General features: G+C 46.3%; 4 protein-coding genes across 7 annotated transcripts; 1 reads left to right on the top strand and 3 right to left on the bottom strand.

Annotated features, from left to right (window-relative positions):
- The first annotated feature begins 11229 nt into the window (after positions 1 to 11229).
- Positions 11230 to 13350, top strand: Gp9 (glycoprotein IX platelet). The gene is made up of 2 exons (XM_013114130.3): positions 11230 to 11506; positions 12362 to 13350. The coding sequence occupies exons 1-2, from the start codon at positions 11462 to 11464 to the stop codon at positions 12905 to 12907; spliced, it is 591 nt and encodes a 196-aa protein (XP_012969584.2). The 5' UTR covers positions 11230 to 11461; the 3' UTR covers positions 12908 to 13350.
- Positions 13351 to 21172: 7822 nt separating this feature from the next.
- Rab43 (RAB43, member RAS oncogene family) lies at positions 21173 to 43356 on the bottom strand. The gene is made up of 3 exons (XM_040737251.1): positions 42924 to 43356; positions 26449 to 26632; positions 21173 to 24401 (listed from the first exon to the last, which is right to left on the bottom strand). Exons 1-3 carry the CDS (start codon positions 43119 to 43121, stop codon positions 24151 to 24153), a joined length of 633 nt encoding a protein of 210 aa, XP_040593185.1. The 5' UTR covers positions 43122 to 43356; the 3' UTR covers positions 21173 to 24150.
- A 4183-nt stretch (positions 43357 to 47539) lies between these two features.
- On the bottom strand, positions 47540 to 62462 carry LOC101830689 (pre-mRNA-splicing factor ISY1 homolog). Its single transcript, XM_005071130.4, has 11 exons — positions 62298 to 62462; positions 60196 to 60218; positions 59628 to 59679; positions 59094 to 59159; positions 58605 to 58647; positions 56871 to 56983; positions 54956 to 55073; positions 51235 to 51357; positions 50409 to 50530; positions 48858 to 48944; positions 47540 to 48273 (listed from the first exon to the last, which is right to left on the bottom strand). The coding sequence occupies exons 1-11, from the start codon at positions 62298 to 62300 to the stop codon at positions 48166 to 48168; spliced, it is 858 nt and encodes a 285-aa protein (XP_005071187.3). The 5' UTR covers positions 62301 to 62462; the 3' UTR covers positions 47540 to 48165.
- A 12017-nt stretch (positions 62463 to 74479) lies between these two features.
- Positions 74480 to 83606, bottom strand: LOC101830959 (CCHC-type zinc finger nucleic acid binding protein). Of its 4 annotated transcripts, none has more exons than XM_040737287.1 (5): positions 83467 to 83606; positions 77047 to 77151; positions 76836 to 76928; positions 76477 to 76675; positions 74480 to 75543 (listed from the first exon to the last, which is right to left on the bottom strand). In XM_040737287.1, exons 2-5 carry the CDS (start codon positions 77147 to 77149, stop codon positions 75426 to 75428), a joined length of 513 nt encoding a protein of 170 aa, XP_040593221.1. In that variant the 5' UTR covers positions 77150 to 77151; positions 83467 to 83606; the 3' UTR covers positions 74480 to 75425. The 4 variants fall into 4 exon arrangements, with proteins under 4 accessions (XP_040593221.1, XP_040593220.1, XP_005071189.1 ...); XM_040737286.1 differs by having other exon boundaries at positions 76477 to 76678; XM_005071132.4 differs by having other exon boundaries at positions 77026 to 77151.
- Between the last annotated feature and the right edge of the window lie 43879 nt (positions 83607 to 127485).

Genomic DNA, 127485 nt, shown 5'->3' on the forward strand with positions numbered 1-127485 from the left:
TTGAAGTGTGATTAATATCCCAGTGAGACTCAATTGGAGATAATGAATGAAATTTTCCTTTGCAATCAGGTGTTGATTGCAGATAGCTTCTTGGTTAGGGGTGGGAGCCCATGTCCACTTGCCCCTCCCAGTGCTGTGACCCCCTCTGAAAACTGCTGTCTTCTTGTAAAGGCCTTGTAATTATTTGATTGACAATTTCATGATCTCAGCGATAGGTACCTGGTTAGCATAAGTGAAGTCAGAGGTTCCATCGTAGCGGCGAGAGAAAAAAGACTCTTCTAAGCATGTCACAAAGCCTTTGGCATACTGCCCCCAGAATGAAATACCTAATTCCTTCCTTTGAAAGTGAGCAAATGTGGAGGTTTGAAAGGAAATGGCCCCCATAAGGAGTGGCACAATTAGCAGGTGGGCTTTGTTGGAGTAGGTGTGGCCTTGTTGGGCAAAGTGTGTCACTGTGGAGGTGGGCTTAGAGATCTCATATGTTCAAGCTATGCCCAGTGTGACACACAGTTGCTTCTGCTGCCTGCGGACCAAGATGTCCCACTGTGATGATAATAGACTAAACCTCTGAACTGTAAGCCAGCTCCAATTAAACGTTTTCCTTTATAAGAGTTGCCGTGGTCATGGTGTCTCCTCATAGCAATAAAGCCCTAAGACAGTGAGACTGTCAGGTATGAGACATAGCTAACTGTCAGGTATGACTTATACCTGACAGTGTGTGGGGAGAGTTGCTAGTAGGAACACAGACTCAGCCACCCGGTGTGGTGGTGCCTTCCTTGCTGTCTTTCAGCCACTGTGTCCTGGGTATGTCCAAGCATCCCTGTCCAGAGGGCCTTGAGTCATCCTAGTCTGTCAATACCTATAGCTTGAATAATAAAAACCCAGAGAAAGATGTAGGGTTTCAAGCTGAAGATCAGAGAAGCAGATCGGCCAGCCACTAGAGAGCTCTCACCTCCACCAATGTTCAGACTGAAGGAGCGATCCACCGAACCTCAGACTGCCCTACTCTCCACCAAGTCTCAGAATCCTAGACTGTTTTCTGAGACTGCTTGTATTAAATGCCTGAGACTGATTCACTCTAATGTAGCCGTGGGTGTCCTTGAACTCACAGAGATCCACCTGCTTCTGTCTCCTGAGTCCTGGGATTAAAGGTGCATGCCACCACTGCCCAGCTTCTATAGCTAACTAGTGTGCTTGGCTTTGCATTCTGATCCTTCAGGCAAGCTTTATTAAATCATAAATAATATATCATCATAAATACCCAGCAAGGAATAGAGGACTCTAGCCATCAACTCGAGCACACATCTCTGAAGCAATTCCAACCAGCCCCATAAACTTTCAATGGTTACAACCCCAGTTTCAGCCCAGCTGAGATCCCGACTGTACCATCTAGAACTTCCCATCTGAGACAATCATATCTGACCTACAAATACCAATTTTAAAAAGCAAACAAATGTTACTATGAAGCTGCTGTGTTTTGGGGGTGGGGTGTTACACAGCAGTAGAAGACAAACGCATTTCCTGTGGCAAACTCATGTTTCATTGACCAGCGTGGTGGGGAGAGAGGCCTGACAGTGATCCCTAGGCAAGTTAAAAGCATGAAGCCAGCCGATGGACACCCATAAGCAAAAAGACACTGGGAGAGGAGGAATGCACGCCACCTTCCTGATCAGGCTCATCAGAGTTCACATCAGAGACTATACACCTTGGCCAAAGGCTGAACGGGATGCAGGGGACAGGCAGCAGCGAGGCGGGAAGGTAAGAGAAGAGGAACCATGGGTACATGAGGCCCCAGATGCCGCCCCATGCGTACACAGTGCCCTACCACTTAGAAGACACAATTCAAAGATGAGTTTGTCTCAAATTAAAAAAACAGAACTTGAGACGCCCAGCGTAGAGCTCTTGAATGGAAAGACAGGAGCAGCATCTTGGTTAGCTGGGTGAGAACAGGGCAGGGAGCATGATGATTCCACCATAGTTGGGGAAAACACACACAAGTGTGTGAGAACAGATGTCCTGTCTCCCCCTTTTTCTTTTTCTAGGAACGCTTCTTTGGAATTTTGGAATTGTACTAAGTGTCTGTAACTCATTAAAAATGTTTTCTGGGAAATTCTAACCAATGTCCTTCTTTCACCTTCTGGCAAAAATACTCCCTTGACCTTAAATTGCTTTCCTCCCCTGATACCCCCCAGCTAAGAGAAAGTAGCTCTACACTGTCACCGCTAGGTGGCGAACACGCTCAGAGGATGGAAGTACTGAGGACAAAGTTTCCAGCTCTCCCAGCCTGAGGTGGGAGTTCAAGTTCAACCCGGAGGGCCTTAGGACATGTGCTAGTCCTTTTTTCTTAGAACCTGCTCTATTTTTAAACTTATACATCTATAAGCTTGCAAATTTATGCATTTTTGTTTTTTGAGATGGATCTTGCTTTGTAATCCAGGTGAATTACAAATCCCAATCCTCTTGTCTCAGCTTCCTGAGTTCTATGATTATAGGTGTGTCTATTCGTTTTCTCCGAATTGAACACATTCCCTATGGAGAAAAACAGAGGCCCGTGGGACTCAGGAGGCATCAAACACCACACCTACGAGAAAGCAGACATGGGAGATTCTAAGAGGCTTGCTTGTGATCGGGTCTCACTGTGTAGGTCAGGCTGGCCTGGAGCTCACAGGGGTCTGCCTGCCTCTCTCTGCCTTCCAAGCACTGGGATCACCCACCCCAGCTTCCTAGAAGCGGCCAACAACTGCTGGGAAGGACAATGGCCAGCCCAGGGGAGATTGCTAGCACCTGGCTTGGCCTGTCCCGCAGAGCAGCCTCGAGTTGGGCGAGGGTTGAGCTCCAGGGTTGAGCTTTCATGAGTCCTTACCTTCTTTCCAGCTAGAGCTGCTTTGGTTCCTCCCTGCTTGTGCTGGACAGCTTAAGGTCAGTTTGACACAAGCTGAAGTCATCTGGAAAGAGGAAACCTTGGCTGAGAAAATATCTCCATAATATCCAACTGTCTGGTGTTTTCTTAATTAGTGATTGATAGGGGCGGGCCCAGCCCATGGTGAGTGGTCCAGGGATAAGAAAGCAGGTTGAGTAAGCCATGAGGAGCAAGCCAGTAAGCAGCACCCTCCATGGCCTCTGCGTCACCTCCTGCCTCCAGGTTCCCACCCTGTTTGAGTTCCTGTCCTGACTTCCTTCAGTGATGAGGGATCTAAGTGCTGGGATCACCTACCCCAGTGTAAGTATAATAAAGTATAAGTATAAGCCAAATATAAGTATAAGTCAAATACCCTTTCTTCCCCAAAACCTGCTTTTTGGTCATGGTGCTTTATTACAGCAATAAAAGCCCTAACTAAGACACTGCTCCTATAACTCCTCATCTAACACCCGTTAGGAACGACAGTAAAAACTTTATCAGTTCACTAAGATGGACTTCGGGAAAATTATTACTTTAGTCTGTCAAGGGTTCCTTTCTGGGCAGGGTAGGAGTGGGGGGAGATGTGTGTCCATGCATGTACAAGTAGAGGCCAGAGACGTATGTTTGACATTGTCCCCTATCGCTTGTCACTTTATTTTTTGTGATTAGGTCTTTACTGAACCTGACACTTGAGCTAGGCTGCCTGACCAGCAAGCTCCTGGACTCTGCCTGTGTCTGCCACCCCCAAGTCCCACTCTGCTTACAGTTGCCAATGCCTGGCTTTTGCACAGGTTCTAGATTTGAACCCTAGTCCTCTTGTTTCCACAGCAAGTACTCTCTCTCTCTCTCTCTCTCTCTCATTTATTTTTTATTAGTTTATTTTTTACTTTCCAATCCCAGTTCCTCCTCTCCTCCCGCTCCTCCCCACTTCCTCCCCACCCCACCTGCCATCTGCTCCTCAGAGAGGGCAAGGCCTCCCCTAGGAAGTCTACGAAGTCTGCCCCATCATCTCGTTGAGGCAGGACCAAGGCACCTCCCCACCCCCCCACACACCTGTGTCTAGGCCGAGCAAGGCATCATGAAATTTGCAGACAAATGGATAGAACTAGAAAAAAGCATCCTGAGTAAGGTAATCCAGACTCAGAAAGACAAACACGGTATGTACTCACTCTTAAGTGAATAGCAGATATAAAGCAAAGGATAACCAGACTATAATTCACAGTTCCAGAAAAGCTAGAGCCTTCTTTCAGTAACTGACGGAAACAGATGCAGAGATCCAGAACCAAACTCCAGGAATCCAGTCAAAGAAAGGGAGGAGGGGATACATGAGCAAGGGAGGTCAAGATCATGATGGAGAAATCAACAGAGCTAAACCAAGCTCGTAGAAACTCATGAACTCTGGACCGACAGCTGTGAAGCCTCCACGGGACTGAACTAGGCCCTCGGCAGGTGGAAGACAGTTGTGAACCTTGGTCTATCTGAGGGGCCCCTGGCAGTAGGACCAGGGTCTATCCCTGGAGCACGAGCTAGCTTGTGGAAGCCCATTCCCTATGAGGGGATGGCATGCTCAGACTTAACATGAGGGGTACAGGGGGGACACTTGGTCCTACCCCAAATTAATGTGCCAAACTGTGTTGACTCCCCATGGGAGCCCTTACCTGTTGGGAGGAGTGGATAGGGGAGGCTGGAGGGAGGCAAAGTGAGGCAGATGGAAGGGTGGGAGGGAAAACAGTGGTTGGAATATAAAATTAAATTAAAAATAAATTAATTTAAAAAAAAGAAAATTCTGTCTCCTCCCAAGCTGAAACTGGTTTAGCGATTCTTTCATGAAATTCTAATTTTAACCTGTATTTATTTGTTAACTCAGCAGATTCTACTTGATCCTTAAGTGAAAATAAACTTAAAATTTCAGCTAGGTACAGTTTACAGACCAAACATAGCTGTTTAGAATCAAACGTGAAGGGAACGTTTCTGAAGCTGTGTCTCAGGACATTTCAGATGAGCAGGTATGACTCTTTACAATCAAATATTTGGGAAAACTACTTTCAATTATAAAGTTGTCCTTAACTGTATTTTTAAGGAACACATTCCATCCTATTCTATTTGTTAGTTTTTTTTAGTTAAACTTTAATTTTTTATTTTAATATAAAATTTATTTAATATAAACATTACAAACGGGAGTGCCAGCACTCAGGAGGCAGAGAAGCAGGCAGCTCTTGTGAGTTCGAGACCAGCCTGGCCTCCAAGAGCTAGTTCCAGGACAGGCTCCAAAGCCACAGAGAAACCCTGTCTCAAAAAAAAACAAGCAAACAAACAAAAAGGGAGAGGTAGCACAAACATTGGCAGGCAGATCTCTGTGAGTTCAAGGCCAGCCTGGTCTACAGAGGAAGTTCTAAGATAGACAGAGCTACATAGAGAATCCCTATCTCACAGCAAACACCATATTACAATTTCTTCCTTGAAACAGTATGTTTAAATCATTTATCTTTTTAATAAAAAATACATTTCTGAAAGCCATAAACCAATAAGCAAACAGATTAACAAAATTAGATTTCTGTACCATCAAAGAATTAACACCTGGGTCTAGAGAGACAGCTCTGTGGCTAAAAGCAATTTCTGCCCCTGAGTTCAAACCCCAGAACCCACATAAAAGGGGGGGTGCCTATAACCCCAGCAGTGGATGGGGTTGTCCCTCAGGCATCCTAATGGCCAGCCTAGCTCTGGGCTCAGTAAGAGATCCTGTGACTGCCGGGCAGTAGAGGTGCATGCCTTTAATTCCAGCACCTGGAAGGCAAAGACAGGCAGAGTTTGAGGCCAGCTTGGTCTACAGAGCGAGTTCCAGGACAGCCAGGGCTACACAGAGAAACCCTGGGGGAATGGGAGGATCCTGTGTCAAAGGAATGAAGCAGAAAATTTACAACATCCTTCTCTGGACTCTGAGAAGGACACACATTTCTACTTTTAAAAATTACAATAATCTGTTTAAACTTCACCTCTCCTGAGAGCACAGACCTCTCTTCTTGTGATCAGGGTCCACATCTTTGCAAAAGTGACTCCTGAGGGCTCTGCTCTTACGTTGCTGACTTTGGGAGTACAGCAGATAGTGGCATGTAAGGTTAGTGATATTGTTTTGCTCTGAGTGCCTCCTGGTGGACCACGCAGTAAGTAAAACCTCTATGCCCATTACCACCAGCTTTAACTATGGCTGCAAAGCCAACATTCTCACCACCAGGCACAGGCTGGACAAACGCTGATGCAGTGTTTCCATTGTACGTTTCATTTGTGAAAACTATATCAGCTCAAGGCATCTCTCCTCCTGTGTGCCTTACAAACAGTAATAAGACAACAATTCTTTATGTGGGTCCTTTATAAACGCGTCTTACATAAAGTGAGAAATACCAGTTGTTTAGCTTGGCAAGGTGATGCACACCTAGCACCCCAGAGCTTCGAGGGTGGAGGCAGGAGAATCAGAAACTCAAAGTCATCCTTGGCTATGTAGCAAGTCAAGGCCAGCTTGAACTACATGAGACCTTGTCTCAAAAAATAGAACAAACTGGGGCTGGGGAGATGGCTTGGCAGTCAAAAGCACTTGCTGCCGAGCATCATGCTTAGCAGAAGCCATTTGTCCCTGTGAGCTCCAGGCCAACCTGTCTATATGGAGTTCTAGGTCAGCCAGGGCTACACAATGAGACCCTACCCCAGATAGAAAAGAGACAGAGAAAGAAGAAGGTGGGGGAGGGAGAGGGGAGGGGAGGACATCAGAGCAGACTTGGAGAGGACCTCGGTTACAGGCCCACAACCACCTGTAACTCCACCTCCAGGGCATCTGACGCCCCTTCTGGCCTCCACGGGCACTTGTACCCATGTGTGCCTTTGTTGAACACGTGCATACACAGATATGCATAAATAAGTCTTTTTGAATGCACAAATAAGTCAACAAAATAGTTGTTTCATCTAACCGAAGTAAAGACTTTGATGTGCCCCTACATCTGGAGATAAGCTGTTAAAACTAGTAGTTACTGGCTGGGCGGTGGTGGCGCCTGCCTTTAATCCCAGCACTCGGGAGGCAGAGGCAGGCAGGTCTCTGTGAGTTCGAGGCTGGGCTGGACTGACAGCCTCCAAAACAATACAGAGAAACCCTGTCTCGTAAAAACCAAAAACTAGTAGTTACTAGTTTCAGAAAGTCTCATAGAAACAGTATCATTCAATGAAGGGGATTTTTTTTTTGAGACAGGGTTTCCCTGTGTAACTTTGAAACCTGTCTTGGAACTAGCTCTTTGTAGACCACGCTGGTCTTGAAATCACAGAGATCCGCCTGCCTCTTCCTCCCAAGTGCTGAAATTAAAGGTGTCCACCAACAATGTCCAGTTCAATAAAGGGGATTTGTAATGTATCTTTCTTTGGACCACCTGCTCCTGAATAATGACACAGAGACTTACTGTTAATTATGAAAGCTTGGCCTTAGCTTAGACTTGTTCCCAACCAGCTCTTATAACTTAAATTAACCTGTTCCTATTAATCTACGTTCTGCCTTGCGTCTTTTTACCTCTCCTCCATCCTGCTCACCTGTGTTTCACTGCTGTCTCCCTCACATATCAGATTCTTCCTCAGGTCCCACCTGTCCTCTCCTGCCTAGCTATTGGCCATTCAGCTCTTTATTAAACCAATCAGAAGGTGCCTTAGGCAGATGAGGAAGGACAGAGACACATTGTCACACTGTGTAAAAAAGATTGTCTCAACAGATTTTATAACTTTTTCCATGCTTATTCCCATGAACTATTTCTCTATTTTAATGGCAGCAGGTAACATTAGACCTTCTCATACCTTGCAGGGTTTTTTAGGTTTTTTTTTAATCAAAATAGTTTTGTAAGATACAAATAGATCCAGTTGTTATTAACAGATTTGTCAATCACCCCTTTTTTAACCTGAAAGTTTAAGTAATTTAAGATGTTCTTTTCATTTACTGCTGTGTGCTGTTCACTTGGTGCTAAAAGCTGTCTTCATTGATTGTCAAGGACTCTGTTACTGGCACATATAACTACTTTGTCTTTTTCTTTTTTCTGAGATAAAGTCTTGCTACATAGCCCTGGCTGGTCTGGATCTTACCATGTAGACCATGTTGACCTCAGTGTTTGAGACAATTCTCCTGCCTCTGCCTCCCAAGTACTGAGTATAGAGCAGTGCCATCACATATGGCATAGTTATTTCTTTTCATAATAAAAGACCTAGAGTATGGCTAACTGTTTGAGAGTGCATAAAAACATTGGGATTATAAATTAAGGTAAGGCAGGGCTGGAGAGATGCTCAGAGGTTAAGAACACTGGCTGCTCTGCCAGAGGTCCTAAGTTCAATTCCCAGCAATCACCTGGTGGCTCACAACCATCCTATAATAGGATCTGATGCCTTCTTCTGGAGTGCAGAAATACATGCAGAGCACTCATATATAAAATATAAATAAATAAAAAATTTTCAAGGCTGTGGTGGCGCACATCTTTAATCCCAGCACTTGGGAGGCAGAAACAGGGCAGAGGCAGGTGGAGCTCTGTGAATTCTGGTCTCCAAATCAAGTTCCAGGACAGCCAGGGCTGTTACACAGAGAAATCCTGTCTCGACAAACCAAAGAAAGAATAAGGATCTGAGCCAGGCATAGTGGTGCACGCCTTTAATCCCAAAGGCAGGTGGATCTTTGTGAGTTAGAGGCCAGCCTGGTCTATAGAATAAGTTCTAGGACAGCCAGAACTACACAGAGAAACTCTGTCTCAAAAGAAAATAAAAAAGAATGACACGTCTAACAGCTCTTAACAATTTTTATCATTTGCAAAAAGCATTAAAAGACTATTTGCTACACCGTCTTATAAAAAGCTGAAGAGAACAGTTGTAACAGCGGTTAACAGTACTCATTTGTAATCTTGACAGTGCTCGGCCACAGTTTGAGAGCCCTGCCCCCCACGAGCCAGGGCACCTCTGATCCTCCGGCACCACAAAGGCCCTGTGCAATGGAGATAAGAGGGTTCTTTAAGGAAGCCACACCCACGAAGCCATGCCGAGCCTCCATGACGGATGCTGTGGATGTGGGTTTAGTCACAGTGGGAAGAGGAGGCACAGGAGAGAGTGACCTCCAGATGAGTCTATTTGGGTAAGAAAACACACTTCTATGTAGGTATACATGTGACTCTGGGTCTCCAGTCTCAGGTCTTTGCACATGTTGGACAAGCGCTGTGTGTTGAGTTACACCTTAACACCAGGCCCCAAAGGCATTCTTATTCATGCTGGGGGTTGAAGACATTTTTAATTTTCTTCTTCCTAATCTTTTGAACATTACAATTTTTCCACTAGAAAAAAATAAAGTGTTTGTATAGGGTTTTGCTGTTGCTGATGCTGCTGTAACCTGCCAAAAATAAGGAGATCTTAGAAACCTGAATAGATGAGACATGGACCACACCGGCTTAGCCAGGAGCTCAGCCTGGAGGCTGTGGGATCCCCACTCACCCAGGGACTCTGGCTCCACCTTGAGGAGAAACTGACTGCCCTAAAGATGGGGAAGTGAAGACCATAAAGGGAGGCTCTACCATAAAGGGAGGAAAAGCTAACAGAGACTGAGACCCCCAACCAGGGCCAGAGTCCTCACAAGCATAGGAAAATAGGCTCCAGGAAGGTATGACCGCAGGGCCAGAGAAGATCTCCCCCACTCTCTCTGAGCCAGAGGCAGAAGGTTGAAGAAGCTGGCCCTGGAGAACCAGAGCTCAGCCAGTGAGAGTTCCATGTACATCCAGCCCCCATACTGAAGCAGGAGTAACAGAAGCTGTGAAGAGGCCACATGGCCCCTAAGGGCCTCAAGGGAGACCCAGTAATCACTGAAAGGCCTGCCTACCGGGGAGGAAGCAGCTAGTCTGTGGAGGTGGGGAGCGAGGCACGCAATGGGGGGAGTATCAGCCTTCTGCCCTGACTCTGGGCCAGTGTGACTTCTGCTGTCTTAGAACTGCTTGAGAGCCAGGGCACAGCTGGGTGGTGGTGGCACCCGCTTTTCTTCCCAGTACTGAGGAGGCAAAGGCAGGGGATCTCTGTGAGTTCAAGGGCAGCCTAGTCTACAGAGTGAGTTCCAAGACAAACTCCAAAGCTACAGAAAAACCCTGTCCAAAACAAAAACAAAAGCAACCACAACAAAGAACCAATGCAGGACATGTTGACCTGTGTCCCAGCCGGTGTGACACATGTCCTGCTGAACAAGAGCCAGTGTGCCTTAGCCGGTGGCCCTGTTGTTGTCAGCCTCAGTTTCCCTCTCCATCTCTAACCCATCTGAATCTCTCCAGACCAAGGGCCAAGATCCTCTTACTGTGTTTGTTGCTCCTGACCAACACCAGCCATGACCTAAGGGCTGGTCAGGGGTCTCTTCCTTTCTGCAGTGATCCTGCCTCCCCAGTCCCGGGAGCCCCAGTTTCAGCAAGTGTCACTCCAGCCCAAGACTCAGCAGCCCCTCCCCATCTTCTGTGCACATGAACTGTCATCTGCTAAGTATCAATTGACTTGCTTTATTGTCACAATGTCACAGTTGTGGAATTTTTATGATTTATTATAAAAATGCACACATTTGAAGTTTTAGTTTCGTGATGTTTCTATTTGGCCATTAGGCCTGATTTTGATTAATATTTTGTAAAACCAAAAGCACTAATTAAACTGCAACTATATCTATCTTATGAGGAAAAAAACATTACCATTACAGTTACTAACAGGAGTGGAATATGATGTCACACTCAAATGGAAGAGGCTATAAAGAGTAACTGTGAGATAAATATTGGTCTTTGGCTGCAGTTGGGTTCTGCCTCTGAGAGGTTCAGTGCTGCAAACCTGCATCTCTATTAGAAGTGGAAGGAGGGATAATGGGGGGGTTTGGGGGGAGGGCACGGGAAGAGGGGAGGGAATGGGAGAGGGACCTAGAACTGACTTGTGAAGCAACCTCGTTTCTTATCTAAATTTAAACTGGAAAATAAAATATAAAAAAACAAAAAACAAACAAACAAAACAAAGAAGTGGAAGGAGAAGGTGCTAAAGACACCAAGGACAAAAAAGGAGCCTCCTCGACATCTTCAGAGGGATGGGGGACTATAAACAGGCATCCTTGTGGTCCCATCCCACACCTCATGCAGGCATGCAGCACCAGGGCCATTGCCCAAGTTTATAAAGAACTTACAGTCACCCTCGCTCATCTAAGCATCTTCTCTTCCAGGACGCCCTCCCCAACTACTAGGACTGGGTCAAGGACACCCGATTGGCCTCCAGGCCCACCACACAAGGCCACAGGTTGCTTTTGGTACAGAGGTACCTTCCTTAAAATGGAGTTGACCTGCATTTCTATGCCCAAGGCCCTGGGACCCTGGGAGCCTCCTGCCTCTGAGATAGGCCCTCAGGGCTGTACGTGGGGGATAAACCAGGCTATTTTCATCATTTCCTTCCTCTACTCAAGCAGCGGCCACCAATGCCAGCTCACATAGCTCACACAGCTCACACAGCTCACATAGCTCACACAGCTCACACACACACACTACCACCACATCCTCAACCAGGATGCTACCAGCTCACAGAAGGTGTGCCCCAACCAAGACCTCACAGGTAAGTGGTCCCCTTATTTCCAGCATGACCTCCTGCCTGGTGTCCACTCCAGTTGAGCTGGCAGAAAAAGAGGGGACTCTTGTGTTGCTCCCTTGACTCTCCACTAAAAGATGGACTGTGGGAGAACATTTGCTCTGAGGTGTCAACCAGAAACTTGGCTCAATCAAGATTCATGAGTCGTTCAATGAACACTCCCTGAAGCCTGCTGGGAGTTGGACTCCAGTAGGAGAGCAAATGCTTGAGAAGGGGAAACAGCCCCTACTCCTAAACGGGGAGGGGAGACAGCAAACGAGGCAGAACCAGATGATCCTGAGACTTCGTTCTGGTCTGCACTCTGCCATGGACTTCTGGGTGAGCGTGGGCAAGCGTTTCCCCTCTTTAGGCCTTCATTTCCCAGCTCTGGCCATTAGCCTAGAAGAGTGGCATTTAGACAGATCCCTATGAGCTCCCCTCTGAGCTGCCGCCCTGACGGCCCTACAGGGTGTTTTGAATCAGGCATCATGAGAGAGTGATCAAGGGGTCGAATGCATTCCATGGTCTGACTCCAGGCTCAGGCAAAGGACTGGGTACAGTCTGCAAGGACCTTTCCTAGCCTCTGCGGCCAGGGTCTAAGACTGGAGTCCCTTAGCAGTCACCTGCTTCCCGATCCGAGCAGGGGCTGGGATCTCTGGCCGACACCAGGAAGACCCTGTCCCTCTCTACTGCACTTCCTGGGCTGCACAGTGAGTTCCAGCCTAACCCAGAGCACAGTGCTCCTGCAGCCTGCAGAGGCCTGGAGAGTAGGTTCACACCTTTGTCCAGCATAGGAATCCCGGTACAGGCCGACAGGTCCCAATCTCATTGTTCTGCCCACAGCCTACCTGCTGGATGACTACCTGGGGGCTCCTGTTTCTGCTCTGGCCTGTGGCCACAGCCACCGAGGCCTGCCCAAGGCCCTGCACCTGCCAGGCCTTGGAAACCATGGGGCTAAAGGTGAACTGTGAGGGGCAGGGCCTCACAGCGCTGCCTGTGCTGCCAGCTCACACTCGCCAGCTCCTGCTGGCCAACAATAGCCTACGTGCAGTGCCACCAGGGGCCTTCGACCACATGCCTCAGCTGTGGAACCTCGACGTGACGCACAACCCCTGGCACTGTGACTGCAGCCTCACCTACTTGCGCCTCTGGCTGGAGGACCACATGCCTGAGGCCCTGGAGCATGTGTACTGTGCCAGCCCTGAGTTGGCCACCAGGCGCCCACTGAGCCAGCTGACCGGCTATGAACTGGGCAACTGTGGCTGGAAGCTGCCACCATCCTGGGCCTATTCAGGGATCTGGTGGGATGTGGCACTAGTAGCCGTAGCTGTGCTGGGCCTAGTTCTTCTGGCTAGCCTGCTGAACACATTCAAAGAGCCCCTGAATTGAGCCCAGCCCATGAAACCAGACTGGAAGCCCAGACCTAAGCCGGGTGTCCAGGAGCACCGGACTGAGCCAGGCCATGCCACCAGACGCCCACAGGAGGGGCTGCTAAGATCCTCAGTGGGCAAAGACACGTGCTGCCAAGTCTGAAGACCTGAGTTGATCCCCAGGACCCGTGTCATCAGAAAGAACCAAATCTCACCTCCACATTCATGTTGTGCATGCACAGCAAATAAATGTAATTTTAACTTTTTTTTTGGTTTTTTACAAGACAGGGTTTCTCTGTATTGTTTTGGAGGCTGTCGGTCCAGCCCAGCCTCGAACTCACAGAGATCCACCTGCCTCTGCCTCCCGAGTGCTGGGATTAAAGGCATGTGCCACCACCGCCCGGTGCAAATAAATGTAATTTTAAAAGACAACAATAAACCCACTTTTGTATGAGCTCAAAATAGTAATTTCTTAAGTCTGGTTTCTTCTAGAAATCTGGGATCATTATATTTTAACCTGGTATTGAGACTTCTCTCTCCCTAAGGTTTCCTACCCAGTTACCCCAATTCCATAATCTCTGGGCATCCTGACCAGCTTTCATGGCCTCTACCAACAGCCTCACTTGACACAGGCCTGCAGCCCCCATCGAAGTGCCACAGAAAGTTTACTGGGCATAACAGAGGGTAGGGCGGGGTGATCCAGGGGAGAGGACGCATCTTCACGGTGCTTTTCCCAATTGGTCTGGGAGCTCCATTCCAGCATGGGAGGCTTGAGGGCTCCCTGTATCTTCCCTGACTCCCTCAGTCTTCTCCCTGTCTGCCTGCTTATCTGATACAAATGAGAAAGCAATTCCTCCCAATGTGCTGGCACCAGCAGCTTCCAAGTTCTGGGTCCTAGCCCATCCTGCCCTAGGCAATAATCATCAGATTCTTATCTTGAACACCCCTCTCCCCCACCCCTCTGTGTGTGTGTGTGTGTGTGTGTGTGTGTGTCTGTGTGCCTCTCTCTCTCCGTCTCTCTCCCTGTCTCTTTCTCTCTCCCCGTCTCTCTCTGTCTCTGTCTCTGTCTCTCTCTCTCTGTGTGTCCCTCTCTCTGTCTCTCTCTCTCTCTCTCTTCCCCTCTGTGTGTGTGCTTCTCTGTCTGTCTCTCTCTCTGTGCCTCTCTCTCTCTCTCTCTCTCTCTCCCTGTCTCTCTCTCTGTGCCTGCCTGTCTGCCTCTCTCTCTCTCTCTCTGTGTGTGTGTGTGTGTGTATGTATGTGTGTGTGCCTCTCTGTCTCTCTCTCTCCCTGTCTCCCTCTCTCTCTCTGTCTCTCTCTCTCCCTGTCTCTCTCTCTCTCTCTCTCTCTCTCTCTCTCTCTCTCTCTCTCTCTCATCTCTCATGGAAGTCCCATTGTTACCTATGAGTTCTTAAACTGTGCCAGCCAGGGTGGGCCTGTGAGCCAGAGGTTGCACTAGGAAGGCCAAGAGGGCAGAGTGAACTACAGGACACTAGTGCACAGGACTCAGTAAAGAGTGGACTACAGGACACCAGTGCACAGAGTGGACTACAGGACACTAGTGCACAGGACACCAGTGCACAGAGTGGACTACAGGACACTACTCCACAGGACTCAGTAAAGAGTGGACTACAGGACACCAGTGCACAGAGTGGACTACAGGACACTACTCCACAGGACTCAGTAAGGAGTGGACTACAGGACTCAGTAAAGAGAGGGAGCCAGAAGGAGGGAAGACAATGGGGAGTGGTGGGCAATTAGACACCCTGGGCTTCACCCACAGGGGCAATATCACTGAGTAGAAAGTCCCCCCGAACCCTGAGCTCTGGAGGTAGCTGTCCATATGTTCTTTGTGTTGGCAGTCAAGTCAGACTTTTAAAAGAGCAGGGCATGGTGGCCATACCTGTAATCCCAGCACTATGGAAACTGAAGCAAGAGGATCACTGAACGTTCAAGGCCAGCCTGGGCTACACAGTGAGTTCCAGTCTAGCCCAGAGCATAGTGTGAGACCTTTTCTTTAAAGAGAGAGAGAGAGAGAGAGAGAGAGAGAGAGAGAGAGAGAGAGAGAGCGACGGACAGTGGTGCTGCATGCCTTTAGTCTCTGTGAGTTCGAGGTCAGCCTGGTCTACAGAGGGAGTTCCAGACTAGTCCAGAGCACAGTGTGAGACCTTGTCTTAAAAAAAAAAAAGAAAAGAAAAGAAAAGCCAGGCAGTGGTGGCTCACGCCTTTAATCCCAGCATTTGGGAGGCAGAGGCAGGTGGATCTCTGTGAGTTCAAGACTAGCCTGGTCTACAAGAGCTAGTTCCAGGACAGCCTCCAATGCTGCAGAGAAACCCTGCCTCAAAAAACCAAAGGGGGCGGGCAGCCAGTGGTGGTGCATTCCTGGTCTACAGAGGGTGTTCCAGGACAGTCAGTGCTATACAGAGAAACCCTGTCTCAAAAAAGAAAAAAAGGAACAAGAGGGGGTAGTGAGAGAGGAAGGGAAGAAGGGAGGGAGGAAGGGAGGGAGGGAGGGAGAGAGAGAGGGAGGAAAGGACCAACAGTAGGATGAATGAGACCAGTAGGGGCTGACAGCTTGTGGCTCCTGTGTTAAAAATCAGAGTTACATGAACACCGAGTAACAACAATGAGCTCTGTGTGAAATACCTCACATGAGGTATCCCAGGTATCTCTTTAACAAGCAGTCTTCCCTAGCACAGAGGGGGATATGAGCCCCGAGCCACTGGACAGACAGGCCACTATGACCCTTTCACAAACCAGAAGTGATCAATCAAAATCTTCTGAAGCCTGACATGGTAGTGAATACCTTTAATCCCAGCATTCAGAAGGCAGAGGCAGGAGGATCCCTGTCAGTACCAGGCAGTCAGGGCTGCATATTGAGATCCTCTCTCAAAGACAGAAAGGGAAATCTTGTGAGCATATGCAGGTCCCAGGGCCTTAGGCCCCTAGTCCCAACATGGGAAACATCCTCGATCCTCCTACACCAAAATTCTGCTACTGATCCCTCTTGGCACTCTGGTGTGCACATATGGGCCTTCACCCTGCTAGCTAAGCTGGCTCTGCCAGCTGCCCCAAGTCTCATGCGGTGGGAGTCAGGATGTGATTCCCAAGGGTCTCAGAGACAAAGCTGCAATTTCACCACAAATCAGGTGAAATAGGATCTTGAACATCTCCCAAAGTCCCATGAATTGAAGGCTTGGGCTCCAGTCCATGGCACTATGGAGAGGCTGTAGAACCTTCAGGGAGAGGGCTCTGATGAAGGAAGTTAAGCATTGAGGGTGTGCCTGCGGAGGAGGCAGTACCCACCCAGGCTCCTTCCACAGGACCAAACACTTTTTCTTTTGTGTGGTGGTGTGTGCGCGTGCGTGCGTGCGTGCGTGTGCGCGTGCGTGCGTGTGTGTGTGTGTGTGTGTGTGTGTGCGCACGCGCGCGCGTACAAGAGCGGCCACAAGTATACGAAGGCCAGAAGGTGATGTCTGGTGTCTTCCTCTCATCTACTCTCTACCTTATTTTTTCTTTTATCAGAATCTCTCACTGAGCCTGGAGCTCACCCACTCATCTAGATCACTTGGCATCAAGTCCCAGAGATCTTCCTGTCTCTGCCTCTCTGGTGCTGGGGTTGCAAGCACACACCCCGATGCTTGCCATTTGATGTGGTTGCGGGGGATTCAGACTCAGGTCCTCATGTTTGCATGGCAAGCATTTTACTGACAAAGCCATCTCCCTTTCCTTTTCTTCTTCTCGATCATTTCAGGTTTATCTCAGATTATCCAGCATCACAACCTTGGAAAGGTGGGATGCTTGTTGCAATTTAAGAAAAGCGGGGCAAGAGAGAAAGATGCCATGCAACAGGGTTCAAGCAGAGGGTTTTTTTTTGAAACTAGGGAAAGGGATCATAAAAAGGGGAAAGATGGGGAAGACCAGCCTCTGGCGACAGGAGAAGCAGGAGAGAGAAATAGGGGGAGGGGCAGATAGATGAAGAGACAGACAGACAGACAGACAGACAGACAGACAGACAGAGAAGGATGGGAGGTGGGCAGGGGCCCTTTTAAAAGGGAACATAGAGAATATGCACAGGCAGTACTCTTAGTGGCTGCAGCTGAGGGCGTACCCTGTGAGAACCCCAAGGACAGGCCAATACAGATACCTGAATACTAACAATGCTAGATAATTTAACTGACTTCTCACAGCTCACAAGGCTAGCAAATCCAAGATCAAGGTACTGCACTAGGATGTAGTGAGGGCCTTTTTACAATGTCTTCACATGGAGACAAAGGGAAGTGGGCACAGTGGCACATGCCTTTAGTTCCAGCAGAGACAGGGCAGAGGCAAGTGGATCTATGTGAGTTCAAGGATAGTCCAGTCTACATAGTGAGTTCCAGGACAGCCAGGCCTATGCCTCAAAACAAACAAACAAATCTGAGTGGCTAGACAGATGGCTCAGTGGTTAAGAGCACTGGGGGACTAGGGAGGAGTAAAACATCTCCCTGGAAAGGGAAAATAGAACAGTTATCAATGGATTTGGGGAGGAAGTGCTGGAGCAGTAGGATCAAAGGGGGAAATGAAGGGAAGAGAGGGGTAAGGAAGGACGTGTGGGAGGGACAGCTAAAATTCACGGAAACCTAACATAGTAGGTTCATATGTATATGAAAGAAAACTAAATTGAAATCACCAAATAATGAGGGATCCAAAGCCCCCACTAGACATCTCTATCGACTGAAACCTCCAGTGCTGGGAATAGGCTACATCTAGTCCAGTTGTGGGCCAAAGGGGCCTCATGAAATCCCCAACCAACCCAGGCTAGTGCCAAGGCTATTGGTTGCTCTCCACAAACTGATGGTTAAGGCCCTACTGCTGAAGACATCTATGTACCTCACTGAGCACAGGGAAACCCAGCCTTCACCCATACTGACTAGTGTTCATGGGACTGGAAGGTACTCTGCACACTATCTGAGGAGAGATACAAACATCAGCCCAGCTGCAAACACTTTGATCTTCAATGGCTTCCTGTCTGCAAGATACGCCAGGGCAACGGTGGTACAAGGCCTGCAGCAGCAGCCAGCCAATCTGACTGGAATTAAAACCACTCTAGGGATGCAACCACCCTCAACACTGCCTGTGTGGCCAGTGACCTGAGACTAGGTTAGCCACGGGCCCAGAGGAAAACTAAATGTTCCCTTCCCTAATCCAGAAGCTAGTAACCCCTGGCAAAGGAAAAACTAGTTTTGGGGTTTTTTCCCCAACAGTCTCAATGGGCACACAAACCACATTTAAGTTCAGGTACCAGGCCCAGCAGCAGGTGGGGGGAGGGGTTCTGTTTCATAATGCTTTGTCTGGGCATCTTTTTTGGGGGGTACATCTTACAGGGTTTTTTTTGCTTATATATTATAGTTTCCTATTTTATTTTTATGAGCTTTCTTTGTGTGCAAACTTATGTCTCTCAGCATATGTATGTGTTTCTTGTGTTTTTTCTTTGACTCTTTTTCTGTTTGTTTTGTCTGTTCTAGCTATTACTGTGATGATGATGATGATGATTCCTGTTAGTATTCTACTAAGACAGAAAGAAAGAGTATGGGTTTGGGTGGGTGGGGAAGTGGGAAGGATCTGAAAGGAGGTCGGGAGGGTTCTATAATCCAGATATACTGTATGAAAAGAATATGAGAGAGAGAGAGAGAGAGAGAGAGAGAGAGAGAGAGAGAGAGAGAGAGAGAGAGAGAGAGAGAGAGGGCCGGGCGTTGGTGGCGCCCACCTTTAATCCCAGCACTGGGGAGGCAGAGGTGGATCTCTGTGAGTTTGAGGCCAGCCTGGTCTACAGAATGAATTCCAGGACAGTTAAGGATACACAGATAAACCTGTCTCAGAAAAAAAAGAAGAGAGAGAGAGAGAGAGAGAGAGAGAGAGAGAGAGAGAGAGAGAGAGAGAAAGTGCGCTCTGGCTGTCCTTCCAGAGGACCCAAGTTCAATTCTCAGCACCCACATGGTAACTCACAACTATCTGTGACACCAGTCCCAGGAGATCTTATGCCCTTTCGGCCTCCACAGACACTGCAGGAACATGGTGATAGATAGGCATGCATGCAGACAAAGCACACAAACAAAAAAATAAAATAAAAGGGGGGACTGGAGTGATAGTTCAGCCCTTACAAGCACTGATTGTTCTTGTAGTGGAACTGGATTCAATTCCCAGCACCACAAGGAAGCTCACAACATAAAAATAAAATAAATAAATCTTTAAAGAATAATAAAATAAAAACAAAGAAAATTTAAAAATCAGGAAATACTCTGAGGTGGAGACAGAGACAGACTCCACGTTTTGAACAAGTCCCTGGCTAACAGTCACTACAAGCCTCAGGCCACATGAGGAACAGCAAGGCTGGAGCACACTAGCCCCACCCCCACTCTTAGATACCAATCACCTTCTCTCAGGCTTCCCTGGTAAAAGGATCCCAGAATTCCGCAGGCTGGAGGGCCAGAGTCAGGCAAACATACTTATTATCATAAGAAACAAACTTCTGTTGGGCATAGTAGTGCACACCTTTAATGCCTGCACTTAGGCAGAGTCACAAAGATCTCTGAGTTGAGGGCCAGCCTGGCCTACATAGTGAGTTCCAGGAGAGCTGCATAGTGAGATCCTATCTCAGAGAGACAGGTTTCTTTGGATCTACTATAGAAGAGAGCCCTTTGTGTGAGAGCAGTCACAGAAGGGCAGGCACCATATACAGGAAGTTCTCCAAGCACCAGACAGCGTGGGGCAGCGAGCCATCAGGGATGGAGGTAGGGCAGAGTGTCCCACCAGCCCCCATGTCAGCCGAGGACAGCTGTCAGCTGGCCTATGTGGATGCACATGGTGATACCCAGTGACGAGCTGAGTCTTAGCTACCTATTAGGAACCTCCTGAGATTACAGCCCTGGGCAGTGAGGCCCAGGCCTCCTACCCTGAGGATAGTGGAGCATCCGGGAGACCAGTATCAGAAGAAGTGGTTATCCCTCGGGTACATGGACTCAGCCCAGGCTTAGGGAACAGGGACTCCTGTCTTAGAGAAGCCCATTCTATAGCAAGCATGTGGGCTATTCAACAGCTGGGGAAGGTGCGTGGGAGCAACATCACAGAGAATGGTAGAGCCATGTCAGAGGTGAGCAGAGTCAGCAGCTGTGTCTGCTTCCTCTCTGCCTGAGGTCATGAAAGGTTCTGAGCAGGGAAGGTGAGGTCTAGCCAGTCTACCTTGCCCTCAGACGACCTCCAGGGAAGTGCTAGCAGGAGTGCAAACACAGATCTAGTGTGGAGCTTCGGTGACCCTTGGAGAAGGCAGCTGCACACTCAGGCCCAGAACTCCGCCCAGATCTAGCGCAAGTCAGCCTCAGGAGAGAACTCAGGACTTAGAAAAAGTCCTTGTGGCCTCCGACCTGTTTCCTTGCTCCAAAGTCCAGGACTGCACCAAGTGTCTGAAAGCTTCATCAGCAGAGAATCCCCATGCGTGACTAGAAATAGGCTCACATCATTCGGTGAGCTACCAGCTCATGGACCAGTGGGTCAGGCACCCGGATTCTGACACTCATCACCCAGCCACCTGTCACCTTTTGGAACTGCTCTTGGGCTGGGAACAGAGTAGCAAGCAATCTGGACTCTTAGAACACAGCTTTGCTTCTTCCTGTTTTCTGGACTCTAGCAAGAATGTCAATTCTGGCTGGGGTGTTGGTAGCGCACACCTTTAATCCCAGCACTTGGGAGGCAGAGGCAGGCGGATCTCTGTGAGTTCCAGGCCAGCCTGGTCTACAGAGTAAATTTCAGGACACATGACTCCAAAGCTACAGAGAAACCTTATCTCAGAAAACAACACACACACACACAAAGTTAACTCTAGACCAGGCAGCAGTGGCACACACCTTTAATCCCAACACCCCAGCACTCAGGAGGCAGAGCAGATGAGTCTCTGAGTTTGAGGCCAGCCTGAACTACACAGGGTACCCTGTCTCAATAAATAAACAAACAAGTAAATCCAAACAAACAAACAAAAAAAAAGAATGAGGTCCTTCATGTTCAGTAAAAAGCAGGGTGTGATTCCCCTCCCCTCCCCACAACTCTCTCTACCATGGGCTGGCCTAATCTCTGACTGCTTCTAGCTCAGAGGGCCCAGGGCCTGACTCAGGCTTCTTTCTCCAGACCAGGCAGGACAGCGAGGAGGTGTACCCGCCTACCCACCCATCCTGGAGACCAGACTAGGGACTCCACACAGTCATCCAGGCAGGCTTTGGGCCCAGGGGTGACAGGACCAAGGTTGAGCACAGACTCAGTACAGAAATGTTTAATGGTTGAATTGTATGTACACTGGCTCTGTGACATATCCAGAAAGGCAACTTTTCATTTTTCAAAAATAGATTTGATAGAAAGACTTACATGTTCATAAATAGGCAATGTGAAAATTTTCCCAATGCACATGGAATCCTTGAGCTGGCAATTCTGCCTGTCCAGGCCCTGCAGGGGTAAGTTTGGCTAGTGGCCCACCACTGGCAGTATCCTGGGACAGGGCAACCAGTTCAATGTGAACCAGAGGCTCCCTGTAGATCCCCACCCCCCCAGTTGGAGCCTGTGTCCTTGGGAACAGACTTCCACCCAAAGGGACATGAGTCCCTTCTTGGTACCTTAGTGGGCAAGACCTTAGCCCTTTTCACTCTCCTGCCGCGGCCACCCTGGCCCCGCCCAGCCTTTCTGTGGCTACTTCCTTGCCCTCCCCAGCATCCAGCCTCCACCTGTTCCTGCTGTTTAGTAACTTTTAAACAAGGGAAGAGATTAAACTCCTGTTGCCCCAGAGGCCCTGGGCTACTGGCAGCCAGCCAAGCCTGCCCAGGGAAAAGAAAGCAGCTGGTTTTATTTCCTGACTTACACACTCGCCTGTTTTCTGGTCCTCAAGCCCAGCGTTCCTTCTGACAAAGGCCCTGCACTGCAGTGGAGCGCACCTCAGCAGAGGACCAGAGCTTGGCACTACTGTCTGAAGGGATGGTAGCAGCTTCTCTGTAGGAGCCAGCTTCAGTTCAGGACTCCGTGCCCTCCCAGGCCACAGAATCAGGGGTCAAGGGAAGAACTTGTCCTTGCTAGGATACCAAAGATAAGGCCTGTGGCTGGGAAGGGGCCATCTCCCCTCAGAGATGTCCTCTGGGTCACTTGTGGGATTCTGTGCTGTTGATAAGAAGGCAGGTTGGCAGAGAGATTTGGGAGAGGAGGGTCACATAGGCCCCAGACACAGAGTAGAGAGGTGGGAAGGCTGTGGAGGCTGTGGTCATTCACACTGGGTAAGGGCCCTGGGCCTGGCCTTCCATTCCTGCACCTGGCAGCGGACCTGGAACCCAGAGAGTGAGAACAGAGTGGCTACCAGGGCAGGGGGTAGTGCAGGGCTCAAGGAGACTTTGGTGTCTGGACTAAACTCTGAGAGCAGGGCTGCTCCTGCTCAAGGGCACAGGCAGGGCCTCAGCACCTCAGGATTGTGAAAGGGAAGTGAGGTGATCTTCCTGTGAATGGAAAAAGAAATAATCTTTCTGGTTGCTGGGTGAGCCATGAAGTTACCAGTGAAGAAGGCTTCCTGGACCAAATAGGGCTTATTCAGTTCTACCCAGTCAAGCAGACCTCATGGCAGGGCTTTCCCACCTTCCTGATGCTGAGCTACCTGCAGCTCCTGCCCAGAACAGTCACAGTGATCCACACCAGAACAACACTGAGAGCAGGCTCTGGTTCACCCAGGAAACCTTCCGCCCCACCAGAACCAGGCTCAGCTAATCCACAGGCTGCTGCCTACCTTAAGGGGGTCAGTGGGTCTAGCCCTGTTTATTTAGTTCACCACAGCTCTGTCTGCCTAAGCTACGGAGTTGTTGCAAAGCCCTGCTGACAGACCAGAATCTTTGAGATGGGAAGCAAGGGTAGGGTTCCAGCAGGAAGGAAGATGCAGGAACAAACCCTGATCCATGATTAGACTGGACTGAGCCTGACCCAATGGCTGAGGCCCCATGGCTGCTGTGGTCTTCCTTGTGGTCTAAAAGCAGTTTGCTGTGTGGGTGTGTGAGGTGGTAGGAGGGCATGGAAAGGGCAAAACTATCTTAGGAACATGCCCTGGCTCAATCCCTGCATCTAGTTGCTTTGATCCCTGAGCCCACCAAAGCACAGACCTGCCTCCTTGAACCCACTTTTCCTTCCGACTCAGCAGAAAGCTGAGTTAAGGCAGGCAAGGGACCAGTGAGTACAGGATGGCCAGGTCTCAGGCCACCAAGTACTTGTGTGATTTGCTTTGAAACTGTAAGGTAGGCCGGGACCATGGGGAACTAGCTCTGAACTGGGGGGGGGGGGGCAGTGTCCTCCACACGAGGAAAGGCTGGCATCTACAGGGCCCTCAGCCTCCACCTCTGGGACACAGCAGAAGTTGCTGTTTTGTTGTCATTTGTGGTGCTGAGGACTGAACCCAGGGCCTGGCGTGAGCTCAGTGTGTGCTCCACCCCACTCTCCTGCCCCACACACACACAAGCTGCATCCTTCTCCTTAACCGTCCCCTTTCCCATCTCAGTCCTCCACCACACTGAAAGATTAGCTGCTTCGGCAACCTGAATGGCAAAATGTTGGGCCGCAAGCCAGCACAGCCCCCAGCGGACCCCTGGCCGTGACCCTATACTTGTGTCAGTGAAAATGAGATGCTACATGAAAAAGCAGAAAAACCCAAGAGGTCTTGGTAAGGCAGCGAGCGAGCCAGGTCCAGGGAGCCGTAGAAGAGCTCCAAGCTGGCAGTGAGGGGAAGACGCTGCTTCCTCCTGGTGAGCTCCGGCTTCCCTGGGACAAGGCTCGGCACCAGTCCGCTGGCCTAATTGATGTGCTTTTTACACTCTGGTTAGAGGCCAGAGAATGACCTGGAGGAACCTGGGGTACCAGCCACATCCCTGGAGAGCAGCAGTCGGCAGGAGACGGTAAGACCAGCACACGGGGGCTGGGCAGCAGGGCCAGCCCATTCCCCACTGTAGTCTATGCTGGAAGGCTCAGGCTAGTCCTGGAATGTGAAGAACATGGAGGGAGTGGATGCTGGCTGGCAAGGATGATCCACAACCTGCCCTAGCCAATGGCCTTCTGCTCAGGACACCCTGCTTCTCCCTTTCTACCCAGCATCCAGGCCAGGGGTGCAGAATCCCTCTAGAGAAGCCAGTGCCCTGGAGGGCTGGCTCTGAATGGTGGGGCTTCACAGGCTGCAGACAAAGGAGGTGGGGAGGTCTTGGCATGCCTGCCCTGCCTCCCCAGTCAGCACCCACAGCCCCAGCTCTCCGTAACGTCCTTGCTGTCCAGCTGGATGCGGTCGGTGCTCTTCTCACTGAACAGGGGGCCTCCATGCCTCATGATGAGTTCAGTGGCCACTCTGGTGAAGGCCTCCTCCACATTGCTGGAGTCCTTGGCAGAGGTCTCGATGGCACACAGGATGTCATAGTGCTCGGCCAGGCTCTGCGCCTCAGTCAGAGGGACCTCCCGGAAATCGGCAAGGTCTGACTTGTTCCCTGTCAAGAAAGGCCAGGTAGAGCATGGTAAGGCCCAAGGTACCAGACCAGCACAGTTCTAGCCAGCAGAGCCACACCAAGAGTCCCAGAGCATGTCCCCTCCACCAGCTCCAGGTACACTGCTGGGTGTGGTAACTGGCCGGTCTTAAAATAGTCCTTTGTTGGTTGTGGTGGTTTTTTGTTTTGTTTTGTCTTGTTTTTCAAGATAAGGTTTCTCTGTGTAACTCTGGCTGTCCTGGAACTGGTTCTGTAAGCCAGGCTGGCCTTGAACTCACAGGGATCTGCCTGCCTCTGCCTCCTGAGTGCTGTGATTAAAGGTATGTATCACTGCCTCCTAGCTTAAAATAGTCCTTTTTGTTTTAACCTTTTTTGTTGTTGTTGTTGTTGTTTGTTTTAACCTTTTAAAAATGTTATGTGTGTGGGTGTTTTGCCTGCATGTTTGTCTGTGAACCATGCGTGTGCCTGGCAGCCACAAAGACCAGAACATACCATATCCCCTGAAATTACAGATAGCTGTGAGCCAAAATGAAGGTGTTGGGAAAACTCAGGTCACTGGGAAGTGCTCAAAGCCACTGAGCCATCTCTCCATCCCCTATCTTTGTTTTCTTACTGAGTAGCCATGGCTGGACTAGAATTCAGTACGTAGACCAGCCTGGCTCTGAACTCAGAGATCTGTTTGCTTCTGCCTCCTGAATGCTAGGAATAGAGGCACGCACCATCACACCCAGCATATTTTAACAATTTTTAAAAAACAGTTCTAGCCGGGCAGCAGTGCCACAAGAAACATGCGATCTCTGAGTTCAAGATCAGTGGTCTACTGAGTGAGTTCCAGAACATCCTGGGTTATACCAAGAAACCTTGTCTCAAAAATCCAAAGAATAAAAAAATAAAGAGTTCTCACTAAGTTGCCCAGACCAGACTTGAAACTGTTAGCTAAAGCAATTCTCCTGCCCCTCAGCCTCTTGAGAGCTAGGACAAGTATAGCCACCAAGTCAGGCTGCCTTTTTTATTTTAAAGCTCTTTTTCATGTTTGTTTTGTTCTTTTTCAAGACCCAGTTTCTCTGTGTAACCCTAGCTGTCCTGGAACTATCTCTGTAGATCAGGCTAGCCTCAAACTCAGAGGTCCACTTCCCTCTGCCTCCCAAGTGCTGGGATTAGTATTTTAAAACTCTTGTTCTCAGCTGGCAAGATGGCTCAGTGGGTGGAGGTGCTTACTGTTAAACTAGGTAACCTGAGTTCAATCTCCAGTACCTACATGGCAAAAGGAGAAAACAGACTCTGGAAGGTATCCTTTGGCCTATGCACATGTTCTCTGGCATATGTATACCCATATACATACACCAGATGGATGGATGGATGGATGGATGGACGGACGAACGGATGGACAGCAGGCAGGCAGGCAGGCAGGAAGACAGATTTTTTAAATTGTCTAGGCCAGCAAGAGAGCTCAGTGGGTAAAGACACTTGTTGCCAAGTCTAGTAACCTGAATTCAGTTCCCAGAACCCACTGGTAAAAGGAGAGAATTGACTCTAGCAAGTTTGTCATCTGATCCCTACACATGCACTGCTATGTACACATGTGAGCATGCACACTAGTCAATGTAATTTTAAAACGCAAAGGAGAAGTTCTTACTCCACGGCCTCTCATCTTGTTTTCTTTTTATTACCTTTTTCCTCTGCAGTGCTGGCGGTGAAACCTATAGCCTCGTGCATGCTAGCTCCATGCTCAAGCAATGAGCAGCAAACCAGCCGCATTGCTTCCTCTGAGCAGGAGAAGCAGTGCTGTCTGCAGAAACACCATGCCTTAGAGCCTGAGCGACTGGCCCAGAACACACAGGAACTGCAAAGCAAACTCCAGCACCCTCTTGCCTTCTAATCTCAATTTTGAGTCCAACTTTTAAACTGACTGCAAGTTCCTGGTTCAACTCTGGCTCCTTTCCTGGCCAAGCTCAGCCCCTCCCAAGGCAGGCTTGCCTTGTACTGGAAAAGAAAAAAGGCAAAGGTAAGACCCGTTCCCAGGCCCCTCCAGCCACCATCCCTAGCTCACCAATCAGCAGCTGCACAATGTTGGAGCCCGCATACTTCCTCACATCCTCAATCCAGTGAGGCACTGACAAGAAGGTGCTCCTCTTGGTGATGTCATAGGCCAGGATGGCCCCATTGGCACTGCGGTAGTAGCTCTGTGTGATGGTTCGGAACCTCTCCTGGCCAGCTGTGTCCCAAATCTGTAGCTGAAGAAAGGAGTCAACCCAGTGACACATGTCACAGGGGCAGGAAGGGCAGCCCCACAGACCCATGCCCAGAACAGTGAGTCCACTGGCCTAACGGCGGCTCACAGCAACAGTCCTCTGCAAGTCTTAGAAAGGAACTCGGGCCAGGCAGTGCAGGCACACACCTTCGTCCCAGCACTCGGGAGGCAGGCAGCTCTAGGACAGGCTCCAAAAATGCACAAAGAACCCTGCCTCAAAAAAAAAAAAAGCAGCTCAGGGCTGAGGGGATGGTTCAGAGGTTCAGAGCCATTGCTGTGCAATCCAAAGGACCAGAGTTTGGATCCCAGCACTCACATAACAAACCAGGATCCTGTGCACACTGGTAACCTCAGCTCTAAGTGGACAGCAACAAGGTCACTGAAGCCTGCTGGCGGTTAGCCTAGCCAAGAAAACTTAAACCCGAGGCTCGGGGAGAGATCCTGTCACAAAAGGAGTAGATGGCGAGTAACAGCAGGACATCCCATTCTTCCTGTGCACACACACACAAAATAGAGAGAGAAAAGAAAGCAACTCAGGAGTCCAGTATGAGGAAGAAAAGAGAAGCGGGTGGGAGTAGCTTGTCTCACAACTCTAGGGCCCTCAAGAGTCTGCCATGGACCGGCTCTCCCCTAATCCCTGGTTTACAGCCGCTGACCACCAGAGTTTGCAGGTAAGGAACTGGCTCCAAGGGTGCGCTCAGGTCAGGCTGGATACACATTTGGGTCTTTTCTGCAGCAAGCTCACTACATCCAAGCTGTACAGTACTGGATCTCCTAATGTTCTACAGCTGGTGGTGAGGCTAGATTGGGGCAGTAGGTTCCTCCTTATCTACCTTGGCCAAAGCATGGAGCATATGGTCTTTCTCCACCATTTATTTCTTCATTTAACAAATGTCAGTGCCCTATGGTAGGCACCTGCTGGGCATGGGTATTGTACATATGATGATTCTTGCCAGGAATAATCAAAGAACAAATGGCCAACAAATCTCTATATTTGATAAAAGATACTGATTTTAAAATCTAAGGAAATCAAAAAAATCCCAAACAGAAGAAACATAAACTGTAGTAGATCACAGCCTAACTGACAAAAACAAAACAAAAAAGCCATTAATTAAATCTAGGCTTCCTGAGTTACTAGATGATAGTAGCAAGGCTTTTGTCCTGAATGATCACTTCCTTTTTCATTCTAATAGACACAGACTCATCACCTCCACAGAGAGCCCCATCTACTCCCTCACCCCAATTTCTTTGTCTTTCTTTCTTTTTGGACAGTAGGTCAGTTTGAGCGTTATGAAAGCTGAAAGGTTTTTCCACTGCACAGAGTACACAAATCGGCCAAAACTGCCAAGAATACCATGCTGACACTAGTCCCTCGCAAGCTAACACTAATCCCTACCACATTGACACCAGTCCCTACACACGGCCCAGTAGGACTTGGTTCTGCACTCTCTGCTGGCACCACCTGCTTCTCAGTCCTTCCCAGCAAGCCTTCTCAGCCTGCACTAGACCTTTAGAATTTTGGAGAAATTCTCCAGGCTACTGATACCTAGAGTTGTGTCCATGAGCAACTGTGGGCTCAAGCACTTCAGAGTACCAGTAAAGACAAAAATGGGCTCCCAGAGCACACACGCACAAAAAAACACATTGCCCCTCCTCTGCCACCAAGCAGGGTTGGGCAGGGGAGTTCAGTCCCTTCTTTGACCCTGTAATGGGAAGACTGAGAATCACCATTCTTAGTGGGAGTGGGGCTCCTGTTCTCTTTTAAACTCCGCAGTTAATGACTCCTAGCCTGTGCTGGCCCACAAGTCTCCAGGAACCATGGTGAGCAGTATCGTCTGCATCACCAGGCCCTTTCAGGACAGGCAGAACTACCTTTTAGCAGGTAGACTCTTCTGCCCATCCTTTATCACTTTAGGGTAGCTCTTCCTGATACGCATGCTCCAATCCTGGGCAGAACTCTTATTGCCTTCACATTCCTACCTCTCAAACAGCTCACACCATAGACAGCATTGTTTATTTTACTCAGGTATCCTACATCAAGATGACTTTAGGAGCTAGGCAGGGAGCATGAGATCCAGCAACATACACACACATACACACCATACACACACACTCACCACACCACCACACACACACATGCATGCACACAACACACACACACACACACACACACACACACACACACACAAGCACACACACCAAAAGCAGAGGGCTGTAAGCTGCTTTCCAGGGATTCGTGGTTTATAGTCCCATGGAGTAAGTCACATGAATACAGTAAACCAACCCTGTCGTTTAAGTTAAAAGCATCTCTGGAAGTTCAGTTCTAAGACCTGTGCCCTGTTCTGTCCTGTCCCTCCCAATGGAAATGGAATCTATCCTGAGTAAGCAGACAGTGGAAAGTTCCAGGCTTCTTTGTATTAGATGAGAGAACCTTGGAAAAGTCAGTTCTCAAGGCAAAAACTGAGATGGTCAGACTGACCCAAATACAAGTTCCTGAGCTATTTTTTATGATGTCTTGGGACATGAGTCAAACCAGAAGGTAGGGTTTGAAGCTCCTCCTCCAACACAGCCTCTGCTGTGTTGTCCTCTAGGGAAGAGCTTAGATGGGGTTCTGCAGGGTTCTGCGGTGACAGGAGCAGTCACTCCAAGGGAAGTGCAGCAGGTGGGCAAGTTCACTCTGCTGTCTGTGGCCCTTCTGCTCTCTGGGTAAAAACTGGGAGTAGGTGATGAAAGCTCTTCCAGTGCTGAGGGTCTCCCCCAACCCCCCCCCATGCCCCTGGGCTGGAATAACAGCCTCACAGCTCAAGCTGTTGCTCTGGGCTTTAGTAGACATGGCTTATGTCTCCAGGTCCTGAGGTTGGAGGCTCACTGCTCTGGGTTTTAATCACCAGGAGCCATGAGGCAGCTACTGTAACCCTCAGTCTCCTATACTCCTGAAAAAACCTCAATATCGGGAGCCTTAGTGTCTACAGTAGTTGGTGTCTCAGTTCTCAGGCCAAATGTGTCTAGGACCCCTAGTCCTTAAGACTTGGAGCTCAGGGCTGGAGAGATAGCTCAGAGGCAAATTGCACTGGCTGCTCTTCCAGAGGTCCTGAGTTCAATTCCCAGCACCCACATGGTGGCTCACAACCATCTATAATGAGATCTGGTGCCCTCTTCTGGTGTGCAGACAGAATAAATAAAATCTTTTTAAAAAGAAAAAGACTTGGTAGCTCCTCATCGTCAAGCAACTGGAGGCATCAGTTTCTCACCCATGGTTCTTCAAAACCCTTCTATCTTCCTTCACCTCTGGCTCTCTGACCCCTTTGTCTGCCATCTCTACTCTCATTCCAGGGACTCTTCAGCCACCCCCCTTGTCACCACCGCAGCAGCAGCTGCTGCTGCTGTCACTGCTGCCACAGCCTCTGGTTCTCTCTCACCTCTTTCAGTCCACTTTAGTAATAATAATGATCACAAGTAGGGAAGCAAAGACACTTCAGGAGAAGCCTTTCATTTGACCTAATGCCACAGCCCCGGGGCATACTACAAGAGGGTGGGGGCCCACAGCCGAGAGTAGTGAACTGACTGCCTTCTTAAATAGCCAGGAAGGTGCTGTGCCAGGGTACTGCGCCATCATGGTGTGGTCCTTCAAACAAGTCTCAGTCACAGGTCTCCTGCTGAGCTCCCAGAGGTATCCCTTCTGTCCTGAGTGAAATGACTGCCAGAGTTCAGCAAGCTTGTGACGGCAGACGTCGAGGACAAGCAGTATGAAGCAGTCAAGATGGCTGATGCCTTTGGAGGTGGAGCTCTGCTTGGGCAGCCAGCAGCTGCGGCTGCTGTTTAGTTTCCTCAAGGAATCCATGCAGTGTTCAAACCAGCATGGGAGCCATGAGGCCAATCAGAGACCACTACTTGGCTAATAATCCTATGTTCAAGGTAACCAGGGTACCAGGAAAAGCTTTAATGCTGTCAAATCACATTAGCCATCAAATCTTAACTTATTTAAAGGAAAAATAAGCATTATAAAAGTGTGCTTATAAGCCGGGCGTTGGTGGCGCACGCCTTTAATCCCAGCACTCGGGAGGCAGAGGCAGGCGGATCTCTGTGAGTTCGAGGCCAGCCTGGTCTACAAAGTGAGTTCCAGGACAGCTTCCAAAGCCACAGAGAAACCCTGTCTCGAAAAACCAAAAAAAAAAAAAAAAAAAAAAAAGTGTGCTTATAATAAAGGTCTATCGTTACCGTTGATAGTGCGTTAACTGTATTTAACAGTGTTTGACTCTAGCCCAGTGCCCACAGGCAAGTCTTGATCTGATTGAGGACAAGAAAAGTGAAAACACAGTGACCTGTGGGTATCTACTGGAGGCAAAGAGGAATTAAGAGGAGTCAGTATCAGAGGGATGTTGACAGCCCCTGGACCCAGAATTGCTCCCCCTCCCTCAACACGGTTGGTCAAGTGAGCATCAGAAAGTACTGTATCTTGTATACTATTCCCTTGCTGTAATGTATCTCCTGCATGGGAGTCTGTGGCAATGCAAAGTAGCATTTGCCCATGTCACAGGGCAGCCCTGCCAGCTGTCTGCAGGGTTGTTCATCACACTCTGGATAGCATCAGTCCACTCACAACCACACTAAGAGACAGGTCCATGATGCCTTGAATCCAGACAGGCAGAACTCAACAGGGTGCCCAGAGTGGTCAGCATTTCCCATCTATCACTCCAAGATCAATCTTCCTGAGATAGGATCTCATATATCAGGCTGGCCTCAAGCCCTCTATGAAGCCAAAAAGGACCTTGAACTTCTAATCCTCCTGTCTCCATCACCTGAGTCTTGAGATTACAAGCATGTGCCACCACCATCCTAGTTATATGCAAAACAGGGAACAGAACCCCCGGCTTCACGCATGCTGGGCAAGCACTCTACCAACTGACCTACATGTCCAGCCGCAAGATTACTCTTTACACCTAGTCTGTTTCAAGCCTGAAGCCCTAGCTCCCTGCTGTGTGCAAGGCTCCCACAGCATATGGAAAGCTTTTTCAGCAAATTTCCTCAGTAAGTTACATCTCCCACAAGAATCAAACCCTTGCCTGAATGTTCTTGATATGTTTGCCTTTGGCAAACAAGTTCTGCCTCAGTTTCTTACAAAGGGCTGACTGCTCCTAACATACCCCTTCCTCCCTTCCTGGAAGCTCAGCACCAAGGGGTGAGCCTGGACCACAAGATGCCTGCCAGGCACCTGGCCCAGGTCAGGTGAGCACCATGACCAGGACAGCACCCAGCAGAGGAGATTATAAATTCCCAGGTGGTTGTGCCTATCAGGAGAGCCCTTTGTGACAAAAACAGCATTCTTTTTGGTTTGTTTGTTTTCGAGACAGGGTTTCTCTGTATTGTTTTGGAGGCTGTCCTGGAACTCGCTCTGTAGACCAGAACTGGCCTGGAACTCACAGAGATCCTCCTGCCTCTGCCTCCCAGTGTTGGGATTAAAGGCGTGCGCCACCAGCTTGGGGTCTCAGCTCAGTCTTGGGTCCATCTGTCCTCCTCCTTAGCCACCGCATCAACTCAGAGCAGTGCCAGGCAGCCTCCCAGACAAAAGCTGACCACTTTGTTTCCTGCTGTCCTCAGAACACAGTGGACATGATACCAACAGAATCAGCCTAGCCTGGGGGCTCACCCATGGCCTCATCTCTCCCCATTCTCAAGCTGTGCCCGCACCTCTTACAGTGACTCCATGGTCTGACATACATATGACCATGGCATCTGAAGCCCCTTCTGTCCCTCCTCCTTAGGATACTCATCCATTTTTCAGTGTCTCCCTCAACCCTCCTGTCTCCATGACCCTAGACAAGGTGGGCTGCTTCATGCTCTGGGCATGAGGAACAGAGACGGCTTCCACTGAGCCTTTTCCTCTTCAGAGCCTGGACTCGGAGAGAAGGCAGGTGCTTTTCGAACCCATGAACAAACCATGAGCCAGTCACAAGACGTCAGTTTTAGTCCCAACCTCTGCAACAAACACAATGAATCCCAGAGGACCTGCCAGGTTCCATATCTCTTCCCTGTCACTCCTATTTCAACCGACCTATCAGTCCAGCAATAGTCAGCTTGAAACCCTGGAAGTATTTCTTTCCCTTCAGTGCTCGGAATGGAACCCTGGGCCTTGAACAGGCCAGGCACAGATTCTACCAAGGGAGCTAGCCCAACCAAGGCCGTGGCTCTCAACACACCAAGAAGTAAAGTCAGAACTACAGAGTTAGGAGTTTACACTGAAGCATTTACTCTGGCACTTCAATAATAAAATTAATTTTCTGTGTGGTTTCTTCGATGTATTTCACACAATTATCATGTACTTCTTAAAATTTTTATTTTTTCTACATATTTCACCTAAATATAAACATAGAAGATATTAACAACCCATAGCTACCAAACTGATTTTTATTCTGACAACTGTAATTTATTGTTTTGGCCATGAAATCAGTATATATAAGAAGAAAAAAATTCAGTTTTTCATTGAAACTATACAAAGAATGTTTCTTTTTTCTTAAGATTTACTTATTTATTACATATACGGTGTTCTGTCTGCATGTATGCCTGCAGGCCAAAAGAGGGCACCAGATCTCACTATAGATGGTTGTGAGCCAACATGTGGTTGCTGGGAATTGAACTCAGGATCTCTGGAAGAACAGCCAGTGCTCTTAACCTCTGAGTCACCTCTCCAGCACCCTACAAAGGATATTTCTAACTTTAAAAAATACTGTGCTGGGTGGATCTCTGAGTTTAAGGCCAGTCTGGTCTACAAAGCAAATTCCAGGACAGCTAGTGTTACACAGAGAAACCCTGTCTCAGAAAAAATAAGCAAATTAAAAATTATTGTGCTGGGAATTTAGGTCAGTGGTAGCGTTTTTGCTTAGTATATATGGGGCCCTATGTTCAATTCTCAGCATTGTGAAACTACATTTTAATAAAGTAATTTGGGAGCTGGTGGAAGAACTTGTGTTTACTTATGTTAGGCCTTGTGTTTGTTCCCTTGCACCAAAAGCTCACCCAGTTTCTATCCTCCTCGGCCACAATAATGGCAATCAAGTGGTTGTTTAGTGTTAAATGGCAAGACTTCTTTCAGGAGTCGTTCAACATCCTCATAGACAGTCAACCACAGCCAGGGACTCACCCTACTCTGTTAAAATTTGAATATTAGGCATTCCCAAAGGCCCATGTGTTAAATAACTGGTGACCAGCCTGTGGCACTAAGGATAGGTGGTTAAACTTTTAGAAAGTGGAACCTGGGAGAAGGAAGTTGGATCACTGGAAACATGATTTGGAAGGAGTACTAAGATCTCTCTTTCTCTAGTCTTCCTCAGCTACCGGCTCCCAAATAAGAGTTTAGCAGCCCAAAGCAGCCAAGTTAAATATCTCTAAAACTGTGACCCAAAATAAGCCATTACTCCTTTTTATGTTGACTTTATTTAGGCACTCTGTTAGTAATGAAAAACTAACCCATGCCTGTGGGCTGGAGGCCCAACTGGTGGGTCTCTCAAGTCAAGATGTACTTAGTCTCCTTAAAAAGCAGTCACTTCAAAAAACTAAAATGGGCTGGAAAGGTGACCCTTTCAGAGGACCAGGTTCAATTCCCAGTACCCACAATGCTGCTCACAACTGTCTGCCACTCCAGTTCTAAGGGCTCTAACACCCTTCTAGCTTCCACAGATACCAAGCACGCACATGGTACACATACATGCAGGTAAGCATTGACACACATAAAACAAAAATAAATCTTTTTAAAAAGAGTCAGGCGTGGCCAGGCAGTGGTGGCACTGTGAGTTTGAGACCAGCCTGGTCTACAAGAGCTAGTTCTAAGACAGCCTCCAATGCCACAGAGAAACAAAAAAACAAAAAAAACAAAAACAAAAACAAAAAAGAGAGATAGGCATGATGGTGGCACAAATCTTTTTTTTTTTTCAATATTTTCCTCCTTTTCTTTTTAATATATTTATTTATTTATTACATATTTATTTTTAAGATTTATTTATTTATTACATATACACTGTTCTTCCTACATGCCAGAAGAGGGCACCAAATTGAATTGTAGATGGTTGTGAGCCACCATGTGGTTGCTGGGAATCGAACTCAGGACTCCTGGAAGAGCAGTCAGTGCTCTTAACCTCTGAGCCATCTCTCCAGCCCGTGGCACAAATCTTTAATCCCAACAATTGGAAGGCAGTGACAGGTGGATCTCTCTGAGTTCAAAGCCAGACTGGTCTACACAGAGAGTTCCTAGACAACCATAGTTACATAATAGACTGTCTCAGGGAAAAAAAAAAGAGACTTATTTAGTAAAAGCCTCTCACAGCCTACCACATGTCAGATGTATCTTCAGGACCTAGGTATGCTCCTAATCTAAAGTGAACCACCTGACTATTTTTCCTTTTTACAGTGCTGGGAATGGAACCCAGGGCAGGCATACTGGGCAAACACACACTCTGGCAATGAGCTAGCTATCCTTACCCCTAGAACTGGTTTTGTTTGTTCAACGGGTTGTTTAATTTCTTGCTTTGTTTTTTATTACATTTTATTTATTCTTGTGTGCAGGAAAGGGATGTGCACACAGAGGTCAGAACAGCTTTCAAGAGTAAGTTCTTTGTTCCGTCATGTGGGTCCTAGAGATCAAACTCTGGCCGTCTTGCATGGCGGCAAGCCCTTTTAACCACTGCGCCTTCTCACAGGCTACCACTGGTTGGTTTTTGAGACACTTAGCTGCCCAGACAGGCTTTGAACTTGCAACCCTTTCGCCTGAGGCTTATGAAAAGCTGAGATCGAAGGTCTGTACAATCAGACCTGAAAAGCATGCATCTTCAGAGGCTTTTACATGTGTTCATGGTCACAGTGATGCCGTCCCAAATAAGAACTGTTAGGACAGCTACAGTGACCCATGTCTTTAATCCCAGCTACCTAGGGCTGAAGCAGAACAATCCCTTGAACACAGTACCAAATCAAGTTAGTCAATATAGATCCTATCTCAAAAATAAAGCTTACCTACATAGCCAGTGCCAGGTCAGTCAGGGCTACATAGTAAGACCCTATCTCAAACACACACACACACACACACACACACACACACACACGTATGTGTGTGTAAATATATATAATAGATATATGTACATATATACACATACATAATTAGAGGAAAAACAAAGATATGACTGAATTTTTGACATCACCACGTAGAACCTAAATGTTTTGATGGGTGTTATTCCTTTCAGGGTTGGTTCCTTGAAATAGTGGCTCTGAATGTTCAATCAGCTGTGACACTCTACATCCAGAATCTTTCCTGTAACCTGGCACTTTCTCTCTTGGCAGGTTTCAGGGGTGGACCTGATGATTATAAAGAGGCTCAGGCCACTAGGGCCTGCCACTGTGCTTGCAGTTCTACGGTCCAAAGCGCAGCCTGGTGCCAATACGATGGCTCACATCAGCATCTAGAAGGTTGAGAGAGGAGAACCACAACACTGAGGTCGGCCCAAGCTACAGAGTAAATTCTAGGTCAGCCAGCCCTACAAAACAAAAACTAAAGTTAAATTAAAAGAAAAAAAAAAAGAGGACTGAACATACAGCTCAGTGGTAAAGCCCTGTGTAGGACCTTGGGTTCGATCCCCAGCACTATAAACAAAAGAACCACGTCCCAAACATCACACTGAGGGTTGGCTCTCCCTTTTTCCATCCAGGAAGGGGAGGTCTCCAAGACAAAGTGAGACAATTAAGGGTAGAAGGGGCCAGGTGTGGGCAAGTTTGTAATCCCAGCTCTTAACATAGAAGGATTGTTCCAAACTTAAAGCTACCCCGGGCTGTACAGCAAGTACAGGCCAGTCAGGTTACATAATGAGACCCAGTCTCATACAATGACAACAAAAAAAGAGAAGATATTAAATGGTATCTAAGAAGCTACTAATGACAAAGGTTCTTACTCATGAACTCAAAGCGGGTTAGAGGTTCTTTATCTAGTAGGATTTGGTTGGTTTCTATTGCAATATGAATAAAGCATTTTGTATTCAAACATTAGTCTAGAAGACAAGTTTTCTCTCTTATTCGCAGTGGTCATTTTCAACACTACTCAATTCATCTGAATTAACAAGGATTTGTTTACAATAAGCACCCGGTTTTACAATGTTGAAACAATACCGCTAGCTAAAACGTACAATACAAATGATTCATGATAACCGGATTCTTTTAATTTTGTTTTTCAAGACAGGGTTTTTCTGTGTAGTCCTGGCTGTCCTGGAATTCATTCTGTAGACCAGATTGGCTTTGAACTCACAGAGATCCTCCTGCCTCTGCCTCCCAAGTGCTGGAATTAAAGGCGTGCGCCACCACTACCCAGCTTACTTTTTAAACTTTTAAATAACACTTCTTTGGGGGAGGAGAGCACATGTGTACCACGCAACAAGGGTGGAGGTCAGAGAACAACTTTCAGGAATTAATTATTTCCTTCCACCATGTGGGTACCAGGGACTAAACTCAGGTTGTCAGGCTAGGTAGCAAGCACCTTTACCCACTGAGTCAGCTCGCTGGCCCCAGGACCAGATCTGACACTGATCCCCACCTCTCTGTGTGCTTGCTGCCAGTGGCAGAGGGCATAACACTACAAGGCAACAATGCTCCAGACTAGGGACCGAAAGGCTAAGCTCCGGGTCAAGACTTGCCTCATCCAGGCTCCCTTTCCTCCCTTTGTACAATGGAGACATCCACAAGGGTGGCTGCAAAGATCAGACGGAGGGATGAATGAGGAAAGTGGTGAAATTGATTAAGACACACATATACAAGTGTGCTCCTCCTCAGGCCCCAAGTACCCCAAGAAGTCACATGGGAGCCAGATGTGGCATCTGACACCCAAAATGACAGCACTTGGGAGGTGGAGGCAGAAGAATCACAAGTTATCAAAATAACAAAAGGGAAAGGAAAGAGAGGTAGGGAGGTCAAGTAGGCGGTAGCTCCACCCTTCCTGACTCCCCACGCCACTTCCTCTCTCAGGTACTTACAAACCATCACTTCCCATTCTGCTGAGGATCCACTAGGGTAAAAGTTGGACAGGCATCTTAGACACAGCTAGTTAGAAGAGGTGCCATCATACACCCAAGGTAATGTGCGCTGACCTGAGGGTTAGCTTGCCTCTGCGGTTGTGGAGCGAGCCCTCTCTCTCTCTTCCCACATGAGCACTGCCTAAGGACAGTAAGAATCCTCAGGAGGCAAGGTTTAGTTTAGTTTACAATGAGCATGGTGACCATTGGTATCAAGAACAGATTTCTTCAGACAATCACTGTGACCCAGAACATCTCTTATCTAACAGTCCTTTTTCTATTCTGAGCAGAACCAAAAAGTCAAATTGATTTTATCCAAATAGGAAATGCACAGACCAAAAGCCAGGTCCTAGACTGGAAGAACTGGGAAGGCAAACACGAAAATCCCGGGTTTGTGCAGCTTAGTAGGAGAGCACTTGTCTGTAGTGCATGGGTCATGGGTTCCATCACAAGCACTGAAACACACACACACACACACACACACACACACACCCTTTTAATCCTCCCTACCCCTACTTTGGAAGTAACAGGAGCAGCTATGAAACAAATTGCATCTATGAAGCAGAGAACAGCTAGTCAAGGACAGTGAGCTGGAAGTCCTGGTCCAAAGGCACAGATTCCATGAAGAAGAGTTGTGGAAGCCAGGCAGCGGTGGCAGACACCTTTGACCCCAGCACGCAGGAGGCAGAGGCAGACATATCTGTGAGTTCAAGGCCACCCTGGCCTACAGAGCAATTTTTAGAACACCAGGGCTATACGGAGACACTGTCTTGAAAAATCAGAAGAGACAGAGAGATATGGAAGTGTATCAAGTAGCCAGAGGGCCTGGTGAAGCCATGTATAGGCTTCTTACTTGGGGACTGTGTGCCTAGTGATCTGCAAAACTAAGTTTACATAACAGGCCTTTGTGTTGCCCACATAAAGGAAGGAAGAAGCAGTGGGAATGGAGTCGGGGTTTGGAGCTGGGCTTTCCTAGGAGGCATAGCAGGGAGCAGGGAGAGCTGGAGGAGAGGCAAGCTTCCATCCCTGGTCATCTAGAAGAACATGGCAACAAAAGCAACGATTAGACAAACCCTTTTGCTTGTTTGCATTATACATTTTGGCTTTATTTATAATATGTCCTGGAGGATAAGAAAGAAATGGGTAGTACTAATTGTTTTCTGCTTATTGGGTTCAGGGTAGCTTGAGGGCCAAAGGTGTAAGGAACTTCCCTAGGTATCCTTTAAGTCTTTGAAATAAATTTTGCAGTATGAACCATATGAATAGATCACCTCTCAAAAAAAAAAAAAAAAAAGGAAAGAAAAGCTAGGAAGGGCCAGCAAGATAGCGCAATGAATAAAGATGCTTGCTGCCAAGCCTGGCAACCTGCGTTCAATTCACAGGACCCACACAATGAAGGAGAGACCTCCACAAGCTTACTGTTGCACAAGTGCACATACATACATACACTAATAATAATAATAAATAAAATTTTAAAACATAATTTTAAAAAAAGCCAGGGAAATTTTAAATGTTTTCAAGCATGTTCAGTTTTTCAATAACCTTCACAAGTAGATGAGTGGTCAGTCATTAGTCCCTTCAGACACCTGGTGGGGTTTTTTGTTTGTTTGATTTTTGGTTTTTGGAGACAGGGTTTCTCCATATTGCTTTGGAACCTGTCCTGTTGCTCACTTTGCAGACCAGGATGGCCTTGAACTCACAGAGATCCACCTGCCTCTGCCTCCCAAGTGCTGGGATTAAAGGTAGAGTGTGCCACCAACGCTCAACTAGGCCTGGTGTTCTTATTCAGACTCTTTGATCAGAAACACAAAAGGCATTCAGATGCATGTGCTACACCCAGTCCTCAGACCTACAGTCAAACACATCCAGGACACCTCAAATGACTGTTTTAAAAGGCTTGTAAACCAGGCATTGGTGGCGCACGCCTTTAATCCCAGCACTCGGGAGGCAGAGGCAGGCGGATCTCTGTGAGTTCCAGGCCAGCCTGGTCTACAGAGTGAGTTCCAGGCCAGCCTCCAAAGCAATACAGAGAACCCCTGTCTCAAAAAGACCAAAAAAAAAAAAAAAAGGCTTGTAAACTTTGACAGCAGCTTGTCTGATCTGATTGGGCTATTTATTTTTACTTTATTCTATGTCTATATATGATGTGTGTGTCGAACATGCACACATATACAGAAGTACACACATGCCAAGGCACGTGTGTGGAGGTCAGGGGTCAACTTTCAGGAGTCAATTCTTACCTTGCACCCTGGGATCCAGGATCAAACTTAGGCAGCCAGGACTTCTACTTGCTGAGTCATCTGACCACCCCCAAGTAGGACTATCTCAATGTACCCACTAGCTGATAAACACCCTGAAATGGTCTAGTGCCAACTCTTATTATTAAAAGCATTTATAAGATTCCTAAGTATAAAAACTGGTTGTGGTGGTACACCTGTGGTCCCGGCACTTGGGAAGTAGAGCAAGAGTTCAAGAGTATCCTCAACTACATGGTGAGATGGAGGCCAGACTAGACTACTCGGGGTCTGTCTTGCAAAAACCAGAGGGAAAGGCCCAAAAGCACATTCTGTTCTCAGTGTGATGGTTCATGGTGTCATCAGCTTCAGAACTTTGGGGCCACCTTTCCAGGCCCAGAAGGAATCAGAAAGTGAACACTGTACCCAGAAGCCAGTCAAATCCAGAGTTCAAATCCTGGTTTTGCCCCTGACTTATAAGAGACCTCGGGTAAGCCAGCTACTTCACTTTTCTTGGCTCCAGCTTCCTCTATAAATATTAACCAGTAAACAGGCATATGCTGAACAGCATGTGTCTGACACTGGCCAGCTGGATCTGTGTGTCCTTAAGGAGCTTATCTTCAACAGGAAGACACAAACAACCCAGGTAAGTTCATGTCTGCGTGAATGCTATTAGCACATAGACCACAGCGGGGAAAGACCTGGGAGGGCAGAGGAGGACCCTGTGGGAAGGCAGTATTCATGGTAGAACCCATAATAAAATGTCCGTGACACAGGGGTCTGAGGACACACTATGACAAGAAGTGGGGAAAGATGAGCAGGAGGTAAGGCAGGAACAATCTCGGCAAGTCTGAAGAGGACTAAGGAGGTTAGAGAGCGGGGCTGGAGAGACAGACAGGCCCATCTCTGCAAGCAGGATAGTGGTTGTCATGGGAAATGACTATAGAAAAAAAGAAGAAAAAACCTGACTGGCTGTTATTTTCAAATCTCCATTTTAGAAGAAGTCTAAACAAGTAAGTAAAACTGAAAGACAGAGCTGAATAAAAATGGTTTTGCTCTGACAGCTGACACAGAACTGAGTAAGATGGTTTTGCTCTGACCTGTTGGGAAGGAAAGTCTCTGCCTTCTTGGCCTTCCCAACTCACTCCAGGGTACTTCCACTTCAGAGGAGCTGGAACAGCAGGTGGCCTGTCTCTAAGAGTTCCTCAAACTCTTACAAAGCCCAGATCAGTCTGTGGGAGACAGACTTACTGGTAGGGCGTATACACTGAGCCCTAAGCTCAATCCCTAGTACCACAAAGAGAATTAACAGTGACAATGCCCTCCAGTCTATAGAACACACCCGTTAGCTGCCTCACAATAGCTTCTAGAAAGAACAACCAACACACATACACAGCTCTGCCACTCACAGGCCCACAAGGCTGCCTCCTAAGAGGAAAATCTGAAGTGACCATAAGGAAAAGAAATAACAAGCTGCACGGTACTATATTGCATAACCTCATAACCTAAGTTCAAGCGCACAGTCCACCTAGGGCTGCACTAGGTACGGGTTATCTCCACAGGTAAACAGGAATAATGCCCCCTCCTTGACCAGTCAGCACCGGGATACACACACACACACACACACACACACACACACACACACACACACACACACACACGACACAGGCCAAGAGCTTTCCAAAAGGGAAACATGTTCCTTCTGCTTCTATTTTCACATTGCACTTTGTTGACTGCTGGCATTATCAGAGGGTACAAACCTGACCATGAACACACTCCACCCATGTCAGCCCTTCCCTGGCCACCTGCTCCAAAGGGATGGTCCAGAATGGCTAAAGAGCCTTCCTGCACCTGGCCCTTTCCCACCTCACAGAAACCAAAATATACCAACACCCAAGACTACTTAAAACCTTGCAGGCAAATCTCTACAGGCACAGTGGTCATAAGAATGATTGACTTGCTTTTTTTCTACACGATGGGACAAGAGAGAGGCAACACCCAGAAATTATCCCAACTTTATAGAAACAAAGAGCTAAGTATCCCAGCCAAGGGCAACAGAGGGCAGGCCTACAGTCACCCAAATAAACAAAGCCACGGGAGCAACTGGGTGAAGAGAATCCCATCCCCGGGCTTCACTTCCTGAAAACACGGGGCAACCCCCACCCAGTACTATTTAACGCTGGGCTTGAAGATCCTTGTGAAGTTGAAACCAAGAAAAATGGCAAAGGACTTCTGTCGGGTGCAAGCCGGGAAAGCTACTGAGGGAAAGTTACTGTAAGCAAGAACAATGCTGTGTCCTGTCCAGGATGCTACTGTTAGGGAGGGCAGACACCTAGGTTAAGAAACTGATTTCATTCATCGCAAATATTATTTATCAAATCATTGCCAGGACATTGTGGCAACCACATCCTGCTGTTTCTGCTGGGGTCACTGCCAAAGTTTGGTTCTCTCCCCCACCTTCCGGTATCTGTAAAGTTTTCGGTTTCTATCAAACCCCAGCTGGGGAGGCCCCCACCCCCACCCCACGCTGGCCCTGGTGGAGTCGAGTTCCACCACCAGGTCCAGAAAAGAGACTGCAAGGAGGCGTGGCCAAGGGGGAAATTCTGACAAAAACTTTTGGCCCTCCGGTCCTAGCGGCCACTACTTCCTGGTCCCTCCTGGTCACGGGGATGTCGTTATCTGGCTGAGTGCTCCCCAGAGGGCCGCGCAGGGAAGGGTCTGTCCCGGCATGCGCGGCGCTCACGGACCGGCCCGCAGGTTGCCCTCCACCGCAAGTTATTTCGGAGTAGTCCCCCACGCCGTGAGCAGGGCAGGGGGGCTTCCTCCTCCACGCTCTGGACGCCTACTGTCACCACTCCCTGAGTGCTTTCGGTGCTTTCGGACCCGGACCCAGTGCGAATGGACATCAAGGCCCAGGCCCGTTTCAGAAGGGGAAACTGAAGGACTGGCCAGGAACCACCCGCCGGGAGCAAAGCAGCGAGCGGGCCGCGCCGCCTCCCACCTTGACCCGCTTGCCCTGGATCTCCAGCGTCTTCATGGTGAAGTCGACGCCGATGGTGCTGCCCTGACGCGCGGAGAAGACGCCGGTCTTGAAGCGCTGCACCACGCACGTCTTGCCCACGCTCGCGTCGCCCACCAACACCAGCTTGAACAGGAAATCGTAGTGCTCGTCCTGATCCCCCGGGCCCGGGCCCGCCATGGCTCCGTGGGAGACCTGGGACGCAGGGGCCCGACTTGGGCTTACGACAGCAACGGGCCGAGGTCGGTGCGCCCCAGCCGGCCGGCCGCCTGACTACGTGGAGCCTCCGCAGCACCTGAACCAGCGGCGCGGACCGATCGACGGCCCCGCCCCGCCCCGGAGCCCCGCGGACTCGGCTCCGCCCGGGAGCGCAGCGCCCGGCCCTCCGCAGAGCGCTGCCAGCCGTCGGTGCTGCGCCGGCCCAGGGCTACCTCAGGCCCGCTCGTGCGCCGCCTTCAGGGCGGGGCGAGCCTCCCTGCTTCCCCAGCACCGCCCATCTCCGGCCGCTGGGAGTCTGGGTCCCGCCCCCGGCACCGCCCAGATGCCCCCTCCGGTAGCCTACGCCTCCTATCCTGTCAGTACAGCCCCGACCCTCCCTCAGCACCACCCTTCCTAAGCGTCTCACCTCCCCGGCCCTTCCCCGAGCAGCACCCGCACCCCACCACGGCCAACGCCCCCACCCTTCTCTCAACATCACCCTGATCCCGCCCTCAGCACAGTTCTTTCCCACTTCTCAGCCACTCAGTAACCCGGGCGTAAGAATCGTGCGGACCGGCTGTCAACATCTCCCTGATCCTCCTCCACTTGGTCCTGACCACGCCCTTAGCACCTCTTACCCCACCTTAGTTGGTGATCCGGAACCCGCCTTAACTTGGACCTCGCCTTAGGCACCGCATCCAAGACGGAAATCTGCCCACACCTCTTCATAGCCCTCAAATAACTCCTCTCTAATTCCTCTCATAGCAGCTCTCGGTCCCACCTCAGTCTGCTGCGTCCCCCTCACAGCCTTTGGCCCCATAACTGCCCGCTAACCTGCCCACTTCAGCCCAGACAACCACCCCGCACTGGCCTGGCTCGCACCAAGTCAGGAGCAGGCGAGAGGCCTCGATACGGTAGTTCTGGGGCAGCGGACAGCCACGAGTGACAATGAAGAGCTGGTGAAACAGAACCCACCTCAGTGCTCCCACTTCTGAGATGTGAAAGCCCTGTACACGCAGCAAAGGCAGCTTCCGTTAGGTCAAAAATGAAGACAAAGCCGGGCGGAGATGGTGCACACCTTTAATCCCAGCACTTGGGAGCCAGGGGCAGGTGGATCTCTGTGAGTTCGAGGCCAGCCTGGTCTACAGAGCGAGTTCCAGGACAGCCTCCAAAGCAATACAGAGAAACCTTTTCTCGAAAAGAAAAAAAAAAAATGAAGACAAGAGGAAGTGAAAACCCTTGAAGGTATTGAAGGTAGAATGACCCAGAGTCCCATTTGGAAGAATGATAGGCTAGAGAGTCCAGCCAAATCTGGACTACCTGGGAATACAGTCCAGATCCCAATAAAACAGAAGAGGTACAAGGAAAACGTGTGAGCCAATCAGCTCCTAAGTTTGGCCTGGGAAACCAGAGGTCAAAGAAACGGACCCAGATTTCTGCAAGCAGTTTGAACTAGATCAAATAGGCTTCCTCACCAAAGATGAGAGGAAGCTGAGAGTGTCCAAGCCTCTTTAGACAACCCTTTACACCTTCCAATGCTATGTAGTTCAATAGACTTCATTAATGGCTGGGGCAGGCCCACGAACTGTTCTACTGCCCTGAGATCCATCCATGAACAAAATCCAAACCTTCTCCAGTAGGGAAGGGAAGAGGACCTCCCAAAACTTAAGGAGACCATAAGAGCAAGCCCATAGGTGCCAACCCCGCAGGCTCTATGACCAGTGTCCCTGGTCAAGTAGATGAAAAGGCAAAGGCTGACCCTGGAGAAAGCAGAGGAGCTGTTTGTTCTGAGAACTCCATCCGTGAGAAATGCCCTCAAAGTCAGAGATCCACCTGCCTCTGCCTCCTCAGTGCTGGGACCAAAGGTGGCGCCACCACTGCCCTGCTGACACTGGAAAATAATAGGGAGAACAACAGAGGGCACCCAACATCAACCTCTGGCCTCTCCATGTGAACGCACACGCAGGCAGAGGCACCCCCACCACATACACACACATGCATATACCACACACCAAAGAAAAGAGAAAACACTAAAATGTACACTTTCAAGGAGAATGTTCCTTCTCTGGCCTCTATATATGAATGCATACACAGGCACCCCTCACCACATACACACATGCATATACCACACACCAAAAAAAAAACCCACTGAAATGTACACTTTCAAGGAGAATGTTCCTTTTTGTTGTTGTTCGTTTTTCGAGACAGGGTTTCTCTGTGTAGCTTTGGAGCCCATCCTGGAATTCATTCTGTAGACCAGGCTGAAATCAAAGACATCTGCCTGCCTCTACCTCCCAAGTGCTGGGATTTAAGGAGTGTGTTGGGAGGGGAGAGTAAATCACATCTTACCAAATCTGCAATTCCTTTCCTTTGACAGTAAATTTTTTTAAAGTACAGTGACATAGTTTTTAAATGCATTATACTCATCTGAGATGGGACAATTCAACATTACACTCAATAAACTACTTTTCCTATAAAAATATTAAGTCCTATTGCAAATTTTGAAGTAAAGCATATCTCAAATTTAAGTAAGCCAAAGATTTAACGATTTTATTTATTTCTGTGTAGGTCTGGATGCCACATGTGTGCAGTTGCTTGCAGTGGCCAGAAGAGGGCATCAGATACCACAGAAGTAGCCATAAGTGACTCTGAACTGAGAACCAGAGATACTCTGCAAGAGTTACTCAATGGCTCTTAACCAATGAGACAGGCATTTCTCAAGTCCTACACTGAACCTTTTATATATATATATATGATTTATTTATTTAGCCGGGCAGTGGTGATGCACACCTTTAATCCCAGCACTGGGGAGGCAGAAGCAGGTAGATCTTTGAGTTCAAGGGTAGCCTGGTCTTTAGGGTACCAGGACAGCCAGGCCCACACAGAGAAACCCTGTCTCCAAAAAAAGAAAGAAATATAAAAACCTAATTTACAAGGGTGGGCGAGATGGATAAATGGGTAAAGACACTGACTTCTAATATAAGGTCTTGAGTTCAATCCCCTGTCCTCACATGGTGGAATAAAATAGACGGCTGGAAGTTGTCCTCTGACCTCTACGCATGCTCCATGGTGCCCTCCCCCATCCCACATGTACAAATAACTTTTTTTTTTTTTTTTTTGGTTTTTCAAGACAAGGTTTCTCTGTATTGTTTTGGAGCCTGTCCTGGAACTCACCCTGTAGACCAGGCTGGCCTCGAACTCACAGAGATCCCTCTGCCTCTGCCTCCTGAGTGCTGGGATTAAAGGTATGCGCCACCAACGCCGGCCCAAATAAGTACTTTTTAAAGAGATTTCTTTATCCTTTATGTTTATGTCTGTGTGCTTGCCTGAGTTTATATACACCATGTAGTGTGCAGGGGTCCAAGGAGGACAGAAGGTGTCAAAGGCCCCAGAGCTGGAGTTACAGGTGGTTATGAGCCGCTGCCCTATGTGGGCGCTGGGAACTAAACCCAGGTCCTCTGCAATAACAACACTGAGCCATCTTTCCAGGCCCCTGGATTTAAAGCAACTTAGTGGTTGGTGTTAACAGTCACTGTCACATGGTGACATCATCTTAGCTGACTTATAGCAGATATCCCATAACCACCATTCTGCGTGTCTCAGAGCTCCCCCGCCCCACCCCCAGGAGCTAAAAAACATCGTGCCCTCTCCCTTTCTTCCCTCACTTCTGCATCTTCTTCCTCTCTAAACTCATCTTACAATATATATGCCACACACAACAACCCCTAACCTCCCTTGGGTGTCACCAAAGCTAACCCAGAAAATAAGCCCCCGTCAAAATGAGATGTGGAAAAAAACTAATGCAAAAATGACCAAATACCAACCACAACAGCCTATGTCCTTAACATAGGAGTCAACAGCACAGCCACTGTTTGACTCGCCTCCAACAAGGCCATGTACAGCAACATAGCTCTGCCATCCTCCATGATACTGCTCCCACAGACAAACTCTCCCTAGCCTCTGAACAGACCACAATCTTTCCATGGAATAAGCTTCTCCAAACCAAGGGCCATTATTCCCTCAGGGGGTTGGCTCCCTGTCACTTACTATGACCCTGGCCTTCCAGATGCTCCCACCACCCTCAGAACAGGAGGCCTGCGGCTCACACTGCTCAGGCTTAGAGAGCTGAGAGGCTCCAGCTAGGTAGCAAAGAGACGGTTGCTTAGGGTGTACAGTGTGTACCCACAAAGGCCAGCACACAGCCATCCTTAGCCGCAAATATAAGCAGGCTATATGCTCATGCCAGGTGAAGCTTTGGCATCTGTACCCTTCCTGGGACCACCACCCATTCTACCGAACCCCACCCCACCCCCACCCCCGCACCGGCCCCTACAGTGTTCAGTGCCTTCCATGGCTGACATCATATCACCACAGGACAAGGTTCAGGCACAGACGTTCCCTTTCTTATTAAAAATTTTAATAAAAGCAGCTTTCTCTGAACAAGTTATAAAAGTAAAGTTGCAAACTTAGAATTCCTGTCCACAAGACAGGAGAGGGAGAAGCAGGTTCACACAGAGGGGACCATGACAAAGTACAGCAGGGTCCAGCACGAGGGGATGGCTCTGCTACTGACAGGCACAACCCAGCTCAGGGTAGACACACCATCTCAGTTTCCCAGAGGAGACATGTCTCTGAATCTGAATACGATATGCATAAAAATCATTCGTTTTTTAATGTTGGCTACTAATCCTTCTCTCTTCCCAACATCATAGTACAAGGCAGAATAAATCTTCAGACAGAGTTGATTTTACACATTCCAAAATAAAAATGAATGAATCCGTATGGTAGCAAAGGTATCTGTAAAAGGTGGTGGTTAGTCTTCGGTACCCTGACAGCTTCCTGGGAAGTCAGGGCAGGCCTCACCATCAGGCCAGCTCAGCTCTCCAGAAAAGGCGGGGGACAAGATGGAGGACGAGAAAGGCACAGGGCCTCCCAGCACTAGCCAGCCTCGCTCAGCCCAGGGTAGCCATGAGGATGGCAGGCCTCGGGGCTCACACCACCAGGTCAGGAAGGGGTCTGGCTCATCCTAGTACCCCAAGAGCCGCTTGGCTTCCTCACTCTGTGCCTGCAGGGTCTCACTGGCATATTTCTGGAGCAGTTCCATTTTCTTCCTCCGCACAAGCGCCTCCTCGATCTGTGAACACCCACAGTGAAGAAGTCAGCCCTTGGCAAGGCCTCCACCTCTATCACAACCCAAGCAGGGAATGCCTGCAGGGACACGGTCAACAAGTCTGACTTCCACTGGACTTATTCCAAGACTGCCTGCAAGAACCCAGCCATTTCCCTGGTAACATTCGGTATCAGGTCTGTAAGAGGGTCCTGCCCTCCATGGACCCCACATCCGTCTGTGTACATGACAGGGGCTACACGGTCAGGGTCAAAGGCTGCAGGGTGGAATGGAAGGACAAGGAGCACCAGGAAGGGGAGCACCCGGGAAGGGGAGCACCGGGAAGGGGAGCACCCGGGAAGGGGAACACCGGGAAGGGGAGCACCCGGGAAGGGGAACACCCGGGAAGGGGAACACCCGGGTAGGGGAGCACCGGGTAGGGGAGCATCGGATAGGGGAGCACCCGGGAAGGGGAGCACCCGGGAAGGGGAGCACCCGGGAAGGGGAGCACCAGGAAGGGGAGCACTGAGAAGGGGAGGACTTGGAAGGGGAGCACTTGGAAGGGGAGCCTAGCTGAGGCAATGGCTCCACTGAGCATAGCACTAGCCTACCTCCTGCTGCGATGGCACCGGAACATGAGCAATGAACTTCTGCTGGCCGTCCTCCCCTGCCTTCTCTTGGCTGCCTTCCTCATCAGACTGAAAGAGACAAACATACGACCGTGAGCAAGTCACCACTCACACCTCTGCAGACAGCGTCACTCAGTGCCTGGTAGCACAAACCTGTAACCCTGCACTTGGGAAGCTGAGGCAAGGGGCCCACTTCAAGTTCCAGGCAGCCTGGGCTGCACAGTAACCCTGTCTCCAAAATTAACAACAAAAAACAAAAGCACTGTGGGGCTGGAGGATTTTTTGTTTTTCGGTTTTTCAAGGCAGGGTTTCTCTGTAACAGCCCTGGCTGTCCTGGAACTTGCTCTGTAGACCAGGCTGGCCTCAAACTCACAGAGATCCACCCGCCTCTGCCTCTGCCTCTGCTGGGATTGAAGTCATGGGCCACCACTGCCCAGCCTGGAGAGCCTGAACAACTTAGTGAAACCCTATCTCAAAATAGCCACGTAGAGACGGAGCTCAGTGGCAGGCTTACTTCCCCCAGTATCACAAAAATAAGCAAACAAACCAAGTCTAAATTATTTAAAAGGAAAAAGAAAAAGAAACCCTTTCTACTGTTTTAACAATAAAGTAAAGGCCTGGCTGAGGCAGAGGCAGGCAGATCTCTGTGAGTTCGAGACCAGCCTGGTCTACAGAGAGTTCCAGAACAGCCTCCACGGACGGACACGACTCCTCAGCTCCATCACACCAGTGCTACACCCATCTGTCCTCACTCATCACAGCGTCTCCCAGCACATGCTACTTGCTCTGCTCCTGCAGGTGACTGAGCATGGCTCACAGAGGCCACTAACTAAACACCTGAAGAATCAAGTGAGTATTTATTTGTAACCCAGGAAGCCCAGGGCACGCTGCCATCCCGCTTTAAACTGATCTCTACTGCAGGTCGGCTGGACCTAGGCAGGAACTTCCATATCCTGCAACACATTCACTAAGTCATCAAACCTATCTCCACACCTGCTTCTTTGCCAGTGACGCACAGCAAGTTCCATCAACTGTACACGGAAAATCTGCCTCATCTCAGAAGAGCAAATCAGATGTGCTCTGAATGGTCCCAGCAGCAAGGCCACACTGGACAACAGAAGAGTCTGGAGCCCAAAGGGTCTGCATGAGAGGTGTGGACCACAGCCTCTGTAGAAGCACATGGGCCTGCTTCCTTCTGTGAAATGGGTGTGGAAGACTACAGAGGACTACCACAGACTACCCACGTCCGTGAGCCACACAAGTGCTGAGGTCATGGACTCAAGCTTATGTGACTTCCACTGGGTTTATAAACTGTCCCACATTGCTCGAGAGAATTGACCCGTTAGAAGGAAGCTAACAAGAGCTCCCTTAGTCCTCCTGTCTGGAACCCTCCCTGTACCCCTGGGAAGGGTCATCACAGCCATCCTGCAGGTGAGGAAGCTGGGCTCGGAGCCATGACCCAGCCTCCTCCCTGATGTTCTCTGTAGCTCAGAGAAGAGGACAGTGAGCACCAGACAGGACCCACGCCAGTACCTCTTCCTCGGTGACAGCATAGATGTTGACCTCCTCTTCCTCTTCCTCCTCCTCTTCCTTTTCTCCCCTTGCCAGTCGAGCCTCTCTCTCTGCTTTCCATTTTCCCACCAGCTCAGCTCTGACTGAAGACAGAGGACAGTAAAGGTTATTTAAAAACATTTCACTGGCCTGCGAGACCAAGATGTCCCCTCTGGAAAAGGACACCCTGATTCTGCCATGGAGGGTGAAAAATGGCTACAAAGGACAGTCTGTCCTACAATGCCTCTAGCCCTAAGTAGGTGCAAGGCAGTTTTTGTAGGAATGTCTCCAAATCCTTTCCAGTGGCTGACTGACATGCACACATTAAAAAGGTAAGGACACACGCATGCTGGGTCCCACCCTCACTATGCACATCCAAATTCCTATGGGACTGATACGGACACACCTCTCAAGCTGGCATGGTATGCTCTGCAGGGAGGAAGCACTCACTGGTACCGACACCACCTCCCTCTCCATCAGTAAGGTGTCAGCTGTGCAAGAAGCAGATAAACACTACTGACAGGCATACTACTAAACAAGTTAAAAAAAAAAGCTAGCATAGAAGGATCTAGAAAGTGACCTCCCAGAAACAGGATCAGGACCAAGGAAGATCTGTGGCTTCACCTGCTATTCTGAGCCCAGCATGACCTGACTGCCTCCCCTCCACCAGATGTCAGACCACTACCAGCTCACTGAGACCCTCAGCAACAATAAATCCAGCTTTTGGTACCATGCACTATTTAAAACCCTTTTCAAGGGAGAGAACAGAAGCTAGGTGCCAGCTACAGTGACATGCCCGCAGACATACGTTTCTTTTCATAGTCTTGTTCCAAAGGCACAATAACTCCATCATCTTCATCCAGGTAACCATAATATTCAAAGTCGATCGCCTTCATGAGCTCGGCGCGTGTCTTTCTGGGAGGAGGGAGGGCTACAAGAAATGGCAGTAACTTAGCTGGATTCCCATCAAGATCAAACCTTTCCTCCATACAGTGCTAGAGCTACACATAACACATGGCCATGGAAATGCCACAAAGGCAGCATTTCTCTATGCCATATATGGGATCAAGAGAGTGAAGCCATCTTTCCTAAAGCTGAAGATTGGGTCCAATGAGTGGAATCTATTTAAAAAGTCTATCCTTGGCTAAGGTTATAGGCTAATGATTAGAATCCTTGCTTCACATGCTGGAGGCCCTGGGTTCAATCCTTAGCATTACAAAAATAGATAAATAACAAATAAATGGAACCTGGAGATTTATATAAATAATGAACTGTCTTAAACAAGCCCAAGACCCCAGGTTCAGTCTGAAGCACCTTCTAGAAATACACTCAAACCCACAAGTTCATAATAAAGTTTTGTAGGCGGAGAAATACATCCCAGAACTATTCATACACTCGTGAAAACACCAGAGATAACCTAATATCATAAATGTTAGCATATCCTGAAACAGCTTTAATGCTGTTTTACAAAATGTTTTAAAGTATAAGAAATGGCGCCTGGTGGTGGTGGCACACACCTTTAATCCCAGCACTCGGGAGGCAGAGGCAGGTGGATCTGTGTGACTTCAAGGCCAGCCTGGTCTATAAGAGCTAGTTCCAGGACAGCCTCCAAAGCCATTGAGAAACCCTGTCTCAGAAAACCAAAAAAGAAAAGAAATGGCATAATGCTGACTGACACAAAACAAATACACAGAAAAATAAGTCATAAAAGGGCAAAGGAGAGCATTCTGAAGAAAGCAATTCAGACTAAAGACACCTATCTTGAATATGAATATATTTATCAACGAGAAATCAAATGAAAATTATAACCTAGCATTGGTCAAAGAATGAAAAATGTGGAAGCTAGAGAAATGGCTTAGTGGTTAAGAGCACTTGCTCTTCCAGAGGACGTGGGTTTAGTACCCAGCATCCACATGATGGCTCACAGCCATCTTTAATTTCAGATCCAGGGGGCTCTAACACCCTCTTCTGGACTCTGAGGGGCACTGCATGCATGCACACAGACACGCAGGCAAAACACCAACATACATAAAATATAATCTCAAAAAAAATGTAAGGAAAAATGCAAATGTGAACATTTTCATTGGTAATTAAATTTAATTATCAACTTTATTAACCACAGAAATAAACAGGAAATGGTAGCAAACATCCCTAATTCCAGCACTTAAGAGACTATGTAACAAGTTCCAGGCTAGTCTCTGCAGTAAGACCCTGTCTCAAAACAAAACAGGGAGTTGACTCAGCAGCTAAAAGTGCTTGCTATGCAAGCCCGACAACCTCACTTCAAATACCAAGAACCCATGTAAAGAAGCCAGATGCAGTAACACATCTGTAAATCCAGACTTCCTGCATCACAACGGGAAACAGAATGGCTAGGAAACGAGGGCCAGCTAGCCTAGCATTCACAGCAGTAAGGAAGGCGGGAGAGAACCAACTCCCACACGCACATGGGAGCACACTTATGAGGCATGTACACACACGGATACACACACTTCACTCTTTTTTTTTTTTGGTTTTTCGAGATAGGGTTTCTCTGTAGCTTTGGAGGCTGTCCTGGAACTCACTTTGTACACCAGGCTGTCCTGGAACTCACAGAGATCCGCCTGCCTCTGCCTCCCGAGTGCTGGGATTAAAGGCGTGCGCCACCAACGCCCGACTCACACTTCACTCTTTGAAATCACAAAATCCAGCACTCAGGAGGCAGAGTCGGATGGATCTCTGAGTTTAAGACCAGCCTGGTCTACAGGTGAGTTCTATGACATCCAGGGTTATACAGAGAAACCTTTTCTCAAAAAAAAAAATCTAATAATGATAATTATGAGAACGAGAAATAAAGGCCTATTAACACTACCAATAGAATGGTTAAAGTATGGCTAATTCATAACACAATGATCTTTTTATTTATTTATTTATTTTGGGGGGGGGTTTGAGGCAGGGTTTCATTGTATAGTCCTGGCTGTCCTGGAATTCACTATGTAGACCAGGCTGGCCTCAAACTCTTAGAGATCCACCTGCTAATTCTTCCCGAGTGCTGCTAGGATTAAAGACATGCTCTACCACCACCCAGCAATCCTTTTTATTTTCCTTTTGGTTCTAAAAATCAAACCCAGGGCCTCCCCATACCATCAATTTATACCCCTGTGGTGCACTTTAATTCTTCACAACCAATTATGCTGCAGCTTTTAAGTGCTGTATCAAGCAGTGTCACAGCGGGCACAGGACAGTCATGTTTTGGCAGACCTCCACTCACTGCCCACAACTGGTAATGGCAACTTTATCGGCCACTTCAGTTATGTCCTGTGAAGAGATGGTCATCACACTGGCTAAAGCAAAACACTGCCTTCCTCCTGACCACAGAGTCCAGCTTTAAAGTGCAACTATGTGAAAGAAGAGTGCACTTTTAGTCAATGGGATTGATTAATCTTTCACATAATATGAATAAGATAAGCCTTGGAAGGGGCCGAGAAGGAAACATGAAGATACTAGTTCCCATTCATTTCTGCTGGAGTCTTGCATCGGGGCAGCAAGGGGACCTAAAACTCTCTTTTTAATTATACTGGATAAGAGTGACTTCAGCACAATGTTCTTGAGCCAGGCATGGTGGCACAGGGGACTGAGGCAGGGTATCATGTGAGCCTTTGAGCTTGCAAGATTAAGGCATGCCTGGGTAACACTGAAAGGCTCTATGCCAACAAGAAAACCTACAATGGAAATAAAAAATGTATGTGGAGGGCTGAAGATGTAAATTATTGCTAGAATGCTTGCCTAGCATGTCCAAGGAATAGGGTGGATTCAATTCATTCATTCATTCATTTATTTATTCATTTATTTATTTTGGGGGGAATCCAAGACAGGGTTTCTCTGTGTAGCCTTGGATGTCCTGGAACCCACTCTGTAGACCAGGCTGGCCTTGAACTCAGTGAGATCTGCCTGCCTTTGCCTCCTGAGTGCTGGGATTAAAGGCGTGCGCCACTGGCTGAGAAATACACTTATAAAAAAGTAAATGGGGCAATGAGAAGGCTCAGTGAGTAAAAGTAAAGGTGACACACATGGTGGAAGCAGAGAATTCCTGTAAGCTGTCCTCTGTCACCATACAAATGCTATGACACACATGTACCGCCCACACACAAATATTCACACCAGTACATACACATTAATTATAATAAAGGATGAAAAGTAGATGCAAAACAACAACAAAACACCAACACGGTGACACAGGTCTGTAAACCCAGAGCTCGAGGCTGGGGCTGAAGTTAGAAGGCACGTTTGAGGCCAGCCAGGACAAAGCCTTCAAAGAGAGGCTAGGTACCTATAATCCTAGCAGGTGGAGGCAGAAAGCTCAGGAGTTCAAAGCCTGGGTTACATGAGACCATGCTCCAAAAATATAAAATAAAATTAAGACTAAAATCCTAAAGCTATTATTTTAAATCTGGATACAGTGATTCCTACACTGGGTAGCATGTATCGTACTTCTCTCCCTCACTAGCAGCAATTAAAGGCCAATGTTTTCTCAAGCATGAGCTACTTACGTTCTTTCTCGAACAGTTCTCTGACACCAGGCAAGTCTTTTGCTGCCCCAAAGTACTTGTAACCACGGTTTCCTGGGACTTCTTTACCCTCATGATCCAGCATCTTAGGGCCAACTTTCTTATTGGGAAAGAAAAGGGAAAAATGGATCTGACGCATAAACCTACTTTCCTAGGTTTACAAATACATTTTGAGATAATAATATCATATGTGGAAAACACTCCATACAGAAAAATATTTGTGGATTTTTCTAAACCCTTAAAGATTAACCTAGGGCTGGAGATGTGATCAGGACTAGAGTAGCTTGTCTATCATGCTGACAGCCTTGGTTCAATTCCCAGAACCACAAAAAGTAAGTTTAAAGAGAAAACAGGCCTGACATGGAAGTGTACACCTCTCATTTCAGCACTAAGGGGGCTAAGGAAGGAGGCCTCATGAGCTGAGTTCAGTTTCCCAGGACCCGCATGGTAGAAGAAAGAAAGTGACTTCTACAAGCTGTCCTCTGACCACCAAATGTACACTGTGGCACATACATGCACATACAAATAAATAAATAGATGTCATTAAAAAATGTGAAGACCATAAAGGGGAAATCGACATGGATGGGGATGTAGCTCAGCACAGTGCTTGTCTAGCCCAAATAAAACTGGGTGTGGTGGCGCATGTCTATAATCCCAGCACTTGAGAGCCTGAGACAGGAAGACTGCCACAAATCCAAGGCTAGGTTAGACTATATACAGCCTGGTCTACAGAGTGAGACTTAGTCTCAAAACAAAAACAAAAACAATCAAAAAAGAAAAAGCATACCTTGGGGCCTAAGGCTGTAGCTCAGTCAGTAGAGGCCTTGCCTAGCTTGCACAAGGTCCCAGGGTCAATCCCCAGCACCACATAAAATCAAGTATGGTGGTACATACTAGAAACTCCAGCACTCAGGAGGTGGAGGCACGAGGCAGCAGTTCAAGGCTAACCTTGGTTACTTTGAGGCCAACCTGAACTATACGTCTCAAGAGAAAAACAAAAATAATAATAAATATCAAAATGCAACAGAATGGAAAATGCCAAAGTACCTCACATAATGTCCTCAGCATACTTTGTGTGCACCAGATTGCAGTACAAAGTGTGTAAACTGGGGCTAGAGAAACGGCTCAGATCTTAGTAATGCACACTGCCCTTACAGAAGGTCTGAGCACCCACATCAGGTGGCTCACAACCGCCTGTAACTCAGACTCCTCCTTTGACCTCCATGGGCACCAACACCCAAGTCTTCATTCTCTCCTCTCGCTCTCTCTCTCTCTCTCTCCCTCTCTCTCTCTCTCTCTCTCCCCCTCTCCCTCTCTCTCTCTCCCTCTCCCTCTCCCTCTCTCTCTCTCTCTCTCCCTCTCTCTCTCACACACACACAGACACACAGACACACAGACAGACACACACGACAGACACACACACACACACACACACACACACACACACACACACACGACTGGCGGTGCAAGACTTTAATCCCAGCAAAGGCAAATGGGTATCTGTGAGGTCAGCCTTATCTACATAGTGAATTCTAGTACAGCCAAAGCTACATAATAGAGAGACCTTGTCTAAAAAAAATAAAGTGTGATACATGTGTCTTACTATAATGATGATACTAAGGTGGGGAAAAACCCTCAACAAACAGGAATGTCTCTGAGGAGCTCAAAAAAGAATGTGAGGTGGTCATGGCCATTTAAAACAGATACCTTGCCTAGGCCTGAGTCATGCAGTGTTTCAGGATTATGCCGCCATAACAGCTGCTTTTCAACCCTCCATCACTATCAGCTGGCTCCTCTTGGGGAGGCGTAAACTGAACCTACAGGAAATGCACAGCCAGCATACCATTCAACAAGCTCAGGTTTGTCTCAGGTGCCACAGGAGCTACAGACTACTTACTCCATAATCAGGACCACCCAGTTCCTTGATCCGGACCTCCCAGTGGCCTTTCTCTCTCAGCAGCTTGTTAATTTCATCGTTCAGGTCTCGAATTCGGAATTCCCCTAAGCCAGCTAGAAAACAAAACTGTTAATATCATTTCTTCAATATGGCATGCCCTAAAATACTGAATGTCAATATTTTCATAGCTTTACAATGGATGGGAACACCCCAGTGGTCTACTACCTAAAACTGCTCATTTAAATTGATAAGAAAAGTCCTAGTGTGGTAGTGCATGCCTTTAATCTCAGCATTTAGGAGGCAGGGGCAGAGGCAGGCAGAGCTCTGTGAGTTCCAGGCCAGCCTGATATGCACAAGTTCCAGCCTAGCCAGGGATACATAATGAGACCCTGTCTCAAAAATAAATAAAAATTTTAAAATAAATTCATAAGGAAAGTCATCAACACCCAAATAAAGGAAAACCAAGTACTGTAAACAGAGATTTCCAATAGTGTAGGATTAAAAAATTATTTAAGAAAACTTCACCCTCAATAGCAACCAAAAACTGTAAATGGAAACACTTCTGTATTATTTACACCACTATTAAAACGCACCAGTTAAGGTGGTAGCAACAGTTAGTCTCCGAGGCAAGCAAAGATCCAGGGGGTCTGGTTTAGGCACCAACGGCCAGCACCACTCTCTGCTGCCTTAGCCCTTTCAGGGAAGCAGACAGCCTACGGGACCGGCTGGAAAGGAAGAGCACAGAGTGCGTGGTGACGTGCTGGCTACGGTGGCTAAGGACTGGACACAGATGGATTCCCCGACAAAGACGAGAAGAGGATCGCTTGCTGACCACAAAGGTGAAAACCTTCAAGAGTCCCCGCAAGATCTTCCTTGAGCAAAGGTAATGGAAAGCTGAAAATGAGCATGCAGGAGCACTGTGCAGTAAGACGGTCAACCTCAATCCGTCTGTGGCAACAGACATACGTTTACAGAGATACATAAATCAGCCCAAGTTCAGCACACCTTATGTTGGAAATGGCCTGTTTCATCCTAAGTCCATTTAAATACAGACGAAGAGAGAGCTCTGTGGTTAAGAGCATTTGCTGCTCCTGCGGAGGACCAGTTTGGTCCCAGCACCCACATCAGGCAGCTCACACTGCCTGTAACCCCAGCTGCAGAGGATGTGATGTGCTTGTCTAGCCTCTGCAGGCACCCACATCCACATGCACATACATACACACAAGCATATGCATAACTGAAAATAAAATAAATCTTAAAAAAAAAAGATCAGCTGGGCTGGTCATGTACTCCTTTAATTCCAGCACTCAGGAAACAGAGGTAGGTGGATCACTGAGTTCCAGGCCAGCCTGGTCTGCAGAGCGAGTTCCAGGAAAACCAGGACTACCTACACAGAGAAACCCTATCTCACAGAGAAACCCTGTCTTGGGGGGTGGGTGGAGCTAAGTGGAATGTTATTAGGTGCTTTACCCTATAAATGTCAACTAGGTCAAGCTGGCTGACAATTTTATTTGTTTGTTGTTTTAGCCTCCTGTGTGCTGTGGAGCTGTGGCCATGCCCTTCAGCTGCGGCCTTACACTGGGATTGCAGGCATGCACCACACTTGGGCCAGTGTTTACATCTTAATGGCCTTGCTAATTCCCTATGTGCTTGTCTTAGTGGTCATTAGGAACGAGGGCTGAAGCCCCACATCTAACTGTATTCTAGAACACTTTACAGCGTTAGTCAGCTTACCATTCTGAATCTGTGCAACTTTTTTTGAGATCTCTCCAATGATCTGTGGGGAAATAAATAGTAACAGGCACATTTTCATTATTGTTGAACATATCTAAAAGCACAGGAAAACTGTAATTCGCAACTAACAAAAATACTATAGGTGGGCAAAGGACACCATTAATCCCACCACTGGGGAGGCAGAGGCACGCAGATCTCTGTGTTTTCAAGGCCAGTTTGGCCTACACAATAAATTCCAGGCCAGCCAGGACTACAAAACAAAACCAACGCTGGGGACACCTTAGTCCTAACACTTGGGAGATGGAGGCAAGCAGATCTCTGTGAGTGAGACTGGTGTATACATGGACAGCCAGGAACACAAGGGAAGACCCAGTCCCCCAAAAAAATTTAAGTTAAATTAAATTAAAATTCCAGTTAATAGTCATTTCAATAAAAAGAAGCAAGCAAAAGCATGTTACTTTTACCGAGATCAGGTTTACCCAAGCATACCTGTCGCCTCCATTTCTCAGCTTTGGGCAACTCGGTACATTCGGAAGCAAGAAAGGGTCTTCGTTCCTAAAGAGAATGAGAGTAACACATGTTGCCACTAGGCTCTGTACACACTTAAGTAACATCCACAACCAATTCAGGCTTGAGACCTGAAATAGTTAATGCTTTAAATATACTTGAAGTACTGTGCCAGAGGATACTCAATTCATAACCCTAACTCTACAATGTCTTCTTAGGAAACTATATAATTAGGAAACAAGGAACTATGTCTAGTCAAAATAAACACATGCATGTATGTAATTTCTCCAGGCCCACTCTCTACCTTCTTACAGTCAACATTAGAGCTACAATAATAAGGGAACCCAGGAACCAGATAACCACACTGCCCCAACAGAAGAGAGGAACACCATGCTGAAGTTCAAGTGTACAAAGTCTTCAACAAGCACACTTAGGAGCAGATGGAGTCTGAAGCCCACTCAAGGAGTTTCAATGCATTTCCTCTTGACACTTCCCAGAGGATGAGACCTCACTCACCTTGACTTTTCCCTCTTCTAGCTGAGCTTGACGAAATCTTGCCAGAGCAGTCCTGCCAGGGACACAAAGGACCCCATTAGATTTCTTATTACTCAAGTTCCTGGATGGAGCTGGTCTGCTTGCGACCACATCTAAAGTGAGTAGTGTGAATAGTAATAAGGGAAGCAGAGTAGTTAAGGATTTTCATGTTCCAAGGGATAGGCCTCCAACACTATCTGTGTTTCTGAACACTCCTTTAACTATACTGCATATATAGACAGTGGGGAAACTCTATTTATCAGACTACTGTGATGAGCAATATACAGAAATGTTAGAGGACTAACATGGATGCCCTTGCTGCCATCCCCAAGCTATCCACAGGTGGGAAAATGTTTATCCAGGGTAAGTTGTGGAGGATGTCAGAAAACATTAATTGGAAAAACAAACACAAGCAAACACAGGGATGCTATTTTAGCACATGGAAAGAAGAAACCACTTCTAGAAAGACTCCTGCCAAAGGGATCCCGTACAAGTGCTGTGCTTGTTATTAAATCTCAAAATTTTCAGTCCCAAGTAAGTTGATACTCACATGGCCTTTTCTGCATTTCGGGCCTAGATGGAGACAAAGGAAGGAAACAGTTTAGAATATCTGTGGTTTTTTTTTTTTTGGTTGACTTTAAATGATGATTCTAAATGGCAAAAAAATATTTTTTTCCAAATTCACATGTGTGTGCGCCTGCCTGTAGGTGTTCCAAGTGTGTACGTGGCCAGAGGATAGTTGTGAACATCAGTTCCATGAAACTGGAGTATAGGCAACTGAAAGTCACCTGGAATGGATGATGGGAACCAAACCTGGGCCCTCTGCACGAACAGTAAGTGATTTTAACCACTAAGACAACTCCCTACAATACCTTTTATCACTTCTATTGGTTTCTATTTTTGTTATTTTTAAATGATTCACTTTTTATAATCATACACATGTGTAGAGTGTACTGTGATCATATCCATTAACCTCTCTGATCCCACCCCTACTAGGATTACCACCATGCACAGCTTTGACCAGAAAACAGCACAGTTGACGGTTCCTTGCCAGGGAAACTCACAGGAAAGTACACAAGACTGGCTTTTGCAAAGCAGTCTCTGTGTAAATGCTGTCACATCAGTGTTAAGTCAATGATCTATAAACCACAGGGTCAGGAAGACAACACATTTTTTTCAGTTGGGTGGTAGACTAGATAAATTTGGATTTTGCTTCAGGCTCTTCCTCTCACCATTACTGAGACATGGTCTCACTAAAACCTAAGTTACCCTTTACACCAAATATTGTAGCTCTTATCTTAAAATGTTGTGATGACTTATTCAGATAAATGCATTTAGATCATCAGATACATAGCTTACAGAGTTGGCAAAATGAGCTTCATTTAACTTGCCCTTCAGATTCTCTTCCAACCACCTCTGAAAGAAACTTGGCAGGTAGTTGGTGGATAAATGAACTTGGCAGCAGGGCAGGACACACCCTCCTTTAGAAACAGCTGCTTCAAGACCTCTGTTTTCTCTCCTTGTTAGGATTCTGTACTAACAGTCTATAATGACTTCCAAAACATCCTCTGTAATCATTCCATGGCAGCATGTGCTTTTGTGTATCTATTTTATTTAACAGGATAAATATGGTTATTACTATGTATTTATACAATACCATCCCCCAAAAAGTCTATTAATGGCTTTTTTCATGTTTGGTATTGTAAAGTACCCCAGACTGGCAAGAAGACTTACATATTTGAATAAATATCCATGTTTTGTATATATATTGACATGGTTATGTATATAGTTACATGTTTCATAAACATACTTTGGTACTCACATATGGGTAAATATCTTCCAAAATGGGCTGGTTTTGTGGACAAGACTATACAGATCTCAACACTAGACCTCAAAGATATTTATAAAACTCAGGGGTCTGAAAGCAAACCCGTATGCTTTTTAAGGGTTTACTATGTACAGATATAAATAGATATATAGGTTTTTTGTATTGGATGAATGCTTTTCCTATTACATGTATGTGCCCCACGTGAATGCCTAGTGCCCTCTAACTTCAGAAGTGGGCTTCTGGTCCCCTAAAACTGGGGTTACAAATGACTGTGCAAATGACTGTAAGCCACCGTGTGGGTGCTGGGAACTGAAGTGGTTCTTAACCACTGAGCCATCTCTCCAGCCCCTAAGGGGACTTCACTTTGAAATACTACTGTAACCACGCCTCTTTGTACCAACACTTCGTGTGATTTCCATATTAAACACTTCTAGAGCGAATGAAACCGAAGATCACAACCTCTCAACACTTCAGCGTATGCTAATAACGGTGATGGCACACCTGTCTAGAGATTGCCAGACTCTTGTCTCGGGCACTAGGCAAGCAAAAGTGTGAAGACCCTGTCCTTGAGACGTTCCTAACTGTGAGGATTGAGAACACGTGGGCGGGTCCTCGGCCCAGTCAGTCCCGCCGATAATGCGCTTCATCCTGATTGAACTACCGAGATGTAATTAATTCAGCTCCCCAACTCAGTTTCCTGCTGCAATTTCTAGCACCTACACCAGGAGGGAACAGAATCGCTGACTAGGCCAGGGACCTCGAGGCCCGCACACTGGCCCGGGCCTCTCGCGCCCATGCGCCCGATCCCTCCCCACCGCACTCACCATGGTGCCGGCGAGGGCGCCCGGGCGCCGCGCCGCAGTACAACGTGCCTTGCTGTCCCGGACCGGACAGGCCGGCGCGGGAACGGAAAACAGCTGACAGGATGCGCTTTTTGTCGGAAGAATAAATGGAAAGGACCGGAAGTTAAGGACCGGAAGCGAAAGAAAGAAGGGGGAGGAGCGAAAGCCGCAGTTGCGCTTCTGTGGGCGGTTTCTGCTGGCGTCGGTCCAGTGCGTCATCTCGCGCGTACGTGGACTAGACTACGCTTGCGCCACGGGAATGAGTCTGTCAATGTTTGGTTTTGTTCTCGATGTAGCAGCGGTCAGAGATTCGCCTGTCTCTGTCCTTCCTGATCCTTCTTAACAGCTGATGACCATTTTGAAAATGACTCCTCTATCTCTCTGAATGCGATTGTTCAGTCACTCCGGCCCTGCAGGAAGTAATGACACACCTTCAGGTGCCTGCGCTAGCTGGCGAGCCAGTGGAGCAAACCTGCCTTCTCAGGAGGCTGCCTATCATTTACTTGGAGCTGAGCAATGCCTGAGACCCTGGTTCTCCTCCCCCTTCCTCCTTTTAGGAAACATAATTATCATTATAATTAAATGTCCCAAGAAACTGACAGGATGAATGTGATCGTGAAAGAAACTCGTGAGCCAACGAATGAGGCCTTTCTCCACACATTCCCGGAAGCCAGAGGCCACTCTCTTAAAAATACAAATTTAAACCGGGCGTTGGTGGTGCATGCCTTTAATTCCAGCACTCGGGAGGCAGAGGCAGGCAGATCTCTGTGAGTTCCAGGCCAGCCTGGTCTACAGAGTGAGTTCCAGGACAGTCTCCAAAACAATACAGAGAAACCCTGTCTCGAAAAAAAAAAAAAATTTGCTGACCCACACTTTTAATTCCAGCATTCGGGTGGCAAAACAAACCGGGTTTTTTGTGAACTGGAGGACAGTTTAGTCATATAGAAAGTTCCAGGTCAGCCAGGGGCATAGTGAGACCCTACCTCAAAAACTACAGAGCTGGTCACCTTTGATCCTAGCACTCGGAAGGCAGAGGCAGACATATCTGAGTTCAAGGCCAGTTCACAAAGTGAGTTCCATGACCGCCAGGCTACATAGAGAAATTCCGGCTCCGGGGAGAAATGAGAAGAAAATAAAACCCAGAGATAAAGGAAAAGCCACCTGGAGCAGATGGGGATTAGAGACTATATGAAACACTTGCCAGAGATATGGGCACTAGAAACGGTGGCGGGCTCTCCCATTGAGTCGGCATTAAGGAGAGTACCCATGTCACAACCCACCCAAGAAAGTTACAGACCACCATACACACAAGGTCAAATGAGAGTCCTTTATTAGCTGGCACCTGAGTGCAGAGTCTCGTCCCAAAGCACTCCCTGCGCCAAAACTCAGGACTATAGCATTTATGAAGGTAAAAACCACAACGGCATTACAATCAGGTGTAGGTTGGGGGAACTTGGTTATATTTGTTTTGGCTATACAATCGGTAGTCATTTTGGTTATCCCATTACAGGCCATTCTACCATTAGACTCAACTATTGGTAAGTGCACAGAACCACAAGAGAAGAGGTGCATTAGGAGGTGCAAACAGGATGGGACAGATACTTAGAGTGTCTATGTAAGTGGGCAGCTGGCCACCCCGCTAGAATCTGCCTTCCCGCTTCTTGCAGCTGGGTATGAGGATATGACCAAATGAATGGCCAGTGGTGCTTTGGGCCAGGAGTTGCAAGATTTGTTTTTCTTAACCCTTAATTTATGCATTATTAAAGTTCTATGAGATTTTACATTTGGATATTTATGGAGATTGATTGGCCTTTTAACTGTCCATTGTCAGGGACCTCTGGCCATCAACCAGGTACGGCTGCCTCACGTACTCATAAGAAAAGACCCTCATAGAAAGTACGTGACTCCGGGACCACCCTGCTACCTGCCAAATTCCAGAAATAGACCTGCGGCTTATCTAGGGCATAGGCTTAAACAATAGAAGGTGGATTGTGAAAGATAAAGTTAGAGTCTGCAGTTAGATTACCACAGGACACAGGATGACCTACCCATCCCACTGACCTTCCGCTCCGCCAGGTTCATTGCAACTACAGCACACCCCCATTCCTTCCCCTCCTCCCTTCCCCTATATAAGTCCCTTTGGGATGAATAAAGTTGTCAACTTGATCAATCTTGGCGTCCGTCCTTGTGTCCCCTGCCCCCCATCTTTTTCCTAGGTGTCCACCAGACCCACGTTGAGTGTCCTGCGGGTTGGGACAATCCATAAGTTTGAAGCAGGGGAAAGGCTGTGGAAATGGATATAATTGGCATTTTCCTTTGGACTGCCAAACAGCTCCCAAATAAAGACACAGAAACTTATTAATTATGAATGTTTGATCTTGGCTTAGGCATGGCCCAGTTTTTCTTTTTAACTTAATTTAACCGGTTCTTATTCATCTACATCTTCCTTGGAGCTTTTTGCCTTTCATTCTGTGTGTTCTACTTTCCCACTTTCTCCATTGTAGGAAGTTAAGGCCTACTAGGCTGAGAAACGAGCTAACCTGGAGTCAGACAGTCGCTGTCAGAGGCCCTGATCATGTCTAGTCAATGAGGAGCAACCACGCAATGTCAATGGATCAGCATGCCTGGGTATGTGAGTTTCTACCCATTGCTAAATAAAGGAGTCTGCTGCTTTTCCATTCATCTGACTCCTGGAGTCTGTGTCATTGATTTTGCACCTTCTCCTCCCCTCCCCCAAGGGAGCCTTTAGGACCCAGCAACATCTGACACCTGGAACAGGGATTTCTGGCATATGTTTTGAGCTCACCTGGTAAGAGTCCTTTTTCTTTTTTTTTTTTTTTTGTTTTGTTTTTTTGGGTTTTTTTGCTACTACTGTAATTTTTGGGCTTTGCCCAGAACAGGTTCTAGTGTCTCCCTCTCCTCACTCTCAGTGCTAGACAGAGTCGACAAGACAGTATTCTGGTGAGAAGGCCCCTCTATATTTCATGCTTTAGATCCCTTCAGCAGGTAAGCGTTGGGACCCCATTTCTTTTGTGTTGTCTGTCATGTTTGTCTGCCCATCTGGTTAAGAGGGCACATTTTTTTCTGTTCCATCCATGTTGACTGTCATCTTCTGACTGTTGTCTCCCTCTACAAAATGGGTAACCTCTCCTTCATCTCCACCCCTTCCATCATAACATCCACTGATGACGAGACAGACAGTTCAAGTTCAAGCCCCGTGAAACATGCTAAGGAGAGCGAGGCCACAGTTAAGACTGCACATGCCGCTTCTCCATCAGCTCCACTCCTACCACTGGAGGCTACACCTGCACCGCAATACCCTTGGAGTGAAGTGTCACAATGTCCACCTGCCCCTGAAGGCAGAAATTCCCTAGCACTGCACTATGACCCATAACCGCTGCAGTCCCCAACCCCAACCCGAGGCCTCAAAGGCTGGCAGAAGACTTTCAGGTCAACCTGGGACAAAATGTCACTAAGCATAGCTGAACTCTCTCTTATCCAGAAGACAGCTAATAAGTCAGCCCAGATTCACTTTACTTTGAATGGGTCCTCACTCAATGGGCAATACAACTACAGACTTACTTTGATTGCTACAGTCTGCTCAAAGCTATGCTGCAGCCGGCCACCTTTCTTTGATGGAAATTGGCCTACGATAATCAGGCAGAAGCTCAAGCACAAACGGACCTCTTAATGTCACAGTGACCATTGACAAGCTCACTGGATTAGGTAACTTTGTCCATCCCATCCATCCATCAGGTATAGATCGGCCATTAAGCCTACTACCAAGAGATTTCAGACCTGGCCTTCAAAGCTCTTATAAAGGCATGCACTCTGCGGGACCCTTCAACTTATTTCGTCAATCTTCTTCAACAGCCAAGGGATCTTTTTACTGATTTTCTTGCACATGTCAATGAGGTGGTGGAGCAAAGAGTAGACCCGGCCCGACTACGAAAATGTTAATCAAACAATTGATTTGGGAAGGGCCTAATGCCCCCACCTGCAATGTTGGCACAGTGGTCCACGATGAAGACATTCACAAGTGGATACTGGCTACAAGAGATCTTTTTTGTTTTTGGTTTTTTTGAGACAGGGTTTCTCTGTGGCTTTGGAGGCTGTCCTGGAACTCCCTTGGTAGTCCAGGCTGGCCTGGAACTCACAGAGATCCGCCTGCCTCTGCCTCCCGAGTGCTGGGATTAAAGGCGTGTGCCACCAACGCCCAGCTCACAAGAGATCTTAATGCCAATAACAGTTCCATTACTGCTCCCGCCACCACCACCACCACCACCACCTCCTCCTCCTCCTCCTCTTCTTTTGGGGGGCGGTTTGGGACAGGGTTTCTCTGTGGCTTTGGAGGCTGTCCTGGAACTAGCTCTTGTAGACCAGGCTGGTCTCAAACTCACAGAGATCCGCCTGCCTCTGCCTCCTGAGTGCTGGGATTAAAGGTATGTACCACCACTGCCCAGCCATGGCAACAAGGGAACTCATTCACCCTATCATTTCTATGGTACCAAGAAACCTCTGGGGTAGAAACATCCCGGAGGATATGAGTGCTGTTCTAAGTATTAACAATTGAGTTTTCTTTGATGACTTTCAGGTTCATGATAAGACAGGTTTGGCAAATTGCCATCCTATGCATAAGTGCACCCACAATTCTAAGGGCCACTGTCCCTCAGAAATCCACCACGATTGAGCCTCCTAACCCCATTCCATTGACATGGCTCTAGAATCAAGCCATGGGTGGAACAGTGGCCTATAATTGAACTCAATCTGTCATTCCTAAAGAAATTAGTTGCAGAACAGTTACAGATGTGGCATATAGAACCAACCACAAGTAAACATAATACCCCAATATTTGTTATTCCTAAGAGATCTTGACACTACCAACTCCTGCAGGATTTTTGTGCAGTGAATGATCAAATGGAAAAAATGGGGTCCATGTAACCAGGCCTCCCCCACCCTAGTGCTATTCCTCCACCTATTGTATTTTAGTTTTAGATATTAAGGATTGCTTTTTTCAAATTCTCAGTGCTATGGGATCAGGACGGCTTTGCCTTTACAGTACAGAAACCTAATATGCAAAAGTCAGCCAAAGAGACATCAATGAACTATTTTACCCCAGGGAATGAAGAATAGCCCCATAATCTGCCAATTATATGTTTCTTGGGCCTTGGTGAATATTCCCCAAGGACATCCTCTTAATCTGTTGCATGGATGGTCACCTTCTGGATACAGTCTATCAGCAAAGGACTGCTGAAAAAGTGTTAAAAGATCTCTTGTCATTACATCTGATGGTGGCACCACATTAGGTTAAAATGTACCCCCACTTTGCCTTTTTAGGCTTTTCTATTGCTAAGCAAGTATGTCCCCTTTCCTTTAAATTGGAAGTGAATTACAATGATGTGGCACAGTTAATTGGCTTAAATCCTTTCTGCTCATCCCCGATAAAGAGATGAGCTACCTCTTTTCATTGTTGGAGGGCCCCACCTGCCCCTCCATCAAGGTAAGGCTTACTCATGGGCCTTGAGATTTACTACAAAAGGTTGGGACCATTCTAGATACTTCTAACCTGCAACAACACCACCCTCTAAAGCCTTTGTTGACCATGATCCTCTGGACACCTAGGGGATTTTGGAAACGTTATGGCAATCTAGGCCCCTATTAAGGATAAACCAAGCACATTCTGATCTGTGCACCGAGAACATGTGGACAAGAGCCAGGTAAGCTTGTCTTCCTCTTTTCTTCACCCAGTCCCTCTGGGCAGACTCCGTCTCGTTCCAGGAAATGGTTGCAGGATTCACAGGGACTATTGACAATCACTTGCCAAAAAACAAGATCTTAGCAGGGCTCCCTGTGCTTCCAATAAAAATGCATACAGTCCCACACAGTAACCTCCTCCGCTCCCATCCCTCACACTATGCTGCCCTTTTCAGATTCCAGTAAAAACAGATATGGTGTTTTTATTCAGCATCCCGGTTACAAAGATGTTACATATGTTATCCCTAACCATGGTTTCATTCAATTGGGTGAACTATTGGCCCTCCTCAAGGTTCTAGTAGAGTGCCAGAGCCAGCCCATTAACATTTTTTTCTGACAGCCATACATTGTACAGGTAGTTCACATGCTGGCCTTCTCTCCAGTCAAAGACTCATCTGCTCATGCAAGATGTCTTAAATCAGAGGACCGAGCCCTGCCTGGTACCTGTCACAGATTAGATCTCACTCCAAATTGCCTGGAATACTGACTCAAGGAAATGAGGTCACAGACACCATCATGTTAACAGCCAGTATGAGTCTCCTAGAGCAAGCCAGGGCTCTTCACCTGCAGTTCCATCTGTCTCCACAGAATTTGCATAGACTTCTTCCAGAATCATCAGTGTCCCAATGTAAACATTTGTCCTGGGCACGTGTCACTTGTACCCGTCTTGCCTCCTTTCCCTCTTGTGCAGGGGTTATTCACCAGGGCTCGTTGCCTAATGCCATCTGGGAGATGGATGTTGCTCACTATGCCCCCTTTGACAATCTTAAATATGTTCATGTGATGCTAGATACCTGTTCCTCCTTTGTTTATGCCCTTTCTGGGGAGAAAGCTGTCAATGCTACCAAGTCAGCCATGGCAGTTATAGGGGTACTTTGGGCACTTAAGACTGACAATGGACTTGCTTATACCTCTCAATAATTCGATGACTCTTTGGAGTCCTGGAAGATTTCCAATACCACTGGCATTCCCTGCAATCTGCAGGGGCAAGCCATTGTGTAGAGAACCTAAGAAGCTGTTAGCCAGGACTATCTCAACAGAAGCTAAGAGGGATCCTCATCTGGCCTTAACAGAGGTCCTTTTCCATATGAACTTTCTCCGTTTTAATGACAAGGGGCTCAGTCCAGCCTACAACACTGGGTATCTCAGTCAAGGAACACACCCCTTGCCTCCGGTGAGATCCTATCTCCTTCCAATGGCAACAGGAACTCCCCTGCTACCCCATGGGTGAGGGTATGATTATGTTTTTTCCTCAGACTGCCATGACACCAATATGGGTTCCAGAAAGAGATATGTGCCTGGTCATGGATCAGCCTGCTCCCACCAAGGAGGGGAATAACTCAGGATGGGTAATGTATATACTCCCCTCTCCTGTTCTCATTGCTGTCCCTCCACAAATGAATTGATTTATCTCAATTAAATCAGACAAGGGCAGAGCTTATGGCCTATTTTTTGAGGTTTGGCATAATATAAAAAGGCTATTTGATCTCTCCCAGATGCTCACACATGCCTTACTTAAAAGGGTGGTATTATTGATCCTTATTCTCTTTAAATGTTTCCTACCTACAGTCACTGTCAGAGGTCCTGAATGTGCCTAGCTAATGAAGGGCGACTAGGCAATGTCAATGGATCATAACACCTGGGTGCTGGGAATGCATTTAAGTTTGTTTTTCCTCTCATCTGACTCCCAGGGTGTGTCATTGACTTCTTCTCACCCCTTCCCCGGGGGACCCATTAGGACCCCAAAACATTTCATGTCTGTCTGTCTGGCCCCTAGTGTCTCCCTAGCATCTCCTTTCTCCCCCAAGCCTAAATAAATTCCTCCTCCTACTTACTTTCCCTCCCCAAAATTTCTATCTTTACCTTCTTCCCCACTATTGGCCATTTAGCTTTTCACTAAACCAACCATGTGCCTTAGGCAGGCAAGGTAAAATTACACCTTCACATAATTAAACAATTATTCCCCAGGTGATGGTAGCGACGCCTTTAATCCCAGCACTCGAGAGGCAGAGGCAGGAGGATCTCTGTGAGTTCAAGGCCAGCCTGGTCTACAGAGCAAGTTCCAGGACAGGCTCCAAAACAATACAGAGAAACCCTATCTCGGAGAAAAAAAACAAACCTTTCATTATAGTTAAGGATGACCTTGAACTCTGATTTTCCTGCCTCCAATTCCTGTAACTACAGGTGTCCAACCACTACACTCAAATGACTGGGAGGGAGGGTCAGTTTTTTTTTAAGCAGGGCCTTGCTTGAACTCTATGCTGGTGCCCTCTGATGTGCCACATTAAAACAAACTCATTTGCATATGCATATCTAATCTTTTTTGAATAATTTAACTTTATGTGCATTGATGTAAAGGTGCCAGATCCCCTGGAACTGGAGTTACAGTTGTGAGTTGCCATGTGTGGGTGTTGAGAGCACTGGCTCAACAGGTCCAGAATTCAATTCCCAGCATCCACATGGTGGTTCACAACCATCTTGTATTGAGATCTGGCTCCTTCTTCTAGCCTGCAGGCATACAAGCTGGCAGAACACTGTGTACATAGTAAATAAGTCTAAAAAAAAAGCATTATCTGTCTAATACCACAAGTTACTACAAGGATTTACTAAGTGATTATGAGCAACAGCTTTGTAGTTGGGCTAAAAGGAGATAGACATGGAATTGTTCTTTATAAGATATGCAAAATATTAAAAAACTGAGGCTGGGTGGTGGCGGCATATTGCTTTAATCTCAGCACTCAGGAAGCAGAGCCTAGTGTACAGAGCAAGTTCTAAGAATGTGAGAAACCCTGTCCCCAAAAGCCAACAAACTGAAAACACAGTAATTAAGAGAATTAGCACTGTAGCTGCTCTAAAATTGCTGCTCCAGCAGTAATAGCTGTAGTCTTCTAACTCAGTAGTTTTCAATCTGGTGGCACATTAAAACCATCTGGAAACCTGTAAAATACCGATGGCTCAAAAAACTGCTTTTGAACATTTTATGCCAAGTGTTTGAATTTCCAATTGCAATAAAAGGGTTAATACTAGTAACTAATAGGATCCTTGCTTTGAAGCCACATAGGCAGAGCACAGTACTTGGAAACTTGGACTATGACTTGTACAACAAGCATGTATGAGTAACAGTTCTAATTGATACTAGAAGACATCAAAAAGACAATTTACTCATGATCTAGAAAATCCATGTGGATTTAGACTATCAACCTTCCAATCAACCAATCACTGCCAAATACTGGAAAGATAGAAATAATGTTGTCATATAGCTGTTTCTTAATTGAAAACATTCCCACCTTAAGGGAGGCTCCTAAAACTCAGAAAACTAAACAGGCTTAACACCTTAGCAAGTTACAAGCTTCTTAAAGCCTCTTGCTCAACCTTGTAAAAATCAATTGAAGTGAGTTGACATTCAAACCAAGCTACCTGCAAGTTGTACAGTAAGCTACAAGGAAGTCTCCCAAGCTCCTGCAATACACTCATGGCTCACCAAGCTATACAGACTTGAATGGAATCATTTGACTTGTCCCTGGTGCTATACCCAGGGTGAAGGTAAATTTGTTGTAATCTCCCTAGGAAGTCACCCAACAAACATTAAACTCCTCTTCAGCAAGTCAAGAACTCCAGGTTTTACTTTTTAACGTGCTTTGTTGTGAAGATGTCAGATTCCCGGGAACTGGAGAGAGTTTGAATTGCCCTGTGGGTGCAGGGAATTGAAACTGGGTCCTCTAGAAGAGCAGCCAGTGCTCTTAACTGATCATTAAGCATTTTGCAATGTATGAATGTACTATCTCAGGATGTGGATCACAAGTTTAATCATGACAGTGATTATACATACCTTATACATACCCCAAGGTGACTTTCAGTACCCCGCCTTCTTGAAAGGGTCTTAAACTGTGTAGTCTTGGTGAGGCCTGAAACTCAGACCAAGATAGCTTCAAACTCATTTCACCTGCTTTGCCTCCTGAGTGCTGGAAGTTTAGGGCAGGGTGCAGACCCAGCAGTTTTTGTTTTAAGGGTATTTCACCTGCACGTGTATGTAAAAGATGTGCACAGTGCTTTTGGAGGTCAAGGCATCAAAGTCCCTGGAACCTAGTGTCACATAGTTGAGAAATGCCATGTCAGTGCTCTTAACTATGAAGCCATCTCTTCAGCCACCCTCCCCCCATATAGTAGGTCTTAAGGGTATTTATCACTTAGGGGAAAAGAACTTTTAAAGAATGTATAGCCCATTCAACATTTTCTAATCGTTTTCTATAATAAATGAAGTTCTTGGCACATGCTTTTAATTACCGTATATGGGAAGCAGAGGCAGGTGGATCTTTGACCTCAGGGCCAGCCTGGTCTACAAAGCAAGTTCCAGGGCAATCATTAAGAGAATCCATCTTGAAACCCCCACCAGCACCAACATTTGTAACTGTGGACTACCTTGTAAAATACATGTTCAAACTATCAAGAGCAAAGTAATTGGCATTTTACAAAAGAACATTTGTGGTCTATAGAACTGGCTAATTGTTCACCAAAGGTGTCAAAACACAGGTAAGGGCTAGGGGTGTAACTCAGTTACCAGAGTATATGGCCTACCATGCTTGTGTGAATCCATGGCAATTATAAGTCTTAATGTGGTTCACCTAAAGACTCAGTATACTTGTGCCACTGAGATGGTTCAAATAGTAAAGATGCCTACAAATCTCAGAATTTGAGTTCAATCCAGGAACTGACTTCCTAAAGTTAGCCTCTGACCTCCACTCAAAATATCTTGTGTCACCTTATGTACTGAAAACTTAATTATCAGAGGCTGAAAAGAAACCACATGTACACTGACACCTAAACCTCGAAGTTTTATTGTGCATGCCACAGCTTGTGTGGAGGTCACCAGGACATTGTGAAAGCCAGTTCTATTTCGACCTTAACATGGGTTCTAGGTTGAGGTTATTTGGCCAGGCTTCAACTGTATTCAACAGTGATATTTAAAAACAGGTCATTTCCAGCCGGGAGGTTGGTAGTGCACGCCTTTAATCCCAGCACTCCGGAGGCAGAGGCAGGAGGATCTCTGTGAGTTCAAGACCAACCTGGTCTGCTGAGTGAGTTCCAGGACAGCCTCCAAAACAATACAGAGAAATCCTGTCTCGAAAAATCAAAAAACAATCAGGACTACACAGAAAAACCCTGTCTGGAAAAACAAAGTATGGTTGTCATGACACAATGGTAAAACAAAGTAGACACAGCCTGGGAGCTGGCTATGTTCCAGGACAGTCTCCAAAACAATACAGAGAAACCCTGTCTCAAAAAAACCAAAAAACAAAAACATTTTGGCAGGTGGTGGCACATTCCTTTAATCCCAACACTTGGGAGGCAGAGGCAAAACGATTTCAGTGAGTTCAAGGCCAGCTTGGTCTACAGAGTTCCAGGACAGCCAGGACTATTACAGATAAACCTAATCTTGAAAACAAACCAAAAGCCAGGACATTACTTATGCTGCTTTCTACTTTCTGAAATTAATCTACTGGGGTATCTAATCTGCTTGACTACCTAGACCATACCATTTGATGAGTTAAAAAACACACTAAGAGGGGGCTGGAGAGATGGCTCAGAGGTTAAGAGCACTGACTGCTCTTCCAGAGGTCATGAGTTCAATTCCCAGCAACCACATGGTGGCTCACAACCATCTGTAATGAGATCTGGTGCCCTCTGCTGGTGTGTAGACGTACATGGGGGCAGGGTGTTGTGTTCATAATAAATCTTTAAAAAAAAAAAAACAACACACTAAGATTCAGTGTCAATCTAAACAAATGTCAGGAATATATTTGTATACTACAACACTGAAAGTGAAACTGACCTGAACTCTATCTACATAGAGGATTAAAAATACACCCAATGTAAAGAATCACATGGCATCAAGAGGGGATCATTACTAAATGGGAAAACCACCAATTATATTTCAGAAAGCAGGGGTAGGAAGGGTGCCTAGGGTTAACCCTGAACTACATTCTATTAGCTTGCTTTTACTGTCTATATAGTAAGGGCATTAAAATCAGATGATCCTGGGGGTGGGGGGGGTGGGGATGAGGGCAAGGAATCTAACATTTCCCATGCTTCAGAAACCTGGGGCAGGGGTGGAGGGGAGAGCTAAAAAGCAGTAAAGTCCAGACCTATTTGAGTGAAAAAGCATAACAGATCAAGAGAATTTAGTGCATATGTAGAAGTCCTCTTTCCACCTTTACATGGATTTTGGATCCAAATTCAGGTCACCAAGCCTATGTATGTGGCAACTGCCTTTACCCACTAGACCATCTTGCAGACCCACAGAAAACTTTCTATAGCTCTGCAAATAAAGCACCCAAACCATTGTGTTCTTCTGTCACCAGTTTTTCCTTACTGAAGACATTGGCACAGAAAGAAAAGTCCAAACTGTCATCTTTCAGTCCTCCACATTCCCCTCTTTAATATGCCATTTTGTTCTATATACATTGATGAAAATTTAAAACAAACAAAAGGAACTTTAGTCAAACTCCCCTTCCTCCTCCAGCTTTATTGGAATAGTTTAAAATTACATTTTCTATTTTCTAGGACTTCAGTTGCTTTTTCCATCTGACTTTTAAAAACTGATTACAGCAAATGAAACACAGTTGTCTAAGTGATATAGTATACAAAAATAACATCTTGATTTCTGTGAAAATGCATTTCTCTGCAATTCCTGAATAGCTCCAAATTATGCTAACTCTGAGTGATGTTTACTCTGGGTTTTAGATTTAGTCTTTGAAAAAAATGTGTTCTACACCTTTGCCATCACCATCTGCATGGGATGAAGCTGCTCCTGTGTTAGGCTTTTATCCCGATTTCCCTGGCATAGCCATCAACACATTTGTCCTTTCAGTTTACTCTCCCACTCAACTGTATGTTCTATGAGGGCCTGATACAGATGTTACTTGATGTTATTTAATAGCTACTGAGGTCAGACAATCCAAGGCCGTCATTATGCTAAAAATTAATGTTATTTATGGAAGCTCAGGTGCTTCCAGAATTGGTTTTACCTCCTACATGGGAACACACTCAAACCCAGAAGGGCTTATTGGTCTGACTGAACTCTTCCCATTCATTAATCCCTATTCACCAGTGGCACGGAAAGGGGGTTCTTTAACAAAGCATTATACATAACACCTCTACCAAACTAAACATAAACTTTTTTTTGTAGTTAAATGCAGAAATTCTGTTTTTTTCCACCCCTTTCCTCCTTTTACACTGCAAGTAAAGCTCACTGGCCTGGGAACAGCCTCTATCTGCCAACCTTTGGCCAGTGAAGAGGATTCAGAGAAAATAATACAACCATCAATCAGAAAAAGGAGGGGCGACAAAGGAAAATAATTAGGCCGTAGCCTCAATTGTGCATTCCCGTGCAAGATGCCCTGACTCGCCACAGCGGTAACAGTTGACTTCACTTGTCTTGCTGCAATTGATGGCTACATGACCAGTTTCACCACACCTAAAAAATAAATTAAAAAAATGTTTTCACACTGCTTTCTCAGAATAAAACTTATCAAATAAAGCAAGTACATTTTAAAAATTATAAACATTGAGAGATATTACTAGCCCATATTTTGCTTTTTTTTTTAAAAATCCCTTCCAGTGTGCTCAGCACTTTACTTTTGGAGACAAGAGTCTCTCTCTCTCCTATGTAAGTTAAAGCTGGCCTCAAACACAACCTAGCCTTGGTCTGGATCTTCAGTGTTACATATTATGCCCAGCTAAACTTCCAGATCTTTGTATTTTTAAACTAAGAACAGAGAAGAATATTAATAGGTTCTCAAAAAAACTTGTCATAAGAGATTAGCCATCACCAAGGTGAAAACCTTAGCAAAAATGTTCTGCTATTCATAAATTAATCCCTGTAGTTTCATTTGTATGCTCCCAATAGCACTTACCTATACCATAGACAAACCACAGATCACATATGGAAGTTAGAGTACAAATCACAAGAGTTTGTTTCTTCCTTCCACCATGGGATACAGGGATAAAACATAGGTACACTAGCTTTTTGGTTTTTCGAGACACAGGGGTTTCTCTGTGGCTTTAGAGGCTGTCCTGTCTTATAGACCAGGCTGGTCTTGAACTCACAGAGGTTCGCCTGCCTCTGCCTCCTGAGTGCTGGGATTAAAGGCTGCATCACCACCGCCCGGCTCATAACTACTTTTATATCCACCAAGTCCTCGCTGGCCTATACTACACACTTTACCTAAAGTCATCTGCCACTATGGCTGATGACTTTCAATCCCCAGAACCCACCCTATAGGAGAAACAAGTTCACAAGCTGTCCTCAAATTTCAAATGTACCCATAAGGCCCTCACTGTAACAAACATCACCTCCACAAAAATCTACAGAGGAGTCATCTTCCCACCAGCACCAACTTTGACTCACCTATAGCACTTCACCTTGGTGCAGTCTTTTTGAATATGTCCAAATTCACCACAAGAATAGCACTTCTGCTCATCCGCATGGTCACAGTCACGAGCCAGATGGCCTGGCTTGCCACAGTTGTAGCAGCATTGCTCTCGCTCTCTCTTGGGCTCCTTGCAGTCCTTGGCAATGTGGCCACCTCTACCGCAATTATAGCAGGCTTCAACAATAAGGAAAAGAAGCAGACAAAGACTATAAAACCTTTACAAAGTAATGTTATAATGCTTTAAACAACATGCTACAAACCCTCTAAGCTAGAAAATATCAAAGCTGTGTGTAGGTACACACCTCTCCCAAAGTATGAAGTGTTAAATACTTACCATCCTCCTGAAGATCACAATCCTTAGCAAGATGACCAGACTCACCACAGCGGTAACAGATGTCAGGAAGAGATGAGGAAACAAACTGGAACCCTATTTTGAGCAGAAATATAAAGAATTTGGATGATCAGGCCAGTCTTGGGATCAATGAATTCTGGAGTATTTAAAATTTTTTATTCGACAAAAATACCTCTATCCGAGGTAAAACCACCTCTGCCTCGGCTTCTCATTCCACGACCCCGACCTCCGCCAGTAGGGCATTCCCTGGCCCAGTGGCCAGATCGTCCACACTTGAAACACTCGTTGCTGCTCATAGCTGCAGTTAAGACATGAAAAAAAACTTGAAATTATTATTTTAGTCACTAGAATAACATCCATCCATTTACTTTTGATTTATATACCAACTACCATATGCAAATGAAAACAACAAAAATTGTATCTTACAGTTTCTAAATGAGGCATGTACTGAGTAACATGCTTGTGTTAATCCCTGTAGTACCTCAACATTCCAGGTTCAGATCTTTTAACAGTGGCTGAGAATCCTAAACTCTAGGCCAGCCTGGGCACATAGTCTGATCCTTTCCCAAAAATCTGAGACCAAAAGTCAACCAACAGCCACTGAGTTCAGCGATCTAATGGCCTTAGATAGTGTGCTTGCAAGTTGCTTTCTCTCTGGCTAGGTCACTCACAAAGTACAACATCTTTTGCACAAATGCATTTAATCTTCAGAGATTTGACCATTCCTCATAAAAACTGAAAACACAGCTGGAAAATTTTTACTTTCATAATTAGATTTTTCTTCAGTCCCCTTCACTTGTCACACCCCTTTCTAACTTTTAAGAGTCTATATGAAAATCTGCCCAGGCATTGGTAGCGCATGCCTTTAATGCCAGCACTCGGGAGGCAGAGGCAGGCGGATCTCTGTGAGCTCAAGGCCAGCCTGGTCTACAGAGCGAGTTCCAGGACAGTCTCCAAAACCAATAAAGAAACCCTGTCTTGAAAAACAAAGAAAAAAGAAAATCTGAACACACCTCCCAGCTCGGAATTTGCATTAATACTTTGTTAATAGCTAAATCAAACCAACACAATGCTTTTATCATATTATGGTAGGGCGGAGGCTAAGTATGCTATACTTTGAAACAGTATAGCATACCATACAGTGATCCTTTTAATAGCAAGTATATATCCGGCTTTTGGGGAGAATGCAACTGCTTTGTGCAACTGTGTATCTTAAATAGACTCAATCCTATCTAATCAAATACCAACAGTAATAATGTGTTTGCTAACACAAGTTACTACATCACTAATTTACTACTAAGGTAATGTTTTCAATTATGTACTCATTAGGGTACAGTCACTCAAATTCAAGTTTTCTCAAATCACAAGTATCCTATACAAGATGATTTTTTAGGAGCCAAGGCTTTCCCTTCCAATAGGATCAAGGCTCACTCTGTAAGGGCATTTCTGATTAAAAAACAAAACAAATTCGCCAGGTGTCGGTGGCGCACGCCTTTAATCCCAGCACTCGGGAGGCAGGCGGATCTCCTTGAGTTCAAGGCCAGCCTGGTCTACACAGCGAACTTCAGGCAGACTCCAAAACAATACAGAGATGCCCTGACTCGAAAAATAAAAACAAACAAAAAAAAACCAAAAAAGAACAAAAGCTAACTCCAGACTGGAAAGATGGCTCAGCAGTTGCAAGCACTAGCTGCTCATGGAAGGACTGGAATTCTGTTCTCAGCATTGGCATAGTTCCAATTCCAAGATACTAGACACCCTCTTTTGGCCTCCACTAGCACCAGATATGCACATGCACACATACATGCAGACCAACAGTCATACAAAATAAAGGCAGTACTAGTAGAAAGAGCAAAACAAGAAAGTGGTAGGTAGAAAAAGTCTTATCCAACAATCCTGAAGTCACTGAGAAAAATTTCCACCAAAGATAACTGAAACGAGTCAGCAGTCAGCTCTCCACCTTACTGTCCCTTGTCATGCAAGCTCTTTTTATTAACCTAAGAACTCAGACCTCTGTGGGATTACACAAAATGTCAGTATAAAATAAAGGATCATGAATGTTTACATGTCGAGACTAGATCTCGACAAAAATCAACCCAAAACATATACTTGTTTCACTGCTTTTAGGCAACAGGAGATCAGTTTGTTTTCTTCCTTCACTAAAAGCCTATCAACTGCTGCAGGGGTTTCTTGGCATAAAGATTCTAGTAACATGGTTAAGAGGTTACATTACCTGGAAGACACATGGCTGAGTGCACTGACACTGAAGGAGAATCTGGATTTGACAATATGGACTATTCCAGACACGTATGCCTCTTCACACCCTGCCATAGCTGTTCTGTTTCAAACATCTGTTAGTTTTATGACCCCTGCACAACCAAGTTATCACTATCCCAAGTCATCAAGCTATTTATTTAGACATATTCAGAACTTGGAATAATAGAAATTACTGTGGCGGTAACTCTGCAAACTCAAGCTTCCCGCTTTAAAGTCAATTTCTTAAATGAAAGGGATGAAGCTTACCAGAATACAGGCTGAATTCTAACTATTAGAAATCAAGTATCTTTTTCAAAATTAGAATTATAGCCAGAAGTGGTGGCACTGGCTCAAAATCCCAGCACTTGGGAGGAGATAGAAGGATCTGTTCAAGGCCAGGCTTGGCTGCATAAAACCCTGTCTCAAAAAAGGGGCTGGGGAGGGCTAGTGGTGACTCAGTGGTTAAGACCACTTATTGCTCTAGCACAGGACCTGATACCTTCTTCTGTCCTCTAGGCAACTCTACATGCACAAGGCACACATGAACTCATGAAGGCACAAACCAAAAAAATGTACTTGACAGGAGACAGGGCAGATCCTATAGAAGACCACTTCGGTATGTCAGCTCTCTTCTTCAACCTTCACATGGGTTCCAGGGATCAAACTTAGGTACCTGATTTCTGCCATCAGTACTTTACCTGATGAGCTCATTTTTGTGCCATTCTATGCCTTAATTCTAAGCATCACACCGGGCAGTGGTGGCGCACGCCTTTAATCCTAGCACTCAGGAGTCAGAGGCAGGTGGATCTCTGTGAGTTCAAGGCCAGCCTGGTCCACAGACAGAGTTCTAAGACAAGCCAGGACAGGTTCCAAAGCTACAGAGAAACCTTGTCTCCAAAATGCAAATCGAGCTGGAGAGATGGCTCAACGATTAAGAGCACTGGCTGCTCTTCCAGAGGTTCTGAGTTCAATTCCCAGCAACCACATGGTGGCTCACAACCACCCATCGTGAGATCTGGCGCCCTCTTCTGGCCGGTAGCTGTACATTTAGGCAGAACACTATACATAATAAATAAGTAAATTTTATTTTAAAAAATTCTAAGTATCACATTGTCATGACAAACCAGGTAAAATATGGCAGAACACTCCACTCAAAAAAGCAGTGATCAACAAGTAAATTTGGAAGAGATTCACTTGGAGGCCAGGTATGTTAAACTAAGAGGCTTATTTTACAGGTTTTTAAGATATTCAGACTTTACAGGATAAACAACAGAATTTATAGCTAATTGTCTTCCTCTTCAGTAACTTTTTTTGCTTTTTGAGACAGGGTGAGAAATAGATTATATTGTGCTTCCTTTTATTATATCCAGTTTTATTACAACAGTGTGGTATTGTGTTACCAAGCCAATTTACTGAGCATAATACCAAGTAAGTATGTTCAGAGTGCAAGAACTGCACTATGGTCTCAGTATAGCAACCCTGATAAGGGTAGGGATAATCCTCGAATGGGAAAAACTGATCTAGAGCATACAAAAGAATGTACACCACTGTGTTTAGGAAAGCCAGATGAAATAGTAAAGCTAGCTCACACTATACTTGGCAAGGGCCGTTTGTTTCTCTTCAGTATTCCTACTATATGATATGAATACATTTTCTAGGAGGTAGTTATGTTTTTATCCTGTGTTGAGATTGGACCTTCTCCTTAGTGGCACTCTACACTGAGCTACGTCTTCATCCTAGAGATGACTGTTTAAATTAAGGCTAGTGTAAAATGGTAGCACGCGCACAACACACACACACAAACGCTTCTTACATATTACTTGAATTCCAATGCACAAAATATTCTTTTAGATAAACCAAATAAAAACTGCACCAGTTAGTTAAGACTCTGGAGTCATTTTAAATTTATTCACAGTAATCTTTCACAGAGATTTCTCAATCTTAAACCAAAATCTTTTCCCCCCTCAAACCTGAGTGAAACACAAACACTGGCAACTTAATTTCACTAGCTAAATATCCTCATTTTTAACTACGGAGCCAACTCCAGATGATTACAGTGGCACTCGTATTTCCAACCCCTACTCCTTTTTTGGAAATAGGGTCTCTTACCAAGCTTTTGCTGGCCTGGAATTTATTAGGTATAGTAGGCTGTCCTAAAAATTGAGATGGGCCACAGCCTCCTGAGCTCAGGCATTAAAGGAGTGTTGCCACTGTTGGTTTTCCCTGCCTTTTTAAGACAAAATTTTACTGTTGCCTAGGCAGGTCTCAAATTTATTTACAATCCTGCCCATCTTCCCAAGTGCTGGGAGGATATAGGCCTAAATCACACCTGGCTTTTTTCCTAATGTACAAAGCACTCCTATTTGCAATCTGAATATGAGGCCCAAGTTCACTTCATTATCCCAAGTATTTAGCAACCTGAAATTAGACACTGCCAGAATAAGAGCCCTATTAAATGAGGCAGTATGGAAAAGAGCATTCTCCACATAGCTGGCCAAGATGCCGTGGCATTAGTCTTCTGATCTCAACTTACTGTCAGTCAGGAGTCAAGGAAGAGGAAGGCAAACCCTCTCGGCAAGTATTTACCCAATGAAGAAATCACTCCAGCAGTGATTTATTTACTAGATAATTTTAATGGATTCTAAAAGACCAAGTAGTAATAAATCGCTAAATTTTTAATACTTTATAAATGTTTTTTGTCCATAGCAGTTGTTCAATTGCTAGAATATAATCCCTTGGTCTTCCACTACTTTAAAACATTTTACAGATTGTACCCTGTTTGAAATTAATTATCCCTTATTATCAATATGAAAAGGTAATACAAATACAAAAAAGTCTTAATATGAAGTAGCAGGTAAATACATAGATATACTACTGTTAGGTTTTTTAAACCTGTTGCCAGGAGCTGTAATTTGGGGGTGAAATTAAGCCCTTAGTTCAGCCCTTGGGATTCCAATAAATTATTTCCTTTGTAACCCAGCACAAAATTTCTAGCAGACAAGAAGCAAGCTTAACAAGCCTTTTAAAAAGTGCCTAGAACCAAGGGTTATTACCTGATAAGCTTGCATTTTAACCCCTTTCCGTTTCTTTTCAGAATTAAAGAATTGGGCATAAAGCTACAGCTTATATATCTTTTAAAAACCCAGAAATCTTACATTCAATGTATACTAAGAGCAAATGTCTAATAAGCTTGAAATTTTTAATCCAAAGATTAAAACTCGGCTAAACAGAAAATGGGGATATACCTTAATTTCCTTTTACTAAAATGCAGGCAAATTGAGAGTCGTGGTTTAACTTGTCTATTTTCTGTTCTCAAGAATATTGCAAAAACTTGAAATCAGGCGACTGCTGTGCGACGTTTCCTTTTCCCAAGACCCCCACCCCCACCTCCAGACCAGATGTAGTCACTTCCTCTGAAAGTGCCTGGTAGCTGAGGCCATGTGCTTGACATGTGGCAACAAGCAAAAGCTTTACCTATAAAATCAACACCCAAACCCAATTGGGGGCGATTAGACCTTTCTAAAACAGGTTTTCACGCTAATGAAAATCTACATTCATCTTTGCCAACTCTATTTCCGAGGCCTGCTTGTAATTTGTGTCTGTTTAATCCGAGAGACATTGGCTAAGGTTTCTGCCGCCGAGACTGCCTTAAAGGCCTGACGAACTGGGAGTCCTTCCCACCCGGGCCCGCACGGTAAGACTTTACGGACCGGAGACTTTAATCTTATCGACTCAAGGAAAAGTGCTTTTTGAGCAGCAATGCTGAACAGGCCTTTTAGGAATACAAGCTACGAGAATCCAAGAGGAATAAAGGTTGGCAGTATGGAGACCTGAATCCAGACCCCTGAGCCTGCCAGCGGCGTGCGCGGGCTTCGTCACGGGCCGGTTCCCGAGGCCCTGCAGGCGCTGGCACATGGCCCGCCAGGCCTCCACCCCGCGGCCGGCCTGCGGACCTCCTCCGCGCCCGAGCGCCCTTCCCCGCACACGGCCCCGTTCCAGGAATTCCCGCCACACAGGCCCTGGGCGCTAGGCCCGCGCGCGACCCTCTTCGCCTCGGCCCCAAGGGCGCCGGGCCTCGTCGCCACACGCCTGAGGCCTGCGCGGCCGTGGGCGCCAAACGAACCCCCCACCCCACCGGCTCTTCGTTCCCGGGCCGCAGGACGGCCAGGACGGCCGACCGGCTGCGGCAGGCCGGAAACCAGGGCCCGGGAGGCAGGCAGGCCGAGCCCCGCGCCTGACGCAGCAGGGAGCAGGCCAAGGTGCGGCCGCCATCGCGCCTCGCAACTCCGGCCCTCCGTCGGCCTCGGCTACGCCAACCCGCGGCCTCCACAGCGCGACCCACAACCTCAGCCCTCACCTTCAGCGTCTGAGCTGCCCACAGCGGTGGATACTCGGACGCAGGCCCAGGAAAGCGACTCGCAAAGCAGTGGCTGTTTATTTTCAGGGTCCTTGCCTGCGCCACACGCGGGTCTGCACACGGCCCCTCACACGCCGCTGCGCACGGCTCTTCTCCGCCTCGCCCACGCGTCCAATCAGCGCAGGGAACTGGGCCGGCCAATCAGAATCGCCCGCGGGGAGCGCGGCCTAGCGCGAGGGCGGCATGGGGCGGGGCATGCTCCGCCCCCACGCTCAGCTTCTTCCGCCGTGCTGCGCGCGTGGCCTTCCCGCCTGTAGCTGATTTCCGTAGCTCAGAGTCGTGTTTCGCTGCTTTCCTTCAGGCAGTTTGTCCCTCCAACCTTTGCTGGCCTTCTCCCAACCCCGAGTGGCCGCTCTTGCCAGCTGTATTCTAGGGGACTGTCCCCGGCAGTGGACGCGGCTTGCGGGAGCCAACCTCCCCTGCCCGGGCCCCCCTAAGCGGGAGGCCCTCAGAAGCAGGCCACGTTTCCAGAATACACACGCTTAAGTTTGGGGGAAGGTCATAGAAGTGGCTGTGGCCTCCATTACAGCCCATGAGATGCGTTTGTTTTTTGTGTCTTCTGGGTATAACCCAACATCTCGCTGCTAGTGCCCCTGGATTGCAATCCTCTCAAGTGAAAATGTCTCATGAGGGTGAAGATGTGACAGGGTACTTACTATTACTGAGATCTGTGTCACAACACTCCTTGTGACCCGTATTGAGTGACATCCCTAGGATTTAAGGGTGAGAGAGGAAGCCAGGAAAGCGTTGACCTGGGCTGTCCTGTTCAGGATTGACCTTCAGTTTGGGTTTGGTGGTATCTCCAATAGAGATTCTGTGTGTAGTCATAGGCCTTCAAAACAGAAGGCTTTCATGTAAGTTTTCATTTTAAGTCCAGGGTTTGATCTCCTGTAGTATTACCACCCCACCCCCAAAAGATTGTTTTATGTAAACTAAAACATTCTAGAAATGCGCCCAATTTAGGAATGAATTTTTATTACGAACATAAAAAAATTGTGGAAGATTCTCAAGTCTCCTAAATTCCAGAAGGTAATAAAATCTGTCTAGCTATAGATACATTTAGCGAGGTTAGCCATGTTGCGACTGCTGTGTCCCGGCAGTGAACTTTGTTCCCACTGATGACTTACTGTTTAACCTTAAATATGGGCCTGCAGAAATGACTTTATAGTAAAAGCACTTGCAACCAGGCATGGCAGCACACATTTAATCCCTTGCACTTGAGAAGTAGAGGCAGTAGGATCTCTGTCAGTCCAAGTTCATCCTTCTCTACATAGCAAGTCCCAGGCCAGTTCTGGCTACATAGTAAGACCCTTGGGGTGGAAATATGGTTTAGTAATAGAGCATTTGCCTCTCTTGGACAAGGCTCTGGATTCCATCTCCATCCCACCAAACAAAATCTTCGAGTATTGGAGACCTTGTCTCAAAACAACAAAAACAAAAAAACACTACTACCAACAAGAGAAACACCACATGCTGTTCTTGCTAGGACCAGAATTCAGTTTATGCAGCTAACTACCTGTAACTCACTCTGTAGACCAGGTTGACCTCAAACTCACAGAGATCCGCCTGCAATGCAGGGATTAAAGGCGTGCACCACCAACGCCCAGCTTCCATTGTTTCTTAATGGGAAGTTTACACACTTTTATAGATTTCCTCTCTGATTTATCCCTATAGTATAGTATCTTCTTTTTCTTTCCTATCTTTGTGTCTTTTTTTTTTTTTTTTTTTTTTTTGGTTTTTCGAGACAGGGTTTCTCTGTATTGTTTTGGAGGCTGTCCTGGAACTTTCTCTGTAGACCAGGTTGGCCTCGAACTCACAGAGATCCACCTGCCTCTGCCTCCCGAGTGCTGGGATTAAAGGCATGCGCCACCAACGCTGGTTCTTTGTGTCTTTTTGTTTGTTTGTTTGAGACAGGGTCACCAAATGCAGGGTGGCTTCAAACTCCCTAGGTAAACTGAGGATGACCTTGAACTTTTTTTTTTTTTCCGAGACAGGTCTCTTTGACTTTGGAAGCTGTCCTGGAACTCTCTGTAGACCAGGCTGGCCTCGAACTCACTGAGATCCACCTGCCTCTGCTTCCCCAGTGCTGGGATTAAAGGCATGTGCTACCAATGCCCAGCGACCTTGAACTCTTAATTGTCCTACTTCCTTTGCCCAAGTGCTTGGGCTACAGTCACACACCACCACATCCACCCTTGACAATGTCTTGAGCTAAAGCAATTGCAAACAGCCGGGCGTTGGTGGCGCAAGCCTTTAATCCCAGCACTCGGGAGGCAGAGGCAGGCGGATCTCTGTGAGTTCGAGGCCAGCCTGGTCTACAGAGTGAGTTCCAGGACAGCCTCCAAAACAATACAGAGAAACCCTGTCTCGAAAAACCCCCCAAAAAAAATTGCAAACAAGTATCACCTTAAGTTCAAGCAATGAACATGTATAAACCACGGCTATATCCCAAGTCCAGGCTGGGTGCATCTCCTGCTCCAGGTTATAAGAACCATAATTGTTTTTTACTTTTGAGACAGGATCTCACTATGTAGTCTTGGCTGACCTCAAACTCACAAAGATCTGCTTGTCTTTGCCTCTTCCTATTGGTATTAAAGGTGTGCAACACAACACTAGGCTAAATTAACAATTTTATGGCTTGTTTCTAACTTCCCATTCTAAATACAATCACACATAAAATGCTTGATCTTATTTTTAGGCCCAGGGATGGAATGTTTCTGATATTAAAAATTGTCTTAAGCTGGGTGTGGTGATGTGGCAGCTGATGACTCTTCACTTGGCATCCAACTTTCTGTAATCATCACTATTCATAAAACCAGACTGGCCATGGGACATTATGACACTTGGCAAAGAGATCTGTAATGGAAGTTAGCTTGTATTTCCTGAATAGGACCACCTGTTTCACTAGAAACATTTAAAAATAAAGAAGAGAAAAATAAGCTTACCAAAAGTTAAGGCTTGGGTCACCAAGACAGTTCATTAAGTAATAATATTTGTTGCCTGGCTTGACAGTCCGAGCTTGATCTACAGGGCCCATATGCTATGAGGAAGGAATAGACTCCCCAAAGTGTCCTCTGACCTCTACACACATGTGTGATAGAGTACTCCCAAACATGCACAAGAACACATACAAAAATATATAAATAAAATGTAATAAAAATGTTAAGCTGTCAGTTCTGGAAGAAAGGAACACCTGTCAGTCTCTGGCATTGGGAATATGTTTTACCTCCTCCTTCTTCCCTGTTCAGTGTTAGTCAGACGTCATGCCTAGTGTTACATGGGGTTACAAAGGTAATTAGTTATCATCTAGACCTTGTGCTTGAAGAACTTTCAGGTTAACAAGGGCCATAAGAAAGCATTGAATGCTTGAGAGACATCAAGCTAAAATGCTATGACTCAGCATGATTCAGTCCTTAAAATGGGTCACAGTTGAACAGCTGTACTTGCCAACTCTTCATTTCCACTTCAGTGCCCAGCTGCTTAGCACAGCCTTAGATTCTGCTGTCAAATGGAGACAATACATAGATCTTTCTTTCTCCTTTGTGTTTTCTGTGCCAGCAGGGAAAGAGCTGTGAGTTCATTGGAAAGTATGTGGCTAAAGATGAGGAGAGTAAATTGATGTTTCCATCTCATATATGCCTCCAAAGCAGAAACACAGGGACTAAACTAAAACCTGGAAAAGAAATCAGAGTGGGCGTGGTAGAGCACACCTGTCATCTGAGCATGCAAGAGGACAAGGACAGGAGATTGCAAGGAATTCCAGACCAGCTGGACCTTCAGCTGAGTTCCAAGTAGGTTTACAATGTGAGATCCTGTCTCAAAAAAACAACAACAAAAAAAACCAAACAAAACAAAAAAACCAAAAACCTGCAAGGCATTGGTGGCACATGTCTTTAATTCCAGCACGAAGGAGGCAGAAGCAGGTAGATCTCTGTGAGTTCGAAACCAGCCTGGTCTACAAGAACTAGTTCAGGACAGCCTCCAAAGCCACAAAAAAACCCTGTCTCGAAAAAACAAACAAACAAACAAACAAACAAAAAAACCTCACAGGGGCTAGACAGATGGCTTGAGAACCCACGTCCAGTTCCCAGATAACAACTTCAGCAAACAAGGATCCCAGGCACTGGTGACACATGCTTTTAATCCCAGCATTCCGGCAGGCAGAGGCAGGTGGATCTCTGTGAGTTTGAGCCTGGTCTACAGAGTGAGTTCCAGGACAGTCTCCAAAAGCTACATAGAGAAACCGTCTGGAGACACAAACACAAAGATGAAAACAAAAACAAAAAATAGGCTGAATGGCTAAGAATTGAAACTATGAATATAAAGCTCTCATTGCTTGAATATAAAGCTCTCATAGCAATGTCCAGCACAAACCAAACAGGATCACTCTTTTATCTGTTACTATCTATTGAGTGCAGATTCTAAATTGCTTTGATTTGTTTGTTTGTTTATTTGCCTAATCTGGAATTCACTGTGTAGACCAGTGTGACCTTGAACTCACAGAGCTCTGCCTCTTCCTCCATCAGTCCTGGCAGAGGTGTAGTCCAGGCAGGCCTCTCTGTGTAGCACTGGCTGCCCTAGAACGCTCTCTCCGTAGATCAGGCTGGATTTGAACTCACTTCTGCCTACCTCTGCCTCTCAAGTGCTGGGATTAAAGGCATGTGCCACCAAGACCTATTTTGTTTTTGAGACAATGTTTCTATAGCCCATGGTGGGCTCAAGCTTGCTACACAGCAAAGATGAGCTAGCAATCCTGATCCTCCAGTCTCTGCCTCCCTAGCTACTGAGGTCACAGATGTGCACCACCATGCCCAGCTATGCCAGGCATTTTTGTAACTTTTTCATAAGTTTTCACAAAAATTTGTAAATTTTCATTATCCCCAGAAGGAAAATGTTCAGAGATCTTAAATAATCTGCCCAAGGCAGAATGAGAGGGAGCAAGTAGTTTCCATACATCTCAAATGCTTATAAAGCCTCAGTTTACCCACTAGGCCATCAACTGAGCTCCATGCCTAAAAATGTATCCTTTCAAAAATGTTATATAAACCAAGCATGATGGGAATCTTCGCACTCAGGAGGCAGAGGCAGAGGTAGGAGGATCTCTGTGAGTTAAAGGCCAGACTGGACTACATAATGAGTTCCAAGATAGCCAGGGCAATGTAGAGAAACCTTGTCCCTCCACGAAAGAAGACAAAACAAAAAGAAAAATGTTATGTAAATGAAATTATACATGGAAGCATTCAAAATTATCTTTTTTCACCCAGCATGACTCTCTACAGATTCATCCAAATCATTGTAGATCAATAATCCATTCTTTTTATTGGTGATATATCCCAGTTGGGCTGTTTAGCTACTGCTCACTGAAGGACTTTGCTTTTTTTTTTTTTTTTAGCTATAATAGTAAGTGGCATTGCAAAAAGAAGGAAAATAAATCAGTTGCTACAAACATTTATGCAATGTTTTTGTATGAATGTAAATTTTCATTTTGCATCTCATTTTCTCATTATCATTTTCCAGATCACCAGTGAAGCTAAACATGAGCTTTTTTTTGTTTTTTTGTTTTTTTTTTTTTGGTTTTTCGAGACACGGTTTCTCTGTGGCTTTGGAGGCTGTCCTGGAACTAGCTCTTGTAGACCAGGCTGGTCTCAAACTCACAGAGATCCACCTGCCTCTGCCTCCCGAGTGCTGGGATTAAAGGAGTGCCCCACCACCACCTGGCCAACTCTACCATGTTTTCCCAGACAGGGTCTCTTGTTGCTCACTGCTTCATAGGCCAAGCTAACTTGCCTCTTTTATCTTTGTAGGGCACCCTGGAATTACACATGCTTACATTACCGTAACATTTTGCTTTCTAACCTGGGTTCTGGAGATCTGAACGGCATAGCTTTTCCCACTGAGCCATCTTCCTAGTCATCTCTAAATGTTTTTGCTTGTTTGTTTTCTTAGCGCTAGTACCTTGAACGTGCTACAAAGTACTCTGACTAAGGTACATCCCTAGCCCAAGAGGGTTTTTTTGGTTGTTGTTTGTTTTGTTGTAGACCGGTCCTCTCTATGTAGCCCTGGTTGGCCTACAACTAGCTATGTAGTTCCAGGATGGCCTGGAACTCACAGAGACCCTCCTGCATCTTCCTCCCAATTCTGGGATTAAAGGCATGCACCATTACACTTGGCTCCAAGAGTTTAGGTTTATTTTGTTTTGTTTTTATATTCTGAATCCCCAGTCCTTTGTCAGAGTACTGGTTCTTTTTCTCCCTACCAAGAAAAAAGCAGCTTAGGAGAGAAGAGTTGCCATTGACTCACTGTGTGAACATGGTCCATTGGATCAAGGGAGTCATGACAGCAGGAGCCTGTGGTCACATTGCATCTACAGTCCAGGGGCAGACAGAAATGTGTGCTGGTGCTCAGCTCACTTTCTCCTTTTGGTTCAGTCCAGAACCCTTGCCCACGGGATGGTGCCTCCCCTACTTCAGGGTTGGTCTTCCACCTCAGTGAAACTCTCCAGAAACACCTCACAAACACCCCTGGAGAAGAATCTCTAGGCAATTCTAACCCTGGTCTATTTGCAACAAAGACCAGCCATCACAGTTACAAGAGACGCATGTGTTTCCATCTTAATGAATACTACTTCCCAAAGAGTTGTAACATTTAGGAGTTGCTTGAGAATTGCTAAAATGTGAGCGTGGGCAACTGATAAAGGGCATCACTGTAGCCACACTTGGTAGCTATCCTTTATCCTGCATCTATCCTTTATCCTGCATCTATCCTTTATCCTGCATCTATCCTTTATCCTGCATCTATCCTTTATCCTGCATCTATCCTTTATCCTGCATCTATCCTTTATCCTGCATCTATCCTTTATCCTGCATCTATCCTTTATCCTGCATCTATCCTTTATCCTGCATCTATCCTTTATCCTGCATCTATCCTTTATCCTGCATCTATCCTTTATCCTGCATCACCTTTGCTGCAGGATATTTTATTCCGGTCAGAGAAGGGTCAAACCGTTTTCTTCAGAGGCTTTAGGATAGGAAGGGATTGAAGAGAGGTCCACACAGTCCTCAGTAGGGCAGGTCTCTGACTTCCCATCTCACTGTAGTATATCTTAATTGGTGATATCAAAGCTTCTACCTGCTTGAGGGCAGATGTCAAAAAGCCCATAGATTTGCTTTAGCAAATCTTTCTCCTGATACTCTCAAGCATTTAAATGTGTTTATGTCACTGCACACCCAGCCCATGCTCTTCAGCATTTTGATCGGCCCTGGGAAGCTGCTGACATCACGGTCTTCCTTCCCTGGCGTTCCCATTTCCCCAGCTCTGCAGCCAGAATTTAGAATCCTGACTCATCCTTCAGCCAGCCACAGAGAACGCTGATTATTCCAGTACAGTCAGCGCTCACAAAGTGACTTTGAAAAAGAGAAAGCTTCAGAGGAGTCAAGGCCTGTGTGCCTTTAGGAAGCAGGCAGCCTCTTTTTAGTCCTCTGCTCAGTGGCCGCCACTTCCTCCTTGGCAGAAACAGGAGCCATGATTTTTGCAGACTTGGCCATAAAGCTGTAGAACTATCCCAACCCACACAGCCAATTCTGTCCTGGGTGCCATAACACTGCAGCAACCACCTACCTATCCCACCTTGAGCTGCACTGATGAAGCTGCCTGGCTGTGCCATGCATGAGGCTGAGGATCTGCATAGTCCAGCAGTTCATACTGCAGCCAGAGGTCTCTGAGCTGCAGCTCAAGATGTGGTGTACTCCTGTAGTCTTAGCACGCAGGGGGCTGAGGCCCTAACTTCCAGGTTAGCTTAGGCTCCATGAAATCTTGTTTCAAGGATTTTTGTTTTGGTTTGGTTTGGTTTTGGTTTTTCGAGACAGGGTAGCTTTGGGGCCTGTCCTGGAACTTGCTCTGTAGACTAGGCTGGCCTTGAACTCACATAGATCTGCCTGCCTCTGCCTCCCAAGTGCTAGATTAAAGGTGTGCACCACCAATGTCCAAATTATTTTAAAAATGTTATTACTTTACTTGTTTGTTTCTGGTGGAGGGGTACCAAATACAGGTTTGGAGGTCAAAGGACAACTTGCAGAACTCAGTTCGATCTTTCTACCATGTGGATACGAGCCATCTCATCAACCTTTCTTTATTGTATACAATAATTGTATATTTTACTCAGTGTGATATTTCACATGCATACGTATTAATATACATGGCATGTAAAATAAAATCAGCATAGTTAATATTTCCATTTCCTTATCGTTCATTCTGTTTGGAGACATCATGCTCACCTCTTCCAGTTTTTCACAGGTAGCTAAAATTGCAGGCATCCAACCATGCTGGAAACACTAGACCTTATTCTCCCCTCCTAACTTCAGCTCTTTCCAACTCCTGGCCCTTCCAGGCCTCTATTATTCACATTTTTACTCATCATTGACAGTCAATACTTTTTTTGTCTTTTGAGACAGGTCTCACTGTACAGCCTGGCTGTCCTGGAACTAGCTCTGTAGACCAGGCTGGCCTCAAACTCAGAGATCCACCTGCCTCTGCCTCCTGAGTGCTGGGATCAAAGGCATGCCCTCCCCCCCACCAGCTAGAGGTCAACTTCTAAAGCTTCCTTAGATGAAAATATGAAAATAGATGAGAACATGTATTTGTCTCCCCTCCCCCCACCCCGGATCATTGCATTTAATGGAATTTGATTACTTAATTCCCCAAATAATGAACAGAGAATCTGATGCACAAAAATTCTTATAGGAGGTGTGTGTGTGTGTGTGTGTGTGAGAGAGAGAGAGAGAGAGAGAGAGAGAGAGAGAGAGAGAGAGAGAGAGAGAGAGAGTCTCATAATTTCTGCTTAAGTCAAAGCAAGGGCACAAAGACAGGGATTGGCCTGGGATGTCAAGAAGTATGAGAATTTATGCTTGTGCTATACAAATAATGTCAAGGAAAAGGCTTTGGGTATTACCAAAGGGCTGAGTTAAGTAAGTGTTACTATATGAAAACAAATGAAAATGAATCTCGTAGGCCTCTGGAGTAACATTCTTCCTTTCTTCTTTCAGTACTGAAGATAAAATCTAGGACCCCAGGCTTCTTAGGCAAGCATTCTATAACTAAAGCTACAAGGCTGACCTTGATCTCACTCTGTAGCTGGGACTGCCCTTGAACTTGCAATTTTCCTGTCACCCAGTGCCTGAGATTACAGGCCTATACCCACCAAGCCTGGCCACAATTTCTGTCCTGTAAGTCTTTGTTTCATAGGAAAGGTTGTTTTGTAAGTCCCCCAGACCTACTTACTCCACGATGGAAGCACCATTCAGACTGTACATCTCAGCATATGGACAGGGCCACCTACCAAAATGAAAGCAAAGGCCTAATCTTTGAGGGTCATAGTCCTGGGAGTCTCACAATGCACTGACCTTGCTTTTTGGCCTCTGTAGTTCCTCTTCTGGCTCACTGTTCTTGCTACATGACACGGTTTTTGTGCTTAAAAGCTCACTCTGAGAAAGCCTCTGGGGCTACACTAGGATCCCAATCATCCAGTGTAGTCATTCGGCAACTAAAAGACTTCCTATTGACTTAAGCCCATGCCCAAGCAGTCTTCTCTGCTGGACATCCCATAATCATTCGTGTGAATTGTCTTTTATTTTGCTGGGGTTTTGAGACACAGCTCATGGAGACCAGGCCAATCTCTGAGTCATTAGGTAGCAGAGAATGACCTAGAACCCCTGATTTTCCTAACTCTACCTCCACTCAGCTCTAATGGAAATATTTTTTGATGAATGATCTATTTCATTAGCTTGGTTTCTATTTTGTTTTGTTTTGTTCCTCATGTTTACACAGAACACATACACATACACTAAAAAAGAGATAAGGGGCTGGAGAGATAGTTCAGAGGCTAAGAACTCTTTCTGCTCTTCCAGAGGACCTGAGTTCAGTTCCAGGCATCTGTGTTGCACAGCTCCCAATCCTCCCAGTCTTCTGTAACAACAGCTGTAGGAGATCTGAAACCATCTTCTGACCTAGGGCAACTGTACTCAAGCACACATAACCCCACACAACAGGTATGTATACATACAATTAAAAATAAGGTCAGTCACAGTGGTCAATGCCTTTCACCCCAGCACTGGGCGGGCAGAGACAGGTGGATCTCTGTGAGTTCAACACCAGTCTGGTCTACTTATTAAGCTCCAGGACAGCCTGGGCTGTAGAGAGAGACTCTGTCTCCAAAACAAACAAACAAACAAACAAACAGAATCTTAAAATCAATGTCTTTTTAGAGAGAAAGCATAAGGGTTGTAGGACTCACTGATAGTGTGTCTGCCCTCTGCCCTGTGATCTTTCTAGCATTCTTAGGCTCCAAGTCTAAAGGAGGCAATCACTGACTTCTCTTACAAAGGTTCTTTGTCATCTGTGTTTTGCCCTTAGGCCTTTGTTAGTCCAATAAGTCCCTGCAGGTTTCCCACAAGTGCTTAGAAAGTGCTGTCTCAAGTTTGTTCACATCATATATACAGGATTTTCATTGTTTTTTCCTTCTGTGTGTGTGTGTGTATGTGTTTATCATGTAGGTGCATCCCAGCCCACAACCGTTTTTTTTTTTTTTCGAGACAGGGTTTCTCTGTGGCTTTGGAGGCTGTCCTGGAACTCACTTTGTAGACCACGACTGGTTTTTATAAATCCCAAGGATGAAATTTAAGAGTCCACAGCAGTGCACAGGTCTGGGAGCACACACCTATAATCTCAGTATGCAGAAGGCCAGGGCTGACATTCAAGGTCAGCCTGGGCTAGAGGGTGAGACCCAGTCTCAAAATCACCATCAGCAAACATTCATCATATTACACTGTATTACAGGTTACATAAGTGAAAGACAGGTCTTAACTAATTTTACTATCCTAGTCCCTATTACTGTAACTAGAATGCAGGCCTTCCATGAATTCATCTTTTTTATCTTTAAATATTTTAAAGATTGAGGGACTGGCCGGGCGTTGGTGGTGCACGCCTTTAATCCCAGCACTCGGGAGGCAGAGGCAGGCGGATCTCTGTAAGTTCGAGACCAGCCTGGACTACCAAGGGAGTTCCAGGACAGTCTCCAAAGCCACAGAGAAACCCTGTCTTGAAAAAAACAAAAAAACAAAACAAAACAAAAAGATTGAGGGAATGCTTTGTTTTCCCTCTCAACTTCAACTCCAAGTTACACAGCTTGCTCATTGCTGATGCTAAGAGCCAGCATTTAAGAGAGTTGCTTTAAGATAAAGCATTTTCCTCAGGTTTTTCCTGTTTCCTAAATTGCCTTCCCACATTGATTTGCTAGTAGCAGCCGTTGGCATGTGCCTTCTGCAGGCCTTTGCCATGACACAGTAAGCAGAGTCCGGAACCTACAGAAAAGATGTTAGCACAGATGCTTTTTAATAGGAACTGCCATGCACTGTACAACTGTGTTGATCTTAAGTACTCATGGACAGGTGTGGTGCTTGCAACGAGAATCCCAGCACTTGGAAGAATGAGATGAACAGATCAAAGGCTGGAGATTAGTCTGAGCTATGTAGTGAGCTGGAGGCCACCATGACTATCTAGCTGGTATACACCTTTTGACAATCATGGATAAAGCGGCTGTAGAGATATGGGTACTAATTGTTGTATGGACACAAGTTGGATAAAATATGAAGGAATACTTGCTAGTTCTGATGGTAAGAATATGTTCAATCAGCCGGGTGGTAGTGGTGGTGGTGGTGGTGGTGGTGGTGGTGATGGTGGTGGTGATGGTGGTGGTGCACACCTTTAAGCCCAGCACCCGGGAGGCAGAGGCAGGTGGACCTCTGGGAGTTCCAAGTCACCCTAGTTTACAAGAGCTAGTTTCAGGATAGCTAGGGCTATGCAGAAAAACCCTGTCTCAAACAAGAATATGTTCAATCTAAGAAAATGGCAAATTAACCAGGTGTGGTGGTATATTCCTGTAAAACTAGCACTTGGGATATTTGGGAAGCCGAGGCAAGAACAGAAGTTCAAGCTCATTTTGGGATGCAGAGTCAAATTCTGCCTAAATGGAAGTAAGATTCAGAAGTTCAGGGTCATCCTTGTCTACATAGTGAGTTTGAGGCCAGGCTGGACTATATGAACCCTGTTTCAAAACAACATAATAACAAGAATTCTCTTCTTTTTTGGGAGAGGTTGTTTTTATTTTATTTTATTTTTTTTTTTTTGGTTTTTCGAGACAGGGTTTCCCTGTGGCTTTGGAGGCTGTCCTGGAACTCACTTGGTAGACCAGGCTGGTCTCGAACTCACAGTGATCCACCTGCCTCTGCCTCCCGAGTGCTGGGATTAAAGGCGTGCGCCACCAACGCCCGGCAATTTTTGTTTTTTGAGACAAAATCTTTCTGCGTAGATTTGGCTATACTGGAACTCACTCTGTAGACCAGGCAGGCCTTGAACTCACAAGATCCGCCTGCCTCTGCTTCCCAAGTGCTGGGATTAAAGGCGTGTGCCACTACACCCAGTACTGCTGGATTCCTCTTGATGTTTTTCCCCCAATTTGGATCCACTGGCTCTCAAGAAAGACCTGATTCAGATGATTCAAAGGAAAGACACGACCATCGCATACTGTATCCTCTTGAAGTACTTGGGACAGGCTCCCTTTAACAGGTCCCACATCTAGGGATACACCAGAGCTGACTCCAGCACCATCACACTTGGGTTTGAAAGTGGTCTTCCTAGCAATGTTTATACAACAGAAATTAGTAAATGCATCACAGCCTTTTTCTTACCCTCCTGAGAGCTGTTTTACTACCACACTTCTGCCTTCAATATAATCCCAAATCAGAGGAAAGAGCTTGTTAAAGAAAATATTGATTGACTGGCTGACTGACTGACTTGCTGACTGACTGATTGATTGGTGGGGTAGGGGTCAGAAATGGAAAAACTTACTACTGTGCAGGTTCCAAGAATCAAACTCAAGTCCTCAAACATAGCAGCACAGGCTCCAAAGCTATGGAGACACCCTGCCTCGAAAAGCAAAAACAAAACCAAAACCAGAACTTTACAAACAGGTACTGTTTGACCTGACTTTGAAGGACAGGAGCCACAAGCAGGTGAGGACTGACCTGAAGCTTGGGCCTGAGGGCCCTTCTACTCTCCTGGGCTTCCTATGCTGCCTAGTTCCTCATTCTTTCCATTCTTCCTCATTCTGGAAACACACACACACACACACACACACACACACGCACGCACGCACGCACGCACGCACGCACGCACGCACGCACGCACGCACGCACGCACGAGCCTTCTGTTGAATTGTTTTACTTTAAATGCATACACAGTTAATTTGCTTTGGGTTTTGTTTGTTTGTTTTGGGACATGGCTATTTTGTAGCCCTGTCTGATCTAGAACTCCTTACATAGACCAGGCTGGCTTCAAACTCACAGAGATCTGCCTGCCTCTATGTCTTCAGTGCTGGAATTAAGGCAGCATGTTCAGCTTGTCTTTCCTTTCTAAGTTTCTTTTGCCTATGTGGGGGTTGAACCCAAGGCTGGTAAGCACTCTATCAGTGAACCACACCCCTCATCCTCCTTTTACTTTTTATTCTGTAACAGAATCTTCTTTCTAAGTTGCTCAGATTCATCTGGAACTCTGCCACCCAAGTGGGGCTGGGTGATCCTGGCTTAGCCTCCCAAGGAGCTGGCACGATAGGCCTGTGCCACCAGGCCTGGCCATGTCCAGCAATTTCTATTGCTTATAGTGCAAGTACATAACTGAATGATTTAAAGGTACAGAAAGCACAGATTTTGGAAGCAGACTACATAGTCTGAAACAGGACTTTATTTGGGAGTCTTTAGCCTCTGTGAGGCTCAAGGTTTTTGCTGTTGTGATTGTTTGCAGAGGTAGGAAATACATTGTGCTATTTGTAGCAGCTATGCAGGGTGCTGAGGCAGAGAGTCTCAAGATCTTGAGCTTACGGCTAGTCTGTGCAACATAGTGGAACCCTCATTACTTGGAAGACCTAGGTGAGAGAAGCCCAGTTGGCCAGTTCCATTTGTGTCATGTGCTGGGCTGTAAAACTCAGCAGATGTAGGTACCTGGGGCTGGAGATGTAGTACAGTTGGAAGCCCTGAGTTCAGTCCCCAATATTGCATAAATTGCACACGCCTAGAATCCATCGCCCTGCCTGCCTCACCCTCTCAAGTACTGGAATTACAGATGTGAACCACCATGCCTGGTTTGGGGTGGATCCTTTATCCAAATATTGTACAGTGGCAGAGTACATGCTATAAAATTCACCTTTTGGTGTGTAGCTCAGCAGCACTCAACACCTCCTGATGCTACACAGCCACAATCAATCTCCAGAGCTGGGTGGTGGTGGCACATGCCTTTAATCCCAGCACTCGGGAGGCAGAGGCAGGCGGATCTCTGTGAGTTTGAGGCCAACCTGGTCTACAGAGCAAGTTCCAGGACAGCCTCCAAAACAATACAGGAAACTCTGTCTCGAAAAACCAAAAAAAGCCGGGCGGTGGTGGCGCACGCCTTTAATCCCAGCACTTGGGAGGCAGAGGCAGGCGGATCTCTGTGAGTTCGAGGCCAGCCTGGTCTACAAGAGCTAGTTCCAGGACAGCCTCCAAAGCCACAGAGAAACCCTGTCTCGAAAAACCAAAAAAAAAAAAAAAAAAAAAAAAACCAAAAAAAAAAAAGACATGTAGAAAAACCAAAAAAAAAAAAATCCATCTCCAGAACTTTTCCATCTTTTCAGACTGAAACTCTGCCTCCCTCTCCAGCCTCTGGCATCTACCTTGCTTCTCTCTAAGGATGAGTCTAGGGACCTCATGCAAGGGGGACCCTGAGTACTTGGCTTTCTTTTTTTTTTTTTTTTTTTTTTTTTTTGGTTTTTTCGAGACAGGGTTTCTCTGTATTGTTTTTGGAGACTGTCCTGGAACTCACTCTGTAGACCAGGCTGGCCTCGAACTCACAGAGATCCGCCTGCCTCTGCCTCCCGAGTGCTGGGATTAAAGGCATGCGCCACCACCGCCCGGCTGAGTACTTGGCTTTCTATGACTAGTTTATTTCATTTGACATGGTGTCCTCTGGCCCATCTGTTTTGTATCATGTGTCAGAAGTCCCTGCTTTTGAATGACTTTTTTTTTCTGAGACAGGGTTTCTCTGTGGCTTTGGAGGCTGTCTTCAAACTAGCCTCTGCCTCCCAAGTGCTGGGATTAAAGGCGTGCCCCACCACCGCCCAGCTTTGAGTGACTTTTTACAAAACAACATTTCTCAGTGTAGCCCTGGTTGGCCTAGAACTCCTATATATAGACTAGATCTGACATGAACTCAGAGATTCTCTCTCTCTCTCTCTCTCTCTCTCTCTCTCTCTCTCTCTCTCTCTCTCCCCCTCCCTCCCTCCCTCTGGGATTAAAGGTGAGTGCCCTTGTCAGGCATTGGTGGCCCATGCCTTTAATCCCAGCACACGGGAGGCAGAGGCAGGTGGATCTCTGTGAGTTCGAGGCCAGCCTGGTCTACAGAGCGAGTTCCAGGACAGCCTCCAAAGCCACAGAGAAACCCTGTCTCCAAAAACCAAAAAAAAAAAAAAAAAAAAAAAAAAGGTGCATGCCCTTGCATCTGACCCTTTTAAAGTCTTTGTCTGGATTTTTATTTCCCCTGCCTTTGTTTTGCTTTGAATTAAAACAATACAAGTCAGCTTCATATTCCCAGGTGAGGAAGCCAAATCAACCTAAGGCTTTGGGTAGCCCCAGAGGAGCACCTGGCTCTGCCTATGCACACTGGGCTCTGACCACCATGCCTCAAGCTGCCTTTGCAAGGGTGGACGGTTGGACAAGGACCGCAAAGCTTGCTTAATTGGCTGAGATAGTGGGGAGTCTCAGAGAATCACTTAGTTTTCCTTGCCAAAGGGGAATTTAAAAAATGATGCTGAGTCAGAAGAACTATAAACACTGAATCCTTTTAGATGTTTTACTGCATCCTCAGGCTCTCAGACCATAACCCTGAGTTCTAGAGCTTTGCTTCTGAGAAATAAATGTGAATGAGTCAGCAAAGTCCCTATGCAAACTGGAGAAACTAATTCAATATAATTCACCAATTTTATTGTATTGTATTAACCTTTTTAAGAGATAGCTTTTTTTTTTTTTTTTGATTTTTCGAGACAGGGTTTCTCTGTATTGTTGGGAGGCTGTCCTGGAACTCGCTTGGTAGTCCAGGCTGGTCTCGAACTCACAGAGATCCGCCTGCCTCTGCCTCCCGAGTGCTGGGATTAAAGGTGTGCGCTACCAACGCCCGGCCAAGAGATAGCTATTTATCTTGTGGGGGAACTGAATGAGGATCACAGTGTGGAAATTAGAGGACAACTGTTGTTATTTGTATGCTTTGTCCTGGAGAGATGGCTGTGGAGAAGATAGTGTACTCTTCTGGAGGACATGAGCTGAGGTGACAGCACTCAAGTTGGGCATCTGACAGCTACCTATAAATCTAGCTTTGTTGGCTCCAAAACCTTCTTCTGGCCTCCCAGGGCAGCTAGACTCACATGCACAAGCCCACACAGAGACATAACACATATATGTAATTTGAAAAAACTAATCTTTTTTTTTTTTGATTTTTCAAGATCTGTGTAGCTTTGTAGATCAGGCTGGCCTCAAACTAATAAATCTTTTTAAAAGTATATATTAGCCGGGCGTTGGGGACCTCGCCTTTAATCCCAGCACTCGGGAGGCAGAGGCAGGCGGATCTCTGTGAGTTCGAGGCCACCCTGGTCTACAGAGTGAGTTCCAGGACAGCCTCCAAAACAATACAGAGAAACCCTGTCTCGAAAAACCAAAAAAAAAAAAAAAAAGTATATATTAATAGGTGCCAGGAAATGTATAGGTTTTATGAAAATGGCAATATATAAAGTAATATTTTATTCTTGTACTTTAATATTGCATTATTTTATGTGTTTTCTAAATACAGTATTTTTAGTATCCCTTCCTGCTGTAATCAAAATGATATAAAAGTAATAACTACTGGTTGTAAGTATTCAGGCATCTGTACTGGCCTGCCCTTGGGGTTCTGACAGGATATGCCCTCAGCTGCAGCCACTAAGAGCACCCACCTCCTATGCAGCAGCACATTCACTATACTTTTCCTTTTAAAGGGGGCCCTGCCTACCTCCCAACTCTCTCTCTCTCTCTCTCTCTCTCTGTCTCTCTCTCTCACTCCCTCATTCCCTCCCTCTCCCTCCCTCTCCCCCTTTCTTTCTCTTCCACCACTCTTTTTTGTTTTTTGTTTTTGTTTTTTTTTTTTCGAGACAGGATTTCTCTGTGGCTTTGGAGGCTGTCCTGGAACTAACTCTTGTAGACCAGGCTGACCTCGAACTCACAGAGATCTGCCTGCCTCTGCCTCCCGAGTGCTGGGATTAAAGGCATGCGCCACCAAAGCCCGGCTTCCACCACTCTTGTTCCCAGTCTCTGTCCTCCTCTCTGCCCCTTATTTCTCCTCTTCCAATAAACCTCCTGTGTGAGTCCTGTTGTATGGAGTGAATTCTCTTCATGGCATTTTTTAAATTACAACACTGGTGTCTCTGGAAAACAAGAGAAAATGCTGCCCTTCTACATGATATCACCAGATACATGTGGACCATTTTGGCAGTGAACAAATTTAAAAGATTATCCCCAAATTTTAAAAAGTCACATAAACTTAAAATTGTCTTAAGGATTTTCTGAGAACTTCCAATGAGCCTGGCACTCTGAAAACACAGGCAGAAGGATTGAGTCTAAGACTAGTCCTCAATAGATAGCAACTTTGTCTCAATAAGTACATAAATAATGGACATATTGACTCATGCATGTAATCAAAAATTTAAGGCCCAGCCTGGTCTACAAGAGCTAGTTCCAGGACAGCCTCCAAAGCCACAGAGAAACCCTGTCTCGGAAAACCAAAAAAAAAAAAAAAAATTAATGCCATCCTAGGCAATAGAGTGAATTTGGGGCCAGCCCGGACTACATAAGGCCATGTCTCAATAAGTTAAAATAAAATGAAATGAAAACAGTTCCTGAGCATGAAGTTTAGTTGGTAACATGATGGCTCAGCATTCGTGAACCCTGGGCTCGGTCCTCAGCATTGCACAAACCAGGGGAGGTATCATGAACCTATAACTGTAATCAGGAGACAGAGGCAGGGGGATCAGGAAATTCAAGGCCATCTTTAGCAATATGGTTGAGTTTAAGCAAATGTGCCCGATCAAACTGAAAGAATTTACTTACACACACACTCCCTAGAAGAGCTGGATAAGGTAATGAATAAATGCTTGTAATCGCAGTATTCTAGAAACAGAGTTCAAGGTCAGTTTGAACTAAGTGTGAGTCTTAGGTCAGCCTGGAGTTATGTAGCAAGACACTATAAAAATAAATTTAAAAATAAAACTTAGGATAGGCAAATTCACAGAAACAAAGTAAGTTAGAGGATACTGGGAGGTGGAAAAAGAAGTGGAAAGCTAATTCTCTTTTAGATTACTGGAAACAGTGATCATTGAATTGCAATTAAAGTAATTAGTGTTACTCAACTGAACATGTAAAAAAGGTTTAAGTAAGAAATACAAGAGGAGGAGGTGAAATGGTTACAATGTGTCATAATATTTGACCACTGACCCAAAAGAGGAAACAGACCGGCAAGTCTCTAAGCCCTACAGCTCCACAGAGCTAAAATTCACAGCCCTGAGACTGATCAGCCCTGGGGTTGGCTCCCTCTACCCTTCTAGACTCCTCTCAGAAACTTCTCAGATCCTTCCTGTCCAGCTGCTGGGCTGGGCTGGGCTGGGCTTGAGCCCAAGCTCCTGGCCCAGTTCCACAAGCCTCTCTGGTTTCCTAAGTGAGTCATTGCCTTCTCTGAGTAGCCTAGCACTCTCTGCCACACACAACCCTACCCTGCCCTGTCATCCCTTAGCTCTGAGTCATCTGGGCTCACCCAGGACTTTTTGCTCAGTAATCATGTGGACCAAAAGGACGAGAAGGGACCCACAGCAAAGCAAGAACTTCCCTCAAAACGTGCTCATCGCGAAGGCTGCCAGGGGCTAGCCTGTGTCTGCCATCTGCTGACAGTGGGAGACTCTTGCTGCCCCTCTCTGGACATGCTTACTCTTCTGTGAGATATGTGCTGGTGCTGAAATCTACAAGGGTGTTTTCCATCCAGGGATGTTAAATAAAAATTACAGGCCACTGATTCTGTTGTTTTGGTTTGGTAGGGTTTGAGCCAAGGACTTTCTGATGCTAAGCACATGCTCTACCACTGAGCCACATTCCAGCCAGGGCTCCACAGTTTTGGACAAAAGGGCCCCAATAGGCCAGACAAAATCAAAATAGAGCTGGGAGGTGGTGGCACACGCCTTTAATCCCAGCACTGGGAGGCAGAGACAGGTGGATCTCTGTGAGTTCTAGGTCAGTCTAGTCTACTGAGCGAGTTCCAGGACAGCCTCCAAAGCTACAGAGAAACCTTGTCTCAAAAACAAAAGCAAAAACACTATAAAAGGGAGCCACCCACACTAAAGTACCACAGTCACCAAGTGAAACCTATATGTTCATCTGACTTTCCAAGAAATTAGGATTAGAGAGATAGCAGCTGGATTTCCAGACTGCCAGTTTCAATCAGTGTGGTAAGGACACTCCCTCTGCCTTCAACCTCACACAGGAGCAACCTGAGACAGCCTGGTGTGTTGACTCATCAGTTATTTCCCTATTGCTGTCCCCCTGTCTGTGCCTTACAAGGGACGAAGCTGAAATGACCGATTCATTTCTTTTACTTATAGCCAGGTGGTGGTGGCGCACACCTTTAATCCCAGCACTTGGGAGGCAAAGGCAGGCAGATCTCTGTGAGTTCGAGACCAGCCTGGCCTACAAGAGCTAGTTCCAGGACAGCCTCCAAAGCCACAGAGAAACCCTGTCTCGAAAAACCAAAAACCAAAAACAAAAACAAAAAAACAAAACAAATTTCCTTTACTTATTTATTTTAATTTAAATTAGAAACAAGCTTGCTTTACATGTCAATCCAGCTCCCTCACCCTTCCATGTCCCCCTTCAACCCTCCCCCACTCCACTCTCCAGGGAGGATGAGGCCCTTCATGGGGCATCCCAATCCATTTCTTGGTTTGTTTTTCTCTGCTGTCTCGAACTCTAGGCCAGCATGGATTACTTAAGATCTAGTTTCAAAAGAAAACAGAAAAGAAAACAGCGGGGGAGGGGCAAGTGCATGTGAACTGTTGATAGTGGAAAAAGGAGAAAAAAAATTTCCCCCTCTGGATGTAGGTCTTTATCATTATAAACACACAGGCCCTGCCCCTAGGCCCTGTGAGGATTAACATGTCTTCTCAGTTTAATACACAGGCTGCACACTTGCATCTTCCTAACCCAGTGTGGTCAGAGTGCACAAATCATATCTATAACAAAAACGACAGGGTTACTAGATTGTAGGTGTCCTAGATGAACTGGTCTGAGAAAGTTCTCTGTGCTCCAGAATGCTTGTGCCTACTGCAGAATGGGGGCACACTGCTCCTTACAACTCTCCTAATCCTTGTGGTTGACAGTCTCTGACTAAAGGTTGGGGTCCTCCCCTGATGGTTCCAGTCTGCAGTGAGCCAACTCCTGGGAGTCTGCAGTAGGGACCCCTGATGCAGTAGCCACCCAGAAATGGCTACTCCCTATGAGGTGATTGTCTTTTGAGACAGGGTCTCAGTACATAGCCTAGACAGTCTTTCTCTTTTCCTTTTAGTTTTTAGAGATAAGATTTCTCTGTGTAGTCCTGGCTGTCCTAGAACTTGCTCTGTAGGTCAGGCTGGTCTTGAACTCAATTAACCCTGGCTGTGTTCTGGTGTTCATTATGTAGACCTTGAACTGATAGAGGTCCGCCTGTCTGTCTCGAGAGTGCTGGTATTAAAGGCCTATTGTTTTATTTATTTTTTGTCTTGTTTTAAGGCAGTCTCATACAGCCCAGTCTGGCTCCTAACTATGTGGCCAAGGTTAGGAGGCCCCTTTCTCTCTCTCTCTCTCTCTCTCTCTCTCTCTCTCTCTCTCTCTCTCTCTCTCTCTATTTATAATGAATACAACAGCCTGCCTCCATGTATGTCTGCATGCCAGAAGAGGCACCAGATCTCATTATGGATGGTTGTGAGCCACTATGTGGTTAGTGGGAATTGAACTCAGGACCTCTGAAGAGCAGTCGGTGCTCTTAACCTCTGAGCCATCTCTCCAGCCCCCCTCTCTTTCAGTTTTTCCAGACAGGGTTTCTCTGTGTAGCTTTGGAGCCTGTCCTGGAGCTCACTCTGTAGTCCAGTTTGGCCTTGAACTCACAGAGATCACCAGCCTCTGCCTCTGAGTGCTGGGACTAAAGATGTGTGCCATCACCGCTCAGCTACCATGCCCAGTTCAAGTAGTCCAGACTTAGATACTTTTGCCTTAGTGTCTGGGATGCTGGGTTCGCTACTATTCATCTCTTCAGTAGATAGAATTGACATAGAATTGCCTTTCCACTAAATTCTGATTATGTGGCTCATAGCAAGAGTTTATTTGTGAATTACTTTTGTAATTCTTTCAAATCTTTTTTTCTCGAGATAGGGTTTCTTTGTATTTTTTTTGGAACTGGATCTGTAGACCAGGCTGGCCTTGAACTTACAGAGATCTGCCTGTTTCTGCCTCCGAGTGCTGGGATTAAAGGCATGCACCAGCAATGCCTGGCTAATTCTTTCAAATCTTAAGAAAATTTTAAGGTTCATTGACAAAGATTATAAAGTTTTTTTTTTTGTTTGTTTGTCTCCTTTATTTTGTTTTGCTTTTCAAGACAGGGTTTCTCTGTGTAATCCTGGCTGGCCTGTAGAGCAGGCTGGGCCTGTAACTCACAAATATCTGCCTGTCTCTGCCTCCTCAGTGATAGGATTAAAGGCATGTGCCACCACCACTGCATGGTAAAAAGGGTTTTTGTTGTTTATTTTTGAGCTAGGGTATTACCATGTAATACTGGGTAGTCTGGAACTTACTATGTAGACCAGACTAGCTCAAATTCATAAAGCTCCACCTGCCTCTGTCTCCCATGTCCTGGGACCAAAGGTATGCTCCATCATGTCCAGCATAAAGGGATATTTTTATAATTTAAAATGGCAGAGTAAGAGCAAAAATATTACATTGCCAAGGTTGTGGGATACCACAGCTTCATAGTCAGAGCTCTTGTGAGGCAGAGACACACAGATTCTTGGAGCCTGCTGTGTGGCCAGCCGAGCTGAATCAGTTCCAGGTCAGTGAAAGAGCCCCAACAGTTAGCCCCCAATAGTAGGAAAATTACTAAGCTTTCCCATCCTTGGACATGAGCAGCTACACTTAAACATCTTCCCCTGGTGGTCCTCAAGGACTTGAAAATATTTCCCAGACCTCAGTCCTCAAGGACTTGGGAACATTCCCCAGCCTCAAGGTTCCAGGTGGGTCACAAAGTTCAGCCAGGGCACAGACGTTGCCTGAGACAGATAACGAGCCAGTCAGCCAGACATCCACAAGCGTACGTGACTCATGAAGGTCTGGCACCAACTTCCAAACTCCCCTTGTACCCCCACCACCCCGTTTGTAGTTTTAGGCTTTAAAAACTTGCTGTAATTTCTGCTCGGGCTCGGGGTTCACTCCTTCCCAAGGCTGCTGAATCCTGGCGCGCCCGCTTAATAGAAATCCTCTTGCGTTTTGCAACGAACTTCGGTTTCCTGGTGGTCTTTTGGGTGAGGGTCCTGAGAGAAAGACTGAAGGGTCTTTCCGAGGAACAACATCCCAGGCTGACTTCTGGCTTCCACACACACATGAACACGTATTCCTACCCACATACAAGAAAAAGTTAAATAGAAATTTCTGTTTTAGTTACAAATAGAAAAGTTAATATGCATGTTGATCGGACTGGCAAGGAAAATCTTTTCATGACTCTAGGGCTAGTGGCCTCAAGCTTGTACCTGTACTTTGCAACTCTGTCAAATGTATTCTCTGTAGATAAGTACTCACACGGAGATCCTGAGATTATCTAGCTCAGTTGTACTTTCCAAATTGCAAACATTCTCTTTTCTGTTTTGCCTTTCCTTTTTGCTGTGCTAGGGATGGACCCAGGGTCTCCAAGACACTAAGCACAAAACCCTCCCTCTTTGAAACACAAGCTGATAGGCCATCCCTGAAACACATAGACAAGCTGCTGACCTTTGGAAAAGGAATCAAAGACTATATTGAGAAAGGACTGTAATCAGGCTTGGCTGCCAGAGGAGTTATTTAGAGCACAACCCCTTGCTCAGTTAACATCCCAGTGCAGGGGCCACAGGGGTCATTAGGACATGCTGACAGCTGCTGTGTTCTGGGCACAGGGAGGATGTGCACCAGCCCAGGACTTGGGAAGGAAGCCAGGGAACTTCCTCACAGGTTGTGCCAGGCAAGCACATGCCGTTCAGATAGATCACTGTTCCACAAGGCTAAAAAGTAAAGCCAACGCCAAATGGGTTCACATCACCTGGCCCCAATCTCCAGAAACAACAAAAAACAGAATGATTAAAAACTCAAATTGTGGTGTGTTGTGTTTACCATCTTACTGTATTATTTTATTTTTCAGATAGTCTCTCTGAGTAGCACTGGCTGGCCTGGATCTCAATATATGTATCAGGCTGACCTCAAACTTGCAGTAGTTCTATTGCTACTGAGTGCTGGGGCTACATGTGCTGTGTGCATCAATGCCGAGCCTGACTAAGTGTATTAATCAGCACTGTATCACACAATCATTGATTTATAACAGTGTTCTTAAAAACAACTGTGTGTGTGTGCATGTGTGCATGTGTTTTATGTATGTATACATGAGAACAAGTGAGTGTAAGAGGTCTGAGTTTGACTTTGGCTGTCTGCCTCAGTCACTCCACCTTTTTTTTAAGGGATTTTATTATTTATTTTAAATGTGTCTGTGTTTTGCCTGCATTTTTGTACATGTAGCATTTCATGCAGTACTCCAGGAGGCCAGAAGAGAGTGTTAGAACCCCCTAGAACTGCAGTCACAGGCATCTGTGAGCTGTCATGTGGGTGCTGAGAACCAAACCCAGATTCTGTGCAAGAGCAGGCAATGCTTTTAACTGCTGCACCTCTCCACCTCCCTCCACACCCCCTTCAGACAGGCTTTCTCTCTGCAGCCCTGGCTTTCCTGGAACTAACTCTGTGGCCTGGAACTCAGAAATCCACTCGCTTGTGCCTCCCCAGTTCTGGGATTACAGGTGAGATGGAGTCTCCATTGTCCTGGAGCTCACTGATTCAATCTGCAGTCTGGCCACAGAGCTCCAGAGATCTGCCCACCGCTGACTCCCCAGTCTTGGGAGTGTAGATGTTCAACACCTGTGGCTGGGCATCAGAACTCAGGTCTGCAGGCTTGCATGGCAAACACCTCACTGACTGAGCCTTCTTCCCAGTCCTAAAAGTGTTCTTCTAAAGATAACCAATTTTGGACTGGAGAGATGGCTCAGAGGTTAAGAGTACTGACTGTTCTTCCAGATGTCCTGAGTTCAATTCCCAGTCCTGAGTTCAATTCCCAGCAACCACATGGTGGCTCACAACCATTTATAATGACATTTGGTGCCCTCTTCTGACTGGCATGCAGACAGAACACTGTATACATAGTAATAAATAAAATCTTTAAAAAAAAAGATAACCAATTTTACACACACACACACACACACACACACACACACACACACACACACACACAGAGACACCCTTTGAATACATAATTTTTTTTTTTTTTGGTTTTTTGAGACAGGGTTTCTCTGTGTAGCTTTGGAGGCTGTCCTGGAACTTGCTCAGTAGAACAGGTTGTCCTCGAACTCGAGATCCGCCTGCCTCTGCCTCCCGAGTGCTGGGATTAAAGGTGTGCGCCACCAACCCCCGGCTTGAATACATAATTAAGATGGGACACAAACTGAGATCATTTATTTATTTATTTAGAGATAGACTTTCACCATGTGGCCCAAACTGGCATTGCATTTACAGCAATCCTCTGCCTCACCCTGTCAAGAGCTGGGATTACAGGTGTGAGCCATTACATCTGGCAAGCTTGGCTTTTTTTTGTTTTTGTTTTTTTGTTTTTGTTTTTTGTTTTTCGAGACAGGGTTTCTCTGTGGCTTTGGAGGCTATCCTGGAACTCACTTTGTAGACCAGGTTGGCCTCAAAATCACAGAGATCCGCCTGCCTCTGCCTCCCAAGTGCTGGGATTAAAGGCGTGCGCCACCACCGCCCGGCTGACAAGCTTGTTTTTAAATAGTACATTAGTTCTAGTTTCAAACAATACGTTCTTTTTGGGGGGTGCTCAGTAGCCCCAGCACTCAGTAGCATTCCAGGCACATGCTCCACCACTCACCCGCCCTCCCAGCACTAGGACTTTTTCTTTAACCACTAGCCACCTTTCTAGTTAAAGCACATCACATTTTTAAAGAGATAGCACCAAGTGATAGTTTAAAACAGTATAATAAACACAGAAGAAAGTGCTTTATCGACTCTATATATTTGCTATGTGCAGTATAAGCCAGGTGCTGGCTTGAGAAAAGAATACAAGTTCAAGGTAATATGAGAAGCATTTTCTTTCAGTTCTGTGAGTGTGTCTCTGACTCGTGAACACCCTTGTATGGAGATCATGATCTTGGAAAACACAGTCTGGCCACCTGCCCGTGGCAGGCCCTGCAGTGGGAATCTGGAGCTGCAAGGAGCCAATGGAGGCCGTGACTCATAACAAGAGGACTTGGATGCAAATTGCATTTTTATGTGTTGTTTGGACTCTGAGCTGTTTCCTCCAGGCAAGGCATAAATAGTAACAAAGCCTTCATAGGGTTGTAAAGATTAGCCAAGTTAATGCATAGGGAAGTCTTTAGCATGGAGCACAACATGAGTGTTGCTCAAACATTTGCTTTTTGTACTGTCTTTCCCTGATTGGACTCTGGTGATATTGGAGATGTCTGTGAAAACACATGCTGGTCGTAATTGGCAATGCTCGACAGGCACTGTATCTGTGATTCTTCTTAACCTCTTTCTACTCTAAGCAAGTCTCAGAGAGCGCTTCTCAAAGGGGCAGGAAGAGCAGGCTAGGACAGGCTTAGAGACAAGGAGATAAAGGACAGACGTCCTGACACTCAACACATCAACACTGCATCCAAAAGTCAGACAGGCCACTGCTCCCTCCCTCAGAGTTTGCACCCTCCTTCCTTCCTTCCTTACACGGCAGCCATTGGGGCTTGCCCTCTGTTCCTAACAGCCAGCCTGTTAGGTGACCTTTGTCAAGGTGACCTTTGACCCCCTTTGCCTTTGGATCGTCTTCCTCTCTGTGATTGACGCGTCTCACCAACTGGTCTCCCTAGAGTTGTCTATCCCGTTCCAGTGAGCTTCCGGCCTTCTGCTTTACTCAAACAGGAGCTGTACAAGTCGGTAAGAACTTTTCTAGCTGGGTGGTGAGCCCCCGAGTGGTGAAATCTTCTGAGCTCAAAGGACAGCTCCAAACCTGGAGACCCAGAGACTTAGTTAATGCTTCAACTGTTCTGAAGCAGACTGTGGCACCCTCAGCTGTTAACCACAATCATCAGCTATGGCCAGGGTCAGACACAGCTGCAACTCTAGCATCTCAGGTGTAGGACCCCGTAGCTGTTTTGTTTTTTGTTTTGTTTTGTTTTTTTTTTTTGAGACAGGATTTCTCTGTGAAACAGTTCTGGCTGTCCTGGAACTCGCTCTGTAGACCAGGATGGCCTCGAACTCAGAGATCCGCCTGCCTCTTCCTCCCGAGTGCTGGGATTAAAGGCATGTGCCACCAATGTCCAGTTGGTGGCACACATCTTTAGATTTATTTATTAATTAATTATGTATACAGTGTTCTGCCTGCATGTATGCCTACAGGTCCAAAGGGGGAAAAAAAGTCAGTTATCTCCTTCTACCATGTGGGTGTAGCCTCAGATTATCAGACTCGGCAGTTTGTGGGATATTGTTCCCAGGCCAGGGGGAGGTGACCAAATGTCTACTTGCTCCAAATAAGGAACCGATGACATGTCAAAGTCCAGAGAGTAACAATATCCAATCTGGCGAACCAATGTGTGTATAGGGTTACTTATAGGAGTTTGGGTGAAGGGTAATTTACAAGAGCTAGAATGACCCAGGAAGCTACATTACCAGAAGCCCATCTCAGCATGAATGAGAGCTGACCAATGCTGGAACCTGGGAGCTCACTGCTCAACTTGGTGGCAGTTCTTTTGTGAAGCTTGGCAGGTCCTTGTCTCTTCCCAGATGCACATCTTGTCTGAAAGCATCTCTCCAAGGTCCTTGCAGCTTTTTGTTTGTTTTGGTTTTTCGAGACAGGGTTTCTCTGTATTGTTTTGGAGGCTGTCCTGGAACTCTCTCTGTAGACCAGGCTGGCCTTGAACTCACAGAGATCTGCCTGCTTCTTCCTCCAGAGTGCTGGGATTAAAGTCGTGCACCACCAAGGCTGGCTTACCACTGTTTTTTAAATGAATGCTTGTGCCAGGGCTGAAGGAACGGCTCAGCAGCAGAGCCCTAGCCTCGTACACTCGAGGTCCTGAATCTCATGACCAGCCCTTGAAAAACAAACTCATTGGGTGATCAAGCAAACAGAGATTTCACTTCAGGGGTTTTCAACCTGTGGTATGCAACCCCCTTAGGATCACATATTGGATATGCTGCACATCAGATATTTATATTACAGTCCATAACAGTAGCAAAATCACAGATCTGAAGTAGTAATGGAATAATTTTATAGTTGGGGTCACCACAACATGAGCAACTGTATTAAAGGGTCGCAGCATTAGGAAGGTTGAGACCCATTGCTTTATGGCAACTTTACAACACAAGGGGTCACTTCCTCTTTGGTGATTTGATGGGGGATGTCCTTTTGTATGCTGTGAATATATGTTTCCAGTACTGGTTGATGAATAAAGCTGTTTTGGCCAATGGACAGGCAGGATTTAGCCAGGTGGGAAATCCAAACAGGGATAGAGAAAGGTAGTAGGTGGAGTCAGGGAGGAGACACCACGTAGCTGCTGTAGAAGTAAGAGGCTGGGCCATCACTGGTAATCCAAGATTACATGGAGACACACAGATTAATAGAAATGGGTGAATAATTAAGAGAGAGCTAGCCAATAGAAGTCTGAGCTATTGGCCAGTTTATAATTAATACAAGCCTCTGTGTCTTTATTTGGGACTAAATAGCTGCTGGACCAGGCAGGACAGAAACTTCCGACTATGGTGATTTACAGTGCCGCGCCCGCTCACGCAGCCTGTGTCTGAGAATGTGCGGAGGGTGTCTGGATTAATGACACAGAGACCAGTCGGTGGTGCAAGAAAGCTTCCAGAAGGCTTCCAGAAAGCCCCCAGAAGGCTCCTCAAGAAGGCTCCAAGAAAACTCCTCTTTATTCTTATCCTGGCTGGTTATATGCCCTTGAAAAACCTCGGCATCAAAGCGCCGGGCACTGAACCGAACCCTCTGCCCAAGAACCGGGGCCAGACCACTGGCTGCAAATGCAAGAGGTGATTTATTGAGTACACAGTGTAGGGAAAAGGGACCAGTCAAAGAAACACACCCTGAGCAGAGTCAAAGAAACACACTTTGGCCCTGCAACCAGAACCAAAGAAATGTACCCTGACCCTAAAACCAGTGCCAAAGGAACACACTTTGTCCCTGGAATCAGAGTCAGTGAAAGAAATGTACCCTGGCCCTAAAATTGGAGCCAAAAGACTAAAAAGGACCAGAGAAAGAAACACACTTTGGCCCTGAAACCAGAGCCAAATCTGACCCTAATCCTGTGTAAAAAAGTAACCAATCCCGGAGCAGAGCTCTAGCCAATCTGAGCTCAGCACTGAAATCGGACCAATCCCTACCCTGGAAAAACTTCCCCAACCCCAGGAACCCCTATATAAACCCTGTGTATGTTCAGCTTGGCTGGTCCAGCTGTCTTCCAAAAAACCCCTTTGGATGAGCTTCGGGTGAAGATCTTCTTTTGCGGCTGCGACAGAGCAGAGGCGACCCTGGGCAGAGCAGAGCAGAGCAGAGCGAGCAGCGCTGTGCCCGGGAAACCTTCCTTGGCAGAGGGGAGTTGTTACACTCTGCTCCCGCCCGGCTCCCTGCTCTCCAGGAGCAGAGCTGAACTGTAGCAACTTCGCCCGAGAAACCTCCTGCGGAGCAAAACTGCTACACTAGGCGAACATCCCCAGCTGGAAGACCCTGTCCTGCTGGAGCGGAGCTGACACACCGGAGAAGCCTTTCTCTGAGGCAAGGCTGTAAGCTGCCAAGCTTACTGCAACCTGTGGTGGTCCTTGGCTCCCGAGCTCCAGGATACCTTTCTACCTGAGCTGTGTAACACTCAGTATCCTTGGCTCCCGAGCTCCAGGATACCTTTCCACCTGAGCTGTGTAACACTGGGTATTCTGTGACTCCCGAGTGCCAGAATACCTGACCCACTCCTGTTCCATCCTGTCCTGACCCATCCCGACGAAACGCTTACACAGAGGCGCCTGCGGATGCTACTGCAACTCGGGTGCAGAGCATACCGGGCTTTCAGGGAGTACAATATTTATAGAGTTTCAATGGTTACATAAGTAACAGGCATTTCATTGGCTCATCTTGGGGGCAGGGGTAGTTCCCACGGACTAAGTTTCCTGGTATTACTTTATGAAAGACCCAGGCATACTTCAATTATTATCCTGGTCCCATGACTACTATGGTGATCATAGACACAACTGGGGGCAAGGGTAGTTGCCAAGGACTAGGTGTCCTGGTATTGTCATATGAAAGTTCCCAGCACGCTTCAGTAATTATTATCCGGGTCCCATGATTGCTATAGTGATCAGACACAATTGGGGGCCAGGGTAGTTGCCAAGGACTAGGTTTTCTAGTATTGTCATATGAAAGTTCCCAGCACGCTTCAGCAATTATTATCCGGGTCCCATGACTGCTATAGTGATCACAGACATCCTGTTTTGAGGGTGAGACACCTGGTCTGGGTTTCTTTCATTAGGCAACAGCCTGGCCTTGCTTTTCTTTTCCTAGGGGGGCCCTGGGTAGGGGTCTTTCACCCTGACACCAGATATGGTGGTGGGGGGTCAGGAAGAGGCAGTTAGTCATTGGAAAGGTCAAAGTCAGGGTGTTCCTGTGAGCAAGCCCTTCCAAAAACATCATGAACTTGGGCCAGGCGGTGGTGGCACACGCCTTTAATCCCAGCACTCGGGAGGCAGAGGCAGGCAGATCTCTGTGAGTTTGAGGCCGGGCTGGACCGATAGCCTCCAAGACAATACAGAGAAATCCTGTCTTGTAAAAAACAAAAACAAACAAACGAAAAAAGAAACATCAAGAACTTATTGTTCTGGTAAACATGTTTTTGCGGACACCGGATTGTCTTTTGGTAAACAAGTTTTCTACTTGTTACAGCTGCCTGCTCCCAGGCTGATGGGGAAGTGGGCCTCCGGCCAAGGTCTGTTGTTCCCACATTACAGCATTTATTTTTGTGTGGTAGATGGTTGCATGGGACTTCTCCAGTGAAACATGTTCTCTCAAGGAACTCTTTATTAGAGATTTATTCATTTTTTGTTTGATGTGTATGAGTGTTTGCCTGCATGTGTGTCTATGTGCCAAGTGTGTGCTTGATGCATGCAGAAGCCAGAAGAGGGCACTGGATCTCCTGGAACTGAAGTAATAGTTGTGAGCTGCAATGTGGGTGCTGGGAACTGAATGCAGGACCTCTGCAGCAGCAAAGGCGGGCCGGGCGTTGGTGGCTCACACCTTTAATCCCAGCACTTGGGAGGCAGAGGCAGGTGGATCTCTGTGAGTTCGAGGCCAGCCTGGTCTACAGAGAGAGTTCCAGGACACCCTCCAAAACAATACAGAGAAACCCTGTCTCGAAAAACCAAAAAATAAAAATAAAAGAGCAGCAAAAGCTTTTAACCACTGAGCCATCCCTCTAGCCCCAGAGAGACTCTGGAAACAGTCCACTGGAGTCCTGAGTTACCTTGTAAAGAAATTCAGCTGCTGCCAATGAGTTGGCTGGAGTTCTTCCAATCTACAACTGGAGTCATGGGCAGGTGCACAAAAGCTCACCTGGCAGCACTGGCAGTACAGGCCCTTGAGTGCCCAAGGCCTTGGGTTTGGACCAGCAGAGCCAGAGGCTCATGGCTCAGGCCCCAAGAGCCAGTGGCATGTTGCTCCAGAAGACCCTGTTTCAGTAGCTTCAGCTGAAGTCTCTAGCTGGTGACACTTCCACCTGTACATGAGTATCTTTGCAAACCTCTTCAAAGGACTTTTTAAACAACAACAAAAGAGGTGCCTATCTTTATAAGCACTTGGATGCCATCGGGAAGATGACAATTCTGTACGAACTAAAACTGCGTAGAATTGTTAACATTTCTACTGTGGCTTTCAAGGTAGAGAGTGTTGCGCATAAGGACTTCACCTCTGTTGTGCAGGACAGGATGAGATCCAGTCACCGTGCTGCTCTGCTTCCAGAACAGTTACTGAGGTTTGGTTGTCACACTAGACAGCAGTGACAGAAGACATATGCCAAGGCCCATGGTGAGTTCCTGAAAATGCAGACTGAGGATGAGCTCCAAGGTGCTGTCATTTTGGGTGATTGCCAGCCAACAACATCATTAATATGGTTGGAATTACAGACAATCTGGGTCCACCCTGTCTGTGCTGCAGAAGCTGTCACGTCCAGGCCAGTCATCAGTAGGGACAGGTTCCATAAAGGTCTAGACAGGCTAGTCAATCAGTTCCAGAACCAGAAGTGAGCCAGTCCCCCTACTCCTCCTGAACACCTCACTTCTCTCTTTTAAATGTTTTTATTTCATGTGCAATGGTGTTTTACCTGCATGCATGTCTGTGTGAGGGTGAACTGAAGTTACAGACAGTTGTTAGCTGCCATGTGGGTGCTGGGAATTGAATACTGGTCCTCTGGGAAGGCAGCCAGTGCTCTTAGCTACTGAGCCAACCCCCCAGCCCCAGAACACCTCACTTCTCTTATGAGGCAAACATGTAACTTCTGTGGTCCTGAGTGTTACAAGCTGTCTTCACATATGACTCAATGGATGAGTCACTGCCCTGTGCTGTACATGTGCAGACACTGCCTGCAGCCTGGTGTAGCAGAGGCTGGCCTTGAACTGATGACCCTCACGCCTCTGCCTCTCGAGCTATCTTTTTGTCTCTCTCTTTTTACAGGATTTGTTTCATTCTCTCTCTCTCTCTCTCTCTCTCTCTCTCTCTCTCTCTCTCTCTCTCTCTGTATGTGTGCATGCGTGTGTGCCTGTGTGTGAGCATGTATGTGTATGGATGCCAGCAGAAGAGGGTGTCAGAATCCTTGGATCTGGAGTTAAGGCAGTTGAGAACCCCCATTGTGGTCCTCTTTAAAAGCAACAGCAAAGGGCTGGAGAGATGGCTCAGCAACTAAATAGATAAATAAATCATTAAAAAAACAAAAGTGCAACAAGTGCTCTAACTACTGAACTGTCTTTCCAGACACCTCCACTCTTTTTCTGACAGTCTCTCATGTGACTCAAGCTGATCTCAAACTCACTATGTAACTGAGAATGACTTTGAACTCTTCATCTCTTCCCTCCATATCCCAAGTGCTGGCACCAGGCTTTTTTTTTTCTTTTTCTTTTTTCTTTTTTTTTTAGTTCAACACACACTGAGAAAGTTGCAGCTGTTAATTTGAGACTGGTTTCTTCAGATAAACTATTTTGCTTATCTTACTGCTTTCTGTACTTGAAAATAATCATTTTCTGTACTTGTTTCCAATGTTAATTTTGATAAACATTGTACTTACAGCAATAGAATAAAGTATCTTTGTTTGTTTGAGACAAAGTATCATGTAACCCAGGCTGTCCTCAAACTGACTGGGTAGCCAGGGATGACAAGTGAAACCTGTATTCTCTTGTCTCTGCTTCCAAAGTGCTGGGATAACAGGCATGCACTATCTATCACATTTGGATCAGGATAAATATCTCAATAAAAAAGAGGATGGAGGCTGGGCAGTGGTGGCGCATGCCTTTAATCCCAGCACTCGGGAGGCAGAGGCAGGCGGATCTCTGTGAGTTCGAGGCCAGGCTGGTCTACAAAGTGAGTTCCAGGACAGCCTCCAAAGCAATACAGAGAAACCCTGTCTCGTAAAAAAAAAAAAAAAAAAAAAAAAAAAAAAGGATGGAGGAGGAGGAGGAGCTACCAGACACAGCTACACACACTCAGGTTGGAGGCTAATTGCTCATGGGTTTCACCACCAGTGGCCCTGGCACTGGACAGCCACTGCTGTCTTCAGACTCCAGCAGCAGCAAGTGGCAGGAGGAAGTGTTAGCAGCAGTGTCTGCTAACAGTGTGATGCATGGTGCATTTCCCTGTTTGCCTGGAGTTTTGGGTGACACTGGTCCATTCAACCTATTGGGGCCTGGGCTGGAGACTCAGCAGCTGAGCTCAGCCGTTCTCTGTGATGCTCCATGCCAATGTGCTGACCCCCAGTAAAGACCTTTACCACTAGCATCTGGGAGTAGCTCACAACCAGAGTCTCAGATGCTCAGGAGGCTGGGTAGGAGGAAGTGTGAATTTGAGGCTAGCCTGTGCAACCCAGTGAGCCCTATCTGTATTAGTGTCTCCAGAGGAACAGAACACATATATAGGTGTCTGTCTGTCTGTATGAATCTGTAGATATATTTTCTGATCTGGCACTGAAGACCTGGAGGTTTCCCGACAGCTGCTGGTCCTCAGTCTGCATTGGAAACCTAAAGTAGTTGGGCTCTGATGGGAGCACAATCGTGGGGAGCCTAGAAGCAGGGAGCACAGCAGCAGGGAGCACAGAGCAGCAGGGATCTTTGCAGTGCGGAGCATAGCATTGAGGAGTACGGCAGTGGGGAGCATAGAAATGGGGAGCACAGCAGCAGGGAGCACAGCAGCCAAGAACACAGCATCCAGGAGCACAGCAGCAGGGAGTACAGCAGCAACAATAAGTGAGCTTTCCAGTGAGAATGAAGGGAAGGGTACAAAGGTGAAGCTTCCTTCTTTGACATTCTTTTATGAGAAGACCAAGAAATCCACAATGTTTTGTTTGTTTGTTTGTTTTTTCAAGACAGGGTTTCTCTGAGGCTTTGGATGCTGTCCTAGAACTAGCTCTTGTAGACCAGGCTAGTCTCGAACTCACAGAGATCCACCTGCCTCTGCCTCCCGAGTGCTGGGATTAAAGGCGTGCGCCACCACTTTGCCCAGCCTAAATGCATAGTTTTACATGACATTCTTTTATCAGCTACCAGACAGCTACCCACAGCACTGCCCACACTACAGGTGGGCCTCCCCACTTCAGGAAAGTCCTTCACATGTATGCCTGTTGGCTTGCCTTTGATTCCAGAGTTAGTTAAGCTGGCAAAATTCAATAACAAATCAGGAAACAAGCTAAAAAACAAACAAACACAAAAAAACTTGAACCAGGAGTAACACATCCATCCCTTCTGAATTTTGGCACATTTTTGAAAACAGAATATATCCAAAAGAAGAAGGGAGGAGGAAGAACAAGAAAAAGTGAGAGAGAGACAGAGAGAGAGAGGCAGAGAGACAGAAAGGAGAGAGGGCAAAAGCAGGCAGATCTCTGGTTTGAGGCCAGTCTGACTATAAGCAAGTTTCAGGACAGCTAAGGCTACACAGAGAAACCCTGTCTCAAAAAGTTAGAATGTGGATAATGATGTAGTTTATATACTGCAATCACAAAAATTCTATGTTGTCCTACTTTAGGCACAGTGCTGGACACCTGTAACCTCAGCTCTTTGGAAGGCTAAAGCAGGAGAATCGCTTGAGACCAGTAGTTTTAGACCAGCCTGGGCAACAAACACAGTGAGACCCTGTTTTAAACAATATTACTTTATTACAACATAGTGTGCCCCATCACACACATAACACCCTAACATGTTTTGTGTTTCTCATATCTCTTTGTCTGTTTGTTTGTTTGTTTGTTTGTTTGTTTGTTTGTTTTGGGACAGGGTTTCTCTGTGGCTTTGGAGGCTGTCCTGGAACTAACTCTGTAGACCAGGCTGGCCTCAAACTCACAGAGATCCATCTGCCTCTACCTCCCGAGTGCTGGGATTAAAGGCATGCGCCACCAACGCCCGGCTTCTCATATCTCTTAATTGCATTCTTAGTACTTCAGAAAGTAAAACAAAACAGAAGAGGAGGCCAAGTCAAGTGTGAAGGACCTACATTTAGATCTGCATGAACATACTTCACAATGTTCACACATACTGATGGCATCACCTAAAAGGCATTTCTCAAAATGCCTGTCCATTGTGGATACACATGAGACTTTGCTTGCCAGAGGTAACTGGAGTTATGTGGGCAAGGTCACTCTGCTGTAAGTTGAAGAGGCCTGGACAGGAGCCAGGAGGGTAGAGGCTGCTGCTAAAGTCCAGAAAAACAGCTGGCCATGTGGACTTCATATGTCTAGAAGAGGGAGGGCAAGTGTGGATTCAGGTGAATGTTAAGGAAACGGGGATATTATGGGATAGATATTATGATATATCCTAGATATTATGGGGAATCTTTTTACCCACCCAATTCCTACCTGGAGCTATTCCAGGCTGCCCCATTTCAAAACTAATGTTGGTGTTCAAAGCTAGGAATATAGACACGAGGCATAGTGACATAAGCCATCACCTCAGCACTCAGAGACAGAGGCAAGAAGATGCTGTGAACTCAAGGCCAGCTCGGACTATATAGTGAAATGTCAAAACAACAAAAACAAACAAACAAGCAAACAGACCAACCAACAAACAAACAAAAGCCAACACTGAACTGGTGAAATCGCTCAATTTCTTTCTTTCTTTCTTTTTTTTTTTTTTTGGTTTTTCGAGACAGGGGTTCTCTGTGGCTTTGGAGGCTGTCCTGGAACTTGCTCTGTAGACCAGGCTGGCCTCGAACTCACAGAGATCCGCCTGCCTCTGCCTCCCGAGTGCTGGGATTAAAGGCATGCACCACCATCACCCAGCAAAATCGCTCAATTTCTAAGCACACTGGCTGCTGTGACTGAGTGTGGCTTCACACACCTTTAATTCTAGCACTCAAGAGGCAGAGGCAAGCTCATCTCTCTGAGTTTGAAGCCAACTGGTCTACATAGTGAGTTCTGGGCTAGATAGAATTACAGTCACAAAAAAGAACACATTGTCTTCCAGAGGATTCAGATTCGAGCCCCAGCACCTACATGGCTGCTTACAATCATCTGCAACTTTAGTCCCAGGGGACCCAGCACTCTTCTGGTCTTTTTGGGTACTAGGCATGTACATAGTACACAAACATGCACAAACAAATTACAACTAAAAAAATTAGTGAAAAAGTTAAAAAAACACAAACAAACCTGTCATCTCTTCTTGCTTCACCTACCCAGCAAACTGCAAACTACTTTAGATCTACTTCCAAGAGGAATCTTTTTTTTTTTTTTTGGTTTTTCGAGACAGGGTTTCTCTGTGGCTTTGGAGGCTGTCCTGGAACTCGCTTGGTAGTCCAGGCTGGTCTCGAACTCACAGAGATCCGCCTGCCTCTGCCTCCCGAGTGCTGGGATTAAAGGCGTTGGTGACTTCTCTTGTCTTTTTGTTTGTTTGTTTGTTTGTTTTTGTTTTGTTTTGTTTTTGGAGACCGGGGCTCTCTGTATTGTTTTGGAACTTCTCTCTTTCTTTCTTCACCTGCTTTGATACTTCCCCTGCTGTCCCCTTCCCTGGTCCACAGGGCTCCTCCTTCCCCTGGTCTCTTCAGAGAAGCCTTCACCACCTATCCAAATGAAGGAAAATTCTCTCCTCACTCTACCATAAAATCCACTTTTTATTGTAATGGTTAATCTAGACAAGGGTCTCACCATGACCAGGCTGGCTTCAAACACATAAAGATGCACCTGCCTCTGTCTCCCAAGTGCTGGTTTTAAAGGCATGCGCCACGGTGCCTGACCCATGCAGGCAAGCATTCAACATGACAGTTGTCTGGACCGTGGGCAGTAACGAGGGCAGTGACTTGTCTGCATTCTTTGTTTCTGACCCACATCCTCCAGCGCATATCTTGGTCCAGATGAGGAACTAGGTGTCTGTTTACCAAAGAAGAAAGAAAATAGCTGGAGTGTTCACCCATTTGAGAGATGATGTCCATAATGCCAGTCCAGCCTGGTTTAGAGACTTGCATAGTTGAGTCTACAGCTCTGCTGAACGTAAGATGGTAGGTTTCCCAAGTCTCTGAAGTTTCAGTGACTGAAGCATATCCTCCCTGCAGCTGAAGCAGTGGCCCACCACATCTTGGAAGGATCTCTCTCCAGTGAGTCACTGATGAGTTGTGGGTCTTCCTCCTTCAAAGAGCAGCAGGCCCGGCATCAGGTAGATGACCTCAGCAGGATGCTGGGCCAGAAGCCAGCAGTCTCCAGAGTTTCAAAAAACCCATGCTTATAGGTTCAAGGCAGACTCTAACTGGTTTGTGAGTGCATGTAAATTAAGGGTAGAAAAAGCACCAATCAAGGTCGAGCCTTCAAACATGGAGGAATAAGGATGAACCAAGCCTACTCAAAGTTGTCAGCCAGGTCCTGGATGGTCTCTCTCCCCTACAAGACAGTAATGCAGAAACAGGTACTCAGTCCTTAGGACACCACAGCCTGCACCAGGAATCTGCACCAGGGCTGCTGCATCGATCGTGGCTTGGAGCCATGCTTCTGCTGCCATGGCCCCTCCTAGGGGCTCATCATCAGTGGGCTGTTCAAGATCATAGTTGTGGGTAGTCAAATGCAGTCTATTCCTGGCTCCAGTTGCAGTTGGGAATTTTTCCATGTTGTTTTTTTCCTTCATTCCTGGTTTCTGCTTTGATGACAGCTGGGAGCTTCTGCTAACCCTTATCATCAACCATGTGCCTCAACAAAGCCATTAAGTCCCCAAACTCTAACAAATCAACAAATTTCTTTTTAAAATACTTTATTTCACTTTATCCCCCCCTCCCAGATATGTAGCTTTGTGTATCCTGGAGCTCACTATGTAGACCAGGCTGGCCTTGAATTCACAGAAATATGACTTCTTCTGCCTCTCAGCTGCTGGGATTAAAGACATGTGCCCCTATGCCCAGCTAATTTATTCCTTCCTTCCTTGCCTCCCTCCCTCCCTCTCCCTCCCTCCCTCCCTCCCTCCCTCCCTCCCTCCCTCCCTCCCTCCTTCCTTCCTTCCTCCCTTCCTTCTTTCCTTCTTCCAAGACAGGGTTTGTGTAACAGCCCTGGCTGTCCTAGAACTCACTCTGTAGACAAGACTAGCCTTGGATTCACAGAGATCAGCCTGCCTCTGCCTCCTGAGTGCAGAGATTAAAGGCATGCACCACCACTGCTCTGCATGATTTTGTTTTCTTATTCAAAAAATATCAGGTGTGCTGGTGGCTGAAGCAATCAATGGTTTAGCAATTAAGAGCACTTACTTCTCTTCCAAAGGATCTGGATTCAATTCCTAGCATCCACATGATAGCTGTCAGTAACGCTGGTTTCAGTGGCTCTGACATCTCTGACCTCCAAGTCACTGGGCACACAAATAGTACATATATGTGTATTAAGGCAAAACACTTGTACACGCTGGGCACAGTGGTGGACACTTTTAATCCCACACCTTTAACTCGGGAGGCAGAGGCAGGCAGATCTCTGTGAGTTGGAGGCCAGCTTGGTCTGAGTTCTAGGACAGCCAAAGATACACAGAGAAACCCTGTCTCAAAAAAGAGAAGAAAAGAAAAACAACAACAACAAAAACCAAACAAATGTATACATTAGTACACATTAAAACACATATACAGCCAGGTGGTGGTGGATCTCTGTGAGTTCGAGGCCAGCCTGGTCTACAAGAGCTAGTTCCAGGACAGTCTCCAAAGCCACAGAGAAACCCTGTCTTAAAACAAACAAACAAACAAAAATACATATACATATTAATGCACACATACACAATACTACGCCCTCATCAGCACTACCACTGGGGCCTTCTACATGTTCATGGTTCTAAAGACAGCCAAGCATAAATTGATAGGGTTGGCTGGGGAGAGGACACAGACATGGACTGCCTACAATACAAAATCTAAGTGTGTTTGTGTCTGAGCCAGAAAAGTGGGAAAGGAGAGAGAAGGGACAAAGAAGAGAGAAAATACAAGGGGGTGATGTACAATTTACCCTTCATATAAGACTTAAGTAACCAAGAAAAGAAAAAATGAAGCCACGCATTCTGGTGTATTTCTGTGTTTCCAACACTCAGGAAGCTGAGGCCAGCTGGGCCTCAGTGATGCCCTGTTCTGCAGAGCAGGGAGGAGATCACTATCTGTATATTGGAAGGGGCAGGAGGGGTTCCAGTTGCGAGTAGAGTGGCAGCAGGGAACAGATGCAAAAACTTGGGCTGAGTGGAAATGAAAATGAAAGACTGCAGGACTTTTTCCTGACTTCCTTCCAACATCAAAGGAGATGAGAGAACAGAACAAGGAGAACCCTCCATGCCCGGACCTGCAGGGCCTTGGGACTTGATGATAGACACAAGTAAAGTAAAGCTGGGGTCAGCATGGAGCCACCAGCAGCAGCTCAGAAAAGTTTATTATATACATAGAAACAAGGAGGCAGGTTAATTCCTCTCTGTAGAGTAGTCTCAGGCTGCAGACATGGGGATGTGCAGGCTGTGGTTGGTACTTTCTGCACATGCTGGTTTTTTGTTTTGTTTTGTTTTTTTGTTGTTTTGTTTTTACGAGACAGGGTTTCTCTGTATTGTTTTGGAGGCTGTCTGTCCAGCCCGGCCTCGAACTCACAGAGATCCGCCTGCCTCTGCCTCCCGAGTGCTGGGATTAAAGGCGTGCGCCACCACCGCTTGGCCACATACTGGTTTTAAAAGCTAAAGGTCAACCATTCATCAACATCCATATGTAGACCAGAGGAAAGCCTTGCCATTCCCACGAGTCTATGCCCATTCATACACGGTAAACTCTCCCAACACCTTCCTAGTTTGGGCAGCCTCACTGATTGGTCCTTATTCTTCACATCTTCACATGCAGGCAGCCAATCAAGGCTCACCTATGAAAGTCCTTATAATGCCAGATGGTAGTGGTGCATGCCTTTAATCCCAGCACTCTGATGATAGTGTGTGTGTGTGTGTGTTTTAATATGTTTTGCCTGCATGCATATATGTGCACTATTTGTGTGCCCAGTGCCCTTGGAGGTCAGAGGATGTCAGATCACCTGAAACCAGCGTTACTGACAGCTGCGAGCGAGCTGCCATGGGGGTGCTGGGAATCCAACCCAGGTCCTTTGGAAGAGAAGTAAGTGCTCTTAACCGCTAAGCTTCAGCAGCTAGCACCCCTGCTATTTTTTGAGGAAGAAAAAAATGAAATCCCCTCAGGGAGTGACCAGTCACTGTATTTCCTGCACAAACATCAGTACCTCCCAGGAAGCCGTTGGATTGAGTCTTTGAAGATGAAATGTGCACCTGCGTATGTCTGTGTACATCCCACAGAATCACGTATTTTTCTAAGTGGGGGCGGGGATGGGGGTGGGGAGACTACCGTGGAAAAGGCAGACTTATTCCTGGGAGGCCTTTTAACTATAAAACCCACGGACTCAGGACAGCCCAGTGTTGACAGTCCTCATGCATGGTGACCTTGGTGGGGAGGATCATGGGAGACTAGTCACACTCCCTTTGGTTTTTTTTGATGTCCTAATTCTTCAATTTGCTGTGGGTGGAGATGTTCCAAGCGCTTTCTACCTCACTGTCACCAGCTTCTTGTGAGTCACTGGCAGCCCTTTCTACACCACCCCTCCAGCAGGGCAGAGGATCTTGCAGAGGATGCTTTTCCTCCTGTGGGTGCCATGGTAACGGGAGAGCCGCTCTCAGTAGCCTGCTCAGCTCACCAGTGCATAGAAGAGGATGACGGGTGTGTGTGTGTGTGTGTGTGTGTGTGTGTGTGTGTGTGTGTGTGAACTTCACTGCTAAGATCTGAGGGCCCACAAAACATCCATTTCAGGCCTCTTTCTGCATTATAATATGAAAGGAAAATTACTATTCACAGAGACATTATTTTGGCTTCTATGCTTTTTCTCCTCTGTGAAACTTTAAGTGGCCAACATGAGAGAATTTTCTGTTCCCCTTCCTTTTCGTTTCTATTCCTTCACCCTCCCTCCCTCCTTTCTGTCCTCCCTCTCTTTCCTTTTCCCCCTTCCTTCTTTCCTTCCTTTCTTCCTGAGCCCTGTTTGCTTTTGCAGTGCTAGGGTTCAAATCCCGGGCCCTGCACATGCCAGGTAAGCCCTCTACTACCAAGGAGTATCCCTTGATACCTGAAGGAATTCCTTTTTTGTAGAAAAAAATAGTTTTATTTGTTTTGTGTTACATGGGTTTTTTGCCTGTGTGTGTGTGTGTGTGTGTATACCTAATGCCCTTGGAAATCAGAGAAGGGCATAAGATCCATTGGATTTGCAGTTATGCATGCATGTAAATCATCCACCTCCTGGGTGCTGGGAACTGAACCTGGGTCTTTTGTAAAAGTCAGTGCTCTTAACCTCTCAGCCATCTCTCTACCTTCCTGAAAGATGCCCCTACCCCGAAAGGTTTTCTCTGTGTAACAGCCTTGGCTGTCCTGAAACTCGATTTGTAGACCCAGCTGGCCTTGAACTCACAGAGATCCACCTGCCTCTGCCTCCCAAGTATTGGGATTGAAGGCATGTGCCACCACCGCCTGACTGAAAGAATTTCTTATTCCAAAAATAAATGAATAAATAAACCTGGAGCTGTTTGGACTAGTGCAGTAATGTGGGTCCTGCCATTTAACCACTATATTCAGAACACCTACTTTGTACCGGGCACCAGATACAGCAAACACTCCGAAGGTGGAGAGATGTTTGTGATCACTTATTTCAGATGTCAGCTTAACCGAGCCTCAGGTGCCAGATCTCTGGACAAACACGATTGTGGGTGTTTCTACGTCAGTGTTTCAGGATGAGGTTACTATTAACTCAGGATACTGGGGAAATGGGTTGGGCTTCCCCATTGTAGGTTGACTTCATCCCCTCTGCTCAGCAAAGTATCATGGTTGTTCAACAAACAGATAAATGATTTTCTACTTTGGAAATACAAATCAGATTCCACTGAGATACTATCCATCATCATCAAGAGACAGATATAGATAGATATAGATATCCTGAAGAAGATATGTACACACACACACACACACACACACAGACACACACACACTTCTTGCTGGAGAACATACATACCCTTGGTGGTATATAAATTGTGAGAAACACTTAGGGAAACTGTCGGTGATATCAGGAAGGGTTGTGTACCCCCAGTAACCCATCCTTGGCATAAGTATTCAAGAGGCAACCCCTAGTGTATGCATCAGAAGACAGGCTCTCATAGCAGCTTTTTTTTTTTTTAATAAAAAGCTGGAAACAAAGTGAATTCCCAGCAACAGATGAGGAATTCTGTGCTGTCAATTGTACTTTTTCATTTGCTTGTTTTTGTTTAATTTTAAAGTTCTGCTACGTAGTCCTGGCTAGCATGGAACTTACTGTAGCAGCCAGGCTGGCCTTGAACTCATGGCAATCTCCCTTTTCAACCTTCCAAGTGTCTGGTACTATAGGTATGTCCACTATACCCCCCCCGTGTTTTATTTTGTTTTTTGTTGTTGTTGTTGTTGTTGTTGTTTTACAAACAGGGTTTCTCTATATTGTTTTGGAGGCTGTCCTGGAACTGGATCTGTAGACCAGGCTGGCCTCGAACTCACAGAGATGCATGTTTCTGCCTCCCGAGTGCGTGGATTAAAGGCATGAGCCACCAACACCTTCGGCTTATTTTTTTTTTATGTCTTAGAAAGAGTTTCATGTATCCCAGGCTGGCCTCAAACTCACTACGTAGCCAATGATAAACTTGAACTTCCAGTCCTGCCTTTGTCTTCTGAGTACTGGGGTTACAAGTGTGTGTCAGGCACAGCTTATGTGATAATGGGATCAAACCCAGGATTTCATGTATGCTAGTATTCCTTTTATGGGACTGGAGTCTACTCCTGAAGCAAGGGTAGTGTTATTACACTGAGGACACTCACGCTCTCTCCAGGTCACTTTGGTGGACTCACAGGACTACAGTTATAGGCAGTTGTGAGCTGCCATGTGGGTACTGGGACTTGAACCCAGGACCTCTGGAAGAGCAGCCAGTGTTCTTAACTGCTGAGCCATTTCTCCAGCCCATCTGTGTTCTTTCATTGAAGAGCTTTTGTTGTCATATCCAAGAATCATTGCTTAAACAAGATAAATCTCATCTGTGTTTTCTTTAGAGAGTATTACAGTTTTGCCTGTTGCATTTAATTCTCACAATTGCCTATTACTGTAGTCCTGTGAGATCCGATACCCTCTTCCGGTGTGCAGATGCATGTGAAGACAAATCACTCATATACATAAAATAAATAAATCTTTTTTTTTTTTGGTTTTTCAAGACAGGGTTTCACTGTGGCTTTGGAGGCTGTCCTGGAACTAGCTCTTGTAGACCAGGCTGGCCTCGAAAAATAAATAAATCTTAAAAGGAAAGACAGATAATTCACAATTTTCTTTCTTTAAAACACTTTTTAAACAAGCTTAGCTTTAATTTATTAGAACTTTTTAATTAATTAGAAAATTTAGTGATGATTTTTAAAAGCAGAGTTTCTATTAAATTAACAATTCTTCAGGGTAAAAATACATTTAAAAAACTAAGGCAGAAGTAAAACATTAAAAAAAACCCACCCCTGCATGTCTAATAAAGACTGTAGAATGTCACAATGTAGAGGGTCTAGAGATTCACATAGTATTTTATAGCAATAAAATGTTAATAAAATCAGAACTATCATCAATTGGTCCAAGATTCCTCAATTTATAAAATGTTCAGTCTGCTAATTGAAAATTTTCCACCCATTTTTTATTCTTTGGGAACGTCACATCATGCACCCCAATCCCGCTCATTTCCCAGTCCCTTC

The sequence above is a fragment of the Mesocricetus auratus genome, unplaced genomic scaffold, assembly GCF_017639785.1.
Source record: "Mesocricetus auratus isolate SY011 unplaced genomic scaffold, BCM_Maur_2.0 Super-Scaffold_100676, whole genome shotgun sequence".
NCBI classification, from domain to species: Eukaryota; Metazoa; Chordata; class Mammalia; order Rodentia; family Cricetidae; genus Mesocricetus; species Mesocricetus auratus.

What these genes read in the sequence shown, in the direction of transcription:
- LOC101830689 (XM_005071130.4), bottom strand. An exon ending in CGAAATGCAGAAAAGGCCAT is followed by an intron (nt 59,680 to 60,195) that starts GTGAGTATCAAC and finishes TGTCCCTGGCAG; the next exon opens with GACTGCTCTGGCAAGATTTC. An exon ending in TAGAAGAGGGAAAAGTCAAG is followed by an intron (nt 59,160 to 59,627) that starts GTGAGTGAGGTC and finishes CATTCTCTTTAG; the next exon opens with GAACGAAGACCCTTTCTTGC.
- Rab43 (XM_040737251.1), bottom strand. Translation starts at nt 43,121, where the DNA reads ATGGCGGGCCCGGGCCCGGGGGATCAGGACGAGCACTACGATTTCCTG. An exon ending in TCCAGGGCAAGCGGGTCAAG is followed by an intron (nt 26,633 to 42,923) that starts GTGGGAGGCGGC and finishes TCCTTTCTTCAG; the next exon opens with CTACAGATTTGGGACACAGC. An exon ending in CATTGTGCAGCTGCTGATTG is followed by an intron (nt 24,402 to 26,448) that starts GTGAGCTAGGGA and finishes CTTTCTTGACAG; the next exon opens with GGAACAAGTCAGACCTTGCC.
- Gp9 (XM_013114130.3), top strand. Translation starts at nt 11,462, where the DNA reads ATGCTACCAGCTCACAGAAGGTGTGCCCCAACCAAGACCTCACAG. An exon ending in CCCCAACCAAGACCTCACAG is followed by an intron (nt 11,507 to 12,361) that starts GTAAGTGGTCCC and finishes TTCTGCCCACAG; the next exon opens with CCTACCTGCTGGATGACTAC.
- LOC101830959 (XM_040737285.1), bottom strand. Translation starts at nt 77,149, where the DNA reads ATGAGCAGCAACGAGTGTTTCAAGTGTGGACGATCTGGCCACTGGGCC. An exon ending in TTGTGATCTTCAGGAGGATG is followed by an intron (nt 76,679 to 76,835) that starts GTAAGTATTTAA and finishes TCCTTATTGTTG; the next exon opens with AAGCCTGCTATAATTGCGGT. An exon ending in ACCAAGGTGAAGTGCTATAG is followed by an intron (nt 75,544 to 76,476) that starts GTGAGTCAAAGT and finishes TTTATTTTTTAG; the next exon opens with GTGTGGTGAAACTGGTCATG.